At 33.5% G+C, this 122304-nt stretch overlaps 5 protein-coding genes, 2 long non-coding RNA genes and 1 pseudogene across 9 annotated transcripts; 4 read left to right on the top strand and 4 right to left on the bottom strand.

The window, feature by feature from the left end:
* Nucleotides 1-3235: 3235 nt before the first annotated feature.
* LOC148612941 (uncharacterized) lies at nt 3236-9332 on the top strand (annotated as a pseudogene).
* Nucleotides 9333-12477: 3145 nt separating this feature from the next.
* LOC148612940 (beta-1,4-mannosylglycolipid beta-1,3-N-acetylglucosaminyltransferase brn-like) lies at nt 12478-15015 on the top strand. Its single transcript, XM_088594870.1, has one exon. It carries the CDS (start codon nt 12529-12531, stop codon nt 13582-13584), a length of 1056 nt encoding a protein of 351 aa, XP_088450996.1. The 5' UTR covers nt 12478-12528; the 3' UTR covers nt 13585-15015.
* A 17678-nt stretch (nt 15016-32693) lies between these two features.
* LOC148612939 (multidrug resistance-associated protein 1-like) lies at nt 32694-75015 on the top strand. Of its 2 annotated transcripts, none has more exons than XM_088594867.1 (30): nt 32694-32934; nt 39803-39991; nt 41064-41198; nt 41571-41699; nt 42224-42343; nt 46672-46736; nt 47792-47920; nt 48279-48497; nt 48700-48883; nt 50176-50493; nt 51820-51957; nt 52620-52763; nt 53816-53900; nt 54351-54420; nt 55354-55480; nt 56069-56245; nt 57489-57656; nt 58006-58200; nt 59923-60050; nt 60422-60536; nt 61472-61703; nt 63183-63493; nt 65842-66041; nt 66639-66762; nt 67279-67380; nt 69550-69693; nt 70117-70275; nt 70964-71130; nt 71804-71998; nt 73972-75015. In XM_088594867.1, the coding sequence occupies exons 1-30, from the start codon at nt 32926-32928 to the stop codon at nt 74099-74101; spliced, it is 4608 nt and encodes a 1535-aa protein (XP_088450993.1). In that variant the 5' UTR covers nt 32694-32925; the 3' UTR covers nt 74102-75015. The 2 variants fall into 2 exon arrangements, with proteins under 2 accessions (XP_088450993.1, XP_088450991.1); XM_088594865.1 differs by lacking the exon at nt 32694-32934 and adding an exon at nt 39173-39261.
* LOC148612938 (uncharacterized) lies at nt 74793-78839 on the bottom strand. The gene is made up of 2 exons (XM_088594869.1): nt 77349-78839; nt 74793-74859 (listed from the first exon to the last, which is right to left on the bottom strand). Exons 1-2 carry the CDS (start codon nt 77635-77637, stop codon nt 74831-74833), a joined length of 318 nt encoding a protein of 105 aa, XP_088450995.1. The 5' UTR covers nt 77638-78839; the 3' UTR covers nt 74793-74830.
* A 150-nt stretch (nt 78840-78989) lies between these two features.
* Nucleotides 78990-82458, bottom strand: LOC148612937 (F-box only protein 6-like). Of its 2 annotated transcripts, XM_088594868.1 has the most exons (3): nt 80973-81058; nt 80146-80220; nt 78990-79803 (listed from the first exon to the last, which is right to left on the bottom strand). In XM_088594868.1, exons 2-3 carry the CDS (start codon nt 80154-80156, stop codon nt 79227-79229), a joined length of 588 nt encoding a protein of 195 aa, XP_088450994.1. In that variant the 5' UTR covers nt 80157-80220; nt 80973-81058; the 3' UTR covers nt 78990-79226. The 2 variants fall into 2 exon arrangements, 1 of the variants encoding a protein (XP_088450994.1); XR_015924524.1 differs by lacking the exon at nt 80146-80220 and having other exon boundaries at nt 80973-82458.
* A 4966-nt stretch (nt 82459-87424) lies between these two features.
* LOC148612935 (uncharacterized) lies at nt 87425-90222 on the bottom strand. The gene is made up of 3 exons (XR_015923950.1): nt 89954-90222; nt 87854-88297; nt 87425-87550 (listed from the first exon to the last, which is right to left on the bottom strand). It is a non-coding gene; the product is annotated as an uncharacterized LOC148612935 (long non-coding RNA).
* LOC148612936 (uncharacterized) lies at nt 87786-89744 on the top strand. The gene is made up of 3 exons (XR_015923949.1): nt 87786-87896; nt 88024-88291; nt 89576-89744. It is a non-coding gene; the product is annotated as an uncharacterized LOC148612936 (long non-coding RNA).
* A 5244-nt stretch (nt 90223-95466) lies between the features above and the next one.
* Nucleotides 95467-99935, bottom strand: LOC148612934 (uncharacterized). Its single transcript, XM_088590562.1, has 4 exons — nt 99866-99935; nt 98698-99460; nt 97988-98048; nt 95467-97630 (listed from the first exon to the last, which is right to left on the bottom strand). Exons 2-3 carry the CDS (start codon nt 99449-99451, stop codon nt 97996-97998), a joined length of 807 nt encoding a protein of 268 aa, XP_088446688.1. The 5' UTR covers nt 99452-99460; nt 99866-99935; the 3' UTR covers nt 95467-97630; nt 97988-97995.
* Nucleotides 99936-122304: the final 22369 nt, after the last annotated feature.

The following is a 122304-nucleotide window of genomic DNA, read 5'->3' as shown; positions in this document are numbered from 1 at the left end:
GCCTCCTGTGGCGGAGCCCTATGGTTCCTACTCCGGGAGAATACCACAGTAGGGTTCTTTAACGTGCAAAGAACGTGGCATCTTTCCCAACACGGTGCACCACAATGGTTTGCGCTCAGGTTTTCCGTATTATAGCCTGACAACCCCAGCATGTAACACGCCAGGGGTACCCCATTCCACCACCTGGGGCACACATCCCAGTTGCTCTTAGCACTATTTAGTCGCCTTTTACGACAAGCTTAGCGCTGCTGCAGGCCTATTTTTGCCTAGACTTGCACGGGGCACGAACATTAACACATGATGCAACTGAATAGGACAAACTCTGATTGTATCGAGTAAGAGAATAGAGGATCTGTAACAGTATACAAATTCAGCCACACCAAGTATATATTTCTATGAGCTTGTTATATCGAAAACCTTGATCACGTAATTTCTTGGCTATTTTAATCGAAGCAAATATTCAAGTTCCATGTTGAAAAACATGTTATTTCTCACTAAGTTGAAAATAAGCAATTTTTCATTGAAGATAACCTTCAGAAGAACTTTCGAAACAAAATAAAACGGTTAAACTTTGTTTTCGTCAAATTAACACCAATCAAAAAATTTTTAAAAAAACAACATTACGGCCGAGTTAATATTTTGATTTTTTAATGTATTTTATTGTGTGTGTCAAGTTCACTGTCTGGACTTTGTCCCTGGATAACATTCTTTTGATTTCCGCTAGAATCTTGGTTTCCTTGAATACTCTTTCAATTATTGTTCGATTTTTGTTTTTAAATAATCGACTTAAATAAACCACGAAGCTGTTGATGTTGCACTGTACACCGACCAAAATTCTTTAAAATGTCATTATTCAACAAAGAATATGAGTGTAAGCATTTCCAATAAACCTATACGGTCTAAAATATTATCAATGCAGAAATTGTAGAAATTGTAATAGGTGACAGTGACACATGTCTTTAAGTGAAAATTCTAAAAATTAACATTAAGTGACACATTAATTTGAGTTAAAATTCTTTAAAATGTCATATTCTAGCAAAATGTATGAGTCAAAGCGGTTTTAATTTCTATGAGGGCTTAACATTAATTAAACCTATCAAGTGAGTGGCTTCGAAATATGTATTTCAATCAAAATTCGTCAAAAATGTCATATTCCTGCAAAATGTATAAGTGAGAGCAATTTTTAATTTCCATGTGATTCTAAAGTTAATGACCAATATGCTATTTTTTTCAATATAACTATCATGTGGATTATTGCGACACACATAATTTAATCAAAACACTTCAAAAATGCCATATTCCTTCAAAATGTATGAGTGCGAGCACTTTTAATTTCCATGAGGGTCTAAAATGTTAAAATTTCCATATAACTATCATGTGGGTGGCCGCAACACATATATTTCAGTAAATATTCTTACAAATGTCATATTCCTGCAAATCGTATGAGAACGAGCACTGTTAGTTACCATGACGGTCTAAAATTAATGACTGAAATGATAAATCTTTCAATAAAATTATCATGTGGGTGTCTGTGACACATTATTTAAATCAATTTTTTTTAGAATTGACATATTTCTGCAAAATGTGTGAGTGCGAGCACTTTTAATTTCAATGAGGGTTAAAAGTTGTTGACAAAAATGTTATTTGTTTTGTTTTAAATAACTATCATGTGGGTGACTGCGGCACATTAATTTGAGTCAAAATTCTTTTAAAATGTTATATTTTTGCAAAATGTATGAGTGCAAGCACTTTAAATTTTATGAGGGGCTAGACGTATAAACTAAAATGCTAATTTTAATATAATTATCATGTGGGTCTAAAGTGACTAAAATGCTAAAATTTTCCATATATGTACATGTATCATATGGGTGGCTGCGACTCATATTTTTCAATCAAAATTCTTCAAAAATGTCATATTCCTGCAAATTGTAGGACTGCGAGCACTGTTAATTACCATGAGAGTCTAAAATTAATGACTAAAATGAGAATTTTTTTTCAACATAACTATTAGGTAAGTGGCTATTACACATATATTTCAATCATAATTCTTAGAATTGACAAATTTCTGCAAAATGTATGAATGCGCACACGTTCAATTTTTACGAGGGGCTAACATTATAGACTACAATGCTAATTTTGTTAATATGATTATTATGTGGGTGGCTGCAACACATATTTCAGTCCACATTCTTCAAAAAATATCATATTCTTGTAAAATGTAAGAATTTGAACACTATTAAGTTTGATAAAGGTCTAAAACTTCTTTATAAACTGTTTAAAATTGACTGTTTAATACTGGTGACTGCAAGGGAAAAAATTCAATTTAAATTCTTTAAAGTCATCAGAGGCGTAGCACCCGGTAATGTAGGGAATATTTTTTGTTGGTACTGCATGCCATACGTAAACGTCTTGTAATTTTTTTTTAATCAAGTTCAAACATAACAAGCTAGACTATAATCTTCCGCCGGGATTCGCACATGTTAAGTAGTATGGCTGCTGCTATAACAATAAGAAGTTATTTGAGGGTGAAAACATTTGAATGTGTATGAAACCCGACGTTTACTACTACAGTAAAAAAAAAGAGATTCGATTTGCCTACTTTCAACTTTAGTACCCGTTATACAGATGATGTTTCATTTGTACATAGTTTTAGGAATTACATTTAATCTACCCAAAAGAACTTTAGATTAAAATAAAATTATACAACTTTTTCTACTTCATCCTTCGACCGTAATATTTTTGGATCAATAATCATCTTAACCATCAACACTCTTCCGCCACTTCTTTCAGTACTTTGTTATGTGTTAAGCCTCCATCCAGGTGAAACCGAGCTCTTGAATCTCTGTTTGGAAGGTTCTCCTCCAGGTGGTTCGAAGTTATTCTGGCTTCCTTTTTCTTTGTGGTGTCCAATGCAAATATACCTTTGGTGTTCTCTCCTTTGGCATTCTTAACAGAACAAATAGTCGTCTAAAGCTGGTTTGTGTTGTAATGCTATTACAGTTGATATTTTACAGACGATTGGTGTTGCTTATCTTGTAAGGCTTGCTTGTATATCTTTTGTAAGCCTCTCTGTATTATTTTCAAACATTCAGAACAGTACAGAAGAAATGACATTACTGTTAAAATTCTTCAGCTTGGTGTTTTAAGAATTTCCAGTTAGACTGAATGGTGTGGTGTTTTTAGATTTCCAGATTGGCTGAATGGTGTGGTGTTTTTAGAGTCCAAGATTGGCTGAATGGCTTCTGTTAATCTTGCTTGTATATCTTTCTTTGCTATCACCAATGATACTTCAAAGGTAGGTTGGTTGTTTATTGCGATTCGTATTAATTAATCTTTTGATTTCAGTTTTCGCTATAAAGACGACGTATTGTCTTAACAATTTTAGTTTCGCGGATTTTGTACATCGCATCTACGCCAAATTAATTTATGTAATGGGCACTACAAACATTATGAAATTAGGCTCATATCTTGGAAACAGATGGTAAGAAAGGTGGTGCCTAAACTATTCAACTAACACGTGACTTCTCATTCCGTATAATCAACTTTCCTTTCATCCGTAGCGTCATCCCTACAGCACCTGCATATGGAGTTTTCATATCACGATTTCTACGTTATTGCAAAGGAGTAATCAAGGGAACCAAGGTTATACCGGTAATCAAAAGAATGTAATCCAGGGACAAATACCAGACATGGAAAACAGACATACACAACAAAGAACATAAAGTAACTAAAATCATACATACAAAGTAACAAAAGTAAATGAGCAACTCGGACTCCACTTAAAACTGGGAGCATGGACCAGGTGCACCGGTAGGGTAAGCGTCCTCTGCTTTTCTAGAAACACCCGCCGAGTTGCTCATAAAAAGTCAAGTCCGGGGTAAACAAACGAGGAAAGGCAAGCTATGACCCGTTGAATAAATCAGTTTTCATGGTACTGATGGATACATCATAACGATCCACGAGATTTCCGTAACTACATTTACGCAGATTTTTGTACCGTGGTACACATTTTAACAATAAGGCCTCTGAAACAAGGTTATGTTTCTACAAGATTAAAATTATCACTATAGATGTGTTGTGGCTGTCATTATGAACTCGTGAATCATGATCAAACGTATGATGTATCCATTTGCACCGTAACCTGATTTGTATTCCGAATCATAATTTTACTTTTCTCCTTTGTCTTCACCGGACGGAACATTTTATGAGCGAATTCGGTTGAAGTATTTTAGAAAAGCAAAGGACGCTTACCCTACCATTGCACCTGGTCCATGATCCCAGTTTTAATATTTTTCTTTTTTTATTTTTTATTATTATTATTTTTTTTATTTTTTATTTTTTATTTTTTTTTTGACAACTTCAGGATGCTCATTCACATTTGTCTCTTTGTATGTGTTATTTAAAGCTACATCAGCTGCAAAATTTATTAAGGTATCCGACCCATATTAAAAACTTTTCAATTTTCCGAAGTTTACCGAGGTGTCTTATTTCTTTTAACCTCGGTAAGTAAGTAAACGAAAGTGCACTTAATTTTTATTCAATTTTTAAGAATGAAATAAAATACTTTGAAATTGTATATTTTCAATAAAAAATATAGTATAATCCCTTTTTCCTTAAAAAAATATAACATGTTATTTTACGAATCGGAAATAAAAATTGCAGTTCATTGCATAACACCAACACAACAACATGGCTTACTCGGTCGTCTGCCGGGATAGACGTGGGCGTTTTTCTAAGCCGGAATTGACAAACTTCTGCGAAGTTCCAAGATAAACACAAGTACGTCCTGGCATTCGGGCAGAAGATTGATTGAATGGGGCACACTTCAAGACAACATGCAGTCTTGTAGACAGTGTTTGCTTGGCCCGCTTATTCTTAGCCACAAAACAGTGAAGGCAGAAATGAAATGTGGACTCGGTGGCTGCCTGTATGTGCAATGTATGGATTGTAACGAGTTAAACCGAGTTGCATATGGTAAAACGCACAAAGACAACAAAAGCTGCAAGGAGATGCCAAGTTTCAGTATAAACACAAAGCTTGGGGCAGGTAAGAAACAATGTGTCTTGCTTATCAGTATGATAAGTACAACGTCATATTACATATATACATTTGTAGGTCCCCATTTCAGATAGAGCCTCACTCCTTAGACTAAGTATAGGGAGCAATACTCTGACTGAAACTAGTATGGTATTTCTTAGGGTGGGGGAAAAGTTATATCTGAAATCGGGGTGGGGTCAGGTGGGGATAACCTGATTTCTGGACTTGTTCTCAACCTGTTAATGTAATTCTAGTCGAATACCCACACTGTCATTTTCAATTCTCTCCTTTGTCAAAGCATGCACACCAGATGAACCTAAATATAGTTAACAAATGCCATTTTATTACCAGACAATGTCAAAAAAGGGCAAAATCATTAAAATGATTACCATTACACACAAACATTAAAAGAAAAAGACAATAGTAAACAGCAAAATATGCCCATTTCAAGGCTTGTAAAAATAGTCTCAAGTACTTAAATTTACAGAACAATGGTTCATTCATGTTGCAAATTGGCTTTGAGGCAAAATGCCCAGAAAAAAAGTAATATTTAAGTTCAAGTTTTAAGAGCCTGAACAACAAAAAACAACTTCATTTGGTGTAAAAGTGATTTATTTATTTCCATTGAAATTTTGGCATTGACTATAAATGATAGGCTTCAAACCAATTGTTACTTTTATGACATGAACAGGATCAGTGACATTTTTTTATATTATTTTCATGATTATATGTGATGCTACTACTGTAATTTGAGATGTATATATATGTACTTTGTATGATATTTTGTACCATTGTATTGAACATTATGATATATTTTGAATTTTTCTTTCAGCAATGATAGATGCCTTAGGGGGTCCACAAAGAGTGAATAATGTCCTTTCCACACTGAACCTACCCCCTATTTCCCCTAAAAAGAAAGAGCAGGGGAAATGATAGAAGGTTTCGCAAACTTAAGTATGGAGCAGAGAGGCAGAGAGGCTTTTGAAGCTTAAATGAGTTAGTTATTTTGTAACATTAATTGAATGCATCTGCTAAAAATTTACTTGTACATCACTACTTGAAAGTGTTTCAAAATGTGTAAGAAATTATGATGCCATGACCTTGGCAAGGAATCAAAAGATACAAGAGACAAAGGAATAATGTTTTATTTTTGTTTTCCACTAAAAGTTGTATAGATCTACAGAAAGGTATTATTTATGATTATAATCTGAATTTTATATTATGTGCATGCACTGCACATGTCAATTGTGTGTGTGTGTGTGTGTGTGTGTGTGTGATTTCAAAATTGAATAGATATGACAATAATAAGAAAAAAGGTTCATTGTTTATGTATTATCTCGCATGATTGTATAACCATTTTCTATTCGGATTTTTCAACAGGAATTTTAATACTATAGAAGATGAAAATACAGCTAATAATACTTCAGAAGATGTGTTGGAAATGAACCCTACAGATTCTGAAAGGAGAGATATAAGTTCAAATGATGGATATTATTATTGGTTATATTCTATGTAAATAAAGCAGTTATTGGTTTTACAATGCAACAAAAAATAGTTTGAAAAAATTACATATTGGCCATACAGTCTGAAAGTGTAAATACATGTACATGAGAGTGAAAGCTTGGATTTCTGTGTCAAAGCCTCAGCTGCTTGCATTAATGAAGGGAGAAAGTACTTGTCTGAGGTTAAGAAGATATGAACTTCTATGCCAGTTTTTTTTTTCAAGCATGTTATTACTTTGCATGATTTCATTTGAGAGCACGATTAAAAGAAAAAAAATATTGTTAAATTGATTTATATTTATGTCCCAGTTCAACCTATAATTCTGCATACCTTTTGTACAAATGTAGACCTAATGAAAGACATCTTTTTGAACAATTTCTATTACATGTATTTCAAATTATATGTAAAAATTGATTATTTAAAATTTAAGTCACACCATAACTTTTAAATCGAAAAGCATTAAAATCACTGGTCCTTTGCAAAAATTCTGTTCTGTGCTTTGTTGCAATTTCACTGTCACGTACCCGATACTTATCAAAGGACAATTTCAGATATAGTAAACATGATCTAATATCAACATATCAGCTATAGAAGTATGCAAAGATGAGGTACGGCAAATGTATCCAATCCCCAGATTGACTACAATCAATCAAGCATCATTAAATAATACAATATATATCTTCTGTTCACAGACATTCCAAAAGAATGGGCTTTTCCCAGGCAGCTATACAGTTTCATATATTTTAAAGAAAGATATTGAAAGAGAAAGGCGTCAAGGAAAGTTCATATTACCAGAACAGAAATTACGCCGCCTAAAATTAAAGGAAGAAAGATCAACTTCCAAAGGAGCCTGTGAGGCGTCAGAGGGTGCAAGCTATGTGTCCGGTATGTACAACAGAGTTAGACCAATCCTAACATGAAGGTTTATGATCTGTTTAGATTCTTGTCACATATTAACTTTGTATACCTTTTGTAGCAAGTTAAAATTATCTACAATGGAAAACCCATTGGTACATTCATGTAGAAAGGCTGAAGTACATTTATGGGTGAAATTTGCCCTGTTTTATGAAAATTGATATTTGAGGACAGTTAAAGTTTTACTTGTTGTTGTTGAAGATGAATTGCCTATATACTCAAATAAGGGTCAAAATAAGTTAATTGTGAATATAACCAAATTTCTTGAATTTTGTGAATTACTATCAACATTTTAATATAAAATTAAACTCTCTTCGTCAACTGCATAGACTCAAACAGACATGGTTGTTTCTTTTCAGAGATAAGTCTAACAGAACAGGCAGATGACATTGAAATGATTCCTGATGCTATTCCAAAGCCAGCATTTACTTCAGTACCACCTTTGGCCAATCCAACTTTTGTTCTAATAGATTTAGAAAATACAGACTTGAGTAAGTAATAGTACTTTTCAGGTACCAAATCAGGTCTACAGTGAAAAAAATAAGTTATACAATTATGCAATTTGTAAAATCCTTGTTCCTATATGCTAACATTTACAGTAAACAATGACTGATGTCATGTTTGATGAAATTAGCTTTATGTCTGTTTTCAAAGAAATAAGAGGTCTTGAAATATGAGGATGTTTTACTTACTGAAATGCTTATATTAAGCTAGAATTTTTGTTACATTTTGAATCAAATTATACATTTATATACCAAATATCTAAACCATTCATACCATGCATATGGGACCGCTTCGGTGGTAGCATGCTCACCATAAGTGTAACAATTTGTGAGATTTATCACATTAAATACTTTAAAGTTAGTAGATACTGCTATCTACATGTTAGTCAAAAACAATGCATATAGGAGAAAGAATGAATATTTGTTGGCTATAAGTCAAAGCTAGCACAATAAAGATCTGATTCGGCATGTTAGACTACTTCAAAGTATAGTCTGTTCAAGCATACATTCTTAACAGATCTGCTAAAGAACAATCAATAAAGGTCTTTTATATATATGCAAGACTGGGCAAGGAGAATATGCATGAAATTATTCAAAATTTATTCTAATTTATTTTCTGACACTCAGAAGAAATATATTTCCACACATTGTGCAGATAGCAGCAAAAGAACACAGAACACAGATGAATTTCAGTCGATATGTGTCTCCTGAAATGCCAATGTCCGAAGAAAGCTGAACAAGTAACTGGGATTGTTTGGAATGGACAAAAACTTGTTTTAAAAGGGGTAGAACTTAATTTTGTTAATATTAGGGCTGCCATATCAGATTTTTTTCTTTGATTAAAAAAGTTCAATAATGTTTTGCTTGTAGCACATAATGGGAAAAGTTTTGATTTTTGAGTTTTGTCAGCAGCTGTTTATAATTGTAGAATGTTTGATAATTTTACAGAAACTGTAGTAGGACTTGTAGACTCATTATCTTTATTTAGATCACAATTTCAAAAAATAGGAAAATACAGTCAACCTTATCTAGCACAACATTTTTGTAAGGAAATCTATAATGCACATAATGCTGAAGATGATGTAAAGATGCTTGACAAAATACTTATTGCAGCAAATATAACCTCTGAACAACTGTTTAATTACTGAAATTTAATATCAAACAAATAGTCAACTGATACAGGAAAACTTCATCAAGGCAAAATCTAAGAACTTGCCAAGTTTTCATCCCTTTATTGCTAGTGGTGTAATTAAAATGACAACAGCAGAGAACATGGCTGGGTCAGGTTTAAGCTGTGTACATTTAAAACTTATATATGTTCGTAAAGGAGAAGATGGTCTTCTTGATGTCTTATGTCAAAGAACATTTTTTTAAAGAACATTTTTGGAAAATCAAGTTTCAAATGATAAAATATTAATGTCTGTGGTACAAAAATTATGCAAGTTTTTTTTGCAGAATTGTGTTAAATTGTTCATTAGCTCATTTGAACCATAGTTCTGTATGTTTCATTTAGGACTTATGTATCCCATGCTTTGAAGCAGTGTGTGTATAGTGAAAACGGTGACCTTTTTTCCATGCAATTACTTTGCGTGTGATAAACCCATTGTTATGAAATTTGGATATTATTTGACTATTGACTAAAGGAAGGTTCCTATTCCTTTGTTAAATGTTTGGTCAATTTTCAACATTTTTTTAACCGATTCCTCATAAAAAGTCCTGCTGGTGTTTTTTTAATCAGATTTCCGATATCCCATTCAGTTTTTGAGTTATAAAGGGTAAAAGAGGCCCCATCCCAAAAAATTGACTCTTATTTTTGGTCTGATTTTGAAATATTTTGATTGAATTTAAAATTATGTGCATATTGTGTCCAAACCTGTTCTGTCCATAATGAATTGTAAGTCCCTATGCTTAAGTATGCCAAAAACTAATATTGTGTTTGCACTCTCAAGTGTTCAGGATTTGACCACTGCAGTTGTATCATGCTGCACTCTATGAAGCTTTTTATTCTTATTTGATAAGACGTGACCAGCTATAGCTATAAGTGTTTTGAAGGACTTGAATTATCTAAGCATGTTGATTAAATCTTTTATTGCAATTGAGCAATTAGGTTTCCTAAAATACTCTAGTTGATAGATACATTTGTATCACATATTTTTGTCATAACTTATTTTGTTATTTTTATTTATGCTTGATTAATAATGTTAGTATTATAAATGCATGTAACTAGCCTTCTGCGTTGATGGAGTTCTTTTTTTTTTTTTTTTTTTTTTTTTTTTTTTTTTTTTTTTTTTTTTTGTTGGCCCTTTTCTTTCTTTCATCTTCTGATAAGTATTTTTCATAAAAACATATGTTTTACTGAAGATTATTCATTGTCAAGAACCGTCTCTTGATTCATACCAAGTAGAATAAATATGTATTGCAAGACATTACATGACTGTAAACATTTGCAACTCGTGCTTTTATGTGATGAAAAGAATTATATGAATTTAGAATTCAGAGTATAGATTACTTTTAAATAAATTTTTTTATGTTTGTGCAGTTTTTGGTTATTATATGTATGCAGTTAGGATGCCGAGATAAGTGTTGAGGGAACCCTTGTTAGATTTGCTACCAGGATGCCAAATATTTATTTGGCTTTGATATTATCTCATTTATGAAAAAGAGTCTTTTAAACTTTTCTACAAACTAATGACCTCAAGAAATCATCATTTTGAATCGACAGGGGCCCCGTGCAGGTCCGGGTGTTAAAAGAATAGGCCTGCAGCAGCGCTAAGCTTGTCGTAAAAGGCGACTAAATAGTGCTCAGAAACCTAGCCGGGGGCTAGGCGCTCTGCCCACAGAGCAACTGGGATATGTGCCCTAGGTGGTGGAATGGGGTACCCCTGGCGTGTTACATGCTGGGGTTGTCAGGCTATAATACGGAAAACCTGACCGCAAACCATAGTGGTGCACCGTGTTGGGAAAGGTGCCACGTTCCTCGCGTGTTAAAGAACCCTGCTGTGGTATTCGATAGGAGTAGGAACCTTTGCGCTCCGCCACAGGAGGCTAAATTTCCCGATCTTACCCATCCCCCCTTTTTCCAGTGGCAATCAAAATTTGTCGACCCTATTATCCTTGTGACCCATCCCCTTTTTTTTGTTTTCATTTCATGTTCATTTTATCATCCACTCCATGTTCATTGTCTGAATATAGCTGAAATATTGCTGCTCGGACGTTAAACCCCAACAAACAAACAAACAATGAATCGACAGGGAAGAAATCGTCATTCCTAATAATTAGGTTTTTAATTCAACTTCACTTTGTGTAATAGTGTAATACTCTCGTGCACCATAGTCGCACATTTCTATATCTATAGTTTCGAATAGTGATACATGTAAATGCATATTTGCAAGAATATGAATTCCATAATACTTTATGTTGGAGGTTGGACTTGACCATATACATCTAATGATATTTCTCAGGTGTAAAACTGTCAATAGCAAGGATCAAATTATTAAAACAAATACACATCTTTGAGGATTGAGCATTAAAAGGAAATTGTTATCAGATTTTAGCCTTTAAGGTGACCTTAACCTTTAACCTTTTGGTTGTTAAATGTCCCTATTATGACACACTATCAAAGTTGTTTGCAAACTTAAAGTATTGTGAAAAAAAAGAGATAAACTGAAACGAGACACCAAAAAAATATATAATTGATTGCCAGTCTACATCTCACGACAATGACCTTTACATTACGAATCTTAATTCATAGAAATCGGCACGGTAAAAGTCTCCGAATATTTTTTTACAACATAAACAATAACTAAAGTTATTTTTAATGCAAATGTTGAGTGCCTCAAAAAATGTTGTATTTCTGGACTCCTTGATTTCTGAGGTTGTGCCTATTTAGCCTTTTCTTCTATTTCTATTTTTAGTAAAAACCATACATGTCTAAAAATAGAACAACCCATAGCTGTGAGAATTTTATTAGTTTCAATTGATAAGAATATCTTTATGGTTCCTCTTGAGGTATATAGTAGTATATTGTATTAAAGTGGTTACTGTCATTTGAATATTTCTTGCACCCCCTAACCCCCAAAATATGGCAAAAAAGAGGGGTGATATAACCAAGCCCTGTGCTAATACCTTGAACATTTTACGGATTTTTATTTTATAGTAAGAACTACTTGACACCTCTGCTTATAACTACTGATAAAAAACCAAATTATTTCGCTGGTTGTTTTTGGGCCATTTACCTTAAGTTTTGATTCTACTGAATTTTGCTGATTCAATGAAATAATTGTGTTAATGCAATTGAAGCAATAAATGTCGATGTTGCACAATTTTGATCAAAGATGCTCAGATGTTACACTAGGTATCACGTTTATATTAATTTTTTTTCAAGGTTATGTATTAAGGCGTGTTATTTCTATTAACATAATTTTTTATCAGTTTGTTCTTCTTCGTTATTTTCAATGGCTATATCACATGTCATTTTCGTATTCATATATTGATAAAAGTTTTTTTTTTCAAAAGAGTACGTGTCTGTCAACAAGCTATGTCCTTATAAAAGTCATCACTTCTGGACATAATGAGGAACGTAAAATGGAAATGTAAATGTGTGATTTTAATACTTTTGACACTTTATATCGTTTGGAGTTTTATTTTGCTTCGTCATGATTTTACGAAACCTATACATGTCCTGAATGGAGAGGTACTCAAAATACACACCGTCACGAAGTTTGAGGTTTCCATAATACAGACGGAATTGACCATGTTGACTCAGCGTAGTAACGAAACTGTGTATTTTCGATATAACAATTATGAATATTTATACAATCCAAATAAACTTTGTACTGAATCTAAAGGGAGTGCTCATCCTTTCCTGTTGATAGTTGTGAAATCCAGCGTGCTTAATACAAAACTCAGACATGGCATTCGTGAAACATGGGGTAGTTTAAATGATTCTCGTATCAAACTGGTGTTTTTACTGGGATATACACCAACAATGGAAGAAATAATTAAATTGGAATATGATCGTCACAATGACATAGTTGAATTCAGTTTTCTTGATCATTACTACAATAATACAATAAAGACAAACATGGCTTTTGATTGGGTTGTAAGCCAATGTCCAGGCGCTTCTTTCGTATTTTTTGTAGACGATGACTATTTCGTACATATTCCAAACATATTGGATTTTTTATATTTTCATACTAAACATAAGACCAAGCAATTGGTGGCTGGATCAAAGAATGTTCATTGGACACCAATTAGAAATAAAGAGAGCAAATGGTTCATACCGTACGAAGTTTACCCCTACAAGGAATACCCTCCATTTTTTTCTGGAGGATCATTCATAATGGACATGTCTGTTGTCAAAATGATAAGGTCTAAGATTCCGTTTGTTAAACTTTTTAAGTTTGACGATGTATTTCTTGGCATGGTAATGGAATCGTTAGGAATTACTTTATTACAAGAAAGAAGGTTCTCCATCGGTTATCCGCCTAAAAGCAAACTCCATCTTGTACTTTCAGCCCATTATTTTGCACCACCAAGAAACGTATCAGCAGAATGGATTCGAATTACTTGTGAACAATATAAATTGTTTTTTGACTTGTATGGTGAACGTAAGTGCCTAAACTAAAAATATAAAATGTTAAAAATTGAAGATTTGCATTTAATAAGAAATTCATGACTTATATCGATGAATATGAAGAATTGAGAATTAGTATTGCACAACATCAACATTTCATTGATATTGTTTTATAATTTCGTTGTATATCTCTTTAAGTGAACTCCTATATTAAAAGTGCGTGGTTAATCGGTGCGGGGTGACAAGGTGCATCAGTGATACACATATATTTAAAAAATATTTACACATTAAGACACAAATCTTCCGCGCATCTCTTTAGTTTAATGAAATATTTCAGTGATTGTTTAGATATTTATTAATAAATTCTACAAAAAGATCAGTTTAGTTGAAAAATAGTTAATTTAACTATTATCAGGGTTCTAACAAATTTTTTTTATAGAATTTTGATTTCAATATGGATAGCTATTCAGTAATGAAAGAATCTAGTCATCCTGAAAAAAAACATAAATTTATGATGTAACGTGTGTAATGTTACAGCATGTTGTACAAAATGCATAACGACAGATTGCAAAATCTATTTTCTATTCATTGTAAAAGAGGATTATAATTTGGATCCAGTATGAAATATACTATTTCAACATTTACGACAGTTTTACGTGGTCCTAATACATGTATAATTAACACTTTGTTAAAATGCTGGAATGTTTTTTATCGACAATCTTATTATTATATGTGTCCAGTGTGGTGGCACCGAATGGGAATAATGAGGCTGACTATGGCTGATATGATCCAAACACGGAACTTCCATCGTTTAGTCGGATCTTTTGATTTCAGTTTTCGCTATAAAGACGACGTATTGTCTTAACAACCCTAGTTTCGAGGATTTTATACATCGCATCTACGCCAAATTAATTCATGTAATGGGCACTACAGACATTATGAAATTAGCCTCACTAAACTATTCAACTAACACGTGACTTCTCATTCCGTATAATCAACTTTCCTTTCATCTGTAGCGTCATCCCTACAGCACCTGCATATGGAGTTTTCATATCACGATTTCTACGTTATTGCAAAGCTTTCTGTAACTACATGTACGCAGATTTTTGTACCGTGGTACACATTTTAACAATAAGGCCTCTGGAACAAGATTATGTTTCTACAAGATTAAAATTATCACTATAGATGTGTTGTGGCTGTCATTATGAACTCGTGAATCATGATCAAACGTATGATGTATCCATTTGCACCGTAACCTGATTTGTATTCCGAATCATAATTTTACTTTTCTCCTTTGTCTTCACCGGACGTAACATTTTATGAGCGAATTCGGTTGATGTAGTTTAGAAAAACAAAAAGCTTACCCTACCGGTGCAACTGGTCCATGATCCCATATTTTTTTTTTTTTTTTTTTACTGAATTTTGCTGATTTAATTAAATAAGTTTGTAGTAATGCAATTAAAGCAATAAATGTCGATAAAAACAGAATATTGTGGTTTTTTTTACGTTTGTTTTATACGTTTTTATAACAATGACGGATACATAGGTGAGCACGTGTCTTGTTTTCATTTCATTTCATCTATTTTTTACTAGTTTTCAAATAAATACTGATCATATTTGAGTCACATAATAAATATATAATACGTAAATTTCAAACGGATCCTTGCGTCATATTCGAACTTTTTCTCTTCTACGGCTTGAGTCCGTCGGTCTCCCTTGCCGTTGAATAACCACGTTCGATTTGCAATCAGATTTGTTATTAAAGAAGCGACCCTTACAGCACATGCACGGATTAAGGTCACCAGAAGTCACATGCATACGTATTTATCTATTTTATCAAGACAATGAAATATAGACACCTATTTCATGTATTTAATGCATTCAATTTTGTGAATATTAAATTAAATTATATAGGAAAAGTACAATTTAGGAGAAACAATTCAAAGTTGAGATGTATTTCAACAGAAACAAACATTTACGAAAATGGCAGCTGATGCAGCTTTAAGAGACGAAAGGAAATAACATAACTATCGAACTAGTACAATCTAGGGAGAAGGCGCTCCCGGTTCCATTAAGGTTCATTATTTACGGTATATGGGCATCATACAGTCGCATCCAGTCAACATCTGTAAAAATCATTAGTCAAAACGGTACATATATAAAAAAAAAATGAACAATCAATAAGTAACAATACAAAGAACTAAGTACAGTAAAAGTCATTTAAATCCAAGCAATGAGTTTCAAAAAAAGTCTTGAACTTCCTGGAAAACACATATGTGTGTGAAATCATCTAAAGCAAAAAAAAAAACATCATGTGATAAAACAATTCTCCCATTACCCCTAAAGCAAGATTTTACCATATATTACCTTTTTCATTACAGGATTGCTCAGGTAAAATAGAATAGCTCAGGTAAATGTAAACAAGAATAGAAACCATGTGTTTTTAATGTGTTTTTAGCTTGACATGTGTTCAGTCGAAATGTGTGAAATGTAATATGTTATTTTACAAATTAATGAGATTGATTTACTAAATCAAATTGTGTTTTGATTTCTTCCTATGATTCATAATATATCTTAAATCATCTCAATAGTAACTAGAGTAAATTTTTTGTCTTTCATACTAATGTTGTTTCGACTTCATTTTCAGTTTACTTTTCATTGTAGCCGTGTATAATATTAGTTTCAACTACCTTTCCCGTTTAAAAGTTTTACTAAATTACCACATCGTTTGATAAGAGACAGTTCTTGAAAATTATTTTACTTTCAGAAAACATTTAAGAAACTTTAGCTATTACAAGACAAACATATACTTCTTTTTTTATATTATCTACATTTGGTTAAAATAATAAGCAAAGATTCATTATCTTTACCGGTATTTTAAAGCTATTTTTGTTATACCAATCTAATACTGTCACTAAATTTAGAATCTAAAATTAAAGAAAAAGTTGAAGAAAATTAATAATGAAATATTGATTTTGGTTCAAGATGTTTATAACAAATTAAGGTAATTTCTTTGTTCAAATAGCATTTTGCAATGGTGCACCTGGTCCATGCTCCCAGTGTTTAATGGAGTCCGAGTTGCTCATTTACTTTTGTTACTTTGTATGTATGATTTTAGTTACTTTATGTTTTTTGTTGTGTATGTCTGTTTTCCATGTCTGGTCTTTGTCCCTGGATTACATTCTTTTGATTACCGCTATAACCTTGGTTCCCTTGATAACTCTTGCACAAATCTAGCAGATCAAGGAAGAACATAGGTATTGTGCTTAGGGTTAAGTACTTTTGTGGAGTAAACTTTCCACTCTATAGGAAATAAGAGATGGAAAATGAAACAAGGGAGATTGTAATTTTGTATGGGAGAATTACGATTTTGAATGAGGAAAGATTGTGAAAAGTTCATCATTACATCAATAATTATAATCAAAATTATATTTCTTTAAAATCTTAAATGTATGTTTAAGTGTTTAAGAAATAAAAACAGAAAAAAAAGAAATTAATTTTACTTGATCCAGTGAATTGCAATTGGGATTCTACTGGGAATTAGGACGTTCAAAAGGGAGATCGTGGAATTATCACTGGCGAATTGAGAAGAGGGTATGAACCTTATTGCAGGCGAGTGATGATTTCTTTTCTTTACTTATATCTGAAACTGCATAAAGTAACAATTGGAAAGACGGCAAACTGTTTGCACCATATGCACCATATGCCAAACATGGCGGTCAAAAAAGACGTGTATAAACTACAAGAGTAATGGTGAGTAACCTAATAACACCAGATAGAGATTAGTAAAATATCTTGTGGAGAGCTTAAAAATACGATGTTCGTTGTGCAGAAATTAGTTTTGTTTAAATCTTCAATAAAATATCCTTAATTCTTCTGCTCGATTAACGTTTCTTTTCCGGATAGTTGCACACAATTAACAAAGGAGTGATGCGATCAAAAGGCTTGTACGATTACATAAAGAGTGTATTTTTATGCAAAAAAACCAAAAGCTCCTTTTTATGTAACATTTCAAATAATATGTGTTCAGTATATGTGTTCAGTATATGTGTACAGTATATGGATAAGATAATCATAGTTTGAGAAAAAAATGAAATGAGAACATTTTCTTGATTAAGACATGTACAAAAAGACCGAAACAACAAATGGAGCCAAACAAATCACTAGAATAATGGAACAACTCACAACCATAAACATTTGAAGTTTTTGTTTTCAATTATATGTTCTAATTTCAAAAAGTCTTACCTTGTAGTTGTTAATCAACATTTCTAAAAATACGACGCAAATTTTTTTCCATCGTAACGCTAAAGGTGAACTAAAAATGAATGATTATAAATAATGAAAGAAGTAGCTGCATCAAAGAATTCGAGGAGTACCTGAACCGATCCGTATAACAAACATTGCGATCGGTCATCGAACACCGATCAGTTTCATCAATCCGTCAATCCGATCCATTTAACTGGTGATCGCATCACGTGACCACAGAACGGTCAATGTATTTTACAGTTTTTGTTGTTTTCTTTGTCAATTTTACACATATTTGCATAATGTAATAGATTTAAACAGCAATTTATACTTTTATTTTACATTTTTTTTTTATTTAAAAGAGATCTTACGTCATTTTACATAACCAAACTGCGATGAGATCGGTCACCGGTCATCGGTCATCGATCCGTCAGCGATCAATCGGTCAGCGATCTGTCAAATCGTTGCGTGGATCAGTTCAAGGACTGTACTTTGTAATTTTCATACAGCAATGCAGAAATTGAAACTTCCGCATTAACGAAAGATAATTTGTCACAAGACAGTGCAATCATGAAAAGAAAACAATTAGTATTTGTTACAAAATGCTAGGCCTGTTGTAGCCTTTATCAGAAATTAGAACGTCTTACACAAAAATAAATAATAAAAAAGCATTATGTTAATATCTGAATTAAGATGATTCAGTACAGGCGCGTAGATATAAACTGGAAAAAAAACACAAAGGTGAATCTAGTGCGATGAATAGGTGTACAATTCAATTAACATAATATTGTTCTGCGAATTAAAGAACCCAGACCGCTTGTGAAAACCTGGGTTCTTTTTATATAGATATAACTTACTAAACTATATTTAAAATCTAAAGGGGTCGAAACACTAGTTCGTACACACTGACAAGCACCTAAACAATCTTTACGAGATAACCAGTACTACCGATATAAAAATTATAACGAGTAGCATTCAAAACTTCGGAACAAAAGTTTTACGAGGACTAGAAACGAAGACAGATATATCATAAATATGTTGAAATCGACTAGAATCTAGGATACGGAATTTAGCACTGCAGAGATGGTATTTGATGGTTAAGCCCCACCATTCTTTTATTGAGGGGGCTGGCATACTTTGAAGAAAAATTTTTAAAAATATTTTTGCTGTGACAAGAAAAAAATAGATGAAATTCAATAATGGTTAAAAAAAAAGTTGCATTCTGTTTTTCATTCAAAGAAAATGTAGAATAAAAAATTTTAAAAAGAAAAAGAAAGGAGGGGAGAGGAATCTCGTATACATATAGTGAATGTACCATAAACTGCCATTCAACATGTTAAATTATGTATGAGGAATTATGTAAGAAATGTCTTTGATATTAACATTTTACAGTCGAAAAATTCATAATGTTATAATGAGCAACTAGATGGATATCAATATCCAGAGATTTTTGTGTTATATTAATCCAGTGTGTTAAACAAACAATTAGAAAGATGCAAAAAAACACACGAACTACCGCTAAACATTACCGACTTAGATTTTATCTCCAATAGAGAAAAGATCAGAATACCATGGCGTCCGATTATTTCCCATTATGGAAATTGCGAAGACTTCTTGACTATTTTTTGCTATCTATATATAAAGACCAAGGAACTTAAATACAAAACAGCTCGAAACTTTTGCAGTTTGTAAATAACATATTTCCAATGTAATAATGACATGACAAGCATGTATACAAGCATGTACATTAATAAACTAATTAAGGCGGCTGAAAACGTTCACTTTGAAATGAAAAAAGAAGTTTATGCTATGAGAACTTAATTCTAATATTACAATTTGTTCAATTAGAATTAGTTCTTAATGCGATGTGCAATGAGGACAGCCCCTGTACCTGACATATGCGACATACAAGCGTAAGAATTTAATCACTTTATGGTTGAAAAGTTCCCAAACAAGCACAACATCATTAGCTCCGACGTCATGGTTTTATTGTCTTTAATGGGTCTTTTGATCAACTTCAAATGATTTTTAATATTGCTAATAAGAACCTGAACTACTCAAATTTACTTATACGTTATATAAGTCCTCAGTAAATTTCTTAGAGAAAGTGCAATTAAATCTAAATGGAATAGGGTGAAACCTTACGACATTTAAAATTTAATAGTAGTCCAATGTGCCTAATGCACAATCTCAAAAGTTTTAATTCATTAAAAAGTTACTCGACTGCAAAATATACAGCTTGTGCTGCCCACAAACATAGAATGTGCTCTCAGATTTTAAGTCAATAACAAATGATGAAAAGATATTGACATTTGTAATAAAATGTATCCAACATTACACACAATCTCGTATTTGTTCCGAAAACACTGGTCTTGTATAATTAATGACCCTGAATGCTCTCACTTATTAGAATCACCACTAAAGCAGACTCTACTCAAACTTTTATAATGTACGTCTTTTATGAACAATTAAACTATAAATATTACTCCATAGTACTTTTTTTATCTGTTGAAGATACAATCATCACATGTATATACCGTTCTTTATATATGCATCCTTTACATAATGCATTTAATTACGAAACTAATTAATATTTTCACTATATGATCTGTAGACAATGCAACATTCGTGAAATACACTTGTGATATGTGTATATGTATTACAAATTACATTCGATTTCACTTAAATATAATTTTTAATCTGTCGATGAAACATTTATCTCTTAAGACTGCCATAATTATTGCTGGAGCTTGGAGACATTATACGGAACCGAAAAAGCTGCCCAGGCTGCAATAGAAATGGAGCGCTACAACCTTGATATTTTGGCACGAAATTAGATGGACATCTTCTGGGGCGGTCATGCTGTCTTCAGGGCAAACTCTACTATAATCTGGACCGCGAAACGAAGTTGGTAACCATCAACATGGAGTAGAAATCTCACTCAACATGAAGGCCAAATCATTATTCATCGAATGGAATCCTGTGAGTGAAAGATTTATCGTGGCAAAGATACAAAACGTAATACTCATTCAATGCTACGCGCTTATCAACGTAGCAGAGGAAGAAGACAAAGACGAGTTTTCAAACCAGCTCCAAGCAACCCTAGATTTAACAACACTTGGGGCATCCTGATTGTAACGGGTGACGTGAATGCCAAAGTTTGAAAAAATAACAAAGGGAAAGAACTCATCACCATGCATTGGTAACATCAATGAAAATAGAGAACTCAGAATGCAGATTTTTTGCTCTCAGAACGATCTGGTCATAGGAGGTACATTCCAACTCCCTCACAAGGAACTATACAAAACAACCCGGGTATCTCCAGAGATGAAAACTAGAAACCAAATAGACCACGATACAATGGAGACAACTGAGAAGCATAGGTCTGTCAAAATTTAACTTCTCCAGGTCAAGACAAGATTGCGGAAAAAATGGTTGATAAGCGTACATATAAGCATTAGGAATGAAGTAAAGAGAAAAGACTAGACAGAACAAAAGAACCTACACCAACAAGCTCGCTTCAAAAGCCAAGAATTCAATGGGCAGAAATGACGCGAAAACTGCGTACAACATCATACGCCAACTGGCAGGTAGAAAGACCAACACATCAAAACCAGTGAAAGACAAAGATGGCAATGTGATAACAAACCTAGATCATAAAAGCCCTAAAAATAAGGACTGGAAACGTCCCAGGACCGAACCAAAGTTCCACCTGAGGTCTTGAAGATCAACCTGGGAAAAACATACAACATCTTGAATGATTGATTGATTGTTGGGGTTAGACGCCCGAGCAGCAATATTTCACCTATTCATTTGACACTCGGACCTGCACGGGGCCGTACAGCACCTTGCATGAGCTGTTTGAAAACATCTGGGAAACAGTGGAAATCCCGTAGGAGTGGAGTTTAAGCTCCATTATTATGCTTCCAAGGAAGGGCGACCTAAGCAACTGCCAAACACTGGATAGGAATTCAGCTACACTACCGATTCCGATGCGGTCGATCATATATTGACCAAATTGCCACATTATGGGTCATCATCGAGGAGTAAATAGGATGGCAATCAGCCCTCTACATAAACTATGTGGATTTTAAGAAGGCCTTAGCATAGAAATGCACTTTGGATGGTACTAGAACTGTGGAATACCTGTCAACTTGTAAAGATCATTCAAGGACTTTACAAAAACACCACATACCAAGTGATCCATAATTCAACACTCTCACCATCCTTCAATGAACATACAAGAAATACGCCAAGGTCGTCTCCTGTCATCCTTTATTGTCTATATAAGTGTGCAAGAATTTTAATTAGATATAATATACAATCATGAATTTACTAATAAATTGCTTCTTGCTTAATTAATATATTTTGGGGTGCTTAAGAGCTATAGACTCCATATTTACAGAGTGTGATAGGAAGCGATCTGCTTCTTTTTTAGTTAACTTCTGATTTTGTGCTTTTGTTTCTGTTTTGTGTGTAAGAGCGGAACATATTTATGTATTACAAAATGTAAGACTAAAAACAGTTTTTTCTAAGCCCAACGCGACTTCTTAGTTGACACATTACTCATTGTTGTTAGGAATCTTGAACTAAACGAACTTTACCCATGACACTGTGGACTAACTAAAAAAATAAAGAACAGACAGACAGATATCCATTGAAACAATTAAACCATAAATTTATTTACTTTATGTTTAAATGAGTAATTTGTTATGAAGAAAATGGATTAGACGCAAGTAAAATAACCTATTCATAATAATAAACCGATGTTGCCTTTCTGACAGATTTTCTATCAATACAAACTGATGTTGCCTTTCTTATAGATTTTGTGTATTTGAATGCGCACAAATAAATCATATGTCTCTTAAATTAAAAAGTAACACACCTTCTCTTGGTGAAATTTGTTGAAATCTACAATTCTTTACAAGAAAAAAGGCAAAGAAAAGTAAATTTCATTTTTGTCAGATCGAATTCTTTTTTTAAATTATTGAAATCGGAAGCTAATAGCGGAAGCACTGGTCAAAGTGATTATGGTAAGACTGCGTAAAACTGTCGTAAATGTTCGTAAAGTACCATAAATGCTAGATATAAAATATAAATGATGTACATGTATGAAATGAATAAAAAAATAAATCACGGAAACCCCATGTTATCATTGTTATACCACGGGTTGGCCATTTATGTCACATTTTCACCTCGAGCCCACGGTAAAAAAATGATAAAATGGAGTTTCCTTGATTTATTTTGTTTTTCTAATATGACGTCGTCCTATCGTGAAACTGTATATGTCGGTACATGTTTGTTGGGGTTTGACGTCCGAGCAGCATTATTTCAGCTATATTCAGACGATGAACATGAAAAGGATGATAAAATGAACATGAAATGATAATGAAATGAAAAAAAAGGATGGGACAAAAGGATAACAGGGTCGACAAGTTTTGATTGCCACTAGAAAAAGGGGGATGGGTAAGGTCGGGCAATTTAGCCTCCTGTGGCGGAGCGCGAAGGTTCCTACTCCTATCGAATACCACAGCAGGGTTCTTTAACGTGAGAGGAACGTGACATCTTTCCCAACACGGTGCACCACTATGGTTTGCGGTCAGGTTTTCCGTATTATAGCCAGACAACCCCAGCATGTAACATGCCAGGGGTACCCCATTCCACCACCTGGAGCACATATCCCAGTTGCTCTGTGGGCAGAGCGCCTAGCCCCCGGCTAGGTTTCTGAGCACTATTTAGTCGCCTTTTACGACAAGCGTAGCGCTGCTGCAGGCCTATTCTTTTAACACCCGGAACTGCACGGGGCGTATATGTCGGTACAACCCCCACCTTTAGCACCTGCGCACCGTCTCTTTTCTTTCGCTGTCGCTTCGAGACAAAACACTCATTTAAAAACATTTACACGATGATTTAATGGCCGAAAGGTTATCTAATTGGAATCAATTATATAAATACACTCATTTAACACATACGATTACATAAATGTACGAATTTTATCCAACTTCCATACGGGGGAAGTCAAACGGAACAGCGTTATTTTGGCTACGCCTAGGAATTTTTTTGTCACAAAATTTACCGTATTTGTCATATTAAAAAAGTATTATTCCTTCCGGGGGTAGATTTGTACTCATTTTAACATGGTTACGGCATTTATATTCTCATTTAACACCTCTGTTAAATAGTCCAATATAAATGCCGTACCCATGTTAAAATGAGTACAAATCTACCCCTTCCACGAATTATCTCTTAATTCATATTTTTGGATAGACTTTGTGTTGCTGATGTGTTTATCACTTTTTTACTATGGCTGTGGTCTAAAGAGCTTTAAAGCACGTTTTATTAGAATGAAAAATATACAACTTTTTTGAAACAATTTACTGAAATGTTACGTGTTAAAGTAACGGGTTGCTTCCTTGCAAATCAGCATAACTGATCGCATACAAATTAAACAGCTGCCCGTAATGAAATTGTTTTTTTTTTCACATTTAATGCGTATATTAATTTAAAACTTGAGTTAAATGTAATTGTTACGATCGCGTAATGCGACTTCTTTTTTAAATGTTTGTGTGTTTGTTTATTTCGCCACCAGGAAGCTGCGTTGTAGTAGGTAGTGAGATTAAAATAGCCAGTTGATTGATTTGGCTAAAGGATTAATTCTTTAGCCGAATCAGTTTGTCGCTGCAGGATTGTCACCGAGCGATCTAGGGTTCGATCCTCGGTGGCGGAATATAATTTTGTGACTCAAATCATGCTCTCCCGGTACAATCGCACAGAGTGTAAAAAAACTCATCTTGTGTGATTTTGAATGTAATATTGCGTTATAAGACACCAACGAGCAGTTTCTGATCTAGGTTGTTGAGTTCTAAGTCAGTAACTCGTTATTTTCAACTCGTGAAATGTAGAAATGACGTCATAACACACTGTATAATTCCGAATATTACACAGTGAATCTTGTAAAATAGTTTTTGAAATAGTGAAAATTCCCTACATAATCCATATCAAATGCTTTGCTGAAAGTAGGATAATGTATTTATTTGGGCAATGGAGCTTCTACTTTTCCGGAGGTCAGGATTTCTTTTCAAAGTACAGTTTTATTGTTTGTTTGTTTGTTTTTGGTTTTGTTTTTTTTTGTTTTTTTTTTTGTTTTTTTTGGGGGGGGATTTTTTTTTTTTGTGTTTGTTTAATCATTATTCTTTAATATGCTTTTTAAGTAACTAATATTGTACAGCTTTCTTGCGTTCGTAATTTCAGTACTGTACATTTGCATATCCTTTGCATAATTACATGTATATAATACTATACTATCTTATGATAATGTTGCAGATAAGTACAATAGAATTGTCATTTCTAGCTTCATACGAGATCAAAATGTACCTCTTAAATACCATACTAATGTGTTCTGTGTGTTTTTTTCTTGTATGAAAACAAAAAGTTTACATTAAAAGAGGAAACAATCTTTTAGCATTGAACTTTTTGTAATATTACTGAGAAACCCTAGTCTCTGAATCAAATGCCAGTTTTTAATCTGGTTCTTTAACTGGATCTCTTGCCAATATCATATAAGGACCCAAGATAGCTAAAAATTGAGAGAAACTTTTGTAACGAAAAATTTAGCCGCGATTCCTGGTTACCAGTTGTTTTGATAGAGAAACATACGGGTCATCACGGTTATGAAAGAGTAGACAAGAGAAAAAGATTCTAGAGTTCGTATTATTTCGGATGTTGTCAGTTGAATATTAGACGATTAACAACTTTGAAGTCTTCAGTCTTTGATTATTGTATCTATGTTTGTTTGTATTATTTGTTTGGTCCTTTGTTGAATTTGTGTTTTTGTTTCTTTTGTTTTTGCTTTTTGATTTCTGTTTTGTTTTAAGTATATTCCTGACTTTCTTTTTGTCACAGGTGTATCAATTGTTTATTCACATTTCTCTTGCTTCTTCTCATTAGTCGTTTCATACGTAAATCAGCGATGTAAAAATCATACGATGTCACTGTGAGAAGACAGAGAGAACAGAATTCAAACAGTTAATTGAAAATGACTCCGGGTGTCAAAAGAATAGGACTGCAGCAGCGCTAAGCTTGTCGTAAAAGGCGACTAAATAGTGCTCAGAAACCTAGCCGGGCGCTAGGCGCTCTGCTCACAGAGCAACTGGGATGTGTGCCCCATATGGTGGAATTGGGTACCCCTGGCGTGTTACATGCTGAGGTTGTCAGGCTATAATACGGAAAACCTGACCGCAAACCACAGTGGTGCACCGTGTTGGGAAAGATGCCACGTTCCTCGCACGTTAAAGAATCCTGCTGTGGTACTCGATAGGAGTAGGAACCTTTGCGCTCCGCCACAGGGGGCTTAATTGTCCGACCCTACCCATCCCCCTTTTTTCTAGTGGCAATCAAAATTTGTCGAATCTGTTATACTTGTTTCCCATCCTTTTTTTTATTTCATCATCATTCATGTTCATTTTATCATCCATTTCATGTTAATCGCCTGAATATAGCTGAAATATTGCTGCACAGGCGTTAAAACACAACAATCAATCAATCAATCATGAAAATGACTTTAAATTTTAAACATGTTATTAACAATGACTTAAAACTTCAAAAAAGAACATCCATGAAAGATTCTACTACTGTGAAATCAGTATAAACCTCCCTTTGACTTCTATATTTGTTTGATTAAAGCAGGTGTTCGACAGCTTGAAAACGTAAAGAGATTTATACGAAAGGATATCGTAAGATGTCTGGTTTTTACAGATAACAGGTTTGTCCTGGGTTTGGTTTATACAGATTACCAGTTTGTACCGGGTTTGGTGTATACAGGTTACCAGTTTGTACCGGGTTTGGTGTATACAGGTAACCGGTTTGTACAGGGTTTGGTTTATACAGTTAACCGGTTTGTCCTGTGTTTGATTTGTACAGATTACTGGTTTGTCCTGGGTTTGTTTTATACAGGTTACCAGTTTGTACCGGGTTTGGTGTATACAGGTTACCAGTTTGTCCCGGGTTTGGTGTATACAGGTTACCAGTTTAGTTTATACAGATTACCGGTTTGTACCGGGTTTGGTTTATACAGGTTACCATTTTGTATCGGTTTGGTGTATACAGGTTACCAGTTTGTACCGGGTTTGGTGTATAGAGGTTTTACTGTATAATTAGAAACAAAACAGTTTATTTCAATCAAAACACGAATAATAATAATATTTTCAATCGAAACGATTTTTTACCAAAGACGTTTCTGCCCTTTCTTGCTCATCGTTGTGAAATCGTCTTCTCTATATATTGGAAACCGAGAAGCCATTCAAGTATTATATGGTAGCTTTAACAAAACTAACAGCAAATTAGTGTGTTGTTAGTATATCGTACACACAGGAAAAAGTGCAACATATGTTTTTCATAAGTTTTGAAAACACTTGAAATGTATATGTTTATCATATGTTTTTCATATGTAAGGACCACGAAAAACTTGAGGACAGCTTGTTTCTGCCTAGCAAAGTAATCCACGAAAGACAATTAACTTCAAGTAGCAGTCTTTATAAAAATCAAGCAGGAAATGATACATGCATGTCAAAAACCCAACGAATAATACACATAACCAGCCTTTGGTTTTTGATTGGATGTAGCGCTTTTGAGATAAAGTTTATGTACATGTAGATTGTACATGAAATTAGCATTTCCATTTTGCAAGAGTTGTCGTTTTGATCTGGTCTGATTTAGTTGATTTTAGTGGTTAAGGTGTAGTTTTCTCGAAAGTACAGATCTAAATACAACAAGGACTGTTGTCACATAAAAATGTAGCATATATAGACGAACAAAGCATCGTTTGTTACGTGATTTTTTTTTCTACACCATTTTTCTACATACATTAGGCAGTGTCTGAATTTTATATGGACTGGTACTTAAATAAAAGGCATATGATACTTATATATTTTCAAAAGAAATTCACATACGAAAATACTAGAAGTATGGTTTACATATGATTTTCACAAACATAGCATTTCAAGTGTGTTTAAAAGCAAAAAATCATATTTTTACCATACTGGTGCTAAACATAGGTTTTCATGTGTTTTAAAACGTATGAAAACATACGATGCAGCTTTTCCTGTGTTCTTTAGTCAGGCATTACTTCGGTAGTGAATTTCATCACTACCAGGACTTAGATAAGCAAAACTACAGAGATGATTATTAAACTAAGGCAGCAACCATTTGGTTTTTTGTTGTTGTTGTTGCGGAGCTATATATATTTTTCAGTTTGTTGTCAAATTATTCAGAAAAATGTTCATTTTTCAGCAATGTGAACAAAAGTTGATTATTTTTTACAGAAATAACTAAAGCTAAAGTTTTTGTTTTGTTTTGTTTTGTTTTGTTTTTTTTTTTTTCAAAAGATAGTTTTTCATGTCTGGTCTTTGTCCCTGGATTGCATTCTTCTGATACCCGCTAGCATTTAGGTTCCCTTGATTATAATACCTCTTGTATAATACCCGTACTTTGCTTTAAATATCCAACGTTTATGGACGTTCATTTGTGTTAGGCATTAATATTGTAATTTTGTTTTGGGCTGAAATAATATTTATTAAACATCATAGAATGAAATGAAATATATGAAATAGAGGTGCAATTTCAAATATTATATCACTTCTCTGAAAACAGTTAAAAGTGCAAGCATTCTTAAGACTCAGAAAAAAAACATCCTAAAACCAAGATGTCTGAAACGGCCAAACAGGTAATATTGATACATATTCCGAGTTAGAGCAGGTACGAGTTCGAGTCCCGCGGAGGGAACGACCAAAAATTTGCATCGCAAATTTGACAGTTCTAACATCGTTGGGAACTTTTCAGACATAAAGTTTATGAAATATCTTATCAACTTTATCAGATATCTTATATACTTTATCCGATATCTTATATATTGAATAAGATATCATGTTAAATGTACATTACATGAGATATTTTGTAAAATTTATAAAGTATCTTAATATTTAAAATAATATAAGATATTTGTATCTTTAAAATGGAATAATATGGAAGTCTGTCTGTCATAGTGATAAATAATAGTCGCGAAAAGTTATCTCAAAAAGTCATGACAATTGGGGTATTTTGTCGACATAAATGACAATTTTATCTTAAAAAGTCACGATAATTTTGCCCAATAGTTAAGATAATTATGTCGACCGTTCGATATAATTACATGAATTATCGCGACTTTAAGGGAACCGACGACAACTTGTGCCTTTGACATAAAATATATTCACGATAAATTATGACAACTTTATACTAATACAACGATTTATGTACTAATTATCATGACAAATCATGATATATTATCTCAACTGGTAGTAAAAGTTATGATATCTGTCGACATAAACTATCGCAATCTGAGAATTTAAAGTTGTGAAAATGCCAAATAGTACGGAAGCGTATATTAGGTATCATTTTTTGTTGTTATAAAAGTCGACATTTCGTATCAAAATAATGGTAAAATACCGATTATACCTCGATATAAAAATAAATTGTCAATAAAACAATCGTTTAATATAAAATGTTGATTTTTAAATATCGACAAAAATTATCAACAATTAGATATTGACTTACATATATCAATATAATTTTAACATACGACAAGAAAACTTGAAAATGACGAATTATATCACAGGATGTTGATATATTTAAATCGTTTAATTGAAATATATAACAACAAAAAATGATACCTATACGCTTCCGTAAAGTAGTGTCAACAACAAAACAAATGAATTGCGATATATCATGTTGACTTTTTCGTGAATTAACTTGACTTATTGACTTAATATCTCGACAAAAGCTAGTTTTTCGTGGTAAATAACGATAACTTATCACGAAATTTCGCGTTCGTCGAAATAATACGTCAACAATTCAAGTCATTTCACAAAAAAAGTCAACATGATTTATCACAATGTATACATTATGTAGCTGACACTACTTGGCATTTTCATAACTTTAAACTATAAAATTGCGACAGATACCAATACGTTGAGATAACGTGTCTCCATTTTGTCACAATGATTAGCTCTAATGGCGTGATATTGGTAAAAAACTATCGCAAAAATATTTATGTCAAAGCTACATATTGGCATGACTCTATAAGTCGTGATAATTAACTCGAACGGTCGACATAATTATCTTAACTATCACGAAAAATTATCGTGACTTTTTGAGACAAAATTGTCATTTATGTCGACAAAATACAATGTACACTAATTATCACGACTTTTCGAGATAATTTTTCGCGACTTTCATTTATCTCGATGACAGAAAAAGACATCCATAGAATAAATATCAATACGGCGTGCCATAAAAATTAACTTCAAATCTGTCGATAATAGAAACTAACTTTACTCACATTCTTTGGTGACAGCGAAAGTAAAATATGTAGTAACAAAAAGTCAACGTGATTTTGCATGCTCTTTTCAAATAAAATTATTTAACATTTCAGAACTAAGGGTTTCAAAACACACGTCAATCAATCCGAAATAAGTACACATGCTGCTACTTCACAATAGTAAGTTTCAAGTTTTGGCTTTAGGTTTATTTTTGTCCTTTTGCTTTGACATTTATTTTTCGATCTGGTTTCGAAATTTTTCTAGTTGTCTGATTTTTAGGTGCTACTTTCGTTAACCGAACACATCGACACATCACAAGTATAGTCAGAACCAAAATAATAAAAATAGCTAACATGTCAAGCGCCGCTAACACCATGACGATTACTTCCCAAAACGGATAATCGCTATGGGAAATTACTATCGGATAAATGAATATAAATAAAGCATTCACAAAAGATGTAAGTTTGAATACTATAAAAATTTTCATCCAGTGCTTTGAAAGCGATGATTTAGAGCAGCACTCGACAAATGTTATGAAAAACACGAACGCCGCCAAAGCAAGGATGTAAGCTCCAAACAGGAAGTTGGCAAACCAACTTTGAAAATTAATTCCACCTTGTTCAATGCTTATTACGACAACTTCTAGACCGTCCATTAGGTATCCGATCCATATCCGGGCAACATAAATCACCTTTTTGTTGTACTTGTTAAAAAGCTTTGCAAAATGAGCTATGATCATAAAAACTAGATCGGTCATATCAATGAGTTCCGGGTTTTCTACATACTCTTGTGCCGAGTCCCCACAAGGCATCACAACAGAACGGAGTTGAAATTCCATGTTAGACACGCCTAACGCTGGTAAATGTATAAAATAGAAATCGAAATATTCGTTATTTGTCAAAAAAGTAATTAAAACATCTTCACATTATCTCCTTAGAAGTATTTCATCCAGTTTACGTGTACCTGTATATAAATGTCATTATTTTTCATTTGTTAGCAAAATCTTTCACAAAAAGTCCTCAATAATAAACAATTTTTATCGCTTTCGTAAAACATACACTCATTCAAATGTGCATGAAACAAAACATTACTTTTCTACCCTAATATTTATATCTACCGTTAAAATCTGGTACATAATTATTGGGTTCACCAACCATTAAATCTCATATTTCGGATGTTTCGTGATTAAAATAAGATTTAGTCTATTTTTTTTCTCATATCTTAATATATATCAACGCTGGTGTTTTAAATATGAACAATGACATACTCTAAAAAAATCTTTTTCTCTTTTTATGCATTAATTGAAAAAAAACAAACGGGCATTATATAAAACATATTAAGTTCAAAATCGTGTTTATTGAATGATTTAGGACTTTTAAAAACCAAGTCAATATTTAAAATGTGAATAAACATGTTATTTTATTCTTAGCTGCTACGTGTGGATAAGTAGATATCATTACCGAACAAAACATTACCGCGATCAATTTCGGTAGTCACAAATTTCTCTTGTGTAGAAAAGCTCTCCTCAGTTTCCACAAGAAGGCTTTTTTCTATTAACCGGTACGAACTAACTTTTCTAATTCTACTTCCGGTTAGTCGTCTGAGAAAAATCACTTTGTACGAATCAACAATGGAACACAAATATGTGGTTCAAGTGGAACAAACTGTATCATAGACCCCAGTCATCATAGATCCTTGTCTCATTTATACTGGAAAATGTAGAAAAAAGCCTTTTATAGCGTAAACATGGAAAGAGAGACCGGTGTTTTATCTATTTTTTTTCTGGGGTTATCTCCGTCGTGGGTGGTAATTTGAAGTCATTTAAGCATACTGCTAAATCTAACCATTTAAAATCAATTCAATCGAGAAATGTGAAAACAAAATAGATTCAGGAATTTGAATACTTTACGAGATCTGGGACTTAATTTTCACTTAAAATGAGAAAAGTTTCACCTTTCCCCTCCGCTAAAATGACATTTTTTTAATAACGAAATGTTCCCTTAAATATCAATTACTTTCATGCATACACGTGTTTTATCATTTGAATATTATTAACATTCATTTTGTTCCTATCATGTTATGACGCTTATACTGCTGATGCATCTGTAGCATAATCCCTGTTAGTGGAGTCTTGGGTTACTGTACTCGTTTATTTTTTTAATTTCTACGTACATGTTATTTTGGTTATATCATGTTCATTGTTGTGTTTGTCAGCATACATGATAATGAATCTGGAATCGAACTAGGTAGGTATGACGCTCTGTCCCTCTCAATATATCTTTTGATGAAAATAAATACAAAAATGAACTATTTTGTAACACGCAAAGACGAACAACGAAATTAATTATTGACGGATGGCATGCGCAGAATTTTGAACACATGTTTGTATTGAATTACAATACTTGACACGCATAAAAAATAAGTAACTATCGTAATATACTTTAATTGTGAATTATTTTCTCCTTCTTCCGTCATAAGTGGCAATTTTTAACTATTACTGTTAAATACTCCAATAAAAAATGTAATGTTTCATTTACTTATTTAAAATTAATCATGGCCGAGGCAATGCACTTCACGTATATATTAGGAATGTTATTTGTATGTTTATAACATACTGTAGGAGTGGTATCATACTGTTAAACGAATCATCTGCGCTTTTATAAGAAAAAAATCTAAAAAGATTACTGCGGTACATGTAGTAATTCATCCTGCAATAAGGCTGCTTTCTATACTAATACAGAGAGTATTGGGATTGATCCTGAAGTAAATTATATTGGAAAGAAGCAATTATCAAATGAAACTTGTAAGTACATCTATAACTAATTTTTTGTACTAGTCTACTTATGCTCCATCATGGCAACAAACTAGCGGTACAAAATTGACACTAGTAAGTCGGACAGTTTGCGAAATGTGTACTAGTGTTCAATTGAAGGTAGCCAGTGACAGAGACTACTCGGGAATCATGCAAAAAGTAGCAATCAATCTCAATGAGCCGGCCCTTTTGGTTGCACGGAGAAAAACCTCATATGCACTAGGCGATATAATCTGTGTGGAATGTGACGACTGTTCTTAATTTATAGTGATATCGAACTACAATTAATCTCCTGCATATGGATGATATATTTGCTATTTCGGAGCTTTCACCTCTGCCACACTCAGTGTTAAACCCCGCCCCTTTATGCATATTAGTGCAGTACAACGTATAAAGCTTCGCAGATTTGTATGATTAGTGTTCATGCCCTGCAGAGCCTATAAGAGAGTGATACATTGTAATTTAGGAAGCCACCAGGGAGGGGTGGAACTACTTTGATCCGCTTGTCAATATATAATGCCGGCAAATTATTCAAGATGAAATTATCCTTTCTACCTCCTTGGTTATTTTAGTGTAGCAGAAACAGTCAAAGTACATGTAGTTTCGATTCAAGTATAAGCTGGTACCTGACTGACTACTCAGTATTGTATCATTGACTATGTGATTAGTCAGACCAGAACCGGCTAATTGATGTATTCGAAAGTAACTCCCGGAGTCCATGCGAAATGACCCCTTATCATTTATCCGGGAAACAAGAAGTTACTGTAACAGTAACTGTTATAGTTAGAGTTACTTTTTAATTATTGTTACTCGATATAGAAAGTTTTGAGTTAAATTCTTTTAAATTATTTCAATAGATTAAAATAAAATATCACTGCTTCAATACTTGAATACACCTCCAAACCTCAAATGGTCGCTCAGACTTTCTGTATATCGATTTCATCATAAAACTCTAGTAGATTACCAGCCCGACTGTGAAGTATACATGTAATAGAAGTGTTATTTTCCATTTTCTTAATTGCGTTTTGTATTTATTGGTGGGATATAATTATATGTAATACTAAAAATGTCATCAATTTCAATTTCTAAAACTTTTTTATCGACATTAAACCATAAAACAAATTGACACTTAGTTTCAACATAGACATGTAATTAAATTTTACAATGGCGTTTATATGCTTTTCAAGACATCTTTCGTATTTAATAGCTAATACCACCTAATTTATTGTTTGATGCAGTGTATCCTTTTTTTTAATATTTAATCGTATCGAGATCATCTTAATTTGTGTTAACACATATTGTATCATACATGTAACAACTTCATGAAGATTTAAACTTTGGATAATCTAGTCTTGTTTTATACCACAACTACGTTTGTAGTTATTGAACGGAGTGCGTGAAATTTTAAGTCAACTTCCCCTGGTTTATTTCGATTCGAAAGAAAATTTAAGCGTCCTTTCGTTCGCCCACCTTTTTGTTCGTATTGGTTAGAGTGTCACTGTTACGGTCGCTTGTAATTTATTTCCATTCCATTGTCCTCGTCATCATACGGTCGCAAAACCTCTGCCTTCTAGTGGCGGAACTAGTCAGTGGGTGCAGGGGGTTGGCACTACCCTTTAATTGGAATATTTGTCATTTTCATGTGTAAAATAGCAAATAATGTAAATAATGTCCTAGCACCCACCTTTCTTCCAGAGGAGCCCAGGCTGGCACCCGTCTTTTTCAAAGTGTCTGGATTAGCCCCTGGCCTTCCATTTCAAGTAAGCTTTTTACCTTTTGGTTTCACGCTTCCTGGAGGTACGGCAATGACGGTTTTTCCAAACGGTTGTTTATTGTCTGGAAATTGCTTGCTTATCGCAAACTGCGTTCCTTTCAGTTCTCGTGCTGCTTTTCTTACAATTTTCCGTGGTTTAAAAATTGCAAACAAACATCAAGTTGCAGTTAAAGATTGAACAAAAATAAGTGTCTAAAATGCATGTACTAGTTTTGGCTATTATTCAAATTATAAAAAAAAATAATCTTATATATTATGAAGAGTCATTCCCGAACACTTTTTTTTTCAATCTTCAGTGTAACCCTTACATTTTTATGGTTATTTTTAAAAGCACAAGTAACCCTTATAATTTCCATATGATATTTGAACAAATTGCAAAATGCAGCCTAAAAGTTTAGCACTGCCAAACAAACAACAAATTTTGGCGCAAAATTTATGAATCGATTCATTTGCAGATCAAGAGATGTACAAAAGTTAAAATATATTGCGTAATTAACAGTGAATTAGGCAAAACTTCTATAATTGTATGCTGTAGTTTCAATCATGAACATACCAAATATATCAAACTTACATACAGATAAACGTGCATCAACAAAACAATACATGTATACCTTTTTCATTATAAAAAAATAATTGCATTTTCTGGAGTCGAGACCCCATCTACCACAAATTGCATACTTGTGTTTTTCTCACAAACATTACAAATAAAGATTTTTTTTGCAAACAAAACGCAACTCCAAACACACACACACACACACAAATGACCCAAGATTACAAAAAAAATCAAGGATTTTATATTTGCATACATGTGCATGGTTGACAAGACAGTTGGGTTATGCAAAACTGAAATGACTACAACTCATACAAAGTATCAAACCTGAATGTAACGTGTTTTTTTACCTATTTATCATACCCCGATAATTCTGACTGGTTTATATCAAAATGGTTGTTTATTGATTAACTGTTCAAGTTAATTCAATTCTTAAAGCCACATTCTTTGTTTTATTCTTTAAGGTAACTTTTATTGTCTGATACACGTAATATTTTTTTAAACCTAGCGTCTGATAAATAAATAGATTATTAAATTTATTTACGTTACAAAATTACATTGAAAGATAATCGGTATTTAATTTCGTTTAATTTGTTACAATAACACAAGGAATTTACAGCTGATTATATTCTATATCTGTCTAAGAATAAGAGAGAATTGTGATCATTCCGAACATCGGCCAGAGGTATTGTAAAGGAAAATCAACACACCAACTCATGTCAAGTCAACTTATCTAGAAGAGAGAATAACCCATTGTTTAAATCTTAAATATGGTGTAAAAGGCAGAAGCCCCGCCGCGGAAAAAAATGGACATATTGGCTTTGCATGATTATCAGAAACTTCCATTTTAATTTTATTGAAGGTCAGTAAATATATATAAATAAAAAATGCAATTAATTAAATAATTCAGTAGACAAGACAGGCTTAAAATACATGTATATGTATATTTCACAAATGTAGTTTATCTTAATTGTACATAATTCTGCAGTTGTTTATCTATTCAGTTGTGAGTCAAGACAGTTTTTTATACGAAACCCCCAAAAAATTATATGCTACGCTTCGTGTTACTTTTAAATAGCATTGATAAGTCAAATTCATTCGGCTCTTTAGCGATTTACACTGCAGGGGCGGATCCCGGGTGGAGGCTCACGGCGTACATGTACACATTTCTTAATTCGCGAACTGAACCCTTTATCTCTTATACAGTTGCTGAGAAAACAGTCACACATAAACCTGGCCTGGGTTTCATAAAATGTCTCAAGTTGAGAATTTCCTCAAGTCCTGTGTTTTTCCTCAAATTTGCAATTTCAAGTGATCTGATTGGTCAAGTTTTAGTTGAGGAAGGATTTGGAAAAATCTCAGTTCGAGATGATTTACGAAGCCGGGTCCTGAACCAAACGACTCCTCCTGATACCTTGCAATCATGCCAATTGTTCAGAAACAAAATACGAGGAAAACAAAACGGGAACACACCTGATATTCTAGTTTGTTTTTATTTTGTCAATAAACACTCAAAAAGAAAAGTGTTCGATCCCCGTTTTCTTTCTATTTCTGATAACTTGGCGAGGTCATGAACAATAAACGACATTTCAAATGTGATTAAATTCATAAGCTAACGAGAATAAAACTTAAAATGGCTGCCCGACATGTTTAAGAGTTAATTGTCTTAAGGATATCCAATTAGGAATTCCAAGTCTATCATGAAAAAACAATACAGAGAAAATAAAGTTTTAATTTTTGTTTGGTTGCATTGGCATGAAAAAGCTGTCCATATCAGTTAAAACAAAATAATGTCCGAAACCCATGCAAAAATACATATCTAAGAGATTAGTGATGGATTAAACAGTTACCATGTTTATATTCTATTCTTATGATCTTGTATTGTTATATTGTATTTTTAACCACTCATGATTAGTGACAAGAACAATGTAGAAAAGTTGTAATGAGAAGTTGTATATGTCTATTTGAAAAAAAAAACCTTGCCTTTACGAGATATAGAGATGTCTAATTGACTATCAGCAAGTAGATTATGTAGTAGCATGTCCTTGCCAAAATGATTCCAAAATGCGATTTTAAGTTTATTACGTGTATGTCGTGTTGTACATGGTGTTGTTCAGAATTCAAGATGGTTATGATTAGTTAGTTTACACATATTTTGTAATAAACAAAATGGATGAGACAGAAGTTAAATAACATACTTAAGAAGTCTTCTCCTGAAATAACAATAATTACAATAGAGTATAGGCATACGAATTTAATAGTGTTATTTATCTTTTACTAAGTTAAGACGAGACCGTAAAAATAACATTAGGTGATGTGGTGAGATGTGATGTGATGTGATGTGTACTAATTTAGCTCAAGCAATATGATTATGATATATGTTATGATTTCCAGAAGTTTTCAACCCTGTTTTAGCTAAACGATGTTAATTTGGGACCATTCCCAAATTTTATACTGGATCCTCTACCGCACCTTAAATTTAAATTAAAAGATATATTGTTATGAAACATTATCTAGTTTGTGACAACTATAATAGTCAAGGTAAAAAGGAAACAATCACAAAAAAGTACATTATAAGTAAAGCTAATACAAGCAACAAAAAATAATTGGCTTTCGGTTCAAATGATTTTGTGAGGAAAAAAAGCTAGTTTACTTGCCCTTTGATTGGTATTGATGGTATTGAAAGTTTTTTTTTTCGAAATCATTTCGTTTTTCAAATTTAAGATTTTCATTCATATAAGGGGGAACGAGTTACTAATATGTAATGAGCTACGTCTTCAACTATATAAAATTGGTTTCCGACTTATTCAATATCCGGTTTAGACAGGATTTTTGGTTTATTCAAGGTCCGGTTTAGACAGGATTTTGGTTTATTCTAGGTCCGATTTAGACAGGATTTTTGTTTATTTAAGGTCGGGTTATGCAGGCTTTCGGTTTCAACAAGGTCCGCTTTAAGCAGGATTTCGGTTTATTCAAGGTCCGGCTTAGGCGGAATTTGGTTTATTCAATGTCCGGTTTTGACAGGATTTTTGTTATATGATGTCCGGTCTAGGCAAGATTTCTGTTTATTCAATGTCCGGTCTAGGCAGGATTTCGGTTCATTCAATGTCTGTTTTAGACAGGATTCAATTTTATTCAATGTCCGGTTTATGCAGGATTTCGGTTTATTCAATGTCCCGTTTAGACAGGATTATTGTGTATTCATGATCCGGTTTAGGCAGGATTTCAGTTTATTCAAGGTCCGCTTTATGCAGGATTTCGGTTTATTCAAGGTCCGCTTAATGCAGGATATCGGTTTATTCAAGGACCGGTTTAGACAGGATTTCGGTTCATTCAATATCTGGTTTAGACAGGATTTCGGTTTATTCTAGTCCGGTTAAGGCAGGATTTCGGATTATTCCCTGACTGGTTTAGACACGGTTATTGTTTATTCAATGTCCATTTTAGACAGGATTTCGGTTTATTCAATGACCGATTTAGACAGGATTAATGTTTATTCAAGGTCCGCTTTAGGATTTCGGTTCATTGAATGTCTGGTTTAGACAGGATTCCAGTTTATTCAATGTTCGGTTTAAGCAAGATTTCGGTTTATTCAATGTCCTGTTAAGACAGGGTTTTTGCTTGTTCATGGTCCGGTTTAGGCAGGATTTCGGTTTATTCAAGGTCGGGTTTAGACAGGTGTTTTGTAAATTTAATGTCTAATTTAGACAGGATTTGGTTTATGGCAGGTCTAGACAGGTTTGCGGGTTTTAGACATGTTCTTACAAACGTGTAGACTTCGTAAACTACGTGACAGGAATGACACAGGAGTGAGTACGTATACCCAAGCGTGCACATGTATACATTTTTATAAATATTTATCACGATTAATTTGAATTTTGTCTTTATTAGTATTCGCTTCGTCTATTTTCTTTAATTAGATACATGTAACTGAAAATTATTCTCTGTATTCAAGATGACAATCGTGGACTTTTGTGAAAATTCCACTTTTTGGGTAAGTTTCGTATATTTTTACTCTTGTCATTCAGTGCCCAAGTCAACAATTAATCTGTCACTTAAAAAACAGTTCCAAAATAGTTTTTTTTCAAAAACATTATCGGCACTCGAAATTGACCTTGCAAATGGCGTCAATGAATGTGACATAGTTGAATTCAATAAACGTGCTATACGTATTAAATAAGAACTACTGATCTCCAAAAATTCAAAATTAGGATGCCGAAATTAAATGGAATAAAACAGATAATACCGTTTTGTAGTTTGTCTTTTGTTTGATGTATGGTAGCAACGTTTTTTTTACGATTACTGTCATCATTGAGATCGTAATCATAATGTTCTTAAGATTGGAATTATTGCCAATGGATGATATTTGTCATTGCATTTTATTTGTTCAATACCATTCATGGGATAGAGAGGAATTAAAAGCAGTCCTTTATCACCAGGAATGTGTTGCTTTAGTATCTCGATATCAGATTGTTATACCTTATTGGCATATCACCAATACATTTGTGTATATCCATTTAATTCTCTTTTTCCAGAATAATTCAACAAAACTTGGCGCCTCGCCCTATTTTACGACATGTTTCTTGATAACGGTGCCACGCTGGATACCAATTGTATGGCTATTGTTATACAAATTATATACGCTCAGGACATGCTGTTCAAGAAAGTTTGAAGATTCTGATCTAGAACAATTCCGAATAGGGACTATCAGTGTTTTTAAAACTGTAAGTAATTGTTACTTTAGTACTACATACCAGCAGTGTAATCCATGCAGTTTTGTTGCAACCGCAAATTAAATGTGACATATCATTTATTTGAGATGGATTTCGGAATCGATTTGGAATTTGTTAATTAGTTGTTATTATTACATAATTATTACAAAAATATTACACATGTACAAAAAATGACTTTGGATTAGGTTATACCATGATTTATCAACCAATGAGACCTGAAACATGTACATGTGATTACCAAGGACAATATTATTTTGCCACACATTTTCAAAGCTTTAGCAGGTAATGAATACATCGAGTGCCACGACGCGCGGTAATCATCTTTTGCTTAAGAACCTAACAATGTCATTTAGCAAAATACCGATTGAACCAATTAAAATCGTGGTTATTTATAGTCATATAATAATACAAACAAACGGAGGGATACAAAAGCGCTTGAACTTGTGAAAATTACAAACTACACCTTTTTTTTAATTTTTATATAAAATCTTAACCTATGATATGTGGTTGTTAAAAAATTAAGCTAGGTCGTTATCCCAGTGTTATATATGATAAAAACGCACATAGACATCGTTTTAAAACATTCGATTTCATAAAAGATTCACAGTAAATCCGAGTGAATATTAACTAAATGTAATCGAGGGAACCAAACTTCTAGCGGAAATCAAAAGAATGTAATCCAGGAACAAGACCCAGACAAGGAAAACAGACATACGCCACACAGAACATAAAACAACCAAAATGATGCATACAAAGTAACAAATGTAAATGAGCGAAAAAACTGGGAGCATGGACCAGGTGCACCGGTACGGTAAGCGCCATTTGCTTTCCTAGAAACACCCGAAAACATCAGTTGATACGGTGATTTTAACGGAGCGACCAAATTGTATTAATACAATATGCTAGTCAAAGACATCAAAACGTGCATGTGGTACTTGAGATATTTTTTTTTTTTATATTTTTTTTTATTAATTTTGCATTAAGAAAAGTCCAATTGATACGGTGATGTTGTAATGGAGCGACCAAACTGGAGCATGTCAACAATGAACTGTTTGTTTTTCAGGGAATCTGCATTTTATTATTCATACTGACAGGCTTTTATTTGTGGAGTACGTGTCACTATGGCCATGGATGTGAAATAAGCAGAGGGATTCCAATTGATCTTCTTATAAATTTAATTCTTAATCTTCTAGTCTACGTGAGTATCTTTTTAAAATGTCGCGTCATTTTTTCTGACTTTTGAAAGAATGGACTATTTTTATTGGTTAAAATATAGTCATGTGGTATTCATGAATTTACGTTAAATTCAAAAGGATATTGCTACATGATACAATGTAATGCCCTGGGCATAAAGCCCGCTCCAGATTCACAAGAGTTACTTACGTGGAATAAGGTATGGCATAACCGATAAATCAGCTGCCCTTGAAACGTGATTGAAACTGCTCTCGCTACGGCTCAAAGCAATTTTGTCAACGTTTTAAGCAATAACATTCTCCTTCAATAAATTGTCCCTAAATAAGCAACTATTATATACGTAAAACTTCGACAATCTGCTTTTATTTATTTTTAGGGCTCTATGGCTTTAGTTACTCAGCTTGAACGAAGAAAAGGAAAAAAGAGATGCTGGGCACTATGGATATTTTGGCTATTGTCCGTTGTGTGTTCTCTTCTTATTGTCCAAAATGACATTACTTTTCAGGTAACACATTCGATCTAACTCATAGTGAAAGGAAACAAATTTGAGTTCAGAATTTATTTTTTACTAATACAAAATTTAAACAAAAAATGCTGTTTTCATAACATATGATTTTTTGTTGTTGAAAAAAGTAAAAAAAATAGCTTTCGCACAAAACATGAATATATTATTGATGTGTGTTTTTTAGTCATAAAGAAAGCAACAATGAATTCCACTGTGTTAATGTAATTAATTTCGAAGTATATTTCAATTTAATTTACTGTATAATTATGTATAAATTGTGTAAAATATATAATTATGTCTTTATAGTCACCCAATTCAATGGTTTGTTCTCTTGTAACTCTTTTTTATTTGTGGTTTTCGTTTTTGTGTGTGTTTTATGTTCCTTTGTTGTCTTTCATTGATTGATAGCTTCCTATTTTATGTGTATATGGACCACTAAGGATTTAAGTGTGGGAAAACTAATTTTCACCATCGAGTAAGAGTACTACAATAACAATATATATGAGCACTTTATATGCTTTCAGCCTGGCTGCATCAACAGCATCATAAATTATTTCATCTTTGTGTGTATATGTTGTCAATTTGTACTGTACGGTCTGGCGGAAAGTAAATCAAAGGCTGGAAATTATACTGATATTGATGAGGTAAACATGTGTATAAAAGAGAACCATGTCAGCTCTCACTTTAAAACAACCGGAAACTAACCTTGAGATTTTCCCAATTACACGATATGAACCAATTGATTTACCTTGCTTTACCTCATTACCCGATAATGAACCTACAGTTTACCTTGCTTTACCACATTACCCGATATAAACGTATCGGTTTACTTTGCTTTACCAAATTACCCGATATGAACCTATCGGTTTACCTTGCTTTACCAATTACCCGATATAAACCAATCGGTGTACCTACTAAACCATTTCTACCGTATTACACTGAATATAACATCGGATACAAAAAGAAAACATTCATTTTGAATTGCTTTCCTTAAATCAACCAACCCGCGGAACAAAATAGTCTTTTCTTCCAGTAGTGGAGCGGATAAGCTCAGAATTTCATCAAAATATTTCACATAATGAAACAAGCACCAAATTTTGCACTGTTATACCTTATTATATGCTTGTTGAAATAAAAGCGTGAGCCAGCTCGATTTTGAATTTTTAAAGACGGCCGTCAACTTTTAAAAATGGCGGTCAAAGCCAGTTTTCCATACGGTGATATCAATTTACTAAAAGTGTTACATATTACTGTGAAACGTTGTATTCTTTAAATATCAGTTAAATAGATGTTTTTGAGATTCAATAACCTACCAGGGCATATACTGGTGCAACTTCCAGCCGTGAAACTCGGCATGAGTATTAGTACCAGTTTTGTACGGGATTATATGGTGCTAAATGAACGATTGGGCAATGTGTAGGAACAACACCGTCAAAACTAGTCGAATCCTATACAACAGAGTGTATTCAAGAGATAAAGTTGGTAAAAAGATAATCTCTCGGCCCTTCCCAAAGTCTGAGATTGTTTCTACTATTCATAACGATTAATCTGATTTGAAAAGTTTAGGACAGGTAGTCTCAAACACAGTTATATACAGTTTTTTGTTGCATATTTTTAAGATTTTTCATTTGTTGACATGTCTCCTGAGGAGAAAAGGGAAACTGATTGGACCAAAATAGTTCATTTGTAAGGAAGACAAGGCATTCATGTCCCGCACTGATCCATCAGATAAATTCAAATAGGGATATACTCATTTGGCAAAACATATTTCCGAGTTCAAAAGGTGGAATGAGATGCCCGTACCCTAAGATATAAGACGAATAGATGATGACCATGGTATCGAAACAACTTTAAATAGTATATAACTCATTCTTGCTGGATATTTTTCAATAAATCAAAATAAGAAAGAACCATGAAACGAAGATATGTAGGAACTGAAGATTAAGTTGAAACATCTTAAATCATCAACGAAAGAGGCACAGTCGAGATAGTGGATGAAGCAAAAAGCTTCTTGTGTGAAAAGGAATCCATCATAACAGTAGACAAGAGGGAATGACGATGCAACTATATGACAGACTTAACCATTGTGTTTTCGTCTTGCAAGATCAAAACCCTTTTGTAAAATGTCGTTGCACAGACGTTTAAATACCACCCAAAATGCCTTACCGCCTTACTTATACAATCGCGAAAGGAAAGTGTTAAACGAGGGTGATTTTTCTGATAAGAAAAAGGAGCAACACACAGACGAACTGGTATTTGCAGAACTTGTTATCCATATAGTAGAATCTAAAAAAGCAAATCCTGGTTGTGTTGTTTTTTTTAACTTGCTGACCTTTGTTCATTGTATGAGAAAGGTTGCAAGATTTTCCCCCATCCTAAGTAGATGTCAACTGAACTGAGTGAAAAACAGATATAACAAAGGGAGGGATGTAATACCTGTGTTCGAGAAGGATGTTGGTCAGGCGATGATCACTGCTGGTGATTATACCAATGCTATGTATCTGGGAAGGGCAGCTGAGATTGCACGAAATGATACGAGTCAAAACAAGATACGTTTCAATTGCACTTTCGACGACGTATCCATGACTGAAACCGTTCCAAACTCTCTTCTAGCACTAGTATCGAGTGTAGCACCAGTATCGATTGAGCATGGCTCTGATAGCGAGTCTCAAATTGAAAATGGAATTTTGATTCTGACCTAGCCATTTCTTAACTATTACTGTATAATTTTCATAAAAAGCAGCTAATGAAGGCAGTCGTCAAAAATTTTCTACAGACCGCGAGCCTCCTTTTGTGATCAATGTTGGACTCCTTTTAAAAAAGACAGGAAGCGTAATTTTATTGATTTGTTGTTTCAACATGCTATTTGCATATCGTATGATTTTTTTAATGGTGTCTTAACGACTTCAGTTATTGATAATATCGATCATAATCACTCATCGACAACTGCTTTTACATTGTTCCTTGGAACAGGGATTTCCGTTTTTCAACACCCAAAATGAAATGTCTAGTATCGAAAAACTTACTCTCCCTCTACACGCACAGAAACCTTTTGAATCTTACACTAATATTCGACATGCTTTCCTGAAATTTAAAACCAACACCACCGATCTGAAACTACAATTTTTGGGACAAAAGATGAATATTTTCTTTCCAATAGTGAAACGATGTATCACCAATTGCTCCGTGCAACTATGAAGAAGCAGACTGCCGAATATTCTTGCATGCGGAGGACGCAGCTGTTAATGGTAGCGATGTTATCGGTGTTTGTTCAGTTGAATGTTGAACAACTTATGGTTGTATTTTTAGAGGTGAATATTTCAGATGGATTCTCTTTTTCACGATATCGATAGAAAACTTTGAACGAAGGCAAGAGTCCTACCTATTTTCTCCACGCTTATAATGCCTTTGTTGGGAAAGTGAAAAAGTCATGTTGGCACGCCTGGAATGGTTTTTCCTGGTGCAACGGAGATGTTCCATTGATTGAGTCTCTAACTGGCAAAAGTGGTTCGCCTTATGTCAGTATTATTGAATTATTCGTCGTAATTATATATGACCGCTACAAACGACTCTTGATCTTTTTGCATGAAAGCAAAAGCCATATAATGCTATCCCACCGTTCAAAGCTGCATTGACTGAGCTTGTAAAAAGAGCTGTATTGCATGCAGGGCATACTTTGGGTCAGTCCTTGTATCGAAAGGTGGAATTACCGCCTCAAGATAGATGAGTTTGGCAAAGACAACACGATATGTGGGTGCCATATTGGACTTCGTTGCCTCTGATTGCGGCATCGTGCCAATAACTTTTGAAGTGCAGTTGCAGGAAACTATGCTCCAGAAATTATTAGAACTACAAATCCGGATTGCAAAGCACAGCATTATGCAGTTGTAATTGCGATGACACATGAAAAGTTGTTTCAGTAAAAATTAAAAGTTTTTCACCAAACATGCGCATGCGCATTACTAAACAATTATAAGTATTCTAACATAGAGAACACATGTTTTACTGTGATGTGTAACATTTTAACTGCATTACTATAAACATATGAGGTAAAATTACCACCTTTTAAAAAATATTGGGAAAAATCAAATCCAAAAATGGCATTTCAAAACGACAAAAACGTCTTATGATACCTGAAATGGCATTCTACACACACGCATATATATAAAGAGGATTCAAAATCTGTATGAGCTCAGGTGTGCATGTAGCACATAGCGATTTTTATTGACCCAACCTGTCACAGGTTAACAAATCTTGATTTTATACGACAAAAATGGCGCATTCGCGGATGAATTTGGATATTTTTTATATTTTAGGACCATTTCGATTCCAAAGATAATTTGAATGAAGATATTATCTTCAATTAACTTGACATAAAAACCATATCTTTAGTGAATGAAAGTTTGGTTTTGACCGACATGTCAAAAAAAGAAGGCCATCTTGAAAAATGGCGAAATCGAAGTGGCTCACGCTTTCATTTGAAAGAGCATATATTTAAGAAAATGTGTACAAAATTTCGTGCTTGTATCATAATTTGAAATATTATGTCAGGTTCCTGCTTAAATACAGGCGGCACTTAAAACAAAATTTGCAAAGAATTATTCTGCACGAACAGATGTGCTTGATAAAAAAATCAACCCGTTCATTTACATTTAGTATATAAAGATAGATATTTTTAGTTAGGTTGGTGCGGTACAACTGTTGCATTGATTCCTACTGAATCGAACCAGTAAATGATCACACTATAAACAAGTGATTCAACTGGAACAAACTGCTTGATGAAAAGCACCTTTCAGATATTGTCTTAATAGTGTAGTGTTAATAGCATGTGCTTAAACTGTATAAACGAACATATTTGTAGAATAAGTTTGATGAAACAGGTTATCATGCTTCTGCATTTCAACTTTTTTTTTGTATTTCATAATCCATATTAAAATGCAAAATGTATTACAAACAGTTTATTATTTTACAGGGAAATAGTTGTCCATTGGACGATTCATCAATCCTTTCTATGTTGACATTTAGTTGGTATACTCCGTAAGTAACTTTCTGTAAATTCAGTTGCGAGAGATTAGCACAAGAAAGGTATATTTTCTGAAGGTGAAATTCTGAGTTTTCTTATTTACAAAGGTGAAAGGGTATATTATACATGAAGTAAGGAGTGTTTTTAATTTTAGGAATGTTATACGGAAGATCCTGGATTTTTTTCTTCTTTTTTTTCTTTTTTCTTTTTCTTTTTTTTTTTTTATTTGGCAACTTACATTTCATTTTTTGACACTGATCAGCAGAGCATATTTATTTAGCCTCTAATGGATTCAATCTAAATTGTAATCAAAGAGTTATCAAAGGAAACATGATTCTAGCAGAAATCAAAAGAATGTAATCCAGGAATGAAGATTTTTCTTTGTAGACTGAGAAAACAAACACACACAACAAAGCGTTGTTTTATTTCGGAATCACGCAAAGTACATGCTGACCAGTCAAGAATAACGTCACAGTATCAAACCAGGTTATAAATACAAATAACCTAAACATTTGTTATAAGAAACCGACCAATCAGAAATATGGATAAAAATCAAATAATTTTTTTCCAGATGAAGGCAATTTCCCAAATAAAAATAATTACAGCTGCGAATATTGCATACCGTGTATATATTTTGAAGGTCACCTTGTCTCCTCAGTCTGGGTCGACAGTCCTCACTTTCAGACTTTTTCGCCCCTTGCGAAGGACGTAAGGCCGAAACTTTGGGCCTCATTTCTATATATTTATGTGTTTTATTTGTATGTTATTTATATTTAGCTTCCGTTTACTTTTCAAATGGGGCTATTGTTTACTTAGATATATTCCTGTGTATATATACATGTCCGCATGATATTGGAATGTAATGTCTTTACTCATAAATAGGCACATAAAGTACATGCATCATACATCATTATTTTGCGATTATCGGGTAATGATGTACTTTCTATAGAAATTCTATAAACCTGTAATAGACATAAGCTTTTAGCAAGTAAACCGCATGCATGAATGAATGTGCAACTACATGTATATGAACATTTTGAAATAAATCCTATTATTTATCGTTTAACAGGCTTGTTTCACGGTGTTATAAGGAAGGAATTTCTTTACAAGATCTTTGGAACCAGGTGTCTACACTTCGAGCGAATTCAATAATAGAAGATATACTGGAGAAGTGGAGAATAGAACAAAATAAATCAATGTAAGCATAAAAAAATTAAAATGACGACAAAACATTTTGGTTTTTTAATCCTATATTACTTGTACATGTTAACAACTTTTGACTATAAACAACAAAATACATAGAATTCAATATAAGATCAACGAAATATGATACGTAAAAGATAGGCCACCCTTTCAAACAAGGTAATGTGACAATTCTAGTTCCTTTTAAATGTACTGTAACTTCAGAAATTTATGCGACGTATATTTTGTTGCAAACAATGCGACTGCTTTAGAATTGCCACATGAATTTTTACAATGACTAATAAAGAATGATAGACTAATTCGCAAAATATAATGTACGCAATAGTTTCCTTTACATTCTTTGTTTATTTCAGAAAAATCAACAACTTGACTAATAATGGATATAAAGTAAAACATTTAACTGCGAATGAGAAAACATCACTGTATCATGATGTGAAGTGTGCCAAGGATAACCAACCTATACCTTCTCTCCGACTTTTTATTCTTCGGAACTACGGTCCGGCGTGGCTTGGTATATCGTTTATATGGCTATTGGCAGATTTACTGACATTGGTCTGTCCACTCATTTTAAGGTGAGCACATGCAGTCTCTTAAAATTTAGGATGCGTAATTTGTTGGACCCAGTACCCTTGTATCGAAGTTGTTTGTGTTCTTGTTTTTTTTTTGTTGTTGTTTTTTTTTTTGTTGTTGTTTTTTTTTTTTTTTTGGAAACCTACTGAGAAAATTATAAGTCCAAATAACATTAACTCGTTATATTTATACTCATTCACACAGAGAGATCATTCAAGAAGTCCAGAGCCCAGACCACCAAGGACAGAACTGGTACCCAGTATTTCTTGCTATCTCCCTTTTCCTAACTACTCAGTTGATGTTGTTTTTCTATCAACACTCGGAACAACTCGTACTCATACTGGCACTCAAGGTTAAAACGGCTTTGGTAGGAATGATATTTGCCAAGGTAAGAAATAATTGAAGGAAATTGATATTTCTTGTCAAAACATTCCATGTGCAATGATACATTTGTAGCTTTGACATTCACCCATTTCTTGACACATGACTCGCATTTTAATTAATGCATCATGGTAGATTTTTTTATTTTGATACATTTAAGGTAATAATTTGTAGTCAAGTTTTGTAAAAACAAAAGATTATTTTAATTGACCGCTTTTGTGCGTGTGTGTTCTTAACAATTCCGACTTTACAGAACAAAAACCTATCACATTGTTTTGTGCTTTGTATCGATGAAAATGACAGCAAATTTAAAAATTTGCCTAAAAAAGAAAATAAAGGTTTTACTTACTAAACAGGAGTGAACAAGATATAAAGAAAAAAATAAACAGGAGATGATTATGATCTTAAGGATCATGAAGGGCCCCCAAAACCGGCCTCATCTGTGACTCCAGGCAGGCTCGAAATATATTTCATTCAAATTCGAGCATATTGAATTTTGTGCAGAAAAAAAACAGCCGGCATTGCAACATGGACTTTTGAGTCTTCTCAAAACATAAAATTCGCACGCACCATGTCACTTTTATCCTAAAAACCAAATCTCAGCCAAATCGGAGAACCTTAAATTTTAGGCGATAAGTCGGTTTCCATGTCAGCGGCAGCATATCTTCATATACGCTTAGACACAACTTCAGGTAATACCGCATATGTATACAAAGTTTTATGAGATCCCGGTCGAAAAAAATTTCAGACGGAAGAAACAGAGCAAAATCAATAAGATTCCCCATCTTTGTTTTGGGAGCCCTAATTACAAACCTCTAGTTGTTCATTGTCGGTGATGGTTAATTTTGTATTGGAAAGGAGACACCGACAAACGAAGTAGGCTGATAATGTCAAACAGGGAAGGGTGAAACCGTCAAACAGGCTGAGGTGAAACAGGGAAGGGTGACACCGTCAAACAGGCTGAGGCGAAACGGTGAAACAGGATAAGGTGACACCGTCGAAATGGTTTGGTTTCACTGCTAAACGGTAAGATGACACCGCCAAACAGGGTAGGGTGACACCACCATATAGGGTAGATTGACACCGCCATACAGGGTATGGTGACACCGCCATACAGAGTAGAGTGACACCGCCTTACAGGGTAGGGTGACACTGCTATACAGAGTAGGGTGACAGCGTCATACAGGGTAGATTGACACCACCAAACAGAGTAGATTGACACCGCCATACAAGGTAGTGTGACACCGATACTTTTTTTTTTAAATCTACCTAGTGTTAACATTTTTTTTTCTTTTCCAGTGCCTTAAATGTACATCCTCAAGTAATGGGATTACAACTGGTGAAATAATGAACTTGGTTTCTGCAGATTGCCAACGTATTCAAAACTCTTTTCATTACTCACAACAATTTCTAAGCGTTTGGTTCATCGTAGGAATTGGTCTATACGAACTCTACGAGCCAGTTGGAATAGCCTTTTTAGGATGTATAGGGACGTTGCTCGCTACAACTGGTATCGCACTATTTCTTGGAAAATTCAGGACAGGGTTCTTTACGGAAGTTTTAACACTGAAGGGAAAGAGAGCAAAAGTTATCGACGAAATTGTCAAAGGCATTAAGGTTGTTACAAAATAGTATTGACTGATTTGTTTACTTTTATCGAATATATTGGCCCTTACTTAGTTATACTGGCCCTGAGTGCTAAGATAGATTGGTCAGAACATCGAAAAAGACCATAACTACTAGAAGTATTCGTCGTAATTGAGAATACGGAATTAGGTTTTAAGTACATGCACATTTTATATACATGTGAGTACATATGATTGAATGACCATGTTATTACAAAAAAGTGTCCATTCTATTCATAAATAAAGACGAACTATATTTCAGGGCAAAATTTCCCAGGAATTTAGTTTCTTGAATCCTGAAGTATTAATTGGATTTCAAGCAATATGATTGATTAAAACTTTAGTTAAGGAAGAATTGGAGAACAAACTTAAACGTGCTGGTTATTTTATGCGAGTTATTTATGTCATGCATTGATACAACTATGGAGTCAAAATACACGGTACAATAAAATGTCTTGGCCCCCGTCTAGGCTGAATTATAAACATAGTAATGGATTGTTACCAATCTGCATTTTTGTTAAGGACTTAACGTAGTACAACAAAATTACAATATTAGATTTTTTAGTTAGACGAAGTTCTTGTTAAGGAATGACGTAGTCGAACGTAGTTAAAAACTCAAGTTTTTGCAATTCCAGCTTATTATAATAAATTTGGTACAAAATTTCTCATTTTTTTTTAATTTGTGATACCTGCGCCAACGTAGATCTATCAAATCTGCAGGATAAAGTAGACAAAAATGCTTCAGAATAAAAAGATATTACATGACTCTACATCGGCGCAGCTTCTTGTATTTCAATGGGATTGTACATTATAATAATGAGTTGACAGCTTTGTTTTATTGTTTTGTACAGCAGCGCACCTGTTCAGCAATTGATTATATTAATTAGAACATGTGTCATTTTTTTACAAAATTACACGTAACGGACAAGTAGTTGTATAGTTTTTATTTTCCACTTTCGACTACCCCGGACTTGACTTTTTATGAGCAACGCGGTGGGTGTTTCTAGAAAAGTAGAGGACGCTTAACCTAGCGGTGCACCTGTTCCATGCTTCCAGGTTTTAGTGGAGTCGGAGTTGCTCATTTGCTTTTGTTACTTTGTATGTTTTTTTAGTTACCTTATATTCTTTGTTGTGTATGTATGTTTTCCATTGTCTGGTCTTTGTCTCTGGATTACATTCTTTTGATTACCGTTATAATCTTGGTTTCCTTGATTACTCTTACCAATTAAGCCTTTGGTAGTGAGGACAAACAGTAATGGGACTTGACACATTTGTTTCTTCAATATATCCTCCAATCCACGTTGTTGTTAATTTTCAGATTATAAAAGTTTACACATGGGAGTCGTTTTTCACCGAAAAAGTTGCATCAATACGCCGGAAAGAGATAGCAAAAATGAAAAAGTTCATGAGAATAGTTTGTAGTGAAATAACATTGGTGTATATGAATTCATTTTATGTAAGTAATTTTTTCTTCCCCTGTATATATGAAATTTTCAGTCACCAAAAATCATTGTTGTGATGACTTACTTCGTCTCCTCCACTGAAAAGATTTTGAACTTAAGTCAATACAAATTCATTTAAGTCTGCCTCTTATCTTGAAGTTCATTTCAAAAATTGACAAAAATGAAAGTATTCAACTATTACCCTCCATAAAAAACTCGACGGTATTGCTTTTCTCATTGTCAATTTACATTTTCTTTGTAGAACATGTAAAATTTCTTTCTTTTCCTTAAGAATTCTTGTCTCTTACTAATATGCCCTTTTTAAGAAATTGCAACCATAAAAATCAATTTTCCAGATAAACTAACAGACTTACGCATATTCTATCTCAAAACAATTCCTGCATTCCTTCTGTATGACAAATAGATTAATGACAATAACATGTATATCAAAGTACAATTCTTAGTTTTGACTGTTCTAACCCAAAATAGTGCAGACATGACGTACGGCTATAATTTCATTTATTTAAAATTTTTTTACTTATCGGCTGTCATATTAAATTCACCCTTTTCGCATATACGTTTTTGTAGTCTCCTGAATTTTGAATTTGTTTTAAAATGTTTTAATGTGTGTGTGTGTTTTTTTTTTTTTTTTTTTTTTTTTTTTTTGTTTTAACAGATGAATTTAGTTGTTGTTCTGATATTTTCATTGATATCCTCTGAGCCATATGTAGCTGAGCGAGCTTTTGTGGCCTTGTCTATTATGACAGCCATTAAAGCACCTTTTATGGTACTTCCCTTCATCGTAGATGGTGTATCACAGGTCAGTAGCATAAAATACAACAATAAACCGTGAGACAGGGATCTTTCTTTGGATGTTTATAATGATACCCGTGGTTTACACAATATTTTATAATGTTTTTATTTATTGTGGCCGAGTTTTTATTCTATTTAAAATTATTTTTCAATGACATTTGATCTTGTATTATTATAATTTCTAGAGCATCTGACTCCGTTTTAACCCGTGTTAAATGTCCCCCCACTTTCCAAACGTGTGATTATGCGAAATATTTGTTAAACAAGGTCCTGAATCTTGATACGTTCCGTAATTTTTTTTACATGATGACATAGGGCTACAGAATTATATATTTGCATAAAAAATCGTGAGTGTATGTAACAGTTTTACAGTTAATCATGCACATGAACAAACATAAATATTTCATGAATTTTTACAATGAACATGGACCATATATACGGCTTTTTAAAATATAGGTCGATAACCTGACGCATTTATATGTTTTAGATGATAATGCAATGCGTGTACAAACATACATATGTGTTACCCCAACCTTCAAACCGAAGTTGTATATTTTTGTATCTTTTTTCTTTTTTTTGTTTTTGTTTTTGTTTTGTTTTGTTTTTTGTTTTGTTTTTTGTTTTGTTTAGTTTTGTTTTTTGTTTGTTTGTTTGTTTTGTTTTGTTTTGTTTTTTGTTTTTTGTTTTTGTTTTTGTTTTTTGTTTTTGTTTTTTTATTTATTTTTTTTTTTTTTTGGGGGGGGGGGTCTTTGTCTTTTCAATGATATTTTGTCTTATACAGACCGTAGTCCACGTAAAAATGTAAAAGCGCGAAGTTTTGCGAAACTATTTATAAATTTTAAATTTTATAAAAGACACAGATTTCAATGAAAGCAGTTTTTAAGAAACTTTTTATGACTTTCTTTTATAAAAGACACATATTTCAATGAATCAAATTAATTTATCTGAATATCGATTAGGAATGTTTGCCATGATAGTTGAAAGGGCTGGCAATCACGAGCGATTTTTTTATTAGAGAAAAAATAAAGTTCTATAGGCTAAACAGATATTTGTTGACAGTTGTATGTTTCCCTTGGAAGAATCAACGATTTTCTTATGTCTGACGAGTACGATACACAAGCCTTTGGAGAAACAACAGACAAAGGTAACAAAATTATTTTTATACTTCCCTTAATAATGTACATGGATAAACGAGCAAATGTATTTCTGCCAATATGATACATGTAGCTTGGACTCTGATGTCGTTATGATTTTCTCCCACTCTAAGCCGGTGATTTAAAATGCACGTGACTTGTTTAACCATCGGGCGGTGATTAAATTTCTGCATGAATTTTCCCGCCATTTTACATATTCGATTTTCCCACAGATTTCACGGGAGAAACAGATTCGCCTTCAATGCTCTTGGGCATTACAAGATTTCTCCACTCTTGATAGTTTAATTTTAGATTTAAATATCTCGTGTGGAGAATACAAGGATAATTACTTGGAAAGAGTGAATAATCAAAGTATGATCACGAGTGCCGAAGAACCCCAATAAAAATAGTTCAAAACCGAAGAACGCGGGAATTTATAGCTGGTTGTTATATATTTTAAGAAATTGCTGTATGTGTAAAGAACGGGTATTTCAAATGGGATCTTGAAAGCCAGCTAGCCATACTTCACGAGTAAGATATGTTAAAATTATTTACTTATATTTTAATTTTAGTAGAGAAACTTGTACCAAACGCATAACGTTCGGACATCTACCGTGGCATTGAGCTTTCTGCATATTTTTTTTGCATTCTTAATAACAATAATGGGCAATGTGTTAAATTCATTACAAAACAAAAAAACAAAAAAAAACTTAAATAATATTTCAGATTTTAAATTAACTAGATGTTTACTGATGCGCATGTTCATTCGATATAACCAGTGCACGTGTAGTCAAACCGAATGAGTAAATTATTGAGCAGATTTACGCTGGATTAATAATCTACCAATATAACCAATAAATAAATGTTATCGCTTCCTGACACAACTGGTTCAGAATTATATTTTCCTGTGCTGATATATGTATGACACAAGGTACACACTGAAGTTTCAGTATTAGACCACTGGATCCTTCTATTCCCCAGCATCTAGTCCATGCACAGAAAATAATATTGAATAAGTATGCTACACAGACAAATATTGTTCACGTGAAATTCATGTGAACTTAACTTCACATGAAATTAAAATGCTTTTCAGATGAAATTTACTCAAAATAAATTTCATGTGACGATTTATGAAGAAATCTGTACAAACACTCGATTTACACGACTTTTACGTGAATTGTATTACAAATTTTAACCACATGAAATTCACGTGAAAATCATGTGATTTTTTTTCACTGTACACATAAGTTCTATAATCGTATGCATGTATGTATAGGCGAATAGTTTTAATTGCAAAGTTTGAAACAGATTCGACAAAATGATAGACAAGCCTAGGATATTAAATATTTGTTGCTGAATTTAGATACCAGACGATATTTTTTATTGTAAATATATCCTTTACTTTTGCATTTTTCAAATAGAAAACTTTTTATGCTTTCTTTTATATATTTCACTCCATTACAGTATCAATGTTTGTTTCGAGGAAGGGAAGCTAACAGCAGTGGTCGGTGTAGTAGGGTCAGGAAAGTCTTCCCTCTTATCCGGAATTTTGGGAGAAATAAACAAAAGTGGAGGAACCGTACAAATCAAGGTATAAACTGAGTAAATTGAGGTATAGTAAAGCAAAATTTTAGGATGCCAATAAACCTTTTTTTTTTTTATACGTAATTACATTGATGAAAAGTCTATAACAGTAACTTTGAAGCATGGCAGTTTCACTGGTAGAAAGGGAAACCTTTTTTTAGAGAACAATTTCGAAAGAAAGCCTGAAAATCAAATCTCTAAATGATGTCAAGACATTGGATATACATGTACCATACATCTGTATTAGATCAACTAAATCATCATTCAGTCAAATACATGTATAACATTCTTTATTTCCTATCTTAAAGTATAAAAGTCTATCCACTCTGTCTTCACTTTAAATGGTGTCTCACTACAAAGCAGACAGTGTGCTAGGTACTTTTTCTTGCTTTTCTAACTCAATTCAATGTTGAATATTTTACAAACATCCTTTAGCCGGTTTGCATAAATCTAACAAAGAAAGAATTACCTACATGTATGTATCTTTTACATGTATTACCATGCATGAAAGCAGAATATACATGTTTATAAAGACATGTACGTCAATGGCATATGCACTTTTACTTATAAAGTGTTTATTTTCATGAAAACGTAGGGATCTATGGCCTATGTACCTCAAAGTGCTTGGATACAGAATATGACAATCAGGGACAATATTCTCTATGGTAACGAATATAATGAGAGAAAATATAGAAAGGTCATTGACCGGTGCTGTCTGAAACCAGATTTGAGAATTTTACCAGGGGGAGATAAAACTGAAATTGGAGAGAGGGCAAGTAAATATATCTAAATTCTGTTGATACATGATTATAATGAAATAAGATGCAGTAACCCTAAAAATTGGCATTTTTTTACCTATACATCATACCTATTCTCGTTATATATGATTTTTTGTGAATAAATAGGCACCGTCGATAAAATGGAAATGTTTATATCAACTCTATTCACGTGCTTTCATTTGGTATCGTACATGTACGTCAGATATACATGTTAAAATATCGAAGCAGAAAACCTCACCCATGATTTCAGTATGTAATATCATTTTTAACTACCTTATATATATTTCTTTTAAAATCTTCTAGTAAAAATCTTGGCACTATGTTAACTTATTGCTATATACGATTTCAGGTTCAAGATATAATTCCGGCCGTTTTGAATATATATATATGCTGTTGATAACGGCGTATTTTATATGCTGAATATTAATTATCTTATTTTATTTAGTCCATTTTGGATAATATTTTTCTATTTACACATTATTTACTATGTTTACACCATGATACATTGTTGAAATGAATTCATAACCTCGCCGTAGTGTGAATAGATTTTGACCGGACCAGTATGTGATTCGTGTCGGGGAGCTGCATTACTGTAGCTAGACTACTACCGGATTGTACTCACTTTAAATATGACGAGGTGCTGCTGGCCGAAAAGGATATGCTTACCCTTCCGGGGCAGTTCATATTACTTGTGCTTTGATTTTTTTGTGTGAAGTCTTATTTTTCTTTTCTTCAGTTTTTATAAGTAATCAATTTTAATTGACTCGCTATATTGTGCATGTAGATCGTCTTTGATTCCTGTGTTCATTGTTAGACCATGTTTTGAGATTTTGACGTATTCGAAGTACATGTACCCCATTCTTGAAGCTTCCCTATTTGTTTGCAGATATTTAGTACAATTGTTTGATGTACGTTTAAAATATTATAATTTAGTAATACTTCAGCTGCTTGCATAGGGTGAAAACGATACCCTAGTGTTGTAGACGCCATTAGCCGTGACTTAAGAAATGTACATGTACATGAATGACTAACTCAAGTTAAAACATTTGGGTGAATGTTTAACTTTGCATTTGTTTATAAATCGTCGTAGTCACAGTGGTAGATACGATCGGAACATTACAATCAAACGAGCCAAATACACGACAGAGCATTTCATTCGTTTAGTTTATTTGTATCATAAAATGATTTCAATTTATTTCTTGTACTAGAACTATATATCATGTTCTCATTAATCAGGGGATTAATGTAAGCGGGGGACAGAAACAGAGGATAAACCTGGCTAGGGCTGTATACTCCGATGCTGACATTTACTTGCTTGATGATCCGTTGAGTGCTGTTGATGCGCATGTTGGTAAAGATCTGTTTACCAACATCATTGGTAGGAAGGGAATGCTGAAAAAGAAGGTATAAGATGCGTTTATTATATATTTTTTTGGTAATAAAAAGAGCAACATATCGAAGCACGTGACAATATTTAGTTATAATGTATTAGTGCATAAAATTATTCTGTTACGTATACTGTGGTATTGTTTGGATATTTTTCATTATGTAGTTTGGCTAAACAACACTAAAAGAAATAAATAAGTGGTAAAATCTTATACTATTAAACTAGATTTTTCTTCAAAACGCCCTTTATAAACTTCAATATACAAGTAGATAATTTGAGCCGCCAAAAGAGTCAGTGTTTATGTTGACTAGCGAATAATTTAGTCATTTTTTTTTTATCTAAAACCACGTTTTTTTTACATTCCAGACAAGAATTTTAGTCACTCATGGCGTCCACTGGTTACCGTACGTGGACAAAGTAGTTGTGATGCATGATGGAACGATTTCAGAGCATGGGACTTATGATGAGCTAATTTCACATGATGGACCATTTTCTAACTTTCTTAAACAACATTTACACAATGGAGACCATTCGGACGAAAATGATGAACGGAGTAATAGGGTCGGTAAACATTTTTTTACGTAACCGCAAGGACAATTTATGGTACTAAGCAAAGTTTCTATCCTACACCGTTCTAAAATCAACATTTGTTAAACTTTAAATAATTTACTTGTCATCATATTAACCATCGTAAAATCACACTAGAAAATATTACTCATCATAACTCCTATCATTATAACCTGGAAGCCCGGGCAATATTTTCGTTCCACAAGTTTCTCTCAAATATAACCCCGGGTCACCAGTGACGTCTTCTGTCTTTGAATGGCTGAGCGGATATGACGTTATTTTATTGACTTTTTAACCTTTTAATATTTTTTTTTCCAAACTTATATCATCTTTCGATATACTGTAAATGCACAATTATTAAGTTAATGTCGATTATTTAAATTTTTAAAATTTTATTTCATAAGCGGCAATTTACTCCTATATTGTGCATACACGTCGCTTGTGACCTGAATCTATATTTCAGCGATCCTAGGGTCGCTTATGATATTGACCAGGGAACCAGATAACTATCATTATTACATAGATAGGTGATTCATCGAATGTTCCTTGAGTAAAATGTTTCGATCATATTTCACTCTTGGACATTTTATCGTTCTGTTACCTCGGATATTATTACTTTTGTTGTCGGGGCCTCTCGGAGCTTACACGTATTTGAAGGTGTTTTACACTTATTGAAGACCTTTTGGTGATCCCTGTATTAACCATTTTATAGGGGTTATACGATGGTGCATTTGTTGCAACACGGATATCAATTCGCCGATCACAAAATAAAAAAATTACGTTGAAAATGGCAATAAATTATGGATAATAATTGTATTATACACAGGAAAAACAATTGGTTATCGCAAATAATCAAATGAAATAATTACTCCTGCCAAACATGTTTGAAGATCTAACTCGTGTTCCGCAAATCTAGCAAAGACCTATAATCAAATGTAATTACAATATGAATCAAGACATTCCTCGGCACTCGTCAATATAATTTAGTTCTTACTATGTCCAATTGATTATCTTATAAATCGAACTGTTTTTGTAGTTGTTGCATTGTCTTTTATGCTATGGCTTATATGCTGAAGTGCAGAAGTTAAGGATTGATTAAAGCTACAGTGTCTTTTGAATTTGAAAACTTAAAAGGTTCCGCAGATTTCTTAATCCGAATATATTTGCTGATAAATATTTTCCAATACCTTTGCCCTTCTGTCATAAATATGTGTAAATACAGAGCGAGGATTATTCAGTCCATAATTAAGTTCATTAGTCATGTTACCAAACAGCTAAATAAGAAGTCGACCCGAAAGTAAACTGATACACAATGGAAGCCCCGATGGATATAGGAAGATGGGGAGGGCGCACTAACTGACCAAAGTTGGGGATCCACTATCACGCTTCTTTGATTTCCTTTCATTTCAACCGAAAGGTTGGAGGTAGCGCGACCTGGACCAAGCTTAAATTCAACTTTATACAAATATCTTAAAACTGTTTCTTCTCACACCAGTATTTTTGCATCGATTAGTTTGGATTATGTTTGTCTCAACTAAATTTATATTAATGAAATTCTATTCTGATAGGGACTTTATGATGAGCAATTGGCTTAAAATAATACCGTTATTTCTGTGTATCAGTTACTCAAACAGAACCCCATGTTGACCCCGATGAGCCATTAAGTAGCAGTGTTGATGGAAACACGTGACAACATTAATATGTTTTCATTTTTAGAGTAGGGAAGAAATGCTTGAAAATCTTCTTAAATTTACAACAGACGAAAACACAGATTTTACAAGCACTGATGCAGAAATAGAAATTCAATCTTTTAATGAAACAAGAAACAGACGGAAACCTAAAAGGTAAGCAAAATAGCTGAAAGAAATCTGTGAAGACTTAAATGCTGACATGCATGCATCAGTGAGATTCAGCAGAACAACGACAATGTTTATAAATTTCATAAATAAACTGGCCTACATTTGAGAATTTTTTTCCAAACGTTAAAATACGCAAATATTTACAAAAACAAATTGTTTAGGGTTGATCAATACAATCACTCAAACATATATAAACTTGTATCCAAAATTTATCGAAGAACGTAGAAAAAACACAATCGAACATTCTACTGACATTGTACAGAAAACGTGAACATATCAACAAATATTAGTCCATCAAAACTATTATCATGGACCAGGTACATCGGTAGGGTAGTAAATTGATGGTTGTTTTACAGGAAGACTAGAGGTTTCAGTATATCACAGGAAAGCATGGCAGTGAAGTCATTAACTGAAAGCCAAAAATACAATGAAGGAAAACTAATATCAGAAGAGGAAACACAAATAGGATCAGTATGTTTTTTATTATATGTTTTTTCAACCAACTGAAATATCACATTGTTTGTTGAACATGGAGCTTTACATCATTGACGACAAATGATTATGTCTCCCCTCACATATTTTTTCTGCCTTTCCATCTGTCTGTCACACTGCTTGTGAAACTTTGAAGGTGGTCAGTCGATGATATGTAGTTTTGCATATTAACAAATTGCCAAAACTTTATGAAGCACTGGTTTGTAGGGGAACCTACGGTTATTGAAATAAAATCTATCTTTAATTTGACGTACAGATACTAACGCTAACGATATCTCAATCACAGGGGTTTTAATAGAGAAACAAAACAGAGAAACATGTCAGATGTAACTAAGTAGTGAACCGGCTAAGAATCATGCAAAATGTGATTCATGGATGAAAAGCCTACATATTTTTATTTTTGATATTTTGTTTGAAATGACATAGTAAACAGAAATTAACAGTCGGTTTTTCATATACCCCGTGCTCTTAGGAGATAAAATTACATAGAATGCACTGTAGATTTCAAAATTTAGGGAGATAACTCTGTAAATGACGCTCAAATACAATAGAATCTATTGGATTTTCAATGTTGATTATCTCCTAAGAGCAGGTAGATTCGAATAAATAATAACACATTTCATAGTATAAACCCATAAATCAACTTAATATCAAAAATAAAAATATGTAGCCTTTTTTTAGGTATATCACATTTTACAGATTTTGCATGATTCTTACAAAGACTACTACTTAAAAGAATTCAATGTTATTTCCAATAGTTTTATCATTGTAATGAAACAAGGAAAGGTTATCTTGATTTTTCAACAGATTGGTGTATTTTAGATCGAGTCGAAAAACGAGGAAAAACTGTACATAATAAGAATTGAAAAAAAACTGCAATTGTAGATCTATCATTTCTCAATGTTTTATTTCAGGTCAAACTACACGTCTTCGTTGAACTATTTAAAGCTATGACAAAAACAATGCTGATTTTAGCATTTGTGTTTTTATGTATATCACAAAGCATTCAAATCTATGCTAACTTCTGGATTACTATATGGACAACTGATGATGTTATATTAAATGCTACACTAATGTCAACGGACGAATACAGCAACAGACAAACATATTATATATTGATGTACTTCGGTTTGATTGTTTTAGCAGGTAAATTACATTGTATATAGATGTATACATATACAAATGTATATATTAAACACGTTAAGATCCAATCAGCTATAAGAACGGCGAACTACTTACATGTAGGAAGCTGATGTATTTGTCAAGTTACCATATGGTAACCAATTAGAATCGTTTTTCCGTCTAAACAACTAATCCTTATAAATTACGTTATAAATATCTACGACGGAAAAACGATTCTAATGACAACGCAATGACAGATTAAAGGGGACGGTGCTGGGAGTTGGCATCCCCTTTTTTATTGGGAAATTTACCATTTTCATAAGTCAATATTGACAACAAATGGCAAATAATGTCCTACATGTGGCACCCCTTTTTTTCTGAGGAAACCCACCTGGCACTTCTCCTTTTCAAAGTGTCTGGATCCGCCCCTGCAATGCTATATGCAACATATTCTTGCTATATTTATTTTCATTAAACAAATATAACATATCTGCTCATCTTCTAAACCTAGTGTTATCATTTGTTTAAAGGGTATGTTTTAGGAGTTTAATATAATTTAACATATAAACGTTCTGCGTTGACCCCGGCGTTTTCTGAAATAGAAAACGCTATAATTGAAACACAAAGGAGAATGTTCAGAAAATGTCGAAATCAGCCCCAAAAACTTAAGTCTTTCAAATAAATTGTATAATTCACTAGTTGAATATATGCCTTCGCTTCACTAAAATTGAAAGTAAAGGAAAATTAGAAAATTTAGCCGAATTGCGTTAAAATAGCTTTTTTTCAGTAGACATTTTTATGTAGAAAATATAGAGCAAATTTGTCGTACTCTTTTATACTTATACAAAACTATCCTAGGCTTCTGTACCATCACAACTCTTGACAAAAGATTTTGTTGTTCATAACTTGCGCTCTGTATTTTTGGATAAAAAAACTACCCATAATCCTCTCATTATTGTGAAAATTCTTTGAAAACTTTGTGGAAACAGAGTTTTGTGACTTCCTTATGACCAAATTATGACAAAGCAGCTTGTATATTCTGTATATTAGTATTTAGATACGATAGTATATTAGCTTTAAAATAGGCAAATAGAAAATTGCAAATAGTAAGTTAAAACTTTGGCAAGAAATAGTGTTAGTGAATTCACCCTTTTCAAAGTTTGTCTCATCTACAGAACTTAAAAAAAACACAAATTGATTGTATTTAATTAGCATCTATTCAAATGAACAAGTTAGTGTTCCTTCGAATAAAAAATATGTTAAGAGTATGTGCAAGTCAATATTTCATACACAATGTTTTGTACCGTTCTTATTGTAACATTGGCCGCATATTATTATAGCATATATACATTGTTATTGATAGGCACTTTTATAATTTATTGTTGAACTTTAATTAATTATGTGTCCATTAATTTTCATGATTAATATTTTGCTTAAAATAATGGTCAATGGATAAGTTTTCAATTTCTTGGTATACTAACTATGTTATATTTACGTTTACAGCAATTACGTTGTGGATCTTTGATATCTTCCTTTTAACTGGATTTGTCAAGGCTTCTGCGAAATTCCACCAAGAAATGTTGACCGCCGTCATGCGTTGTCCAATGTCTTTCTTTGATACGACCCCAAGCGGCAGAATCATTAATAGATTTTCAAGTGACATCGATGCAGTCGACGAAAGATTTAGACGTTTTGCAAACTTTTTAGTGCTACAGACTGGAAATTTTATTGGAACATTAATTGTCATAGTGATACTGACTCCATATGTTATTTTCGTAATTGTTGCGGTTTTAATTATTTATATTGTTCTATCGGTAAGTATTTAAATAATACTATCTATTCCTAAGAGTAATCAAGGGAACCAAGGTTATAGCGGTAATCAAAAGAATGTAATCCAGGGACAAAGACCAGATATGGAAAATAAACACACACAACAAAGAACATAAAGTAACTAAAATCATGCATACAAAGTAACAAAAGCAAATGAGCAAGTCGGTCTCCACTAAAAACTGGGAGCATGGACCAGGTGCACCGGTAGGATAAGCATCCTCTTCTTTTCTAGAAACACCCACCGAGTAACTAATAAAAAGTGAAGTCCGAGATAGACAAATGAGGAAAGGAAAACCATGACCTGTTGAATAAATCAGTTTTCATGGTGCAGATGGATACACCATAACGATCCACGAGTTCATGATGACGACCATAAAACTTCTGTAGTGATGATTTCAATCTTGTAGCAACATAACCCTATTCCAGAAGCCTATTTGTTAGAGTTCTAGGGCGATACAAAAAGTCTGCGTAGTTTCGGCAAGCTCAAATTATCAATATATTGTTAATAACAATCATCAATCTTCGATGCAATTTAAACGACCGAATGTTTTTGAGATATCATATTACGTACCAATATAAATACGTGTATACATTTGTACTGCCCAAAAGTATGACGATAATCCCTGGGGAGAACTGTACTGCATATGTTGTTGTGAGACCGATTCAGCGTGATAAGTCAATACTTTAAAATGACCTTTTATACTGTCTGACCTTTTAACGGTGTTGTTTCCGGACAAATATTAATTGATCTCCGAAATCTTTTTATTTATGTTTAACAAAAATGTTATATACTATACATCATATGTCTACTTCGATTTTTAGCTAATCTAGTAATGTGAGCTATTGCCATCACCTAGCGTCCGTCGTCGTCGCCGTTAACAATTTCTTCAAACATGATCTCTGAAACTCCTGAATGTATTTGGATGAAACTTATGATGGTTGTTTCTTAGAGTATCCTGCATAAAATAACCTTTTGAACTTTTGATTTGTTCAAAAACATGGCCGTTGTTACTAAAAATAAAAAATAGGTGTCTGTCAGCAGATTTTTGCATAAAACTTCAAAACGGTTTGGTCTAACCTTTGATTTTGACCTTCTAATCTTTAATAAAAGTATTCATCATGGTGAGATCTATCTGTGGTTAAATGTTGGTGAAAATCTGTTGACCCATGTTGGAGTTATTGCCCTTTTAGTATATTTGGTTTTTTGTTTTGTTTTGTTTTTTTTCTTTGGTATTTTTGATCTCATTACTTTAAAAAATCTTCTACTCAGAAACTACTCTACAGAATTGAATGAAAGTAGACATACGATATCTTTAGTAAAAATGACCGTTTGGTTTTTGATCTGTAAAAACATGGCCGTTGTTACTAAAAATTTAACATAGAGGTCAGACAGCAGATTTTTGCCTATACAATGCATCTCCAAAACGGTTTGGTTTAACCTAATTTTGACATAGGTAAAAATAGTCAATTTGATGAGATTTATCTGTGGTTAAATATTGGTGAAAATCTGTTGACTCATGTTTGAGTTATTGCCCTTTGTGGACTTTTTTTTTTGCTGTTTTTTTATCTTATTACTTTAAAAAAAAATCTTCTCCTCAGAAGCTGCTCCACAGAATTCAATGAAAGTAGGCATTTTTGTTTTCTAGGGTATCCTTAACAAATTGACCGTTTGGATTTTTGATCTGTTAAAACATATGTCCGCCGTTTCTAAAAATAGGACATTGGGTTCAGACAGTAGATCTTTGTATATATCTCCAATACGGTTTAGTTGAACCAAATTCTGACATAGTGTAAATGTATTTAGCATGATGAGATCTGTCTGAGATCAAAATTTGGTGAAAATCTGTTAACCAATGTTGGAGTTATTTCCCTTTATTGACATTTTTTTTTGTTGTTTTTGATCTTATTTCTTTAAACAATCTTTTCCTCAGAAACTACTCCACAGAATTCAATGAAAGTAGGCATTTTTGTTTTATAGGGTACCCTTAACACAATGACCGTTTGGATTTTTTATCTGTTGAAAAACATGACCGCCGTTTCTAAGAATAGAACAATAGGGTCAGACAGCAGGTGTTTGCATATATCTCCAAATCCGTTAGGTTTAGCTAATATCTATTAATTGATGAAATACTCCTTATTATAAGGCTTACAAAAGTCCCCAATGAATCAAATGGAGTCAAAATTGTCGGACAACTCCGAGCTAGAGTTATTGCCCTTGAAAGGCAAAAATTTAACCAGGTGTGCGATGCAAGCTCCTGGGAGCCTCTTGTTTGAAAAAGTCATAGCATAGGTTAAGCAATATAAATCTTAATCCAGAAATATTTTATTTCAGAAATTTTATCTTGCTTCTGTTCGGCAATTGAAGCGGAATGAAGCCATTACAAGGTCACCATTGTTTAACCATATTAGTGAGACTTTTTCGGGGAAGAATGTTATACGAGCATATAAATCTCAGGCCAGGTTCACACAGGAGCTTTACAGAAGACTTGATCTCAATTCAACATTTAGTTTTGCCGCTAATACAGGAATGGGGTGTGCATTAAAAGATTTTCTTGAACTTATATTTTGAAATATATTAAATTTAAATATATATATAATATTTGAATGACCTCCAGGTCCGCTAATGTTACAGTGATATCGAAAACTAGTTCATTTAAGAAACTGTGTCGAACCAAAGACACGCACACACCACATAAAACATTGACCATTTCCTTAACTTATGTAATGTTCAACGTTAAGCATGGTCGGTATATCAGAACGGTTTTTGATAAATTTATTTAGTCTTTCTTGTTTACTTTTTGTTCAAAGCTCACCAAATATAATGTGATTTGTCACAGATATAAGTAGACTTTTATACAAGTATAGATAAATGACATCGCGACCAGTAAGATTAAATGTCCGAGCCATTTATTTTCATGCTAAACAATATATGCAATTCAACATAAGTCGAGAGTTTATAAAAACTTCCTAACTCGAGTGATCTCAAACAAAATCGCAACCAAGAAACCTAAACAACAACAAACACTGCACAGATAATACTGAGTCAATTTTCCAATTACCAATTGAGCTATCCCCAGCACATGCTTAGTACTTCATTATAATACGAATTTGAATTCCATTTATGTACAGCTGGATAGGCCTTCGGGTAGAGAGTGTTGGTAACTTGATTATTCTTGCCGCTGCACTGTTTAGTGTATTGACACCAGAATTATCTGGAGCTGATGCCGGTTTGTCTCTTACATATGCATTGCAGGTAACTACATACATATTGATACGTTATTTAATTGGTGTTAAAGGTGCATTATAGCATCCATGGTTGTTTTGGACAGTTTGATTTTTATTACGCATTTCTTTTAAAATAATTTTCAAAATGCCCAACAGTGTATTGCATAATTATACACGACACCAAATATCGACTTCTTTTTTAATGCCAGAGATATATTCAGCTGATTGTCGAGTTTTTAAAAAATATGGAAATGTTATTTTTTAGATCACTGTACCTTAATTTGTAAATTCAAATTCCTTTTTTTTGTAAATTGTATTAACTTTGAAGTTCAGATTCAGTGGTGTAGATGGAATTGTTATGAACAAAATCTCATCAATGTGTGTTTTAATGTATTTATAAAATGACGTGTTTGGACTACAGTTTTTCTTCGCATTTAGAAGTATGGCATTTAGGCACCAAAATATGGGCGTGATTTCTAGTAAATTTAAGTTTTATTTCCAGTTGGATTGTTCAAGTATCCTCTAAAATTTGTTATTATTGTAGATAATAGTATTAATGAACAGTCTTGTCCATTCTATAAGTTTTCTGCAAATGGAGGTCATATCAATAGAGAGGGCCCAGGAATACACCCGTCTTCAACCGGAGGTATGTCATTTAATAAAATTTGTTCTTAGCAGGTTAACTTTAGAATATACTACGCTGTAGGTATAAGTGAGGAAGAAATATTTTATTGCGTATTGACTCTCACTGATTTATCACCTGGGCTAGTGTAAATGTGAAACGAAAAAATATATGTGCAAGGTTAACTGTGTCAATATTTTAAAGTTTTAAGTCATCATTGTATGCCAAAATTTTGTTATTAGCCAACACTAAGTCGATGCAATACATAAACAATTCAGACGCTGTCTATGGTACAGGATCTACAAAATCGCACTGAATAAACAGTTTTTTTTTCGGTTTTCAAATGCTAAATTTATATGTTACAATAGTCTTTTCTGCATTCAAATTGATACTTTTGAGCAAACCATTCATTCGTCTCGCACTTTAATCAACTGCAATGTAATTCAAAGCAAATCAAGAATGATAACTCTTGCAAAGCGCTGATTTCATGTTCATGTACAATCTATATAAATTTAATCTCAAACGTGCAACATCTAAATGAAAAACTGACTATGTGGTCTGTAACTGATTCTGAATAGGAAGTAAAAGTGAATTCGGTGGGTTTTTGACATGCATGAATAACATCATATCTGTTTTTTTATATAAAAACCGCTGCTTAATATAAAATATTCGTTACGGTTTTGCCTGCAACTACTTGTCATGGTTATTTTATATTTTGACAAAAACTCTGTAGTAGTATTCCATATCTTGCGATTTTATGTTTGGCTTGGGTGACAACATAATCGTCTAGTCTTTATCCTTCAGATTAAGGTGCTTGGGGTAGGAGTGGATATTGGCGCATTGATTCCTATTTAAATTACTTTGTTTACTAAAATTTATTCGCCTTAAATCTAAAAAGAAAAAAAAGCAATGATGTTTTCAAGATGAACCGAATATCTTCTCCGCGAAGTATGTAGAATATAGGAAACAATGTGACGACTTGTTAAGGAACTACCATATGATCTTGATTGGGGACGCTAGGATCAAATCTAAAATATAAAGGCAAAACTAAAATTTTCAAAAAAAAAAGAGGCAGGACCGCCCATAAGAAAAAAATAAAGACAGAATCGATTATTGTCCTAATATATTATTATTATTATAATTATTTTTAAAAATTGCAGAACCTGTATTTTCTCAAAATAAAAAAAGCAGGAAAGAAATTTGGAACTGGTCCCCTCCATATGAAAATCCCAATGGTTGCACCCTTAATGTTGGAGTAGGAATAATATGTTTTACTGTTGCTTCTGTGAACTAGCACATACACACTCAAATTCAGCGTCTCTGGTTCTGTACACTAGCACATATATACAAACAACGACCAAGCGCGTGTGACTGATTCTGTGAGCTAGCACATACAAACTCTGGCCCAATGTGTCTGGCTGATTCTGTGAACTACAACATACATACTCTGCCCAAGTATGCCTGACTGATTGTAAGCTATACAAACTACGACTTATCTTGTCTGGCTGATTCTGTGAGCTAGCACATACAAAGTCCCAGCCAATATGGCGGATTCTGTCAGCTAGCACATGCAAACTCCGGTCAATGTGTGCCTGGCTGACTGTGAGTAAGCACATACAAACTATGGCCCTGCGAGTCTGGCTGATTCTGTGAGGTTGTACATACACACTCCGACCATGCGTGCCTGACTGAATCAGTGATTAAAGCACATACAAACTACGACCCTGTCTGACTGACTGATTCTGTGAGCTAACACATACCAACTCTGGCCAGGCGTGCCTGCCTGACACTGTGAGTTAACACTTACAAACTTCGGGCCTGCGTGTCTGTCTGATTCTCTGAGCTAGCACATTCATGCAAGCTCTGGCTCAGTGTGTTAACGTTCTCGTCCTGATATGCATGACATATCTGCCAGAGGACATCAAACAAAAATCAAGCAATTGATAAAGATAATGCCTGGCAACAAAATAAGAAATATTAAAAAAAAACAAAAACGAAAACAAAAACAAACAAAAACAAAAAACAAAAACAAACAAAAAACAAACAAAAAACAAAACAAACACAAAAAAACACAACATATTAGAGATAATTTAATGATCATTTGTAGCTTGTTTTATTTTATTTATTCGACCTTTTGTTAAACCAATAAGCCCCTTTTGTAACGAATTTGGTTATATGGCATTTTTGATATAGGCTGATTGGATCAATGAGCATAGACCACCGTCTGGTTGGCCCCACCAAGGAACTATACAGTTTAGTGACTACAGTACCCGCTATCGACCAGGGCATGATTTAGTGTTGAAGAATATCACCGGAACTATAAATAAAGGGGAGAAGGTAAATGTTATAATCAACTGAATTAACTCCCTTTTAGTATAGACGAATAATTGCGCTTTTCCTTCGCCTAGTACTTTCGAAACACTCATGTCTAAGCCGATTTCACATAGATTTTTCATTTATTGCATATATTTTATTTCTATCGCCATAGTAAAACGGCAGTATATTATGTTTATTGACTTTCAGTTCTAGACTTCACTTCTAACAGGAAAGTTGCTGCGTATTTTTTTTTTTTTTTTTTTTTTTTGGTTCATATTTTGACAAAAAATGAAAAATATAAGTCATGTAAGAGAATGGTTATCATAAAATTTTAGAAGCTATGTATTCTTCATTTCCTGATATATAATCATCTTTCAATATTAATACTTGCGTATTGAGTACTGTTAATTATTGATGAAATAATGATACAACATTTCATTAAAGGTCGGAGTTATCGGACGTACTGGAGCGGGCAAGTCTTCACTATCGTTCGCATTGTTCCGTCTGATAGAAAGAGCAGGTGGCACCATTATCATTGATGGTATTGATGTTGCAGAAATAGGACTACACGACCTAAGATCAAATATGTCTATACTTCCACAAGTAAGGGTTAGAGTTTCATATCGTCAACGGGTATATGTCGGTACTACCCCACCTTTAGGACCTGCACACTGTCTCTTTTCTTTCGCTGTCGCTTCGAAACAAAATACTCATTTAAAAACGTTTACACTATGATTTAACGGCTGAGAGGTTGTCTATTACTGTACTGATACTGATACTTATTCTCTAGATGGGTTACTTGGATATGTGGTTTATTTCTTAATTAATCCAACTTCCATTCGAGGGAGGTTAAACGGAACAGTCGTTATTTTGGCTACGCCTAGGGAAATTTTTGTCACAAAAGTTACCGTATTTGTCATATTAGAAAAGAAATAATTACTTCCGGGGGTAGATTTGTAGTCATTTTAATATGGGTACGGCATTTATATTCGATTGTTTAACACCGAGCGACTGAGAGGTGTTAAACGAAAATATAAATGTCAAACCCATGTTAAAATGAGTATAAATCTACCCCATTCATGAATTATTTCTTAAATAAACTACCTTACATTTGTTTAAGCTAAACAAGAAAGACGACATGACTGGAATGGAACACAACATTGTCTGATATCAGAATATATTAATTTTACCAATCATTCATGGGAACCAAATTTGAATACTAAATTTCATTTATCTGTATTTTACATGCTATGTAATATCTCTACGCCAAATTAATTGTAATTTTTCGTAGGATCCCATCATTTTTTCTGAATCATTGAGGACTAATTTAGATCCTAAATGTGAATTTTCTGACAACGAATTATGGAATGCTCTCGAGTATTCACACCTGAAAGAATATATAAAGAAACAAAATGAACAACTAGACACAGAGTTTGGGGAAAGTGGTGGAAATCTGAGGTAATTAAACACTGACAACAATCAAACTTGTCATTAGCTACATATTGTATTTCTTAAGTTGTGGTATTTTGATTTTTTGAAATTTTTATTTGGAAACATGTTTTGGTCAAGAAAAAGACTTAAGTACATAAACAATGAATTTCGTATAATTTACAAATTTCAAATGGCACAAGAAATTTTGATATTACTAAACTTCCACCAAATTAGAAAATATATCTCTGTGAGATAGTATAAGGGTGTGAGGTGATCTCTGTGAGATAGTATAAGGGTGTGAGGTGATAAACGAACAATACAACTTTAACCTAATGAAAGCTACAAGCCTGCAGCTTAACGGCAAGATTAAAACATGAAATATTAACATTTGTCTGACTCGCGCACATGTTAAAATATTGTATAGTATATGTAGGCATGGTTTTCTAGATTAATCATATTCTACCTACGATACAACATTTTATAATATGAGGCATTTTGACAATGTGGAACCGGTACCGTTTCAAAAGAGGGAAATTGATCATGATAATAAGATTCCTGGAGAGAATGATAAGAGAAAGATAAAATATGTCTTGATAGGGTGTTTTTTGTCATTATTGTCTTAAGGACTGAAACAAATTATATGTCTATATACCTGGATTTTTTTTTTAACTCTTAGTATTTTTTTTTCCTTATTTTTCAGTGTTGGACAGAGACAGTTGCTGTGTCTAGCAAGAACTCTTCTACACAAACGTAAAATACTGATCTTAGATGAAGCGACTGCTGCCGTTGATATAGAAACAGATAACCTTATACAAGAGACAATACGGTCACAGTTTTCTGAATGTACTGTGTTATCTATTGCCCATAGAATAAATACTATAATGGATTATGACAGGTAAACATATAGAAGGAACATTTTTAGACTTGTACGACTTGAATCAGATCTTACCAAATATTGCAGTTGTACAAAATGCAAAACCCCAAAATTACTTAGAATTCTTTTCTTGTATTGCACAAAACTTTGTATCGGTGCTAGCTTTGGCTTCCTATCACCATTTGATTTAAGGAGGTAGACCTAGGTAAGGGACATAACTCTTGAATTCAGTGATATGTTTGTATCATATTCAATTTCACCAAAGTCTATCAAGCTTTTATTTGAAACAGAATGAAATCAGTCCAAGTTACTTTGATGCTTACACTAGATTGATGTAGAATACAAACATTCCAATGATTTGTAAATATTGTGTCCTTTACCCTTGTCTACATACTTAATTTTGAAAAAAGAGCGGTTATGGTGTAACAGAACAAACGCACCAGCGTATAAACTAAATACAAAATTATAAATACTTAGAGTATATTTGGTAGACTTCCTTTATTTGGAACTAGTGCTTTTTAATACGTATTTAGTTCAAATGCTGTTTATGAAAGGTAACTCACTGAAACATGAGTAGTTGGATCTCGATCTCTTCCTCTATTTCTACTGATAAGAGGTTTCTAAGGAACAGCATACATGTATTTTTTCTATTATTATTTCTATATGCAATTAAATTCTTCTTAATCGAAATGTGTACACTGTTAAGAGGGTGACCTTAGAAAACCCAAGCAGTGGGCGGCACATGCCCAATTTTGTTTTAAAGAGATTACCCATTAGAGGTCACAAACGTATGATTTTTTAATAATGAATGTTGGTTTAGAATTTAATGATTTAATACAATTGGAACAAAAGAATTGGTTTGAAAAAAATTACTGTGTCGTTCCATATAAAGGGATGTGCCTGTCTTTCATACATGAAAAGTTTCAATGCCTGCTAACATTTGGCAATTTTTGGTTCAACAGTATTCAAATCCATTTCTGAGTCACAAAATGACTTCTCTGGCAGTACAACGGTTGGTTCAAGTGCTTTTGATATGTGTGTGTTCCCATGCTGATTGTACAATGAATTGGTGGATCCCCGAAATAATTAATAAGACAGTAAAACATTTAAGCATCTGGTTATGACGAGTACATGTACCTGTTACATACAAAATGTAGTACCTTATATCAAACACGTCTACCTTTGAGCATACATAAGATTACTTATATGTCATATGACTGCGCTCATTAACCTGATATGTGATATGGTATACATGTCTAGGTGTTTTATATCTGCTGAATTATGCTACTAGTTTTTTATGAAAACTGTACTCTTCTAGTAAATATCATTTTACGTACACCTCTTATAAGTTGGCTTCAATATAAATGATTGTGCATCTTTATAACATGCTGTGGTTTGATTTGTTATAGTTAATAATACAAAATACAAAATAATTCGCACTTTACTTCTGTGTATATAAATAATTTGCATGAAGCAGAGGTATGCTGATATATACTTAACATACTCAACAAATCACATTGGTGTATTGTTGTCTCCATGATGCATGATGCACGTGGCAAAATTTACATTAATGCCAACTGAGAATCTCTGGACCCATGGCAGTGTAGCCCTACGCTATACAATCTGGGTTAAAGAAGTTAGTTTTGCTCAGTTGGTAAAGTGTCGGCTTACAGCTTACAGTGGTACATGTAGGGGTTCCGGTATGATTGGTAGAGTGTCGGCTTACAGCTTACAGTGGTACATGTAGGGTTCCAGTATGATTGGTAGAGTGTCGACTCACAGAGGTACATGTAGGGGTTCCGGCATGATCGGTAGAGTTTGGGCTTACATCTTACAGCGGTACATGAAGGGGTTCCGGTATGATTCTCGTCTGGTATTGTGAATTATGTTGAATGCATCGTGCTCTACTGTTACACTACTGCATCAGATAAAATAATTACACGTTGTAACCACAAAATAACTTGTTTTCAGCACAATTTATCCATTTTTTTCAGAATTCTAGTCATGGATCAGGGGAGAATAGTACAATTTGACAAACCTGATGTACTTCTTGAAGAGAAAAGCGGACTTTTCTTCTCATTAGCCAAAGAAGCTGGTGTATTGCAACGGAACTCACAAGAATGATAGCTTATATTTTTGTTTTAATTATAATGATTGATTTCGATGTAGTCTTTGCTCTGGAAGATTCACAAGTTATTTTTTACAATTAGTCTGACTGTCAACTAATATGTTACTCATATTTCCTTCGTCTTTGCAAACCAGGCGTCCAAATAATTAGTGGACTGGTGTCTGGGATCCTCAATTTCTGCAATCTAGGACCTTTGAAATTTCATTTTACCTGGTCATAGATCAAACTTTTTCATTGATATAGTTTTCTGGAGTGGACCATTGATTTCAAACGTAAGGAAAAGTCCATGACCTTGTTTTCCTGAATGCTGCTTTGAACCCTGGCAATCTTCTTACCAGTCTAAACGAGTTTTGAAGAGCTATCAAGTGTTATTCTCTATAAGAATCAGGCAGTAGGTGAATCATGATGAACAAACACATATTTCTTTCCATGAAACATTATTCAAAATGTCTTTTGAAATGCAGAAATGGCATTCATTTCTTTTTTAAGTGTCAGTAACTTTAGGTGTCAATCATATGAAGTGCTTTGCAATTTCATCATCGAAGGGAGATAACTGACTTTTCCCGTATCATTCTATTGAAATTTTGCAATCGCTTTTCAGCATCCTATGACACTTCTGTGACAAATGAATTGTCAATTCATCTCCAATAGACCAATAACTATGTATCCACATTGTCAAATTTGTGTGTTTTTTCTAAGCATGATTCAGAATACTGAGTCCTGATCTAAGACAAAAGGAATAAACTTTCCAATGCTATAAAAGAAAATGTTTGACTTCCTTCAATTACACAGCTTCATGTCTTAAATTTCAAACTTGCTGGGGTAACATGAACGCCATTAAGGAAACAATTTTCTTAATTAGAGATCGAACTATGTTCTTTACCTTCAGAAGTAAATTGTCTTAAGTTAATTGTTGTTTGTTTAATTTTCTTCATGTTTATAATTCCTTATTAATCCTTATAGAGATAGTATTGGTCAATCCAGCCACATAGAATACAGCGGCTTTCCATGGATATCGTTAGGGAGAATAAACGGAACATGTACTTCTGTGTCAATTATTTTAATTTTTTTTCATTTCGAAAGAGTAATCAAGGGAACCAAGGTTATAGCGGTAATCAAAAGAATGTAATCCAAGGACAAAGACCAGACATGGAAACAGACATACACAACAAAGAACATTAAGTAACTAAAATCATACATACAAAGTAACAAAAGCATGAATAAACAACTCGGGCTCCACTAAAACCTGGGGACATGGACCAGATGCACCGGTAGGGTAAGTGTCCTCTGCTTTTCTATAAACACCCGCCGAGTTGTTCATAAAAAGTCAAGTCCGGGGTAGACAAACGAGGAAAGGAAAACTATGACCCGTTGAATACATCAGTTATCATGGTGCAGATGGATACACCATAAAGTTCATGATGACGATCATAAAACTTCTGTAGTGATGACTTCAATCTTGTAGCAACATAACCCTGTTCCAGAAGCCTATTTGTTAGAGTTCTAGAGCGATACAAAAAGTCTGCGTAGTTTCAGCAAGCTATGGCATAACGTACAATTTGTGATATTAACACACCTTACGCAGGTGCTGAAGGGACGTTGCCACAGATGAAAGGAAAGTTGACAGTTTTGAATGAAAAGTCAGTAAAGTTTGCTCAATAGTTTTCCTTTACCATCGATTTCTAAGTTTGGGTCAAAATATGAGGCTGATTTCACAGTGTCTGTAGTATCCTTTATCCCAAGTTCTTTGGGGTAGATGCGATGTATCAAATCACCAAAATTAGGATCGTTTAAAGATAATACGTCATCAATATAGCAGAAACCGACATTTAAGGATCTAGCTAAACGACATTTTTTTCTTTCGGATCTTATCAGCTATAAAGTCAGCCTCATAAGAGTGAAGGAATAGATCAGCAAGTAAAGGAGCACAATTTGTTCATATTGGAATGCCGACCATTTGTTGAAAAACACGACCACCATACTGGACATATATGCTGTCGATTAAATTTCCAACATTTTGTAAACATCTTCCTATGTATATTTGAAAGATGATTTGGAATTATTTCTTACAAAGTATGAGGAATTTCTACCAAGAACTATGTACTTGTATCTAGGTGTACCATCTTTAAAAAAAAAAAAAAAAAAAAAAAAAAAAAAAACAACGATATATAATGTTTTAAGTCGGGATTTTAACTGAGTATGGGGAATAGAAGTATACAGTGTTGAAAAATCATAGGTTTTAAAGCTATTTTATTCAGATAATAGTTTTGAACTGATTGTCTCCAAAAGATTTTTCGATTTTTCAAGATCCACATTGAATTAATATCACTACGGGAGTAACAAGAGTTGTGGTAGGACTGCAGACCTTCTTTGACAGTTGTGAGTATAGAGGTTAAAAGTTTTGATAGAGGTTTGGTGGTACTTTTTGCAGATCCAGCTATGAAACGTTGTTTGTATGGATTCTTGTGAAGTTTAGGAATCCAGTACAAAGACGGTAAATCACACTCATCGTCCTTGGTACAGAGACAGAACGAGTATAGCACAGATTTATGGTTTTCCACAATCTCTTCTTTGGAGAGAGTGGTATTAGTATAGGTCTTATAACTGCTATTATTTTCTATGTCTAACTCTGATATTTAACATTGGATGTAAAACGTTTTGCAAAAACAATGGTGTTTTGGGCTTTGTCTGTTGGTACGGCAACATACTTGATACTTGTATAGTTGACAATGCATTTGCTACATCGGGGTCTTTGAAAACCGATGTAGCTTTGTCACTCATTGACCGACTTAAAACTTTCATTCGTTTCAAAATTAAAGACCTCACGGCCTTCAACCACTCTGACAGAGAATGAATGTCTTCTTGTTCTCGTTTTATGCATTTTCTTGCATAGTCCTCGACGGCATCCATAAGAACTTTAAAGTTATAATTCCAATTTATGGAGCGTGGTTCACGGTACGTGAGACCTTTCGTTTTCGATGATGGTTAAGTCTTCCGTAACGACGTGACCAGAAAGACCATATTTGAATGGAGAGTATTTGCAAGAACAGTCAGGTGGTTTAGCCTTGAAGTCCTCAATCTCGAGGTTCTGCAATAGCCTTTTATAATTGAAAATTTTGGATGCGATGGGTGAAGTATAGGAATATAAGATAATTGGTATGAATTTGTCTCTGAAATACGGTGAAATTTTGTTGGTAACGTTTTTGTGATGGAGGATGTTAGCCAAATTAATTGCATCTATACCTTTGTTGACAAATTGTAGTGGAAGAAATGATCGTTTTTCTTCATCTGGTCTTTTCACACAAACTGGTTTAAAAAGTCTGTGGAAACCAATATCCAAAATGATGGCAGCAAGTCTGTAAAACGATGAGGTGGGGTCAGAAACAGGAGTGTCAAGACCTGTTTTGTAAAGGGAGTGTAGTAAAGTGAGAGGTGTAGAATAAAGTTTGGTTTTAATGTGATGAAGTCCAAGAGGTTTTTGTATGAAAGGAAGGAGACCATCTATGGAGACATCATGCAACTTAGGTGACATATAGTGACGATGGCCATGATTCCTTTCCCGTCTTGGATTTATAAATGTTTCAACCGTCGTCTATAAAAAATTAGCATCAAATTTCATTGAAAAAATAACCATTGCGTTGTCCCGAAGCCATTGTACGGAAGACGTATGACATCCTTTATCGAATTTTACAATATAAATATGTCGACAGAGGATGTCTTAATCATGACATAATATTAGTGGCCTTAATCGACTTCCATACTGTTACTTTTTATTGTTTAAAATGGAAGCATCGCTGTTCCAAGAGGTAATGTCACGGCTGTTAAATTAATTTTCCTTACACGAGAGTTTGACATCTGGAGCAATTCGGTTCCGACAAGTCTTCAAAAGTCTATATTAAGGACCGTGGACATCATCGAACTTTTGATAAGTGTTTTAGTGGAGTGTGTTTTGCTCATTTTACTTTTGTTAATTTGTATGTATTATTTTGGTTATTTTCTTTGTTGTGTGTGTCTGTTTTCCCTGTCTGGTCTTTGTCCCTGGATTACAATATTTTGATTTCCGCTAGAATCTTGGTTCCCTTGATTACTCTTGCATAATTATCGATAAGGCCTACTGCATTCGATTGACATTTTGATTATAAGTATATTGGCATGTAATGCCCAATATTTTGACTTTAGCAAACATTAATCGTCGTTAAGCCATGAGAAAGGAGAAAAAAATGATTTCGTAGAAGAATTTAGCTGTTTTCAAAGCTATGAATGTAAATAACCGTTGGTCAACGGACCATCAGGTATGTAAAAAATTGAGTATGTTTCAAGATATAAGAATTTGACATCTCGGAAAAAGATTGATGAAAAGGTGTCTCTATTTCCTACTTTGTCGTTTACATCATTTTTTCTTGGGATTTTAAACACCAATATTGGTGGGTTGATAAATAGAAAAATTGGAGCTAAGGTTAATTACGTTCGAGTTGTTGCAAAGTTACATCTTTTACCAATTGAATGTAGCATATGAAAACCGAGAAAACTCTTCACAGCGACACCTGAATATTTCTGAACTACTCTGCCATTTACGTCACACTAAAAAGAAAATAACCTCGCATGCAGAAAGAAGAAATTCCTCTTGAATCAGTTGATGGAATTGTAGTTCGACATAGGAGCGAATCCAGACACTTTGAAAATGAGGAGTGCCAGCCGGGGTTCATCAGGAAATTAGGGTCAGAAGGATATTATTTGCCATTTTTGCCGAATTACACATGAAAATGAAAATTTCCAATACAACTGAGGGTGCCAATACCCTGAACCCTCCCTCTGGATCCGCTACTGAGTTCCATCCATCAGGTGGCCCTAAACTTTTTAGATAATACTAGAAAACAAAAAATGTAATCTTCCAATAATATTTTATCCAAGAGAGCAGCTTATAAAAAGTATCGATAAAACATTCAACCAGTTCAACTACAACTTTAAATACAAATGTGTACCTACAGCATATTTGTTACAGCTACATGTAGTGTTTTGTTCTTCACATATACTGTATATATTCAGGTCACAAAGTGAAATAGGCAAGCGAGTGCTATTTTTATTTTATTTTTACATTTTTCCCCGTATTTCGTTTATCTGTCACCAGAAAAACGAGCTTTCATCGCTTATGTAAAGTTCGTCATTAGCTTGCGTCATTCTCGATCGTTTTGTCGTGATTGATGATGGCAATGTCAACTGAACGACCAATCGTGACTTCTTGCTGCTATTACTATTACATAATTCAACTTGGAGATCAGGAAATGTATAAAGAAGAATTTCATAGTCCGTCATGGAAGCTAAAACAATGCGTTCAAGCCGTGGATATCGTATCTCCCGCTCAGTTAACAGTGATGGTTCTGACTTGTAGATTGGTGTCAAGTGTATTTCTCTTAGGGACTGCAACTGCCAGATATAATGATTGAATATTGATGTCAAAACACAAGGTGCTACTTTCAAAACATTCACAACATCTTGAATTCTCTTTAAATTTGCTATCAGTGCCCGCTTCTTGACCGGATCAGTTTCTTTGGTCAAGTCTACTGTCAACCAAAGTTTTGCTGAATATGAAAGTGAATACCACCGCCAGCATACAAATCTAACATTCAATATAACTTCCGGTTTGGGTAAATAAGTAAATATTTCTACTACAGCATCGTCTGGTAATTCATTCATTTCTCTGTAAAAGTAAGAAAGCAGACAACAGCCGACAAATTTTGTTTTAACCCCAACAACAATTTTACACAGTTGTTCAATGGAGTTCGAATTGCCAAATATACATATTATAATGACGAGTAATATTTAAATGCTCTTTGTTTTCTCCATTTTTTTTTGTTTTGTTTTCCTGTCTTTTTTCTTTTTTTCTTTTTTTTCTGTTTCTTTTTTTTTTTTTTTTTTGTTATTATTTTTTTAATGACTAAATGCCTCTTATGGTCTATTCCTAAACATCGATTACAAAGTAATGAATTGTTGAAATTATCTCCAAGTCAGAGAACTATGAAGAAAGCTCAATAAAGGATACCTCCTGCCCATAGAGTGAAACAAGAAGATGCCTCTTCAGCCTGAAACCGAATCACACGATATGGTGCACCTATATCTGTAAATATCAGTAGTTGCAGAGAAAACGTTATAGAAAAAAGACATGCGGACGGACGGACGAGCGGACACCACGATCGATGAGTGTGTGTCTCCTACAAAGGGGATATAAAAAGCAAAGAAATCTGGTGATGTATAGTTGTGAAAAAATCAAAATAATTACATGTGTTCAAATATAATTATATATACCTGTTATTATGAATTTAAGGACATTCAGATCCGGTTTGCTTTATGTTTCCTTGATGCTGTATAAAGACTTTATGTAAAATACGTATACGTGTACGTGAGAGACCGTTTTGATAAAAAAAAATATTAAAGGTGCATAGTTTAGAAAATTTAGTTATAGATAAAAATTACCGGGTCGCCGTAAACAGGATGTAGAAGTGAGACAAACCTAAAATCCTGTGATTTATAGTTGATGAGAAAAATGTTACGAAAATAATTTCCCTGAAAAAACGACATTCACCATTTTATAAACCGATTTGCAAGAGTGCAACCAGGTCAAAGATCGCCACACTAAACCAGTGGCGTGTACAAAGATTTTGAAAGTGGAGGGGTTCCAGCAGGTTTCCAGCAAAAGAAGGTTAAGGCTTTCATTACTTTTTATTTTTGCCCATATTGTGAACGAAATTACCGAACTTTTCCGTTAAAAGTGTTATTCCTGCATCAACAACCCCCTTTCCCATAAAAGCAATAACTTAGAAATATGTTATCATACTTAACAAATTGTACAGATATGTATAAGATTCTTACCTTTTTCGTACAGTACAACATATACCTTTGAATGTAATGTTTACATGTAATACTCAGTGGTAGGTAAACATTTCGCAATTTCCTTATGAGGATTGCGCAATTAAATGTACTTTAAATGTCTAATATTAACACGCATACATACGAATCATGTCACATTTACTGAACGCTAAAAGTTACATCAAATCGATATGTTTATCTTGAGTATGTGATTGTATTGCATCATGTAGAAAAAAGTGTATTTTTGCAGCGAAAAGTTTCAGAATTCTTAATAAATGTTACTAGATTTTGAAATGAAAGTTCTTCATTTTCCATTAACCTTCTATGCCATCTCCAGGGGCGGATCCAGGATTTGAGTTTAAGGGGGTTGGGCGTTAATTGAATTAAATGCCGTGCTAAGCAAGGCAAAACAAGTATTATGGTGTGAAAATTGTGATACAAATTGTTTTCCTTACCGATTTAGGGGGGGGGGTATACCGGGTACGCCAGTCTTGGAACCGCGCCTGATCTCCCAAATTTTAAATTGGTAATTGATAATTTGTGTAATTTTAAACATATGAAACTAAGCATACACAATACAAGTTTTAAAGTGTACTATTTACTGACACTCACATCTGGTATGGAAAGTGCCCCGACCAATTCAACTAAAAGTACCCATTCACACGTTTAGTCTGCAGACCATCTATTCCAGTACATTTTTAAAATTATCAAACCATGTTCCATCACTTTAAACGATATATTTGACTACAACGATGACAATTTGACATTGTACCATATCAAAATGTGGCATTAAAAATTGCAAAACATGTAAAATTCTTATAACCGACCCTTACTTCTCCAGTTCCCTTACAAACAAAACCTTCCATTCAAGAAGTCACGATGACTTAAGTTGCAAATCAACAAACTTAATATATGGATTAGAATGCAACTTATGTGGTTTAATATATACGTCGGAGAAACGCAAGAACGATTAAATAAAAGAATGTGCGGTCTTCGTTCGGGAATTAACACCACCAAATTCCCGACAATTTATCAACACTTTAATCAACAAGATCATTCAATCCTCTCCATGAAAGTTCGTATTTTAGAAAAAAAAAAGTTACCATCCTACGAACAGTAAAAAGTAAAAACTATCGTTGGGAAAAAGAGGAGTACTGGATACGCAGACTAGGTACTGCAATACCTGAATGAATTATCGAAGACGATCCTCAACAGAAAAACTTTTTATTGAAAGGCATGTACTCTTTGGAATCTAACCTAAAAAAGAAAACATGCTGAATTCTAATGCACTGTTTATACAATGAGCCATATTGAGATGGTTCCTTCCTGTGTTTATCTTTTTCTTTGTGATCGTGATTGACTATGGTTAACTACCCATGGTAACATTTCAGGACAAGAATCATTTAGCAGTCGAACATACCTGCTTTGACTTGATTTTTATTGTCAGGACAACCCGCAGGAAGCATAACACCCCACTCCGACACCTTATTCTAACTCCGTGTAAGGCAGTTGTCATGTGCACTCAATCCCTTTAAATAACGCATGCTTAGAGAAGAAGGAGTATATACTTTCATGTAAGTCTTTGGTGTGACTCGGTCGGAGATAAAAACCCACGCTATCATAAGACCCCCGAGGCGGTTCTTTGTGTGTGTGTGTGTCCCTAACGTTAGGTCAAATGATTTACCCTCGTTCCTACATGTACTATAGGTACTGCAACTTTATGAACTTATTTATGCAGGTTTACATTGATGTTTATATACCTTTGAACCTCGATGACCCAGAACTTGTCAATGATCTCGATATTTTGATCTCGGACTTCGGTAGAATGATATTGGTTTTTAGGGGGAAATTAATCTATATTGAAATTCTTAATATCATGTGATGATGTAATACATCAAACACCATTTCTATTGAAAAGTTGTAAGTCGTCTGTTAAGCATTTATAACATCTGATCAACACGGTAAGCAAATGAGTAATGCATTTCTTCCCCAGTCTGCCATTCGCGGTTTTTTAAGTTCAACATAAATAAAAAACGAACATATTTGACTACAACGTATAAAATATAGCTTCGTTTCATAAATATTTACGTGTCGAGTGATATTTATGTTGAGGAGAAAAAAAAACATTTTTCGGGAAACAAAATCAGGATATCAGTCTTTAACAATACGAATAACACGAAATTTCAATAAATGACTCACCATTGTTGAAAATTCACTTTGAGTTTAAGTTCTTTATAAAGGAGGTCAGCAGAATGTATAATACTGAAAAAGAAGCAGACAAGTATTGAAGTGTAATAACAATTACCAAACTGATAAAATATGTAGGCAGTAGTCAAAAGGAATAAAAATGTAGTCTAAAAGGAAAGTCCGTATAACAATATCAAGGCAAACCGGAAAGTTGGAAAAACACCGCAATGGTCCTTGGTACAGGCATTTCAAAAATAAAAGTGGGGTTAAACTAGGTCGGTCAGCGTCCCCACACCTCCCGATTTCATCACGGTTCGTTATTTCCGGTATATTTCAACCCTAATAGGCAGCATCAAATTGCTATCAGTCTAAATCGATAAAACCAGTAGTCAAAAGAGTACACAAGATATAAACAATAAATAAATGAAATAATTGTTTAAACTAAGCATAAAATCATTTATTTTGGTTTTTACAGTATTTTGTTTGTTTTTGTATTTGGTTTGTTTTTGTTTGTTTTTGTTTTTGGTTTGTTTTTGTTTGTTTTTGTATTTTGTTTGTTTTTGTTTGTTTTAAATTTCCGATAACGATAACTGATAGGTGAATATCCTGACGTGAACCATTCAAAGTTTTTGTTCGACTTATCCATACATTGTTTGGTGTTTCCTGTCAAAACCTATTTGCAAACGGGTTAATGTTTTTCGTTTTGGGGTTTTTGAGTTCGCTTGGACATCATGTGACACCCATGATACTTAACCATGGAACGGTAACCGATGGAGCCTTCATTGGATGAAAGTGGAAGCAGCCGTGACTCCATTAGGGGATTAGGGGTATTGTTGTCCGGAATATTTTCAATCACGTTTGAATATATTGAACATTTTTTTATATATTGAATAATTGGAAATAGTTTACTTGTGGAACCAATCAAATACATGTACACATGTAATTGAAATACGAAACATAGCACAGTGATCACACAATTCACAAAATACAATCTAAATTACACGACTTAGTATGAACAAAGTGAGAAAATGCGTCGGTTATCTTTAAATAAATTAGTACTTGTTTTTACCATATGTTGATTTTCGTATCTGCCTACTGTATCAAATTGTAGAGTAACTCTTTCCCGACCAAGAAACATCACTAACGATAATAAGTTTGTTTGTTTGTTTTGGGGTTTAACGTCCGAGCAGCAATATTTCAGCTATATTCAGACGATGAACATGAAATTGGTGATAAAATGAACATGAAATTTTGATTGCCCCTGGAAATAAGGAGAGGTGGGTAGAGTCGGGCAATTTAGCCTAATGTGGTAGAGCCCTATGGTTCCTACTCCGGGAGAATACTACAGTAGGGTTCTTTAACGTGCGAGGAACGTGGCATCTTTCCCAACACGATGCACCACTATGGTTTGCGGTCAGGTTTTCCGTATTATAGCCTGACAACTCCAGCATGTAACACGCCAGGGGTACCCCATTCCACCACCTGGGGCACACATCCCAGTTGCTCTGTAGGCAGAGCCCGGAGGGTAGGGTTCTGAGCACTATTTAGTCGCCTTTTACGACAAGCTTAGCGCTGCTGCATGCCTATTCTTTCAACACCCGGACCTTTAATTTTAATTATATTGTTTTTAGATTTGAAAACACAAATATATTACAAATATGATTTTATTCATCCAAGCAATTAAGAATTAAGAATAATACTTTGTGATGTAACGGTCTTAAATAAGTTAATATGCATTTTTATGTTTGAAAAAATCTACACGGCTACCGACGCTAGTCTTAAAACAAGCAGATTGTCCCGACAGCAACCGGTTCATGTGTAGTTTTTCTGATATAAATATGTTTTATACCACCACGAACCGCATGGGTAGGGGTTAATAGAAACATCCTTGTCTGCCCATCCGTATACATGAACCCTGTGTGCAAGTCAACTTCTCCTAAACCATTAATTGATTTGAGTGAAAGTTTATATGAGGGTTGGGTATCATAATATTGGTATGTATAAAAATTGCCCGATTACATGTTTGGTATCGAAGTGAGAAGGGGATTTTACGCGTACTAACTGTTGTCAAATGCTTACAAGGCAAAATTGTCCGGGTTTGGTGTCGAAGTGAAAACAGTCTCTTTTTTAGCGCGCTCATATCATAACCTTTTTACTGATTGTGGTTTAACAGTTTAACGTCCTTTGGTAGATATTTCATTCATTTCAAGGCGAGAAAATTTGACTAGTATAACAAACCCTGACTTGTGTTAGTCCGAGTCAGATCTTTATTGTGTTAGTCCGACATCTTTATTGTGCTAGTCCGATACACTGAGTCAGATCTTTATTGTACTAGGTCAGAGAAGCAACAGTCCTATACGTCAACCCTCTCGGATTGTTTTTTTTTCTGACTACGAGCCAACAGTCGTCACTCTAATCCTAGATACCAGATGCTTAGCGAAGAAGCAGTGGTTACCATTTTTAAAATTCTTTGGTGCGAGTAGGAGGGGATTGAAAGCGATTACGCGCTATCGCGGTCTAATAGATCGGAGGTACTCATAATTGATTATGCCACCGGTCAAATGCTGTGTACTCACTTGGGCATTTCTTATACTGATGCATTCAGAAAATCAAAAAAAGAGTTTTGTAAATACATTACTGGCAAAACAAATTATTCATTATACATATAAGTTTAATGTGCTTATTTGATAGCACATTTCATACTTAATTTATTTGAAGATTAGCCATTATGCGAGCGTCCCTTTCAAGCAAAAACAAATGTACATATCTTCTACAATCAAACTCTGAAATAAACATGCTTTCGTAGGCTTTATGTTGTCACATTTTTATTATCAATTTCGGTGTTTTGAAATGTTTAAACTTTTAAGGGTAGTTTCAACTTTCTTACAAATGCCACTTTTAATTAACCTTGAGTAAATGTAGGTATAAAAATGATTGGTGAAATAGCGAGAAACATTTTAATTAACACTCCGGCTAACAATCATGCAAAATGAAAAAAAAATATACATAGACATATAGGAATGAATCATTCTATTGACACATAAAGCAATAAATAAAAATGTGCAGCCTTTTATGTGGTATATCACATATCACTGAATTTGCATGATTGTAAGAAATACTGCTACTTAATTTTCTCTTGGATAGACAGAAAACAATATAAATATATTTTACCATTTTATTGCGTAGTTTATTTTTCAATTCATAGTCATCTGCCAGTATTAAACATCTGAACAAGTATAAAATGATTATGGTCGAAATAATCAACAAACAAATGCGGTTTTGTTTATTTTATTTCCAAGGAATTTCTTTTAATTTTATCGTGTAACATTTGTCTTTGGATTTATCAACCTAATAATAATATAATATAAATTTCTATGACAAATAATATCTGGTCTTTAATCTGTGTTTATGAAATAAACAGCTGATCATAAAGTAGATGAATATAGATGGCCAAAGTAATTACATTTTATTAGTTTTACGGTTGTTTAAAAGTAACTTATGGATAGGGGTACAAAAAAAGTCAAAGATTTTTTTTATTAACCTATTTCACTAGGACTAAAGTGTAAAAGTTGCTTGGGAAGCATTTGAAATGCAATGGGCTACTACTTACTATAACATAATTTAGATTATTTGGTGACGTGTATGAATGAAAATTTCATTTTTAACGAATAAAAAAACACAGCCTAAATATTAAGATATTACTGCGGTTGGTTTCAAATGACAACATTACTTAGACTGGATTGGACCGTGTGATTGTACCTTTTCATATGCATTCTTTTCTGTGCCAGGTACCCATCTTCTGTTGAGAAACGTATTAAATGTAACAGTTGTTAGTACTTTGTACTAACTCAGGACCAAAATGGCTTATAACATTAGCCTAGAACCTCTATTTTTCATGAACCCTCTTTTCCAAAATCTCTGGATCCGCACCTATATATCTGTATCTAAAAAACCAGGTTTGACCAAACATTTTCATCGGAAATGTATGTACTAAGTCAGGACCATTGTGTGATTATCAACTTTCCAGGTTTTACTATGATATTGCCGTTTTTTATACATACTTTTCTTACTTACTATTATCTAGAGTTGATCAGTTTGGTAATTTTGTTTGTCTTCACTTCCACCATTTTCTAACCTTTAAAACTGTCCGCCATTTTCTAACCTTTAAAACTGCATACTGGACTAAACACTTGTGCGGTACAATGGAGTTCAATTAAGTCAACTTAGCTGGGGTTATGCCCAGTTTATCTACAGGAAATGCCATGGTAGTCCCAGTCTATTTTAATATCATATATTTTGAAGCAGATGGTCGTATAATTATTACTTTCTCTATGTTCACCTACATTCCTTAAACTGTTTCATAAGCTCTTTAAAAAAATAGAGGCAATGAAAACCTGGGAAAGATAATGAGACTAGTAAGGTAAGAACAAAACTACAAATGATTTTTTAAGATTAATTTCATATTACATTAATTAATGTGACTCATTATCAACTGTTAAAAAACTGGAAAAATATTCATAAGAAAAAAATCCCTTGGGAAAACCAATTGAAATTAATGTACATTGTAATTGTGTCAATGTTGATAATTGATGTGTATTTATTTGACTTTCCAGCTTATTTTGAAGGAGGTTCATCGTTCTGTTACCGTAGATTTTATTAATTTTGTTGTCAGGGCCTTTCAGAGCTTACAAATGTACCTGAAGTAGTGCTTACACTTGTTGAGACCTTTCGGTGATCTGTGTAAGTATTTAATATTTTTACAAAGGTTATACGATGGTACATTTTTTGCGTTTGACCATATCTGTTCCTTTATCTATGATAATTTTGTTTGAACACAAATACCAGTGTTTTCCAATTCATCTTTCAGACATTTAGCAATACTGTCCTTATCAATTCCCCTAATTGTGGCGTTGATGATACAGGAGAAAAGACTGACTGGTGAAATATTTCGTACGATACATTCCATAGGTTACCAACAGTGCATCAGGGAATGCGGGCGTCGCAAACACTGCCATTCTATCAACCACAGCTGGAAAGACCTTACATGTGAGCTCAGCTACAGACGGGACAGACATGGAAAATCATCTGAAGTTGAAAGTGTTGGCTATGTCGTTTCCGACGATGGACCTCTCCAGGTAAAGCTGTCATTTAAAAAAAATAATATTGTTCTATATTGTTGCGATTTTCCCACTTTATGACCAAATGCGAATTTTATTACTGGATTACAGCCATCATACTCAATGTGAACACCATAACAATGGTTTATGTATTTTCGAAAAGCCTCTTGCTTAATATATGGCATCGATCAAAACTATAAAGGACAAATTTTGGATCATTTGTCATTACTATAATACTTGCTAATACAGAACACAACGAATTCAATTAAGAGATAATTGAATTGTATTTGAAGATTTAGTGGCGTCAATGATGGATTTGACTCTCTCTCTCTCTCTCTCTCTCTCTCTCTCTCTCTCACACACACACACACACACAAACACACACACACATACATACTTGAAGAAAACTTAACATGTAAATGGTGCATGATACTTGCAGGTTTTTTTTTATTATTTACTATAGATATAGCTCAATCTGAAATCTCCATATCGCATATAACGATCTAAAAATATCTTCTAAACTTAGTTTTTAATTTTTTAAAATTAACTGATTAAAAAAAGTAATCAATATTGCAGTATATGCACAGCAGTGTCACAATTGACTGAAAACATAAAACGATTTAAGTATTTGCACGAATCGGAAAAGGCGCTTGAAAGAGTAAAACTCTCAATTTATACCGTTTTATACCTCAGACTTATAATCCTTTTTCGAGATACAGACAGAAAATATAACAGCGTTTGTACCATTAGGGTGAAACTCGGAAAAGGCATGGCACCTTTATTCATTAAATGTGTAGGAGCTCTTTTCGCTGTATTGTTCCTAGAGGCGTGATTAATTAAGGTACAAGACAGAGGGATTTGAAAGATTAGAATCATCACTACTAGTTTTTTGGTCGTCATCATGAACTCGCGAATCATTAAAGTATATCATGTAAACTGCACCATGATAACAGTTTTGTTCATCGTGTCATAGTTTTCCTTTTCTCTTTCGTCTTACCCTGGACTTGATATTCTATGAGCAACTTGACGGGTGTTTCTAGAAATGCAGAGGATGCTTACCCTACCACTCACATGGTCCGTGCCCTCAGTTTGTTGTGGAGTATGGTTTGATCTTTTTCTTTTCTTTCTATTTACGTGTTACAAGACTATATTGGTTATTTTGTGTTCTTTGTTGTGTCTGCATATTTTACCATAAGCCTAGTTGTTATTCTTAAATTAGGTTTTTTTATTACCGTTCGAATCTTGCATCTTTCCCTCGATTTCCTTCAAAGATGATGTTACAACTAGATATTCATTTAGCAGGGCCAACTGGAAAGCTGTATAGGACGTCCGTGCAATGAAAATTACAAATGCGTGCCAAACGAAAACGGCAAATACAGCTGTTTGAGATCAGGTTTGTGTCTTTTATAATTTTATAGAGAGTATCCATTGAAGAAGAATACATGCAGAGGATGGTATATTCCAAATTTGTTTCCTGACAATTCCATTAGCGATAACAAACTCGTGTTTTCTGAAATTTGAATGTTAATTTGTAAAAAAGAAATGATAAGAATTAAATAATTGGATAGAAAGCACAAACGTTTTACAATAATAGAAGGTCAAACTATACTCGGCGTCACATAAATAACATACTGTTAAAATTTGAATAAAAATATTTTCTACGACTTTATTGACACCTACCGTCGTTTAAATTGTCTTAAATGACTTGCTCATTCGTTTAGCCAAACGGCTTCTCCCTAAACACTGAATCGTTAAATTCCGGTCAGATTTTAATTCTCGGTGCCAATATTTACATTGTAAAAAGTCGGCCATGTTTACAGTGATCGGGTTGCTAGGAGATGTTGTTTACGTTTAAATGGTTTGTCCAAAAACCGAAGAACCCAGAATGCATTTCGGCGTTATTTCGGATATCTCGGATTTATTTTACGCCAACAACGTACAATACCGAGAAGTTGATCAAAAAGTGCTGGCTCTACGAGAGCACTTCTATAAGAGCCAGTTCTACGGGAACTGTTCTAGTACTAAAGCCATCTCTACGCGAACTATACTACGAAGGCCAGCTCTACGAGAACAGTTTTGGAGACCGGGTCTGCTAGAACTGTCTGAAGTGCTGGTTTTAAAATTGTTCTAGAACTATTCTTAATCTGCCATAGAGCATTTCTTCTGACTGTTCTAGGACAGTTTTGTGAGAGGTTAGAACTTATCTCATCTGTACATGTACTTAGTGACTGTTCTAGGACAGTTTTGTGAGAGGTTGGAACTTATCGCATCTGTACATGTACTTAGTGACTGTTCTAGGACAGTTTTGTGAGAGGTTAGAACTTATCTCATCTGTACATGTACTTAGTGACTGTTCTAGGACAGTTTTGTGAGAGGTTAGAACTTATCTCATCTGTACATGTACTTAGTGACTGTTCTAGGACAGTTTTGTAAGAGGTTAGAACTCATCTCGTCCGTACATGTACTTAGATAATTTATATAAAAAAAAATGATTTTAGTGGGCGTATTTGTTTTCAAATCATAATTCGGCCTATGACTGAGAACGTATTTCTGATATACCACACTGGTAAATCAATGTCGCTGATAAAGGATTCACATGCACGTTACAGATGTTAATTGCTGAACCCCATTAACAGTTAATAATGTAAAGAGATAGTGGACAGTTGCAGAAATGTTTGCCAACTGGTAGCGACTCTAAGAAGCCTTAAATTATAGATATTCACCTGGTCCATGCACCCAGTTTTTAGTGGAGTCCGAGTTGCTCATATGCTTAAAAAATTTCAAACAGATGGGGAATTCCGAATCCGAAGCCCTCCCTTGGATCTGCAACAGTTACTGTATACTGAAGGCCTTGTTATTGGTATAATAGGAGTCAGTGATCATATTCTGTCACTTAAATATTTATGATGAATGAACTTTATATTTATTAACTATATACATAGTTACAGAGAAAACAATGCATTGAACAAATACACACACTTGTAAAGCATGCGTTATGTTACAACATAACCAATATGGCAGTGTTGAATACAAGTAAAATGAACAAGAGGATTGACTCTCATATCAGTAAGTTGTTTTAAATCTACATCATTTTTCTAAAAATACATTTTGTTCAGTAATAAAAACTCTTCTATATTTAATTGTGTTACATCAACTTTTACAGATACGATCGAAGCAATATTTAACATATTCCGTATGTCACAAAAGAACGACATATCAATATAAATTATAATAAAAAAACATTATGTTCGGTATGTTATCTTTAAATGATAAAATTCTTCTTTGGTTCCATTTTCTTCTTTTTACATGGTTGCCTGTGATACCAGAAATTGTACCGTAACATCAATAGTTTCTCTAAGAGAAATACAGGGAACCAATCTTATAGCGGTAATCAAAAGAATTTAATCAAGGGACATAGACCAGACATGGAAAACAGACGTACATACAAAGTAACAAAAGCAAATGTTCAAATAGTAATGACAAGGTACAATGTACTACGTAAGAAGATAATTTACTAAAAGCAATCGATTTTCACATAATATCTCCTCTGTTCATAATATACAATCAATTACACTACTTTTTACTTGTAGGTTTACAATTGCCACAAGTTTCAAATCTAACATTTACAATATACATATCATTAGTATAGAATTGTTCTAATACTAGAGCCAGCACTTTGAGAACTGTACTACTACTAGAAGTGCCAGAAGTGCCGGCTCGACGAAAACAGTTCTACTACTAAAATTTCAAATCTATCATTTACAATATACATACTATTATTCTTACATAATTCTATAAACTTTATTTCTTATGAATTGGCAACACCATCTATATCATTTCTAAATTTGTGTAATTAGTGTCAAGCTATCACTCAGATTTATCCCGCAGTAAAGCTGTTATTTGGGTATACTATACTTATCAAACATTGCCATCATTGACTTCAATTTGATGTACATTGTAATTATCGGCCAAAAAATACCAAAGCGTCGTCTGTGAGATGGTTTAAATACGTCAAAACGTGTCTAAAAGATTGTTTGTATACTTATTCATTTCAATTTCATCATAAAAATCTATAGTAGATCATAGCCGGCTCCAGACACTTTGAAAAAGAGTGGTGCCAGCTGAGGTTTCTCAGAAAAGGGGGGGGTGCTAGGACATTATTTACCATTTTTTTGTCAATTTTCCAATAAAAGGGGGTGCAGTTCCCCTGCACCTCTCCTCTGGATCCGCCACTGAAGGAAACCAATCGATTGTTGTAATCATCGCGAGTAGATTGGTATATTTATTCTTATGGTAAAGTTGCGTAATTCTGTTTCAATTTCTACATGTATAAACGGTGCGTTGTCTCTGACATTTTGAAGAAATCATACAGTTTTGTGTCAGGTATTGCTTTATTCTTTCGACAGAGTGCCAAGACCCTAGAGATGTTTTCAAAAATGTTCAAGTAGACGGTACTGATTACGGAATGGGTAGTACAGTTTCAATTGATTGTATCAAGCAAACATACAGAAAGAATCTGAATGCATTTGGTGTTTCAATCATCTGCAGAGAAGACGGAAGGTGGCAGTATACCGGAAGCGGAAGCTCTGACGTAAATTGTTATCATACTTGCAAAGATCCAACTAAGCATCTGAATGAAACTACCATTGATATCCAGATGTCTATACTCTACGAAGGTGATATTGTTCATGTTGGATGCAAGCCTAATGCTGCCAGATTACAAGGTTCCAGCGAAGATATACCTTTCATTTGTGGACCAAACGGACGATGGAACATTTCTCATGCGCAAAATTTGAACTGCTACAAGAAATGTATTGATCCATTGTTACTTCTAGCAGGGGCAGGGGTGAAATTCAAGGACTCTAATATACCAAAACCGTTCATCTCTGGCAAATCCTTTACACTTTTATGTCCTGCAGGTTACACATGGGATGATGGGCTTGAGTACGACATTCTAGTAGCATGCAACGGTGAAGGTCAATGGTCATGGGGCTCAACTATGACAAGCACGACAAGTAATTTAAAGTGTTATAGTCATTGCCCTGCTCCAACCACAGCTCATTGGAATGGGTTAATTAATCTGGGTTGTTCATCATGTCATGTAGGTATAACTATAGAATCAAGCTGTTTGGACGGTTTTAAGAGGGCTGATGGATCAACTGGTGTACAGACAATGACATGTCAAAGCGATGGCACTTGGGGACCAGTTCAAGCATATTGTACTTAGTTACATGAATGTATAACTAGTATTTGTATTTTGAGACTATAGTTTTTATCAATTTTAAGCACTTATTTTTCATGTTCAATAAATATCATCCTCCCAAGTCAGGGTTTTGAGTCCACCTTAGGGAGCGAAGGTGGACTCAAAACCATGACTTGGGAGTAGGAATACATATACGCGTATATAATGTTCACAATGTAGTAATGCGAATATTACATATATAAAAAAAAATATATTTATGCAAAATCGTTTCTTGTTTTGGTTTTATGAAGGACAGATCCCACAGATAAGTAAGACGTTAGCCAAGCCTAGTTACGTTACTCTGTGAAGTCTCTAAACAAAATTTAAGTACTTCTCCGTCTAATGGCAAAATGTACAGTATATAAGGTGTGGCACATTAAGAGAAAAAAGCAGAGATTCTATTGCATTCACCAATAAATTATACCTGATAACCACCAGAAATAACTATCAAAGTGTTTGTAAAATTTGCTTTTTAAAGATATTGATAGCTAGGTCAAATTCAGTTGAAATGTACTATGAAAAAATGGCGGGGAAATTTTCCCGCACTCTTTCCCTAAATAAGCAGTCAAAAATATCCATGTAACAGATGCTTCAGGATAAACTTAAATAGCTTTTTTGTTTATTTTCTAGATGTAGTGAATATATTTTAGGCAAAATAACTAAATTTGGGGGAAGTGATGTGCCACCCATTTCCATGATTCTTACATAGGATGGTACTTAAAATCAGAGGATAGTGTTGACTATCGAGTTAAGCATTTATAATACTGGTGTGCCCGCAAGTAGCAGACTAAATATTTTGAATGACTTCCGAATAAAAATAAATCGAGATCGATAATAACAAGCCATATTGAAAGCTATGAAAGTTTGGTTTCTTTCCTAATAAGAAACTATCGATTTAAAATACGAAACCAAGCGCACGCGGTGAAAGGTACATGTATGTATGTTAAAATGTTTTGCAAACAACGGTAGACTTATTGTAATTGCATACATGTACTATTTAAGCTGGAAAGTTTATATTACAAAATGTAGTGCATATATACCACATGGTATATTCTTAGACACCAAACAGAATTAAGAAAAGGACTGCCTTGGAAATTATCGATTAACTCGTGATTTCACGTATATTGATGTACGTGTATCATGTAACAAGCTTGTCAACCATTACCAGACACAGCACAACAGAGCTGCTGTAGCATTTACGTAAAAATATAATAGAAAAGGACATTTAGTGGAGCTTGAATTCAGGAATGCTCAGCCTTGTTAAATAGAAACAAATGAACATGTGAATCCTTGTGTCATCAACATTTGAACAATTTATCAATAATTAATAGCATCAGATCCAAGTACTCAACAGATACAGCTAAGGTTGTTGAACGCACGATCAAAATATTCATATTTTGTGCATAAAAGTTGAATACCAGTAAACGAATCTAAACATAAAAAATATTTCATGCTAGATGAATAATAATAAAACAGTCAAAAACTTAGGTTTTAATAAAGCCGGAGTGCTGTAGCTACATGTATATTGTGAAACCTTAAAGTTTCGTGAGATTGTGTACTAGTCTTATATGATTCTAGGTTTCAATGCATTCCGATTCGCTCATTTATTTTTACATGACTCTTCTTATGGCAGATATGTACCAAAAAAGGAGGTTTTCCAGGCTATACTTTGCTAATTTTTGTTCAGATTTTGCACGAGTTTGACAAAATATTCCAACTAAAGGGAGGTTCATATTCCCTTTTCCCTGGATCGACCACTGCTTCTTACAAAAGACTGTTTTGGATTTTATTGACGTGTGTGTTTGTGTGCGTGCATGTTTGTGTTTCAAAACTTTTTTTCTCTGGTACATCAAAAAATGTTTCAAAACCTAAAAAGCAGATTTTTACAGAAACAGGACCGTAATCCGTATAGTTTAAGGAGAATACAAAGCCAGTATAAAGACAATGATAGTTTTGTTTTGATTTTGTTTTTATTATTAAAACAGGTTATAAAAATAAATAGTCTACAAATGTACAAATATATGTAAATCTATTATTATTATACATTCAGAACACATATTCATGTAAATAGTCTACAAATGTACAAATATATGTAAATCTATTATTATTATACATTCAGAACACATATTCATGTAAATAGTCTACAAATGTACAAATATATGTAAATCTATTATTATTATACATTCAGAACACATATTCATGTAAATAGTCTACAAATGTACAAATATATGTAAATCTATTATTATTATACATTCAGAACACATATTCATGTAAATAGTCTACAAATGTACAAATATATGTAAATCTATTATTATTATACATTCAGAACACATATTCATGTAAATAGTCTACAAATGTACAAATATATGTAAATCTATTATTATTATACATTCAGAACACATATTCATGTAAATAGTCTACAAATGTACAAATATATGTAAATCTATTATTATTATACATTCAGAACACATATTCATGTAAATAGACTACAAATGTACAAATATATGTAAATCTATTATTATTATACATTCAGAACACATATTCATGTAAATAGACTACAAATGTACAAATATATGTAAATCTATTATTATTATACATTCAGAACACATATTCATGTAAATAGTCTACAAATGTACAAATATATGTAAATCTATTATTATTATACATTCAGAACACATATTCATGTAAATAGTCTACAAATGTACAAATATATGTAAATCTATTATTATTATACATTCAGAACACATATTCATGTAAATAGTCTACAAATGTACAAATATATGTAAATCTATTATTATTATACATTCAGAACACATATTCATGTAAATAGTCTACAAATGTACAAATATATGTAAATCTATTATTATTATACATTCAGAACACATATTCATGTAAATAGACTACAAATGTACAAATATATGTAAATCTATTATTATTATACATTCAGAACACATATTCATGTAAATAGTCTACAAATGTACAAATATATGTAAATCTATTATTATTATACATTCAGAACACATATTCATGTAAATAGACTACAAATGTACAAATATATGTAAATCTATTATTATTATACATTCAGAACACATATTCATGTAAATAGTCTACAAATGTACAAATATATGTAAATCTATTATTATTATACATTCAGAACACATATTCATGTAAATAGACTACAAATGTACAAATATATGTAAATCTATTATTATTATACATTCAGAACACATATTCATGTAAATAGTCTACAAATGTACAAATATATGTAAATCTATTATTATTATACATTCAGAACACATATTCATGAACATTAATCACATCTACAAGCTAGAACAGTTTACACTCGGTTCTTGTGTTTAAAGTAGCAATATCAATATAATTTTAAATTTTCATACGTTACACGTTTTCTGATTCATATGTAGGCATAATGTTGCTATGTGACAGTGACGTCATTGATTGGGTCGTTTTATTTACTCGCTATTTGATTATTAAGAACGACGGTAGTTAAAAATAACCTCAATGCCTGTGGTGCAAACTGGAAAGTAACCTGCTTCTTCATAGACCGAATAAAATATCAATAATTTTGATTAACCAGTATCAAAGGGTATACTCGCGCAATCTCCGAAACAAAAGGCCTGTAGCTTCATCGTCACCGTGTTTGGTTGGATTAGGAGATACATGGGCCTATATTTTCGGAGATTTACAAACGCGTTACTGGGCTTTGAGACAAAGTTTGACTCGTCAAGAAGGGAAAAAAATAAATCCTTTATGCTATGTACATCGTAAGTCATGGAACTTGTGAACAAGTATTACTAGGACGAACTGAAGGCCGGACAAAATACACCCCTACTATAAACTCATGATTTGTTTAAAGCTTATTTAATCCAACAAGAATACAGCAAAATAACCACTGTCATGTTACTAGCATTATAAAAAGAAAATTGAGCGAGCTGTGATGGCCGCCAATATTTATAGTCGCAATTGTCTTTTCCACATATTTAAAAGTTTAGTGCTGCTCTTCAAACAGCTCGGTGTGGTTGTTGAGCTGCTTTCTGATTTTGGTTTTCGGCATTAGTACATGTAATCTAGGCTGGTGAAATCAGCGCTTTGGATTCCTGAAATACATCAACGAACAAAATGTATTATTTACTTGACAAAAACAAAAACAAAACAAAACAGAAACGATTTCATTTGTCGGTGCTTGTACATGTACGATGATCAATCATATACAAAAAAAATCATTGGTACAAGCCACTTTTAGCAATGTCTATGTCCAACAAAGGGACTTACATGTAACAATATGCTTTTGTTTAATCGGTACACATTTGTAATAAGAACTTTTTTTATCAACATCATTGGACGGACTATTCCACAATTTACTAAGTGATAATTAACATAAATCATTTAGTTACTTAAACAAATGTTTTACCAAGTCTCATTCATTTCCGCGATGATAAGTAATGAGTACATACCGAGAAATTTATTTTCCCTTTGCCAACAGTATGAGTGGAGCTGCAATTAGAGCCGCTGGTACTGAAATATGAAAAACGAGATTATAGAAAACTCAGTTTTGTTTTTGCTGTATATATTTATACTTCCATAATTCAAATAAACAAATATATGTGTGTTCCTTAGTGTAAGCTAATTTCCTCGATATGTCTTGAATGCACTGTCTAATATGTAAACAGCATGATACATGTATCACTCCACTTATAATCTCTCCCTGGCAGTATGTTCAAACATGCACAAAATCTAGTTAGAATTAATTATGTTGAATCTAGTAACTTATTCCGACGCTGCAGGTATAGTTCCGCTTTTTACCCTTTGACCTTAAGGACGCTCTTCAATGGAAACGCAAGTCACCTGATCGCAAATCTGTTTCCCGATTGGCCAAATACTGATAAATTACTAGTAACTTAGTGGCGTTCGAAAATACTAAAAAAAACCGTATCGGAAACTGAAATTGCGTGCCATGTGTTATTTTCATGAATGAAATGTATAGTACTTGTTTTAATTATATCTACCTTTACATAGTTTATCAAAACTTGCATCTCCCGTTCATTTTAAGCTTTGCAAGAACAGAAAAAAAACTTCATATTTTGACAAATCATCAACCGAAAAGGAAACTGCGTTTGTCAAAGACCAACTTAAAAATGTAAAGAATTGGTATACATATACTTACAAAGAGGACTATTCATTATTCTCTCCCCTAAAGATGGTCTACGATGTACGAAAAATTGACCAGGGTGACCCCATCCTGGGACAGGCACGGGTATGGGATGTGCTTGGTATTTGAAGCCGTTGACAAATTTGTTTCCATACCCATAATTTCTATACACACCATAATGTCCATTATAGTGCAAATGTGGGTGTATTCCATACATGTTATGTCCGAATGGATAATATCCAAAGAACTGTCCAAACGACCAGGGGTTTTGACCAAACGGGGACCACGGGAAACCTGTTGTGTATTGGTTTTGAAATCCATATGAATTGTATCCAACTCCAAATGGGTCCAAGAAAAAATACGGAAATGTATTGTAAAAGTTGTCGGCATAGCCACTCCCATATCCCGTGCCATAATTCTTTGTATATCCTGTTCCGTAATTATTTCTGTATCCAGCTTGATAATTATTCCCATAGTTCATATTGCTTCCATAACCGGTGTTGTAATTTGACCCGTAGCCAGAATTGTAGTTGGTCCCATAGCCACCGTTGTAGTTGGGTCCGTAGCCGGAGTTGGAAGTCACCCCATAACCACCGCTGTATGAACCTATATATCCTTGGTTATAATTAGGTACGTAGCCAGAGTTATATCCCTTGCTATAGGCACTACTGTACTGGTTTGTGAATGTTCCTTGATTTGTATAGCCCTGTACACACGATGTACTGATCGCAGACAACACGACCACTAAAGAAAACATCATTATCCTCATTTTTTAGAACTGTAGAAAAAATTAAAATTCACTTTAGATCCAGACGTTCATACATGTAAATCATGTATAATAGTAATAAACATCTAGGTACACTTCATAATTAATAATACATACATGTATATCAAATACAAAAATAACTATTTTCAAATATAAGTATGTTTTGCATTAAATATACTTAAGTTTGAAATCCCCAAAAACCCCTTAGCATGTTTGTATTCATAAATGAGTACACATCAACATATTTATATTTGTGCAATGTTATAATGATGTAAATTCAACAATATTTTATCGTATTTAGTCTTTTCACAATTGTAATGCATACATGTGTGCTTAAGTTTACTGGGTGGTAATTCAAAACAAAAACAAAACAAATAAACGTTTCCGAAAATAAGTAAAGTGTGATAGATGAATTACCTTTTTCAAGAGACCAATTCCACAGTATACTTATCATGTTTTCGGTTCTTGCTTTTATACTCTATTTGAGGCACTTACTCATCTCTTCTGTTTAAACACTACGGAAATTCGAAACTACGCCAAAATAATGCGTCATACAGAGTTTCCGGAACTACTTCCAGAATTACTATTAGTGTTCACAGATGAGTAAACAAATATCTGAATTTCTATTGGTAAAATGTTACGATGTCATCCTTAAGGAACATATTTGGTGTGTCATTAGACATCTTCATTACGATCATTGATGTAGTAGAAATTCCCCTACCCGTAATATGTTTGTAATGTTTTGAAAATGTCATTAATCAAAGTAGAACGCGGAGAGTTGTACAAAATCTGGTTTTGGGATGGCACTAAATCGGTCACTTAAGCATTTTTTAATGTATTGAATTGACATCGATCACTTCAAAATTTTTGTTGTATTGAATTTAGGAGTTTTGCACGTACATGTATTATTTCAGGAGAATTCGCTTAATATCAAATGACACAAAGCTTTCTTTTATTGACATGAACAAAATTTTTTAAAAAATCAATCTGAAATGTGCACAAAACTTAAAACTACTATATGCATAGACAACCGGGCGAAGACTGTTCTTTTTTCTCCTGAATAGTATAGCTATGGAGGACTTAAATACGAGAATTTACGAATGCATACGATATTGTTAAGAATAATTGCGGGTGCAATGCGAATTGTTAAAATTGTCTTAATCTTTTACGAATAACCAACGAATAGTTTATGATAACCTAACGAGTTTTTACGAATATTTACGGCTTGGTTTTGAGTATTTTACGAAAGGTAATAATTTTGCAATGGACTTGTATTTTGTCATATAAATTCAACCCATAAAACCACATGCAATCTTCTGTTGAACATTTGACATATTTCAATATTTAACCAATAATTCGTCCAATTTCTTCTTCCACTGCCACTACAACCCAACCATCTTCGAGTGGACAAAGTATTCGTATATATAAGCAAACTGCACGCTTGAATTTGTGTTTCTCTGTCAATCGATCAAAAAAAAAAAACGTAAACTACTGGCAATCAAATGAATCTTTAAAACAGTCGTATTAAAAATCTAACCAAACAGTATACGTTTTTTTTTTTTTGCAATCGGTTAAGTAAACGATGCCTTAGGACTTATTGAGAATGGTTTGCGAGCTTTTTACGAATTAACTAATCAAAACAGATTCGTTGATACTCGTGTAAAGATTTTTGGCATGTCAAAAAGTGCTTGCGAATGTCTACAAGTCGTTTGGAGTTATTCACGAATGAAGACGAGTTGAATACGGATGCATAATTGATTATTCGTAAGGATTCGTAGCCAGAGTTGTATATCTTGCCATACATTACTGTACAGTCATTATTATGATGAAACGTGGCTTCAGTTGCACGGAGTCAAGTCAAGTAAACTTTATTTAAAGTCGATATATCAAACAAGAAACAAAAGCCCTCTAGAGCTTTTAAAATCGACATAAATAACACACAAGATATACACATAAACTTAAAGCAACATGATATATAAACTATAAATAACATGCAAGTAATCAACCACACAAAAACACTATAATGAAAGCAGCGCAGACCAATTTTAATAGCAGATGCTTACTAAGCAGCTAAAAGCATTAAAATTAACATGCCAGCAAGATTAAAACAACAAATGAAAGATTTTAAGGAGATGATGTTGCACTGTCAGATGGGTAAGCCAAACTATTGGCAAAAGGGCAAAAGGAGCGAGAACATCCCTTCCCCTCCCACTTATTTATCAAACTATTAAATTGATCAAGTACCATGTCCCCTCTTCATTCATTTGGAAGTTAATTCCACAGTTTAGCCGCCCCACAACTGACAGAATGCAGGCCATTCCTGGTTGTGTTTACTCTTGGTACAATGTATGGTCACCAAGTTTGTATACCTAAAAGAGTAACAACTTTCTTTAATTGTTATCATTCAATGTATCATGTAAGTATACAGGAGTATGTTTATTATTTTATATACATGTACAGCTAAAAATCTCAATCGTCTAACTCTTCAGGATGGCATCTTAGACTTTACTTATTACTCTTCATATGTACTTTTATCATCATTATAAATAAAGCGTAAACTCTTTCTCGAATCTTTTCTAACTTTTTTTGTACAGCTTTCATTACAAAAATGCCATACTAATGGACAAGAGTTGAACTTTGCTAGTACGAAAGAATAATATAGTGAACATGTAAGTTTACCAAATTTACTGAGATGATTTCCAATTCTTTTTAATACATTTAATTGTTGTGATGCCTTTTTACATACATTAGAGATATGACTATTAAAGTTCAATTTAAAATCAAATGTTAAACCAAGTAGATTTACCTCATCCTCACAGAGGATTACCATCTAAATCAAAAGTAATGATCATTGCTGCTATATGATAAAGTATTGTCAACAGCATCGTTATATAAGTCACTTTTCGAAATTAAGTGAAACATATCGTTAATAAAAATATTAAAAAGGAAGGTCCCAAAACTGACCCCTGCGGAACCCCTTTATAGATATAAAAAAGACTGCATATAAAACCAATTTTAACACACCACTTTCTGTTTTTGAGATAACTATTTAATAAAGATAGGGCATTTTCAGACAAACCATTGCTTTTCAATTTCAGCAGGAGCAGATTATGCGGTAGACATTCAAACGTTTTTGACAAATCCATCAATATAGCAGCAGTAAACTTATTTTTATCTAAGATTTACACCACTCTTTAAAAACAGAAGTTTCAAAAGTCATGTTGATCAGGTTGGTAATTGGATGTTTTACTACTGGTGCAGCTTTTTCAGAACTTTAGTTGAAATTTCATCAAGACCATTAGCCTTTTTTTACATTTAGGCACCGACCATTTTTATGATACATTCACTATATGTACATGAGATTCCTCTCCTTTACTTTTCTTTTTCTATTGTTTTTTCTTTTTCTTCGTAAACTTTTTTTCATGAAAAACATAATACAATATTCTTTATTTTTGTTTACCAATGTGGAACTTCATTTATTTTTTTCTTGCCACAAAAAATATGTTTTTCTTTTATTTTTCTTCAAAGTGATATTAATATTTTTTAAAAATATCCCAGCCCCTTCCTCCTTCAATATAAACTGCCATTCAACATGTTAAATTATGTATGAAGAAGTATGTTACAAATGCCTTTAATATCAACATGCTATACTTTTTAACAATGATAATTGAACTTATTTCTTAGCAGACTTTGGTCAAACCTTAATAATGCACGTCTTTCATGAACAGTTAAACTTTAAATATTACTCAATAGCACTGTTTATCTGTTTAAGATAAAATCATTACCCGTATATAGCGTTCTTTAAATATGCATCTTTTACATAACACATTTAATTAGGAAACTAATCAATATTTTCACTATATGATCGGGAGCCAATGCAACATTCGTGAAATATACTTGTGGTATGTGTATATGTATTACAGAATGCATTCGATTTCACTTTACCATATTTTTTCATCAGCTGATGAAACTTTTCTCCCTTAAGACCGCTTCATGGATTGCGAGCTGGAACGTGCAGGCATTATACCAAACCAGAAAAGCTGCCCACGCTGCAAAAAGAAATGGAGCGCTACAACCTTGGGAAGAAGTTAGATGGAATCATCTGGAGAGGTCATACTATCTTCAAGGTAAACTCTGATGTACTCTGGACCACCATCAACATAGAGTAGGAATCTTACTCAACACGAAGGCCAAATCATCACTCATCGAACGGAATCATGTAAGTGAAAGAATTGTAGTGGCAAGATTTATGTCAAAGATATAAAAAGTAACAGTCATTCAATGCTACACTCCTACCAACGTAGCAGAGAAAGAAGATAACTCGTTTTACAACCAGCTCCAAGCTACCCTAGATAGAACACCATGGGATATCTTGATTGTAATGGTTGACATGAAAGTCGGAAAAGATAACACATGGGGAGAACTCATCATGGGGAAGGAAGGAATTGGTAACAATCAATTCAACGAAAATGGAGAACTCTTTGCAGATTTATACTCCAACAACGATCTGGTCATAGGAGGTACGACATTCCCTCACAAGGATGTAAACAACCTGTGTATCTCCAGACATTAAAACTAGAAACCAGATAGAGCACATTACAGTCACCAAGAGATGGAGAAAGTATGACAGACGTTAGAGCTTATCGAGATGCTGATATAGCATCCGATCATCAACTTGTGGTGGCTTAACTTAAGATCAAGATAGCCAGAGCAATTAGACAATATCAGATTAGAAGTAAAAAGTACAGCATAAGGAAGAGGCGCAGTAAACAAACAATTGGAGAGAGAGTAAAATCCACATGTAACATCACATGCCAAGAACAACTTGGATTTCCAAAGAAGGAATACAAGATATGGTTATCTGACGATACAATCGAGACAACTAAGAAGCATAAGTCTATTAAGATATATCTTGACCAAGTCAAGACAGGATCGAAGAAAAAATAGCTGACGAGGTAACACATAATCAGCTGGAAAGAAGTAAAGAGAAAGACCAAACAGGATAAAAGAACCTATACCAACGAGCTCGCCTCAAAAGCAAAGAATGCAACGGCCAGAAATGACATCAAGACTGCGTACTACAACACATGCCAACTGGCATTAAGAAAGACCAACACATCCAAACCAGTGTTAGACAAGAGTAATCAAGGGAACCAAGGTTATAGCGGTAATCAAAAGAATGCAATCCAGGGACAAAGACCAGACATAGAAAACAGACATACACAACAAAGAACATAAAGTAACTAAAATAATACATACAAAGTAACAAAAGCAAATGAGCAACTCGGACTCCACTAAAAACTGGGAGCATGGACCAGGTGCACCGGTAGGGTAAGCGTCCTCTGCTTTTCTAGAAACACCCGCCGAGTTGCTCATAAAATGTCAAATCCGGGGTAGACAAACGAGGAAAGGAAAACTAGTACTATGTTCCGTTGAATAAATCAGTTTTCATGGTGCATATAGATACACCATAACGATCCACGAGTTCATGATAACGATCATAAAACTTCTGTAGTGATGACTTCAATCTTGTAGCAACGTAACCCTGTTCCAGAAGCCTATTTGTTAGAGTTCTAGCGCGATACAAAAAGTCTGCGTAGTTTCGGCAAGCTCTGGTATCACGTATGAGTTGTGATGTGAACACTCCATACGAAGGTGCTGAAGGAATGTTGCCACATATGAAAGGAAAGTAGACAATTCTAAATGAAAAGTCATCATGTTTGTCGTAAAGTTTGGTCAATAGTTTTCCTTTACCATCGATTTCTAAGTGTAGGTCAAGATATGAGGCTGACCTTACAGTGTCTGTGATATCCTTTATCTCGAGTTCTTTGGGGGTAGATGCGATGTATCAAATCCCCGAAATTAGGATTGTTTAAAGATAATACGTCATCTTTATAGCAGAAACTGAGATTAAAGGATCTAGCCAAACGATATTCTTTCTTTCGGATCAAATTAGCTATAAAGTCAGCCTCATAAGAATGAAGGAATAGGTCAGCAAGTAATGGAGCATAATTTGTTCCCATTGGAATGCCGACCGTTTGTTGAAAAACACGTCCACCAGACTTGACAAATATGTTGTCGATTAAAAATTCCAGCATTTTGTAAACATCTTCTTCTGTATATTTGGAAGATGATTTGGAATTATTTCTTACAAAGTATTAGGAATCTCTACCAAGAACTATATATTTGTATCTAGGTGTACCATCTTTTTTGGAAAAAACCAACGATGTATAATGTTTTTAAGTCGGGATTTTAACTGAGTATGGGGAATAGAAGTATACAGTGTTGAAAAACATAGGTTTTAATGCTATTATATTCAGATAATAGTCTTGAACTGATTGTTTCCAAAAGATCTTTCGAATTTTTCAGGATCCACATTGAATTGATACAAAGATGGCAATGTGGTAACAAACCTAGATCGACCACTTTTATATGGAGAAGGAAATCATAAAAGTTCTATGGAGAATCGGGACTGGCAAATCCCCAGTACCGGACCAAACTCCACCTGAGTTCTTGAAGATCAACCCAGAATTTACCTACAGTGGAAATCCCTGAGTGGAGATTTGGTTACATAATGAAGCTTCAAAAAGGGCGACCTGAGTAACCACCATAACTGGAGAGGAATTCAGCTACACTTCCAAGTAAAGTCCTAGCAAGAGTCATTTTGGAAAGAATCAGAATCAAGGCAACAATAGTTACAAACCTCCGTGATGAGCAAGCAGGACTACTATGTGGTCGATCATGTACTAACCATATTGCCAAGTTACGGGTCATCGTCGAGCAGTCCATAGAATAGCAATTATCCCTCTACATCAACTTTGTGAACTTCAAGAAGGCCTTCGACATAGTTGACAGAAATACACAATGACTACAAAAACACCAAATGCCGTCATCCACAATTCCACTCTCGCCATCCTTCAGTGTACATACAGGAGTACGCCAAGATTGTCTCCTGTCACTCCTTATCTTTTCAGTAGTCATAGACGTGATTATGAAACACTGCTGTCACTACCTAGAGGAATCCAATGGTCACTCACTACAAAGCTAGAAGACCTTGACTTTGCCGATGATGTGAGCCTCCTGTCCCACCAATTCCAGCACATACCAACTGATGACATCGGCCTTGTAAAAACAGCCAAAATCAACTGGTCTAGAGAGAAACACAAATAAAACCAAGTCACTCAGAATTAAAACACATAACACAGTAGTCACCATGTTCATTGGTGAATCCATTGAAGACGTTGGCAACTTCACCTACATTGGCAGTGTCGTTTCAAAGAATGGAGGCGCCAATGAGGACATCAAAGCGAGACTTGGAAAAGCCAGACAAACTCTTGTGACTCTAAAACCAATATGGATGAGCAGAAACATCAGCCTAAAAAACGCAGAATATACGCGACAAATGTCAAGTCAGTTCTTTTGTATGGAAGACTTGGAAACAGACTAAGGAAACCAAACATGACCAACAGGTCATCGTAAACAAATGTCCTGGACAGATTCCACATAAGATTGCCTGATAAATTACCAGAGCTATGGGATTGCACCAACCAAACATCCATTACTGACACGATCAAGAGACGTAAATGGACATGGACATACCATATACTAATACGCAACATCACCTAACACTCTCGAGAGGAGAGTGGAATCCGCAAGTCAAAAAAAGGGGAAGACTTGGGTACATTGGCCATGCAAAATCCATAGCCACATCAGTTTCAGGGAAAAAAAACATTAGTTTGGCCAAAAAGTATTGAAAGATTTATATGTTATAAGGCCTAAATAAAAGAAACTGACGTGAGTAAAAATCCTAATTTTGAAATTCCCGTCTCATTTTTTTTTAAAGGATTGTCATTGTTTTAGGGGCGGGAGAGGATGCTAATCTTCTAATTTATTTTATTTAATATTAACAAGAATAAAATATCTGATGGAACTGAATTTTTACTTTTATACGCTCTCCTTTTGTTACCTATATAATATTTGCCATTTATTGTTTATCATAAAGTTGACTGGCAAAAATAAGCTGCCATAACCCTAAAAAAATAAAATTTATTTGCGATTGAAAAAAAATAAATAATTTTAAGAGTAGAAAAAATATTACCAACATTGGTACTGGAAAGTCCTTTGTTATTCCTAAAGCAGTCCGAAGACTATGCTTTAAACCCCTAAAACGAAATCCGGGCTGTCTTATAAACTTTAGAAAGTCAAACGTGCTAGTTTTCCTTCTGCATCAGTGATATATGTCTCCCTGCAGCTCTAACTTAGCCGAGAAATTAGTGATATATGTCTCCCTGTAGCTCTAACTTAGCCGAGAAATCAGTGATATATGTCTCCCTGCAGATCTAACTTAGCCGAGGAATCCGTGATATATGTCTCCCTGAAGCTCTAACTTATCCGAGGAATTCGTGATATATTTCTCCCTGCAGCTCTAACTTAGCCGAGGAATCAGTGATATATGTCTCCCTGCAGCTCTAACTTAGCCGAGGAATCAGTGATATATGTCTCTCTGCAGCTCTGACTTAGCCGAGGAATCCGTAAACTTTCTGAAAACATTTATCTTGATACACTTTTTGTTCTGAACGAAATGGAAGGACCTGCTTAGAAATCAGTAAATATTTAACAAGTCAGGAAATGGTGTGAATTGGAATATGTTGTTTGATTTTTTTAAATATTTAAACATGCCTTTAGAAAAACAAGGGATGTAAAAATATATCACAAATACGAAAATGCATTTACTATAGAATAGGGTTTAATATTTCATATATTTCAATGAATATTACCAATAACAGCATTGCCCTCTTATTTATTTATTTATCTATCGATAAAATCAGTTGTATAATATTACATTACAAACATAAGACTGAGTTCTTCAAAGCTGTTCTAGATTGCATGGTGCAGTTGTTCATTTCTTTCAGAAAGTTTTTTCGTTGTTATTTATAAGATAACTTATTGTCAATGAAATAACAAATAACGTCCACATTTCCTCTGATTTTTTCCTAAAAACGTCGTAGCCTTGGTTCTAAGTTCTAAGTTAGACAGCGCGCGTAACATCACAAAAATTTACACAAGGGTGATGGCGCTCACTTCATCAAAGTATAATGACATAAAAAAAACTAAAAAGGCAGAGAAAGAACGATTTTCAAAAAAAAAATAAATAAATAAATAAATAAATAATTAAAAAATCACCATCAACGTTGTATATTCAAGACCATTGGGACTTGACTTTGAACTTGACACATTGAGCATTTCAATAGATCTTGCGATAAAAATTCTCACCGTGCAAAGATTTTAAAGGACAAGAAACGTATCTCCAGTCCGTGAATTTCAACGCTTGAAATTGATTGATCGTAGCTAATCGAGGGTGTGAAATTAATAAAAGGTTATATGAGTTGTCAAATATGTATTAAAAAAGACCAATTTATTTAGAACCTTAGAAACTTTATTAAAAAACCACAATATTTGATTAACTAGATCACAAATTATAACATTTTGTATGTTTTGTCTGTCAAACGTTGACCCTTGACAAGTAAATATTATATACCGTTGTATATGAATATACGTGAGATTATGGTTTAATACCTATGTGCTTGGTACAATGGAGACCATTTTAAACACATACTATTTAGTCTCTGCAGGAGATAATTGTGGGTACCAGCGTATTATTGCTGCATGCCACATTCAGACCTTAACGATTAAAATCTCAAAATTTTGACTAAAACATGATATATGTGATAATAAGTACAAATGTTTGAACATAAAATTTTATGCAAGCAAAACATCACATTAGTTGGTGATAAATTTGATTGTTGTTGCTGTGTGTGTCTTTTTTTCTCTCCATGTTATGAGTTGCTATTCAAGAGAGGTAAACTGGAAAAAGTTAGATACTGCAAACTGCATTATTTATACAAAAAAAAAAACATGAAACACGCCATTAAATATCAGATCCGATACTTCCGAATTTTGTTGTGTACATATGCATTACAATGTAAACTTGCTTTCAATTTGATCATGTTAACCTAAAATTTAAACGGCAAGCATAATAGAAAACTAATATTCCCAATTATAATTTTCTCGTTTGGTTTAGTATGTCTCAATGTTCCCATTATATGAGCCCTACCTATCTGTCCACCAACGAAAGACAAGTAGATTGAATTTACCTACTGCTAAATACTAATCATTCAACTAGAAAGCAATTAGTAACTTCCTGACAAGTATATGAGTTCACATGGACAATACCAATTATCTTTAACATCCCCATACATTTTTACTAAGCTGATACTTCACTTTAAGTGTTTGAAGCTGTCTGGTTCAGATTTGTTTGTTGGGAATTCAAATTGAAACTTACTTATCGATTGAGCGAAAAAATGAACAAAGATTTCCCAAAATGATTGGAATTAATAAAAAAGGGACATATTATGCTCATTTCAACCACAACAAGATAAAAAAATAATAATAAAATGAAGCCTACATGCTAAAATGGCTCAATCAATTTTAATATATTTTTCACCAGCTCTATTTAATCAACGATTATTTGCGATGAGTTATAGATAAGAAGATCATTTTAATACCATGACTATATCATGTCCTGATGTATTTTTACTTCTTTGAGTTTCATGTTACCCATAGAAAATAAAACTTCTGAAGAAAAAATAAATAACCATTATCTTCTATGAAAAATAAACAAGAGAAAAGGATGTTTAAAATGGTTTTTAACAAGATTATTCGGAGCATCATGTAAACTTCATAAGATTCTTTTACTTATCCTTTTCTCTATAGAATTGGATTTTAGACCCACTTTACAAAAATCTACACTCTGACTAAAGATAAAGCGGATTATAGAAGTTGACTTGCATATTTGTAGTACCGAAACAATAGAAATATATCTTTCAAGGATCAAGAAATACTACAAAAGATAGAATTATCCAAACAAATAACAAAACAAACCAAAATTCATGAATATAATATGATGTAAACCTACCAAAACAGATAGGATTCGTTGTAACTGGATTGTCTGATTTTTTGTATTTAAATTCGATCTTTTGCATTTGGAGGTTACAGACAAACTTTGACTTTAACGAAAAAACTGTACACAATAGACCCATGTATCAAAACAAACATCATCACACTAAGAGGAACTATAGAAAAGGGAACAGGTATGATGAAACACAACAAATGCACCATCATGAAACCTTCACAAAAATAGTAAATACAGAGATCACCAAGGTCTTCAAGAGTAATCAAGGGAACCAAGGTCATAGCGGTAATCAAAAGAATGTAATCCAGGGACAAAGACCAGATGATGTCTTCCTATCATAATTTTTTTTTGGATGCTTACAAGTCAAATGTTTTCAATTAAGTCCAAGGCTTTATATAAAAATTGATTGTCTCGACTAGTTCATGCATTAAAAATTTTGTCTATAAGCAAGCTATGACTTAAAGGAAAATGCGGGCTATATTTATAGACAAAAGACGTAGAATTTCTTCAGTAAGCTAGCTTAAGCATTGGACTGATAGCAATAAAAAATATAAATCAGGTAAGGACAACAATAGATAAATATTTACAATTTAACTTGACAAACTGTGAGTAATGCTCACGTACTTGATAACTCACTTTCCCATTTGATAACTCACTTTCCCACTTGATAACTCACTTTCCCATTTGATAACAGGCCTTTCCCTTTGATCTTCTAATTGATTAGGATCACAATCTGACATAGGAGATGTATAATGGAAACATAATAAGATTCTATGAAATGTTAACTCAATTCCAACCAGTGGTGAAGAGGAGTAACGGATTAGATATGGGTACACTCTCGTACAACGGACGGAAAGACGGGCTGAAGAAAGGACAGAATGAAGGAAGGACGGACACTCGAAGTATGGGGACATAGTAAGAAGACAACAACACCATACAACACCACACAAGAATATAGGAATATCCATGCATATAATAGATCAACTGCAATGATAGAAAGGCCACAGAATTTCTGCTAGACGGATCATATTCAGGCTGAAAGTACTAGAGTTTATAAGCATTTGTTTTTCTTAAATGATTTCATATTGAACTTCTCAAACCAATATCAAGTAGAAATGTATTATTCAAAACGTTTTAGTACTTACCATTATTAATTGTCTTCTTAGCATTTTCGCTGATTTTTCTTATTTATTACGGTTCATCACAAATAAGACCTCCATATCACCACTATTTTCTACAGACAAACCTGTTTATCAAGAAGAATTGAAAGGCTTAGCATCCCCTTATTATGAGAAAGTTTGATTCATTCTATGTAAAGCAATATGAAAAACTGGAAATTGAAGCAATATTTGTCGAAAGGTTATGATGAACCGTAATGAATAAAAAAAGTGACGTTGAAAATGCACAACTGATTATAATTATATACGAGCGAACAGGAAAGTTTGTTGCAATAAGAGGAAAAAAACATTTGCACATACGACACCTTGATTGAAAAATCGTCTACCTATATTAATGCTTAACGCATCCGTCTGTGGTCAACATTCTGTATAAAAGCAAGAGCAAAAGAGCAAATTTCAATTCACGAAGCATCCGGGATCAACGACACAAAGAAAGAGAAAAAAAAAGATAAATATGACATACAATACCGCAAACAATAGAAACATATTTTGAGTTTTCTATCACATGTATATTTTAGTTTAACACCATTTTGTTTCCTTTTTTGTCATGAATACTTATAATCTGAGTCGTATTAATTACTTTACCGAATTATTCTCAATAATAAAGTCTAGCAAGTAAACTGAGAGAGCATGATTGATTCTACTTGTGTGTAGAATATCACGTTCAGAAAAAAGTACTATCAACCAGAATGAGGAAAATTAAACACATACACAGAGACCATAATTTAACATTGAACATTTGTAAACAAACTGATAAAAACTCTGGGATCCTACTGGTTTTTTAATTATGATGCAATCCATAACGCAGATTAGATTTTGGATTTAATAGTCTCGCTTAAGAAAGTTCATGCGTAAAATTATGCTTTTCAAAATGACAGAAAAATCTTTTGTTCCCAGATATACATTTTTCCTATTCAGTCGCAAATTTCTATGAAGAAAATGAAAACCTTAACAAATACATTTAAAAATCTAATGATACTAGTAAATAACACATCAACTGGATGTTGCAAGTCAAGCTTGAAAATGAAAGAGATACTTTGAATTATTTTATCTTTCTTTTCAATAAATGTAATACATACAAGCATTCCATATTCTCTAATATTATTTAAAGTTCTAAGGCCCAGACATAACTAGTCCACGCTGAGATTCATATGTATTTTGTTATGAATAAAGAACATTTGTCAATGAGGTAGAATCTCTGATCGGGATGTGCTGTAAGCTTTTGTGCACAAATTTCCTATAGTGAAATGTTAAATTGGATATAGTTTGTGTGTTTGAATAAGCTGAAAAAAAACTGTGTTCTTTTGGAATGCACAATACTTTTTTAGCCTTGTAGTATAATGGCAAATTTATTGTTAAAAAAAACTCGGGCATCCTACTGGCTCTTTAATTATGATGCAATCCACGCCGAAGATTAGATTTTGAATTTGATAGTTTCGCTTGAGAAAGTTTATTCATAAAGTTAAGCTTTTAAAAATTACAATTTGTACTTTCTCCAACAAATAAACGGGATTCAAGAGATCTTGGTATATAATCTGTGTCAAGTCCATATACGTGTTCTGTTGTGTCTATACATATGTACCTGCTTTTTGGTTAAATCAGGGTATTGTTTCAATTAGTCCAGAAAATACTTTTCTCTGAAATAATAAAACGGCATGGTTAGTATACCCCACTCTTGAAAGGTGTGCTTATAGTGCTGAGGACGGCAAAGGATTTTTCGAACTTTAATGGGCATAGAGGGTATACGGATATATCATATGTCAATGGAAAGATAAATCAATGTAGTTTGTGAATATCAATCTTTTTTAACTGAAAAGTGGTAAAGTTTTCTGCTATTTTGCATTAATTAGAGGAGGGTTAAAGATCAATCGACCCACAATACACTTTGATAAGTGATTCAAGTGAAATCGTTCATTGTAGGTATCGGAAAACAAATAACATGTAAAGATCAGATGTATACAATGTCGAAAATGTGAAAAAGAACGTTTTCTGACAAAATTTGACAATTTGATCACAGATCAAAAATGCCTCTAAAATTGGTTGCATTTTAATGTATTTTCAATAATCAAGAGATAATAAGACACTGTCGATTATTACAATGTATATCTAAATATTCCTTATTGAGTAACAAATAAAATACACACAACATTCTGGATTAGATCTGCAACATGGGCGTTGCAAAATGAGTTTGAAGTTGCAAATTTTCACATATTAAAATAAAATTGTATAACACGGAATCATTTCCGGACAATTTGTCTAGTTTCGGGAAGTTTTATGAACCGACACATGTAAAGTATCGAGTCTACCTTACGTTTTGATGAAGAGACTTAAGGTTTTGAGATTTATTTACATACATATTATTTTTGTTGCGTTTGTCGTCATGTGCTTGGACTTCAAATAAAACGTTAAAGATTTATCCATGAATCAGGGATTCTCAAACAAAAAATGCGACTCGGGGGTTCATGACACGGCTGGATTTCGTAATAATTTTGACAATACATAAACTGTTAACTTTACATGGAAGCATGTGCAAACATGTACATGCATGTTTTTGAAATATTTGTCTTATGATGTTTACATGTAACTATGCGCCAGGCTGATGCTTGTAATGCAATCTGCAGTGAAGGATCCACACGGTGAAAAGGAGGGTGCCAGCCGGGGGTCCTCAGAAAAAGGATGTGTTTGTTAGGATATTATTTGCTATTTTTTGTCAATTTTATACATGACAATGACAAATTTTCCAATGAAAAGGGGAGTGCAAATCCCATGCAACCCATCTGGATCCGCCGCTGCTCTGAACGGATTATACTGAACGAGTTGATAAAAACAAACCAGGTTCCTTGTAATAATTCTAACGCAAAAAGAAGAAAGAAGTTCAGACGCAATAAAAACTTCTAAGATTTTTTTTACTTCTCAAAAGACTCAAGTTTTAGTAGCCATATAGAATATATGTTCAAAGGAAACATCATCGTCCAGGCCAGGGGCGGATCAAGAATATTTTTTTAAAAAAATAGACGAACTCTGATTAAGACAGGGGATATAATCTATCGTTTGCTATATTTACTGTCTATAAGTTGTTATAAACTTACTTTTTTGCGGCGTAAACATACATATACAGAGCAGTTGTAGTACGTGGTTTGTGGGAGGGACAGGACCATAAACCTTGCCTAACTAAGATGCTGTAAAATATAGGAATCAGAAATAAGCTACTCATAACTTGCAAACTTTTCATCTGTCTATATGATAGTAAAGGCCTATTTTTATCGAAATAATTCATTTACAAAATATTTGTACCGTTCTCTTTTTCACGTCACATACTAGATGACTTTTAACCAATACCAGAGTTTCCCCCTTCGTTTAAATCGCAATGACATCATTTATATAAGGACAGATCGACGGGCCCTAAAGAAAAAACAAAGTAAAGACGTTAAAATTAATATCTTACCAATGAACTTGGTACAAACCCCCAGTTTTTTTTTTTTTTTTTTTTTTTTTTTTTTGTGGTTGTTTTTTTTTTTTTTTCTTTTGTTTGTTTGTTTGGTTTTTTTGTTTTTTGCTTCTTAATTCTTTAAATTTATGTATTTTAATCTTTTGACTATTTTTGTATTTTTGGTGCTTTGTCTGGACTATGAATATCATGCTCATTCCAATTTCCTCAAAACGAACATTGTTGAGCGCTCGATTATTAAAACATAAAATAACATTTCAAACTTTTTTTCTATCTGCCTAAAAAGCACTCAAAATATTTATCATGCCAAAAAATAAGTTACTTTGGATAATATTCATGCTTTTCTGTTGCACCAACAGTTCGGAAAAAGAACAGATTGTCCGGAAAATAATTTCGTATATTACAATTTTAGTATTATTAGTAGTTAAAATATGTGAAAACTTTAAACGCATTTTGTAAAGCTCATGTTGCAGGTCGAATCAAGAACGTAGTTTATTTCATTTGTCATACAGTAAAGAATATTTAGATATACATTGTAATATGCTACGGTGCCTTATTATCTCTTAATCATTACAAATGACTAAAATACAACAATTTTTAGGGGCAATTTTGTTCTGCGATTAAATAGTCAACTTTTGTCGGAAAAAGTTTCTTTTTTTACATTTTTGAAATTCTATACATGTGACCTTTACATTTCCTAATACCTACAAAAACTGCTTTCACTTAAATTACTTATCAAAGTTTATTAGGGTCGATTGATCTTTGACCTCTCCTCTAGTTAATGCAAAATGGCAAACCACTTTACCGTTTTTCACTTTGATGTTACGATATTCAAAAACTACATTGATTTATCTTTCCATTGACATATGATATAGCTGGATACCCTCTAGGCCCATTAAACTGGAAAACTAAAGCACTTTTTAATACCTGTCCGCAGAACTATTACTTTGCTTGCAAAATGTAATCACATTCTGCCAATTTAGAAAAATACTCTTGATTTTATTACACTATTATTTGCAGAAAGAACATCGTTTAGATAGATCCTTTAATCTCAATTTCCGCTATATAGATAACGTATTATCTTTAAACAATCCTAATTTCGGGGATTCGCATCGATCCCAAAGAACTTGAGATAAAGGATACTACAGACACTGTGAATTCAACCTTATATCTTGACCTACACTTAGAATCGATGGTAATGGAAAACTATTGACCAAACTTTACGAGAAACGTGATGACTTCATTCAGAACTTTCCTTTCATATGTGGCAACATTCCGTGCTCTGTTTTTCTAGCAACATCCCCCGAGTTGCTCATAAATAGTCAAGGCCAGGGTAGTGGAAAGAGGAAAGGAAAACTATGACACGTTCAACAAATCAGTGTTCATGGCTCAGATGGATACACCGTAACGATCCACGAGTTAACGATGACGACCATAAAAATTCTGTAGTGATGACTTAAATTTTGTAGCAACATAACCCTGTTCCAGAAGCCTACTTGTTAGAAGTCTAGCGCGATACAAAAAGTCTGCATAGTTTCGGCAATTTCTGGCATAACGTATGAATTGTGATATTAGCTGTAAAAGCATGACTTCATTTGTGTTCAAATGAAACATGCAGAAAATTATCCCATTAACCATTAACCAAGATGTACATGTAATACGTACAGGCAAATAGTCTAACAATAGTCAAGTGTCATTATCTGTAAGAATCAGGCAGTAGGTGAAACATGGTATGAAAAAAAAACATCATTTTGATAGTGTAATTTGACTATTTGCACCATCAGAATCAAGGAAAGAAGACAGCATTATTACATAATAGAACCGCATTTTTTTGTGGTCGTAAGATTTTCCAGATCATTTACTATGAGTTACAATTTCATTGAAATGCACTGAAAATGAACATTTCAAGGGCAGATAACTCTGTCAAAAATCTCATTTTCATTTTTCTAAGTTTCTATTTAAAACAGTCTGAGCAATTCCGATAATGCAGAAAGTCTTTTCAAAGAACGTAAGCATCCTTGAGTGAAATTTTATTGTCAGACCGGTAGGGTTTTGACATGCAGGTGTCCGATTTTTCCCATTTTGCCTGATTCTTACAAACGCTTATTCTTAAATATTGAAAACAAACTATTATAAATGTTGTGATTAAAAAACAAATAATTCCTATTGTTACGGAACTGTTTTATTTAGATATACATTTCTGTGAGGAAAATAATTACAAAGGCAACTGGTAATAGATGTATATACAAATTCAATGTAGTTAACAAACGAACAGAACTTTGCAGATCGATCTTAAAACATTACGGAGTCCTTTTGAAGTATATATTTTTCTTATCAATAAATGCAATATATATTAACATTCCATACTCACCAACCTTATTGAAACATTTACAGCCTAAAGACAACTACTCAGTGGTGAGATTCATTTGTATTTTGTTATGATTTGACAACGGGCATTAGTTTTGGAAAACTGTCTACCGTGGACGAAAAAAGAAACATTTGTCAATTAATCGCTTAGAGTGGAATATCTATGTGAGAAGTGTTGAAAGATGTTATGCAAAATTTTACTATAGTGAAGCATTTCATTTGGTCTTTCGACTGTTTAGAAAAGGCCTTATAGTTTGTTCCTTTGGAATTCGAAATGCTTTTTTCTTGTCTTGTAGTATGGTGGAAAAAATAAGTCTGATAATTTCAGTTTTTGTGGGCAAGTCAATCTTTAAAAAAAACTCAATCATTCTACTAATTCTTTCATAACGGTGCAATCCTTCTTATGCATGAAATAGCGAATCCACAAAAGTATAGCTTTTAAAATTCCACTTTGCATTTTTTTCAACAAATGAACGGGGTGTAAGATAAGTGACTTTTTGGTTGTGAATGAATGTGTCAAAATTGCTAGGCATTTACGTGCTCGGTTGTGTCTTTAATATATATATACCTTATAAGCTTTGTAGTTAAAGCAGGTCTAAACAAAGCGTAAGTATACAACAAAGATGTGAATCAGAGTACATGTGTACAAGGAACGATGCACAATATTGTAGTGGCATTACATTAAGGATTAAGTTTTTGTAGATAATCATAAGTCGAGATCATTCTTTTCCTGCTTATATGTCAGTGTTAAGTATCCTGTATCTGTTGTTATTTTCATTATATCGCCTAGTTTTATCACATACATTGATATATACATCAGTTTTTAACGATACTTACATTAAATTTTCTTGATACATGTATTAGTTTTTCACGATACATGCGTCCAATTAAATAGAAACATGTGTTCATATTACCTAATGTGTGCGTTCACGTTATATGATATATGCGTTTAATTTACAGCAAATATGCGTACATTTTAAACAATAATCCTGATGTATTGGCGAAAACTCGTTTCTTATATTTTATGTATTTTAGTTTTTATGTTCGTGTTAATGTGGTGTAGTTTTGTTTTGTATTGCTTTTGTCGTTTTCTATTTATAGTATCAGGTTTTGACAACATACATTAACGAAAAAGTAAATTATCTCCATGCATGTGCGTAGTCTTCGTGAGAAGCAAATCCATGAACCGTTCATCAACATTCCACAACTATTGTCAAAATATATTAAACTATCCAGAAACATGTGTATACTAATACAAAGAATTTTATTAATCAATGTTAGTTTTTATGTGACCGCCATTCTGTTTCTACTTTTGCCATGTGGAAATTTACACAAAAGCAAGCACCTGCAATTAATTATTATATGGCACCTGTTCCAATAGAACTGTCTTTCAAAATCAATTAAAAAGCATGACGATTTTGTGATTAAATTAAACAAGTGAACAAAGGTAGTTGGTTGGGGTTAACAAATAGTACTAGTCTGTGCAGTAATAAATTCAACACGTACAGGCAAATAAACAGATCATAATTAAATATAGGAAAAAAATATCGGCAAAAAATACCAAACGTCAGATGAGGGATAATTCAAATGTGTCATAAAAAAAACAAGGCCTGAACGTAATTACACGAAACAAAAGACGTTCTACAAACATACAATGTTTCAAACCTAATGAAATTGATTGCACATGAAAACTGAAGATAATGCAAACACGAAAACTCAAAGCACTAGAAAATTGAACCACCAAAAAAACAAAAACAACGGAAGTGACATCAGGTGCTCCAGAAGGGTAAGCATATCCTGCTCCGTCAGCGACACCCGTCATGTTGCTAGTGATGATAATCAGATAATAGTCTAGCAATACTAATGCAGTTCCAAGCGATATGTTAAATCGTTTTAACATTAAAATATACTACCTGTGTTAATCTTTTTATTTGAACTTTAATACAACAAATTCGACAAACTTCATCGAGGCACAATTTCAACGGAGTATCGAATGGGCATTAATTTGACTTCTTTATTCTTCTTAATTTGAGTGCCTTCAAAATCTTGTGAAAGGTAAAACAGTTAAAGAGGCTAGATCCTTCAATATCGATATATGTTGATAAAGTTCTCTCCATTAATAATAACTAAATTTTGAGAATGGCTTCTGTTTATTTATCCACCAGAAAAGAAGAAATTAAAGAAACTATTTACACAGCTTCCTGCGCGTCATACCTCCGAGACGATTTTGATATAAAAATTATTATTTTCCCTTTATTGTAAAGTAATATACCAGCTTCCCCTGCACATTTGTTTATATTTCTCAGTTGTAGAGGTATGCCATAGCTAATAGCGTCTTTTCTGACTTCTAAAGACGCCGCCGAAGCATCAAATACAGGCTTTAGACCAAGGTTAAGGTAGATAAGGCCCATAGGCTGCCTAAAAAGTTTAAATTCCAATATCCTTATCTTTTTGCAAAAAATTATGTTTCTGAAACAGCTTATAGATGAATTTTTAATATGTCATCAAATCATAATCTTTAGATTTTACTTGTAATTTCTATTTTGATCTTCCACACAAAGTTCAGGATTTCTTTAAACTCTTGGCTTGGAATTACATATTTCTTATTGCATTTCGTTCTTTTATTTTCATTGTTTTATAATTCAATTTTTTCTGTACTGTTTTGACTACTCATTTTACCGATTTTGACATGTTGCAATATTTTATGACCCTCATTTGAGTTAATATATGCCGGAAATAATGAACCAAAAAGAAAGTGGAAGGTTTAGCGCTCTACAAAAAACTGTTTTAACCTATCATGCCTGTACCGTGTCATCACCATTGCGTTGGTTTCCAACTTTCCCGTTTTTACTATGGTATTGACGTTTGCTATACGACCTTTCCTTTTGAATTTGAATTTTGACTATTTCCTAGGATTTATCAGTTCGGTAGTGTTTTGTTATTACATTAAAAAATATTACTTGGCCTGTTAGTATTAAAAGTCAACTTGATTTCTTAAAGAGCATTCCCAAATTGCATAAAATAGAAAAAAGTTTTACTTTGAAAGAGGTGTAATGTTTTTTTTTTTTTACTATAAACTGGGTAATTATGAATCCAGTTGTAAGTATTTACAATTTGTTTGTCTTATGCAGTACATATTATCATTCCCAACGCTATTTGAATATTATGCCTAGTCATGACAATCTCATGCTGGGATAAATATATATTATGTTGAAAAGTTAACACCCGGTCTTGGGTTTTGACATCTATCTACCGTGGACAAAAACATTTGTCAATTAGTCGCTTCAGGTAGAATCTCTGTGTGGGATATGTGTTAATGTGTTATGCACAATGTTCCTGTAGAAAAGCATTAAATTGACTGTTTCGTTTATTTGACTATGGCTAAATGATCTGCAACTTCGGAATGCAAAATACCGTTTGCTTAGTCCTGTAGTTGGATGAAAAAAATTAGCCTAATCATTTAATCTTCCAGAACGCAAATTAATCGTTAATGTTGTGTCCTTCCATTTATTGAGGAATTGTTTAATCATTTGAGAACATGACATTGTGGTTTGATATTATTAGTGTGGACATTATCTGCAGTAGTTGGTAGTAAAAAGAAATTAAAACTGATATACTATTTTTTTCCAAAAATAAACAGCATCAAAAAAAGATAAGGTTCCCACTTGAGTTTGGCAACGAATATGTGAAAAGGCATGAAAGTGTTCTGTTATGTCTGATATGTAAATATACATCGTCATTGCTTAAAAGAGGGTTTGGTCGAATAGTTTCTTCCTGAAATAAAACAATGAACGCACTACATTAGTATACCGTACCGATGTGCGTCAGAGTACACGTGTACTCAGTTCGTTCAAACGAGTAATCAAGGGAACCGAGGTTATAGCGGTAATCAAAAGAATGTAATCCAGGGACAAAGACCCGACATGGAAAACAGACATATACAACAAAGAACATACAGTAACTAAAATCATACATACAAAGTAACAAAAGCAAATGAGCAACTCGGAATCCACTAAAAACTGGGAGCATGGACCAGGTCACCGGTAGGGTAACATACGATATATTGGTAATGTTATAGGTATTACGGTTTTGTTAATAATCATAAACCGACGAATGTGTTTTTTTAAATCATCTTGCATCAGGTGGTTTCAATACCAGATTTAACAGTTAAAATGTAGTAGATAGTAAAAATGTAGTAAAAATGTAATGTTAAGAAAACGATAATCTCTAATCGAATGAACAAAACAGAGAAAATTAAATTGACAGTGAATAGGAATCAAATCGTAAAACTGAACAGAAACTTTTGATATTGAGAAACCCTCTATAAATACACTCTCTATTTAAATAACACATGCATTTTATTTACATTTTACAAGCATGAAGCCCATTACATTGTCTACGAAAGTGATCGACACAGTACGCAATAACCAGATACTGGAAGAAGAATGTATTACTTTTGATAGCTACCACTGCATTTTACTATCAAAAAGATATGCTTTTCTTACATTTGATTCCACAAGGTACTGAGAATATGACCGTTAATATCATGAAAATGTGTTTCCTTTATTTTACAAGTTGCTAGCTAATAACTACGCAATAAAATTGTAATTGCAATATTTGACGCTTATGGAAATGTCTCTAAACCTCAAATGTTCACAGGCGCGGAGCTGCCGTTAGGCAAAGAAGCTTTTGCCTGCACTTAATTTTGCCAATTCTTTTTTTTCTTTTGAGATAAAATACATCCAGGAGAGGCATAAATGATGCTCTAAAACGCTATCTCCAGACCCCTGCCGTAACTTTGCCTGCACTTCAATTTGGCCTCAGGTACGCGCCTGGTTCATTGAAGAGGAAACTAAGACATTATTATAAATTTTGCAAGTTTAAAATATAG

Source organism: Perna viridis, chromosome 7 (genome assembly GCF_037379345.1).
Source record: "Perna viridis isolate PV_CMFRI_1.1 ecotype Kerala chromosome 7, ASM3737934v1, whole genome shotgun sequence".
NCBI classification, from domain to species: domain Eukaryota; kingdom Metazoa; phylum Mollusca; class Bivalvia; order Mytilida; family Mytilidae; genus Perna; species Perna viridis.
The sequence above is the reverse complement of the archived record's forward strand: the minus strand, read 5'-3'. Positions and strand labels throughout refer to the sequence as shown.

Coding starts and splice junctions, on each gene's coding strand:
- LOC148612938 (XM_088594869.1), bottom strand. CDS start 77,637: ATGTCACCTAAGTTGCATGATGTCTCCATAGATGGTCTCCTTCCTTTC. Junction 74,860..77,348: donor ACTACAATTTGTCAACAAAG/GTATAGATGCAA, acceptor TTTCTTTTATAG/CATTGGAAAGTTTATTCCTT.
- LOC148612939 (XM_088594865.1), top strand. CDS start 39,223: ATGACAATCGTGGACTTTTGTGAAAATTCCACTTTTTGG. Junction 60,051..60,421: donor AACAGACGGAAACCTAAAAG/GTAAGCAAAATA, acceptor GTTGTTTTACAG/GAAGACTAGAGGTTTCAGTA. Junction 60,537..61,471: donor AGGAAACACAAATAGGATCA/GTATGTTTTTTA, acceptor GTTTTATTTCAG/GTCAAACTACACGTCTTCGT.
- LOC148612934 (XM_088590562.1), bottom strand. CDS start 99,451: ATGAGGATAATGATGTTTTCTTTAGTGGTCGTGTTGTCTGCGATCAGT. Junction 98,049..98,697: donor AATAATGAATAGTCCTCTTT/GTAAGTATATGT, acceptor TTCATATTTCAG/TACCAGCGGCTCTAATTGCA.
- LOC148612940 (XM_088594870.1), top strand. CDS start 12,529: ATGAGGAACGTAAAATGGAAATGTAAATGTGTGATTTTAATACTTTTG.